This window comes from Carassius gibelio, chromosome B1 (assembly GCF_023724105.1).
Source record: "Carassius gibelio isolate Cgi1373 ecotype wild population from Czech Republic chromosome B1, carGib1.2-hapl.c, whole genome shotgun sequence".
NCBI lineage: Eukaryota > Metazoa > Chordata > Actinopteri > Cypriniformes > Cyprinidae > Carassius > Carassius gibelio.
In genome coordinates, this window is record NC_068396.1 from 27,693,194 (window position 1) to 27,837,372 (window position 144,179).

Here is a 144,179-nt window from a genome sequence, read left to right on the forward strand (position 1 = left end):
CAGAAGTCTCATATTCTCTCCAAGGCTGCATTTATTTAATAAAAACTGCAGTGGAAACAGTAATATTGTGAAATATTATTACAATTTAAATGATCATTTTGAATTTGAATATATCTTTGAATATATCCCATGATGGCAAAGCTACATTTTGTGGAAATCATGAAACACAAGTTTGAAGTCATTAAAAAGTTCATTATAATAATACTTTTATTTAGCAAGGACACAATAAACTGAATAAAAGACAGTAAATGCATTTATAATGCTACAAAGAATGCTTCAAATAAATGCTGTTCTTTTGAACATTGTGTTCATCAAAGAATGTCACCCTTTCTACAAAAAAATATGAAGCAGTAAAAACATTTTTTAACAGGGATGATAAAACAACCTTTGTTAATATTTGAGCACCAATAATAAGTGATAACAATTGAGCACCAAATCAGCATATTAGGATTATTTTTGAAGAGTCATATGACACCGAAGACTGGATGTAAATATTTCACAATATTACTGTATAACTTCATTACTGTAAATGCATCCACCCTTGAAAAGCTTAAGAAATGTCTTTTAAAAAATTTAAAGAATTATAGTTATTCCAAAATTGTCACTGTAAGTGTATATGCATACAAAAAATGTATGATGTAAATAACGTTCTACATGCATGGCACTGACTTTCTGACCCTCATACACAGCATTTAGAGGCATTTGCAATCATGAAGCTTTAAAGGGATGTTCAGGCCACACACACATACAAGTGACAGTTTATCCCTGATCTGGGGTCAAGTCTCAATCTGGAAGCTCTTTGATTCTTTAAACCCCAAACCTGGGGTCTTGTTTCAGACTAGTGGAACCATATCTGTGCTGCTTGACACAATGAACTTGACAGACAACCAGATTTCCCTACCAAGGGTCTGGTTAGGGTTACTCTATTCTTATTATGCTGTCTGAAAGAGAACAGGTAATGGAGTCTGATGCAAGGTGGAGGACCGCAGACTGTGCCTTTTATTCAGCACTACCTTGATTACCTGAAACTCAGGTAATTGCAGCGGCTCTATTTCAGACGCTGTTTACCCCTTCAGAAATAATCATCTGATCAGTCTGCCCTCACCTGGGGCAGAAAGAGCACTGAGCCGGCACAACCCCACTCCCCTATCATTGTCACTGCTCCACTGACTGTTTCACCACACATGAACTACTGCAATACTAATATACGTCCATACACCTGCCTCAGTATAACGCCAAGCTTCCTCTTCAAAACAATGACTGACATCTCTAAAATCTGCAACAATCTGCAATTTGCCAAAGACTAAGTGCTGTTACAGTATGTTTTATCTGATCAGGGGGCCGGGAGAGAGAGGGAAGGAGGGATGAGGAAAGCAAAAGAATACCCTCTTCTAGCCCGTGGGGATAGCAGACCTCTTGTATTCTTGATCAGTATGCCATATTTGACTGTAACTATTTCCAGACCTCCTGCCTGCTTGGTTTGCCTATAGTGCAGGCCGAGCCACAATAGCGTCCCGCCGTGCTGCTCTGGCTGCCTCCATGCTTTCAGGCAGAGCAGAGCCTCGCTGCCGTGGTGATTCATTATTCTGTTGCCCCCAGTGACCGGGAGCAGGCCAAGCCCCCTCCTGCCAAACAGCCCACTAAGTGGCAAGAAATGAAATGAGTGACATTTCCTAAAAGTTCTGACCTTTGTTTTCCCATTGAGTCAGCTGCCATGTTGGAGAAAAAGTAGTGCACTTTGAAAGTAGAGTGCGCACACACGTTTTAAAGCCGTTTGTTTTGCTACTGTTTTTTTTTTAGTTAAAACACCTGTTAGCCTGGAAAAATATATTGATATTTAAGGTAGTGAAGGCTTGAATCTAATGAAACAAATGAAAAAAAGTAATGTCATAAAATGAAAGAAAAAAATATATTAAATATTTATTTAAAAAAAAAAGTATTTCAAGACAATAATTTTTATGTGTTCTACAGTACATTATTAAATAGAAAAACATAATAATAATTAAAATAATATTTATGGCACTAATAGTCTTAATTTGTTTTCAGTATTCCAGTATTCAGTATAAATAAACATCTTTTTAATTTTTTTGAAGCCGTGATTCCATAAAGAACCATTATTGGAACCTCTCCATTGAATAAAAGAGGTTATTTTTGTGAAAATGTGGAATGTGGAAAATGTTTCTTCAGATTATGAAATCTTCACTTTGAAAAATATATATATTTTAAGAACTGTTCAATGAAAGGTTTTGGTGGGGACCAAAAATGGCTAATTACTGCCAAAACTTCCTTTTGGAACCTTTTTGGATTTTTTTTGGAATTGGACCTGCGTGCGCGAGAGCCCACATTTGTCGCACGTTATAAGTGGCGTTGATCTCGTGTTCATCGCACCGCTACGCTGTGTGCGTCTCGAATCTAAACCAGGTCGCCACTTAAGCTGCTGACTCCAGACCTCGATAATAACATCCTGACTGCCCACCGGAACCCCAGAAATCAAGCTGGCTACGGACGCTAGCGCTGTAACGGCTGCTCGGCGAGACCTGTCGGTCACACAGAGGCGCGCTCCCGCCGCGCTCGGACCAGCGCTAATTGGTTGACTAATTGAACCCTGCGTGCGGCTGCCCTCCGTTCTCGGTAATCAACTTGTGTTTCAGGGGGTGGAAGATTTCTCAAACTTCGGCTATTATTTTTTAAGGCCATTTCATATTCTTGACTTTTAATGTTCAGACACTAATAGGCTATTCATATTCATATTATTTAAATATCTATACTTGAAAAGACTTTTACAGCCTGTTGATTGTTCTCTGCTTGATTATTGGTTTACTGGTCAGCTCTAATGCATCAAAATATACCTTATCACCTTCAGCAAATACATGCAAACAGCATTTTTTTCTTAAGCGATGTTAAGTAGGAAAAAAAGACAAAATTAAGGTCTAGATTTATTCTAACTGTAAACTCTATTAAGTGAGCCATTTAGAGACCCAAACACACACAGTCTCTGTCTCTCTTCACTCCTCACCTGTCTCTATTTTTCTCTTTCAGCTCTTTCTTTCTCTTCTTCTTGGCTTCCCTTATTCTCTCTTCTGTGGTTTGGCATCTCTCCATAGAAGAGGATTTCGGGAAGTTTGGCTGGCTGCGAAACCATTTCATATGCCTGTTTTACAGGGAAAACAGTATTTGTCTTTGTGTGACAGACAGTCACCGTAGTCTCCGCACAAAATCCTCTGTCTACATACGACCCTGACCTCTCTGTCACCCATGTGATTCACAGGTGCTGTACTGCATGAGTGGAGGAATCCAACCACTGTGCTCAAACTAGAAAGATGGATGTTGTAGCAAATATCATTATTCTTGTGGTTAGACATGTTTACCATCTTCACAATGTAATTTGTCCTGTACTGTTTGTGATAAGAAACTAATGGCTTTGACTTAAGGAGAAATGGGTTTTAAATCATGTGACACTGGAAAAAATCTGGAATAAAAATATATATAAATATATTAAAATAGAAATGAGTTATTTTAATCTGTATATTCCACAATACTACTGTTTTACTTTTAAAATTAATTTAAGAACACTGGTGCAGTCAAGTTGAATCTTTAACATCAAGGTCTTTTGAAAAGCACTGTTGAGAGCAAAGTACTGCTGTATTGATGTTACAAGAGGAAATTGCTCTTGGTTGCTGAAAGAATCGACATACAGTTCTCCATCTTTCAAAAACTAAATTAATAAAAAACAAAACATTCTCAGCCTACTTTCTGTCTTTTTGCTCTGACCAGTGGATATGTTGAAGCAGAAGAAGGACTTGATTTTGTACTACATGCACGTTCATCACTAACACTCAAATCAACATCTTCTCATATCAGGATTTCTGTCTGTTTAAAATGTTTCATATCTGAAAAGTCCTTTTATTAGGTGTGAATGTCCATTAGTCTAATAAAGAAAGCAGGGCTTAAAATTTCCCTACACTGATTTTTTCACCTAAAAAAAAGAAGCAGGTTTGAGACATTGATGGGGTTTTTTTTCTTTAGTTGTAGCAGTCAGGTACACTGAGGGAGGCTAATAACTCTATAACAATAGGAAATAACTAAATGGACTCATAATGACTTACATTCAAAGTAAAGACAATGACCTGAACCTAATTATCCAATCTAACCATATACTGTAGAGCAAGATGAGAGATACCACAATTCAACCATCTGCCCAATCGGATCAGAGCAATCAGCTTCCTAAACCACTCGCTCATTTGGCTGAGGCACATTTCTTACCTTTTAACCTCTCCTTGCTCCCCAGGCTTGGCTTTTAGTATGACCGACAAAGTGTGCATGGAGTATATAATGGAATGGACCCAGCGGGGTGCAGGCTGCTTTTGGGACTGAGCCGGGGCCTAATGTCAGGTGAACAGGAATATGCAGTACGGTAGAGATTGAACGACCTGGGGTACTCTGCTCTTAGTGAGGAAAAAAACATCTGAGGGAGACAAAAAAACAAATAAAATATAATTTAAAAAGTGCTACAACGTCAATTTCTTTGCAACTTCTCATGCTTTTCTTCCTTTTTTTAATCTACCATCTTCATTCCTTCCTTCCATCTGCTCTGCTCTCTCTCTCTTTATGTATCATTCAAATATTAGGGGTCAAGATTTCTTAATGCTTTTGAAAATAGTCTCTTATGTTCACAAAGGCTGCATGTATTTGATCTAGGGCTGGGATAAACGATTACTTTTTTAAACGATTAATCTAGCGATTATTTTTTCGATGCATCGATGAATCTAACGATTAATTTTTTCAGACCGATTAAATTTCGATTATCTCCCCATTAATTGACTACTAACAATTTATACTTTGATTTACATATCTGAATGAAAAAAACATGAATTCCTTAACATTGCGATATATGTTTATTGCTCTCAAAATTACAAAATAAAAGACTGACTAAGAATGCATTACTTTGCACTTGTATAGAGATAGCATTCAATAAAACCTTGAAGCCTTGAAAACGAGGGAGAGAGAGAGAGAGAGAGAGCGCAAGACAGCACTCGTGTTGTTTGAAGACTGTGAGTGCGCAAGCGTGCGTGAAACTTTGGTGTTTCTATCGTGTTTAATGATTTTGATTAATATGCACAAGGGAGAGAGAGAGCAAGAAGCGCTCGTGTTGTTTGAAGACTATGGGAGGCCATTTGAGGCGAAACCCATTGAAAACTTGTGATACACACTGAAAAACTTGTGCGTTCAAGTGAATCACTTGCGATACACACTGAAACGCTTGCGATACACACTGAAACGCTTGCGATACACACTGAAACACTTGCGATACACACTGCAACACTTGCGATACACACTGAAACACTTGCGATACACACTGAAACACTTGTGCGTACAAGTGAATCACTTGCGATACACACTGAAACACTTGCGATACACACTGAAACACTTGCGATACACACTGAAACACTTGCGATACATACTGAAACACTTGCGATACACACTGAAACACTTGCGATACACACTGAAACACTTGTGCGTACAAGTGAATCACTTGCACATAATATTTGAAACACTATATATCTTTGCAAATATGAAAGACATGTGGTTACATAGAAACTTTTGCATATACCCTGTAATCGCCCACGTACTGTTGTGCCTGCACAAAGACTGCACTTTCAAACATTCTCGCATGTGAGAGGGCATAAACATTTTCAGTGTGTCCGGAAGTCATTCATTGCAACAGGAAGTTATAGCTCAAATATTCTCCACGTATAAGGCTCCTTCAAAACTTGTTTAAAAAATGAGGTATTTGTTGTTATTCTTTACACTAGGCTTTTTCATATGTGTGTTATTGACAAATCGGATTTATTTTTTAATTTTTTATATTTTCTTTCCCGTGTCCTTCGGTTCATTTATTCAGAATATATGAGGAGAATATTTGAGCTATAACTTCCGGTTAATGGGTTTAATTGTACTTATGTAAAAAAAAAAAATATATATATATATTTTTTAGATTTTTTTTCTCATATTTTGAAAGGGTAAATGCTGGTTCACACTCCAATACAGTAGGTGGCGATAATGCACCTAACTTTGGTGCTACCTGCCATAAAACCGAAGAAGAAGAAGAATTATTATAACTTCCGGTTGCAGTGAAACGACTTCCGGACACGCTGAAAATGTTAATGCTCTCTCACATGCGAGAATGTTTCAAAGTTTTTATATATTTGCACAGATATATAGTGTTTCACTTATACGCACAAGTGTTTCAGTGTGTATCGCAAGTGTTTCAGTGTGTATCGCAAGCGTTTCAGTGTGTATCGCAAGTGTTTCAGTGAGTATCGCAAGTGTTTCAGTGAGTATCGCAAGTGATCCAGTGTGTATCGCAAGTGTTTCAGTGTGTATCGCAAGTGTTTCAGTGAGTATCGCAAGTGATTCAGTCTGTATCGCAAGAGATTCAGTCTGTATCGCAAGTGTTTCAGTGTGTATCGCAATCGTTTCAGTGTGTATCGCAAGTGTTTCAGTGTTAATCACAAGTTTTCAATGGGTTTCGCCTCAAACGGCCTCCCATAGAAGACTGTCTCTCGTACGCGCCCTGTCAGACGCAGCAGTCATTCTATTCTACATCACTCACTGATCAAATAAGGCTTTGACAGCCGCCAAAAAAAGATAAATGCAGAAAAACCCCTGGACTGGTTATATAACGTTGGACAGAATGTTGATCCGGCCATCGCGTATATTCAGCGCACATAAGGTAAACGTTTTGAAAAGGTTTTTTAGAGAAATAAAAACAGGTCGACGAATCAATGAGCATATTTTGCGTCAACATATTTTTTGCATCAACGTCATCGATGACCTTGACGCGTTGTCCCAGCCCTAATTTGATCAAAATGTCATAAAAACAGTAATATTGTTAAATATTATTACAGTTTAAAATAACTTATTTGTACATATTTTAAAATGTAATTTATTCCTGTGATGTAAAGCTGAATTTTCAGCATCATTGCTCCCGTCTTGAGTGTCACATGATTCTTCAGAAATCATTCTAATATGCTGATTTGCTGCTTAAGAAACATTTCTTATTCTTATTATAAATAATGTTGAAAACAGTTGTACTGGATAATATTTTTGTGGGAACTCAACGGTGAAGTTTTATTTATCTATTTTTTATGAATATTTACAGGTGAATCTCAATAAATCTCAGTAAATCTCAATGTCATCTAAAAGTTCATTTATTCAGGCAGCCATATCACCCTGGAGCCCAAGACTGGTTGGCCAATGAAGCTAAGCAGGGCTGAGCCTCGTCAGTACCTGGATGGGAGACCTGAGAAAACTAGGTTGCTGCTGGACGAGGTGCTAGTGAGGCTCACCCTGTGGTCTGTGGGGGTCCTAGCACCCCAGTGTCGTGATGGGGACACTATACTGTCAACAAGCACCGTCCTTCAGATGAGACGTCAAACCGAGGTCCTGACTCTCTGTGGTCATTAAAAATCCCAGGATGTCTTTCGAAAAGAGTAGAGGTGTGACCTTTGCATCCTGGCTAAATTCGCCCATTGGCCTCTGACCATCTTGGCCTCCTAACCAGAGTATGTGAGCGGAGCGGAGTGGGAGCGGTGTGATTTTGAAAGGAGCGAGGAGTGGATTTTTTTAAAAGTCGGAGTGTTGTGGTTTTCACTCTCTCCAAGAGCGCTCCACCACCGCTTCATCACGAGTACAATTCATGCCAACAGCCCGTAATATAACTGCATATTTAGCAAGTATTCACGTTAAACATATTTAACTATAGCTTGATACAGATGGATCTCTCAAATCAGAAGGTTACAATGACGACAATAGCCGAGCGGGAAGTTATAGGTTAGTTCTCAAGGAGTTTGTCTGTTCCTTTTACTGAATATTTTCGGGTCGAAGCATGATTTAAACAGTTACAGCACATTCACACGCAATCGCTTTCGCAATAATGCATTCAAACAAATGTAATCTTACAGTGTTACTTCATCTGTATCTGATTTTGAATGAGCAGAAATCTGTAAGAAATGCATTGATCTGTAGATAAAATAAAAATGTACTGTTATTTTCATCACAAACAAAATTTTCACAGCAGAATACAGTAATTATATTAATGCTGACATCCATGTTATTAGTTTGGCATGTGGTAGGAAAAAAAAGTTTGCACACAATAGCCTAAGCCACTTTGAAACTCTCCTGTTATTATTATTATTTTTTTTATTTTAATATAGGCTACGTTATGAATATAACATTTCAAACATACTGAAATACTTTAGCCACGGAGTGAAGGCGGAGCGGTGTTTCTGGTATCACTGAGCACGGAGTGGAGCAGGAGCGGGAAAGTGTGAACCCGGAGCGGAGCTGGAGCGGAGTGATTATTAAATGCTCTGAGCGCGGAGGGGAAATTGTTGCCACTCCACTCCGCTCACATACTCTGCTCCTAACAATCCCCATATCCGTTGATTGGATTCATCACTCGGTCTCCTCTCCACCAGTAAGCTGATGTGTGGTGGGCGTTCTGGCACACTATGGCTGCCGTCGCATCATCCAGGTGGATGCTACACACTGGTGGTGGATGAGGAGATACCCGTGGCATGGAGGTGATCAGTGTGTGGCACTGCTGAGGTGGTGGAAGCTCAGGTTTCTTTGACAGTTGCCTTCAGCTCATCTGCATTTTTTTGGTCTCTTGTTTCTCATTTTCCTCTTGACAATAGCCCACAGATTCTCTATAGGGTTCAGGTCTGGTAAGTTTGCTGGCCAGTCAAGCACACCAAAACCATGGTCATTTAACCAACTTTTGGTGCTTTTGGCAGTGTGGGCAGGTGCCAAATCCTGCTGGAAAATTAAATCAGCATCTTCAAAAAGCTGGTCAGCAGAGGAAGTGCTCCAAGATTTCTTGATAAACGGGTGCAGTGACTTTGGTTTTCAAAAAACATAGTGGACACCAGCAGATAACTGCACCCCAAATCATCACAGACAAACTTAACACTGGACTTCAAGCAACTTGGGCTATGAGGTTCTCCACCCTTCCTCCAGACTCTAGGACCTTGGTTTCCAAATGAAATACAAAACTTGCTCTCATCTGAAAAAGAGGACTTTGGACCACTGGGCAACACTCCAGTTCTTCTTCTCCTTAGCCCAGGCAAGGGCATTGTCTGTGGTTCAGCAAATTCCTAGACACTTCTGTGTGTGGTGGTTCCAGCCTCAGTTCATTCCTTGTGAAGGTCTCTCAAATTCTTGAATCAATTTTGTTTGACAATCCTCACAAGGCTGCGGTTCTCTCGGTTGGTTGTGGATCTTTTTCTTCCAGACTTCTTCCTTCCACTCAACTTTCTGTTAACATGCTTGGATACAGCACTCTGTGAACAGCCAGCTTCTTTGGTAATTAATGTCTGTGGCGTACCCTCCTTATGAAGGGGGTCAATGATTGTCTTCTGGACAATTGTCAGATCAGCAGTCTTTCCCATGATTGTGTAGCCTCGTGAACCAAACTGAGAGACCATTTTGAAGGCTCAGGAAACCTTTGCAGGTGTTTTGACTTGATTAGCATGTCACCATATTCTAATTTGTTGAGATTGTTTTTGTTAAATGTGAGCCAAAATCATCACAATTAAAAGAACCAAAGTCTTAAACTACTTCAGTCTGTGTGCACTAAATTTATTTTATACATGAGTTTCATAATTTGAGTTGAATTACTGAAATAAATGAACTATATAATTCCACATGTGTTAATTCATAGTTTTGATGCCTTAAATGTGAATCTACAATTTTCATAGTCATGAAAATAAAGAAAACTCTTTGAATGAGGTGTGTCCAAACTTTTGGTCTGTACAGTATCTATACTGTCACTTTTGATCAATTTAATTTCAATGCTTAATAAAAGTATTAATTTAATTTCAGTTCATGAAATAATCTATTTTGAATAATGTAAATTAAAATGTGATAATCATAATTTAAAAGGAAGCATTTTTTCAAGCATTTTTAAGCAATCAAGTGTAGTTCAGGCCTGTTTTCATTATACACTTTTTATTCTTTCAGATCATTATTTTCAGAACTGTCCGATCCTCCAGTTTAAAAATGAAGCTGAACATTGATTTCAAATATTCTAAAGCAATGGTTTTTTTCCTCCATGGAGTCTTTTTGTAGACTATCAATGTGCATAGCTGTTACCTGAGAAGTGCTAAATGAACGATTCCTCTCTTAAATTTTTATTCTCAGCATGACTAAAATGATAACAATCTAAAACTAGAGGATGGAACCAGCCGTTCTCATTTTGTTAACAAAATGTACTTAACAGCTGTTGTGGAATCATATTTCAATAGCTGAAGTGATTGGCCTGATATTAGAAACCATTTTATTACATGAATGTTTATACAAGTGATGTTAATTTGTAATTCAGAAAGCTCCCTGATAATTCTCTGTAATCTGGAATGCAGTAACAGAGCCCCCTTTTGAGTGGAGAGGCCCTTGATCTGTAACCTTAAAATAGACCATGAGTCTGTGGGTGAGTGTGTGTGTGTGCTCCTATAGTTTCTGTAAGGTTTTTTTTTTATGAATATCAACCAGTGAGGAATGCTTGAACCAGCTCACTTTTCTTTCACTGTATAAACTGCTACATTCAAAATCATTACAAAATGAAAATATTATTTGAAGTGAAATGCACATCCACATCAACAGGTGATACTAACAGTGGCACTAAAAAAATAAAAACATCACATATACCTGAGATATGTGACAAGTCACTAGCCAAAGCATCCCAGAATTCTTAGGATTTTGGGAGCCTGCCAAAAGATGTCAATCATCTGTAAACCAATCCAAAACGAGAGTAGGAGGGCTCCAGGGATCATGTTCTGGTTGGTATAGGATCTATGGATCTGCACAGCACCTAGCGTCAGTGATTACTGAAGTCAAACATCAACCATCTCACGTTAACTTACCTCTGATGAAACCGATAAAACCTTTCAGGAAGGCAATAACGAGAAAATGCAACCAGGAGAGCCACTTTTTTATATAATTCCATCTGTGTTGATGGGTCTGACTAATTTAAAGTGCTGGATTGTCTTTATGAAGTCTCACAATGTGTATTTGTTTTTATAAACCCTCAGACTCACTTGAAATGTAATGGCTTCGAACATGTCTTTGACAAACTGTAATACGCATCGAATCACAATCACAGGTTTCAATTACGACAGCAATGGAAATGTTCTGTCTGGAGGTGACCTAATTGAAATCTCTTGAGTCGATGTGTATCTGATGCGATATGATGTACCTCAGGGAGGGTACTTGAAGAGAGAAGAGTATCTCATAGATCAGAGATACCACTGATCCCATAATAATCCCATGATAATCCAACTGTGAGACAGCACTTAATCATCCTGTTTGTAATGTGATATGGATTAGGCCATTAGCTATCAGCATGGACACTAGACTCACACGCCTTAGGCTTTAATACAGCCATGGCTTGAGCCACTGACACAAAACTGGGCTCAGTCAAACCACCTTTCTCAATGTACTGTACAGTAAGTCAGTACTGTACTGTTAACATGCCTCTCTAAAAACATTCTCTAAATGTTAATACAGATTAGGTTAACGAAAGTACTCAAACTGGAGGTGAGATCAAATACTGCTGATTTTATAGTTTGTTAGTATTTTATGTTCACCAAGGCTGCATTTATTTGATCAGCAATTCAGTGTAAACAGTAAGATTGCAAAATATTTTTACAACTGAAAGCAAATGGTTTTCTATTTTAATATGTTTTTTGAATATAGTGCGTTTTGAGAAAAGTAATTTATTCCTGTGATGGCAAAGCAGAATTTTCAGTATCACTGCTGTAGTTTTCAGTGTCACATGACCCTTCAGAAATATGCTGAATTTGGTTAATCATAAATGTTATGTTAATAACAGATGTGCTGTTTACATTTTCAGAACGTGATACACTTTTGAGATGCATTGAATGGAAAGTTTAAAAAGAAGCATTATTTTGTAACATAAGTGGTTTTTCTGTCTCTTTCGATCTGTTTAATGCACACTTGCTGATTTCTGTAAAAACTTGATGTTCATTTCTTTAAAACATCTTGCTGATCCTGAGCTTTTGAACAGTAGTGTAAATAATACAATGTAGCCACAGTGAATGAGCTATAAAAATAAATTCTTAAATGATTACTGTTTTCACAAAATATCAATTCAAAATTTACTTAAAATGCAATTATCTATTCACACGACTTGTCAATAAACCATAACTTAAAAAAAAAATTGAATTAAAATATTATTTAATAATTTCGACCAGGTGGTGATACTCTCAAAATAGCCAAATAGTGTCTGATTAATCAGCCTGGCCAACATATCAGTCCATCTTTATTAACTGATTCCGTAAATGATATTTTTCTGGCATGTACTACGCTTTGTCTATGAATACGCACTCCAGATATCCCTAAACAGGTTTGTGTGTGCATATCAGTGACCCTCTGCAGTAAAAGCCTTGTATTGTTTCTTTAATTCACTATACCTTCACACTAGCCTGAGCGTCCCTTTCTTCCTGTCTGTCACACAGCCAAAGGGCAACTTTCACCCCGGATCCAGTGACTGAGTAAAGCCTCATCATCATTAATGATCTCTGCAGCAGAGGAAGCCATGAGATGATCCTGCACAAACAAACACACACATTTAAACTCAATAACATACGATTCATATGTTTTTCCCCTGCACATATAGAGAAAATTGGAGAAAAAAAAATAAATCATGGTGCAATCACAATATAATCCAAGGACACTGGTTTCCACAGATATCGTCCCATGTTTGTGGAAATCCATTCTTCTGCTCACCTTTAAACACCTGACCCACAGCTGTATTCACTGGACTTATACAAAAGACTCCCTCAGGTTCTTCAGAATAGTTCTTATTATGAGATACAGTGAGATCAGAGAGACGTCTGTGAGAAAAGGAGAGTTTGTATCCTAATGACTTTGCACTGTGGTGATCTCTGGCAGCGGAGCTCAAATACATAAATTCGACATATTGTGTTAATGAATTGAGTTTGTCTTTAAAGAGCAAACCCGGTCGATAGCAGTCATCCGCACCATGGCCTGAATGGCTCTCAAGGCTATGTTCCCGCTCCAAATGAGAACAAGAAGTTGATAGGGTCAATGCGCAAACATATTTCTTTATGTATGTGGTGTGAAATATGTGTGTGTCGCTGTGAGACTATACTTCTTTTCACCTAAAGAGGAACCTCAGCCTTGTGCAATCTTCACTCTTTTGATTTGAGAGCAAGATATTCCCGAACAAAGAAAACTGTCACCCATTTTCTCTATTAGAAACTTGCAGTGAAAATGAGGCTTTGACTGAGAAGACATCCTTCAAACTAAAAACAAACGGCAGGATTTGCAAGGTTAACAGACCTGGAGAGTAAAAGAGACGCTTTATACCGAAAGCCCAATTTACTTGGATGTGTCTCTTTTTCTGAAAGGAGTGCATGCATCGGTTTGATTTCAAGGCGATGGCACTAACAATAAGCTTTGGGACTGTAAACAAAAAAAAGGTTACGTCCTGAGGAATTGTAACAGAGTATTAATTTTCCCAGTAAATGGGAATATGTTCCTCTATTTTTCAAGTCAAGACACACACACACACACAGCATCAGATGGTCATGTGGGATATTCAAGAAGCTCTGAGTGCTATCCTGTTTACACTTTTTTCAGATGGGACCCCGAGCACCTGGTAATTAAAATTGCTAATCATGCACAATTACCCATCCAAGCTCCCCACTCTGAAAGTGGCCTCTCACACTCTCTGCAAGTGTGGGGTAAAGGGGAAGAATGTTAGTCATCTTTTGATTAGCGTTCTGTGGCAGGAGCACCTCTCACCGCAGTTTTGTCTTGCAGAGCAGCCACCGCGAAGTCATCGACAAAAGAGAGGAGAACATCTGCTAGAGGTTGTCCGATGTTGCCAAGACCACCAGGCCAGGTGCAGATTTTACTGGGAGAGCTCGTTCCAGGGGAAAGAAGCACGTGGTGGCACCCTTGCAGGGCAAACATCCCGTCGCCGTCACCTGTTTCTTTGTGCGTCACCAGCTGAGCGTGCAGGATCCACAGCTGCCTCCAGCCCAAATCCCCTTCTTGTGTTTGTTTTGCTTCCAAAACGAGTCACCTGTTTTAAGTTGGTCACCTTAGGGCCTGTTTGTTATAGAAACCATTATTTGAACACAAAACATATAAGCAAACATCACTTCTGCTCATCATTTTGTAGTTAATAAAATCAGTAAATATATTTTAATGGGGGAAATAGTGAATAAATTATCTAACTATCTGAGAAAGAGTTTTTGCAGTAATTTTCAGGGTGCACTTGTTAGCAGTTAACTAACATTAAATACATCATTTTTTTATTCGAATTATTAATTATTAATATTTTATCTTTTTTATCTAAGCATCTATTTTACATCTGAGTTTTATGGTTACGCTTTTATGAATGTATACAGTCCTGGCTAGTATCTGATTACATGTAATCTGGATTAAAAAAAGTACTTGTAATTGGATTATACAACGTTTAGAAATGCACACAATCAGATTACAGTTACTTTGTATGAATTCTATGATTACATTTTATTCAGAAAATGCAAGTAAATAATTAATAAATTATTCCAAAAATCCTCATACCATTTCGCTTACTATATTTACATGCAAATGATTTTGAAATCCATGCTTCTGAATATGGATGAAAAAGCAATGGTGGATTTAAAACAAGTTAGGTAAAAAAAGAAAAAGTAATCTAAATACATTGGTTTAAATGGATAACCTACATCATGTCACTAACTGCAGTTTTCATAATGTAATCTGTATGTGAGTATATATATATATGTGTGTGTGTGTGTGTGTGTGTGTGTGTATGTGTGATGTACCATATATAGCATCTATTTTGCACATTTTAGTTTTGTGGTTATGATTTTATGAATAAATTTGTATTATTGCACAAAACATATTTCAAATAAATATTTATACACACACACACACCCACACCCACACAGATATGAATGCATACTTAATGTAAAAATAAATGTATAGTTTAAAGACTCCTAACCTTTCTTGCTGACTTCCTTTTGGGGAGGTTCAAGCTTTAATTACGGGGTCAGCTGAGCCCTTCAGAATGCATCCAGGTTAGGGGCAGTCCGCGGAGTAATTAGCAAATTAGCAAGCTAACGTTAGTTGGGGAGGGCAGCGGAAAACAATCGCCCCTGCTGTTTGCTCGAGCTCGCGCCCGTTGAACCGACTTAATTAACCGTGTAATAATGTTGACCTGAGGAGGGCTTTCGTGATAGGGCTGTCCCGGTTCCCACAAACCCCAGGGCCAGCGCCAATCTTAGCCCCGTGCTGAAACACCGACGGGGAGAAGAGAAGTGAAGGCTTCCGCCGTTAATTAGGCGCGCCCTGTTGCCATGGCCACACACGGCCCAGCAGGCCCGCTGCGCGCGTTCACGCGGAGCACCGAGGGGAGTCAAACTCAGACCGGCCGCTGATTAGGGTATTGTTCCCGTGTTTATCATCGGGGATGTTAATTACTTCGATGAATGATCGTTTTTAATGAATGAATGAATTTCAATTGGACTTTGTTTCGCTCATATTAGGCTTAAATGCGTAACATCGAAGGTGCAGCCCTACAGTTCTGTCAGTAATTAGAGGACTGGTTTATATGCGCACAAGAAACACAATTAGCTCAGTTAATTTGGGTGAACAAAACCGGATACAATTAGAAGACGTTGTATTTAATTTTATGTTTAATAAATATTTTTACTGTAAATGTGTCCACTCCATCTGCTATCATGCATAAGTCTGCATGATTCAAAAACACACTCAATTCAGACGTGATGTTGGCTGGATGATAAATGATCAAAAAAAAGAAAAGAAAAAAAGATTACTTTAAATTGTATATATATATAAAAAAATCATTATCTGAAATGATGACATCAGTTTCTGTCCTCGTGTGATAGCGTTATAATAGTGGCCATCAATATTGTGAGCAATCGGTATTTCTATCTTTCTTTCTTTGCTAAAATAAACATTTTACTAAGAAATCAAAACAAACAAAGGTTTCCCGTCTTTCTGTTCATTTGTAGCACACTGTATGTCTCTCAGGCTGGAGTGGTTGTCAGGAGCAGAGCGTCCTCCTCTGGCAATGAAGGAAAACATTTGACTGAAGAGAGAAACCGGCTGTTAGTTCAATAGTTTCACAGATCAATAACAGGTAATTATGCTTTATATAAAGCAGCCTGTAGCTCATGTAGGCCTGTGTCTCTCGCGAGTGCATATTCATTCAGAACACTGTCAACACAGATTGTTATTGACAAAGCCAGCAGATTTAAATACAGCATCTGTCAAAAATAAAATCCATTTTATTAGGACTTTGAAAGAGTAAACATTATATCATACAGTGTCTGTGTCAAGTAAAAGAGCCAGAATAACCAGTTTTAGCACATAGACTTGTTCTTTTTATTTGCAGGCCTATAATATTTATCCAGCTTGATTTAATTTTCTATATTGGTCTTTAAAAACACCTACATGTTTTGGCCCTTTAATATGATTGATATAATAAAGAATGCTTTTCTTTTGATATTAAATCTTCTGAAGTCTGCTTATGTAAATAGTGGCTTTCAAATCAAGATGGTTTCAGTTTGATCCATCCTTGCTTTTGAAAGTGATGTCTGTAATCCTGTCATTTAATTTATTGCAATACATTGTCTCTCTTTTCATCAGAAGAGAACCTTGTGGACAATCTTTAGAGACACACCAAATGAACCTCTCTGATAAAGCAGTTTAAAGGTGGTTTATATAGAAAACTTTGCAGAAATCAGTAGTGCATGTGCACATGTATTTTACAGTTCTTTAGATGACCAAGTCCAGTTTTATCTCCAGTATTCTAGATAGGCTGGATGTAATCATGAATGATTCATATGAAGAAGCCAATTAATGTGGAAAGATTATATGTGAAAAAAGTATTTTTAAATCCTAAAGTTTATTGATCCAAACCTGAGGAAATTGACATTTTGTTGATATAACATCTCATAAACATGTTACTCTTAAATGGCTCACAAGCATAAATATTTACATGAATATGAAATTTGGATAGGCCAGCAGTGGATTTGTTTTACTGGAGTTATGTGCAATATATATATATATATATATATATATATATATATATATATATATATATATATAATTTTTTTTTTTTTAATTAATTAGAGCACCTTTAACATGATCTACCAGACTGCAGCGTTGTGGTCATGAATTATCTTGAGCTTTAAGAGTATAACAAGTATCAATGAGCTCATTCAGCATCTCCATCAGCGAACTTCAAAACTAACAAGAAATTTAGGAACGCTATCAAATGAAATTTCAGAGCAATTTGTTCTTTTATAATAAGAGGTTAAGAGGGGACCGTTTGACGACTCACTTGCCCTTTCTCTCTTTTTTTCTCGCTCCTTCGCTTTGCTCTCTGCTGCATTCATTGCTCAAGGTCAGTGCTGGAGGCAACTGTGAGGTTACGACTGTGACGGCAAGGTCAAAATCTTCACTGTCGTTTGACATGCTTTCCACCACGGAAATGTAGAGGTGAAGATGGGGCGAGAGGAATGAGCCTGCTGCATGTAACCTGACATTTTTAAATAGGTATGAAGAATACTTTCACAGTCCTTGACTTTCTTTGCATTCAAAGCATTCTTACCAATGGCCTTATTCTGTACCATATATGCTATGTACACACATACATACATACAGTGTATGTGTGTGTGTGTGCATACACACACACACACACACAGTATATGGTGTTGTCCTCAGAAGGGAGATTGTAAATCAACAGAGAAAAAGCTTTGTTTAAAATCAATTCACCAATAAATTGGATGAAAGTTTTTGCAAATTGTAAACCTTTACCAAAATTCCCTTCCAGGAGCCATGGTGGTCTCCAGTCAAATCGAACAGAAGTGTCATCACATCATAGACATCCAACTCGAATCAAGTAAGAGGTCTTTAGCAGCACCTCAATGTGTTCTGGACCGTTGAAAGACATTTTAAATCAATAATGAACCAAACCATCTAGCGTTGCCAGAGAGAGAGAGAGAGAGAGCACGCAGAAAGTTAAATGACTCATAAATAATCTTAGCAAATAACAGCAATTTCAGATCTAATAGAGCGATTTCACAAGTCGATGAGCATGGCCACACACACATGTAAGAACACATAATTGTACACTACATTAAACATTTTAAATAAGACTTAGAGGGTTGAAACTTCAAGATATCTCCAGCAGTGTCTGAGGGCCACAGTCTTTATTTATCCTGATTGATTTTAATTTAATGAAATGGTCAGTTATGCTATTTTGACACTTACCTGTTGAGTGTTGACTAGACTATATATCAGCATGATACACGAAAATATTATTATAACCTGGTTTTCAGCAATGCTTGTTAAAGTAATTACATTCTTATGTGGGTCTGTTTAAAAGCAGTATCACACGGCTCTATAAGGTAACGTTTTCAATTTTAATATTCAAGACTGCAGCATGATTGCAAGTGCTTTTACAAAACAGTTAATACTTAAAATTTCATACAATTCATATAAAGAGTATAGTCTTCTCCCCCAAAGTAAACGAAGTTAAACTACCATTAGCCAAATGATCAAATTTGTGTACTGCCATGTAATGCAGTGTAAATTCTTACATTTGCTAACAGTTTGTGCCAGAAAATGCATATACTTCTACTTTTTTTCGACATCATTATGACTTAAAGGGGGTATTGGTATATATACATTTTTTTACGTTTATTTTATAATGATAATCTGAAAAGAGCTGGTTGTATTTAGAGAATGAATTGTTGAAGCAACCGTAATGCAACACTTTGCTGCCATCTTGAGGTCATATACACACTTTGTGCCATTGGGTTTTCTTCATTATTATTCCATGGTGAGCAAACACTTTAGCACCAGAAGAATTTGCCTCTTAATGTGAGGTACAAATCTAGTTGCTGTGATATTTCATCGACAATCTCTTCTGTCACAAGGAAAGAGAAAAGTCCTAAGGCTTTCAAACATTTAAATCTCTTTCTTTATTACAAGCATGTTTACTTTTTCTTGCCGTTAATAGCTACAGAAAAAAAAACGGGCAAAAATTCACATATCTACAGATACTTTATCAACCTTTTAAAAACTTTATACAAAAGGAGCCCAAACTGTACATGAATATTACTACATACGTATATGCTGTAAAGTGTACAGTAGTATACATATATACTGTTTATATAATAAATTTATGAGCAACATCACACTTTGTGCAGATAAAACAATAAAAGCTTTAGATATTTAGTTAATCTGAATAGGCTGGCACAGATGAAGCCCCACTACAGGCAATAAAGCCTTCAGTTATAGCAGTAGACATCTAATCAGATATTTGGTCACAACTGCTTTAAAACCAAGTGAGTGTATTTCCTTCAGTCAGTGTGAGCAATGACCATGCATCATTTTAAAAACTAACTCAAACATATTTAAAATCATCAAAAAAAAAAATAAAAATAAAAAAACAGACTGTTAAAGCTATTTTTTTTACATTTTCATCTTTACTGAAGTGGACTTCTCCCATGACCTTACATTTGGTTGTTTTAGAACTGAACAGTAACATTCTAACTCTGTAACTGTAAGTAGATCTCTTCATCCTCTAGATACAAAAGTAGCAAAAAAGATTTTTTTTTCACAAGATATACAAAATACCTATTTCATATAGCCTTTTTAGACAGACAGAATACAGTGTTTGCCAGTGCCTGAACGCACCCCTGAGGCAGATAGCGTTCAGTTATCAAATTATTCCTACATTACAAAAAAAATAGTTCTGATTTAAAACAACAGTTTGTTAGAAACAAGAAGAAAACACATTTGTGAAGGGACATTTGTTCTAGAACCACCTTATTTATCTATGGTAGTTTGTACTTGTCATTCACGGCTATCCAATTAACGCTATGCGATTTTTGTCTAGTGCACAATAGCGCCTTTTTTTCTTTTTCGTTACATTCAGGAAGCCAGAAAGAACTGTAAAAGTGAACAAAAACAGGAAATACAGTAGAATGCAAAACAAAAATAAAAATAACAGTAAAAAAAAACATGAAATGAACTAGTTTACTCCTATTATATTCATCTAGGCTACTTAAAAATCATAATTTGAGAATCTACGTATAAGCACATTCTTGTTTCGTTTCAGATTTGCCAGCATTGATTAGTACTCGTCATCGTAGATGTGAATCACTTGGGACTAGACTGAAAATGTGAACCAAAATTATTAAAGTGTTTTTCATAAATGAAAATATGACTCAAATGCTTGATAAAGCTCAGTGGTTGGTCCTACGGCATCACACGGCATGCAAAGTTCAGACCTCGATAAACAATAAAATAGACAGTATTTGACAGATTTGACATTCATACAAATAAAATAATACACTTTTGGACCAGAAACAAAGTTATTCAGTCGACATGTTAGGTAATTATGTCATTCATTCATCCACTCAGCCTTTGTAAACCTTGACATCAATATACTCATCAATATATTCTCTATATAGATATAATGTGTGCATGAAAAAGGACATTCTGTTTTTACTATTCTGTGACATTTCATCAACATTAACCCCCCAAAATCACCTTAAACCTTTTAACCAACTATCTATACCCATAAAGCCATTTTTCAATCTGACATTCTCCGTTGCAGGCCGACTGACGGGCAATGAAAACACATGTATGTGTGCGCTTCACTGAACTGAACGCATGAACATACATTGAGGTTAAAAAGCACCAGAAGGCACCTACCCACAAGAAGCTTGGATAACCATCAAAACAGTGGTCTTGATAGTCTTTGACATCACCTGCTTTCTCTCTCTGTCATGGATGATGGTTAAAATGGTGAAATGGGTGACTGGCCTCATCACGAGAACTGAATGACAGGGTGAGCGAAGGACACACATGCAAGGAAAGAAGTGGAGATGAAGAGACGATGCTCCAGGAAAGCAACCCGAATGAATGTGAGAAGAAACAAAATGAGAAAAAAAAAAAATGCCATGGAATGTGAAGGACAGTTGAAAAAGAGTCATGCAGACAAACGGATGTAGTTTTGATGATCAAATGGTCTGATTTTTAGTTTAGTTTAGTTCCATATCTGTTCCAATGTTATAAACTTAAATGCATTCACACTCAATTCAAATCAGTGTGAATTTGAATTCATTCCGTGGACATAGATAGAAATTAACGTATTTCTATTTGTTTATAAGAATGCTACATTAAAAAGATAAGTCATCGGGTGTTAATTTAATTTGTAATAGTTTTTTTTGGAATTTAAATTGAATTGTATTCACATTCAGTTCACTCAAAATTTGAATCAAATCGATGTGAATTTGAATTCTCTGATAGAACGGAGATGGAATTGAATGCACTTCACAATGTTTATGAGAATGACATTTTTAACAGGTGTGAGGCACATTTCCTGTGAATCATTTTTTAAAAGCTAGAAAAGAGCCATTTCTGTGAATAGTGGTCAAAATAGGACGTCTGTGATGCTGACTTTGATTGGGCTGTTGGTTTAATGAGTTGTTCGTGAATGGTATCACAGGCTAATTTAATCTGATTTATGTCAGATCATAAATTAGTAATTTGCAGCAAAGAAATGATAGCAACCCAGCACAGGGCTCCAACAGTTACATTAATACAGACAAATGGCTTTGGGAACAGTCAAATAGGACATTACAATCATGAAAGTATGCAGATGAGAAAGTTAATTTGTACTTTTTGTTAACTGCACAAAGATTATTACACCAACTGAACTGTTAAATTTCATTGGTTTATCTTCAGGAACCCTGGGCTGTGTTGGTGGCACTAGACAATGTTGAATACTACTTTTATCAGCCTCCACTCTCAGCTGGTGCAATGTCAACTTAAGGCAGTGTGGTGGGGTTCTTCTAATGCCATCAAACACTTTCCCTCTATTTCTTTTTGAGCATAAGGCAACTAACACACATTAAAATACTCCGTATTTCATAACCTTTGGTTCCAAACTGTGGTGTAAAAGATGGGAAATGTTTGCATTAAGGCAGAACAGTGTAGCTAAGTTGGCTAGCTTAGCCTTTAGCATTCTGTATCTGGTTCTACACTAAAAAACTAAAGGACTGATTATACATAAGGAACTACAGAATTTTAAAGCAAACCGTCAAGCAGCTAAGAAAGAGTAACTGGTTGTCATAATGACACAAGTCAATGGTTTTACAAACTTTGGAACAAGTTGAACATGAGTGAATTCCCACCTTTTAGAAAATTAAAGGGTGAAACATAATGACAGTCCAGTTACAATTTGTCTTCTCGTAGTTGTTCTAACAAAGGCCTACTTTCACACTCGCTCGCACACACACGTGCACATACACACCGAGTTCGCTCTAGTACAGTGCAGCAACAAAAATGGCCAAATTTAGCCACTTACAATGCAATCGGACAAAGACAATTGCAGGCTATGGAGTGTTCCTCGATAACAGGTTTGCACAAAAGCAACACCAGTTTGTTCTATAATAAAGAAGCACAAGAAAAGAGAAGGAGCACAGAACAAAAAAAAGGGAAAGGGAGACAATAGAGAACAAAGAAAAGAAGAAAAAAAAACAGGACTGTCAGTTTTGAGAGCATCCAAGACCATTTTAACTGTCATCCACATTTACATATAGTGGTAGGGGTTGTGTTTGAGATGGAAAGGTTTGTGCTAACTACTGCCCAGTGTAGGTTTCAACTCACTTTTCACATGAAGGATTTACAAGGGTAGGTCAGCGAACACATAAACCCACAGTGTAAAGGGAACACACTCTCACATTTAAACGTACACACAAAGAAAACAAGGTAAATAAGTCCCAAGGCCGCTAAGCACAGTACGCCACACTCGCAAATGGTGCAGCCAATTCAGTTTGGCCTTCCTCCAGCTTTTAAATTAACACACAGCATCCCCAGCCCATTAGCGTATAGCATAAGAACGCCTTTCAGTGCTTTTGTTTCAGATAAAGGGTAACAAGCCAAGATTGTGTCCCAATCTGGACTCTGGAATAATCGAGGGCTAATTTGATTGGATAAGTAGACTATTTCTTTCATACGGCCCCAGACTGTCATACGGACGTCTCGGGTCCCGGTGTGCTGTAGGCGTAAGCTGCCCCAGAAAATCTTGTGTTTTCTCGGAGGAAGGAGCTGAAGGTGCAGTAGTCAGACCTGCCCCCCCAGTAGGTACACATCAGTTTTTTGGGAGGGGAGGAGTCAGACCTGCGATGGGTGTGGTTCGGGTTTTCGTTGCCTTGTCTGTCGTGTTTCCGCACAGGTGGAGCATGGTGGGAGGACAGGGGGGTGAACTCGGACAGGTGGCCCTTATACAACTTATCGGCATTCTGGAGAAAACAATGAGGAAACAGTGAGAAAGAGAGTGAATTAGCAGACTGCATTGTATACTGGCATGAAAATGCAAGCACTGGTCACATCACAAGCTAAAACAACACAAATCCAAAGCCCCAGCAAAGCAGCAATGAAAAAAACAAAATGTTGCATACAAAATCACATATTCAGTGTTTACCACATGCACAAGTCCAGTCCTAGAAGATGCTAAACTCACTGATTGAGACACTGTTACAGGATAAACAGAATGAAAGGTCATTCACCCCAAAATCAAAAGAAACAAAGTTACATTGTTTAAATAAAAATTTGGGGTTGGGGAAATTTGTAATGTTTCTGAAAGAAGTCTAATGAGCTCTGCAAGGTTCATATTTATTTGATAGAAATACAGTAAAAACTGTAATATTGTGTTAAAATGTAAAAAGAACTGTTCTCTTTTTTAATATATTGTAAAATGTAATTTATTAATGTGATGCAAAGCTGAATTTTCAGCAGGCGTTACAAGCAAATGTACTGTGAAAAATGTAATAAGGAAAATTTCTTTTTTTTATTTTTACTTAATTTTCTTTAAAGGGTTAGTTCGGCCAAAAATGAAAATTATGTCATTAATAACTCATCCTCATGTCGTTCCAAACATGTAAGACCTCCTTTTATCTTCGGAACACAGTTTAAGATATTTTAGATTTAGTCCGAGAGCTCTTAGTCCCTCCATTGAAGCTGTGTGTACGGTATACTGTCCATGTCCAGAAAGGTAAGAAAAACATCATCAAAGTAGTCCAGAGTACATCAGAGGGTCGGTTAGAATTTTTTGAAGCATCAAAAATACATTTTGGTCCAAAAATAGCAAAAACGACGACTTTATTCAGCATTGTCTTCTCTTCCGTGTCTGTGTGAGAGAGAGTTCAAAATCAAAGCAGTCTGGATATCCGGTTCGCGAACGAATCATTCAGTTCACCAAATCGAACTGAATCGTTTTAAACGGTTTGCATCTCTAATACGCATTAATCCACAAATGACTTAAGCTGCTAACTTTTTTAATGTCAACTCAAACAGTACATTGACTGAACTGCTGTGAAGAGAGAACTGGAGATGATCACCGAGCCGAGCCAGATAACGAACAAAACATAGACTCATTCACGAGTCAAGAACCGTTTCTGTCAGACGCGTTGAATCAAGGGCAATCATCGTAAATGACGCCATTACGTCGAGCGCAAAAGAACCAGTGAACCGTTTTCTTCAACCGGTTTATTGAATCGAACTGTCCGAAAGAACTACTGGTGATTCGAACACCGATGCAACCGGTTCTTCACTCGTGAACGAGTCAGTCTATTGTTCGTTATCTGGCTCGGCTCGGTGTTCATCTTCACAGCAGTTCAGTCAGTGTACTGTTTGAGTGCATGAATTACTCAGAGGAAGTGTCAGCCACATTAAAAAAGTTAGCAGCTTAAGTCATTTGTGGATTAATGCGTATTGGAGACGCGAACTGTTTAAAATGATTCAGTTCAATTTGGTGAACTGAATGATTCGTTCGCGAACCGGATATCCAGACTGCTTTGATTTGAACTCTCTCTCACAACAGACACGGAAGAGAAGATAATGCTGAATAAAGTCGTAGTTTTTGCTATTTTTGGACCAAAATGTATTTTCGATGCTTCAAAAAATTCCAACTGACCCTCTGATGTCACATGGACTACTTTGATGATGTTTTTCTTACCTTTCTGGACATGGACAGTATACCGTACACACAGCTTTAATGGAGGGACTGAGAGCTCTCGGACTAAATCTAAAATATCTTAAACTGTGTTCCGAAGATAAAAGGAGGCCTTACATGTTTGGAACAGCATAAGGGTGAGTTATTAATGACATAATTTTCATTTTTGGGCGAACTAACCCTTTAATAAAGCATAAATACAGTTCCTTGTTTTTGTCTTTTAAGTTTGCAGTGAAACATCAGGACAAGCTCACAAAATTTGTGAGATTCACCAATAATAAGCACATTCTAGGAATGGACATTAAAAGGTGGACACAATCATTTGTAATATATGACAATCTTTTCACTGATTTAGACACAATATGAAAAAAGGATTTAAGAACAGACAAAATACCCATGCATGTCAAAGTGTTAGATGTTAAACTGTATGTCAAGCCTGCTGTGTGCATTTGTGTATGTGTCAGAAGAACCCATAGCTGCATATACTGCACACCCCAAACCACAATCCATTCACGTCATTCTGAAGCTTTAACACCAAACCAAACCAGTCTGTACAGTAGGTTCACACCAAACAACAGACCCACACAGGTGCACCAAAGGCATTTTTATCCAGTTCAGCTTTCACTGGAAAGAGCCAATTAGCAGGATTCTGGAATTCTCAGATTGATTCTAGAACTGCACACATCATCTGAGAACTCTAGAGCTCCTCTTGTGTTAAGTGTGGATTAGTTTTATTCTGGCTTTAGTCTTCAACTTCACATTCTCGTTACCATAGAGCTGCTAGGCCTCAGTGGTGTTCTGAACGCCATCTAGCAGTGAATCATGAATGTTTGTCTCAACCCTTTCAAAGATCCTGTCAGCCCTCATTCTCTGTGAAACATCACACACACAAACAGACCCGTGACTCAAATGTGGCATAACAGACCCATCTGCACAGTATTTTCTAGACTTTGTCTCAACTTTGAAGTCTCTTGCTGAAACTGAAAGTATGGCAGCAGAAAATGCATTAAACAACTTCATATGGGCAACATAAAATTCACATGTACAAACATAAACATGCATACTTCATGCATGCATGCGGACATGTAAAGTGACGTAATACAAGGCTTAGAATGTAAAGAGAGACACCACAGGGTTCTGCAACACTTGTTATTGGCATGTGAGCCTCATTAATGTTCAGTAGGCCTGTCATACTTGTGACCCTGTTGTGTCCTCACTCGCTGATACACATACACACACACACACACACACATGCAGAGAGAGTGTGTAGGTTCACCTCCGGCTCAGTTCAGAAACTGACACTGCTGGAGGTCTGGGAGAGCATAAAGATGGTGGACTGCTCAGCAGTGAGACACTGCCGCTTTGTCTGCCATTACCACAGGTCAAGGGTTAAACACACAGGGGAAGGGGAAGGTCAAGCATCAGAGAGGAAGAGAGAAAGAGGGATGGAAGAGGAATAAAAAAAGAAAGGCTTTAGAAAGGTGAACAACCTGTCTAATCCTCGGAGATTAATAAAGGAACTTCAGCAGCTTTCAAAGCATTCAAAGTTTCTGGAAGTGCAAGTGTTAAGTGTTAGATTTAGCATTTTCAAGGTTCTCTTTAAGAATTATTAGTAAAACTTAACAATAATGTTTCACTCCTTTACCATGTTATCCTGATTTGTTATTAACTAAAACACAAACTGTAAAAAATAACTGAAATATAGATGAAATTAAGATGTAAAAAGTATTAAAACCTTCCCAAAAATGAGAAATTTTTAAGTACTAAAATTACTAGAACTAAAACTCAAAGACAAGTGCACAAAACAAAATGACTAAAACCAGCTAAAATTAAAATGTAAACAGAAAAATAAATGGTAATTATAAATATTAATATGTACAATAAGAGTATCTTAATAAAACTAAATTAACACTATCAATAACAATCATTGTGCTATTGACAGTTTTTACGGCATTTATTATTCTAGTTTAATGATAATTTATAAATTAACAATTTATTAATTCATGTTCATTCATAATACATTAATATTAATTTATTCAAGATAACATTATTAAAAAATATATAGAAACATATTTGAAAAATATAGTTACTGTACATTAACCAAGATAAATTCTGTATTTTTTTAAATCTACATTTAATGACATTTCAGAACATCAGCATCAGTTTAATAGGGAAGATGAGTGAAAGGAAAAGCAGCACACGGGTTAAACCAGTGGTAAGGCAGTTTACACACGCACACACTCTAAATTTCCTCCTGAAATGTTTCGTAAAACATAGTATGATAACATACTATGCGTGCACACATGGTGAAATTCCTCAGTATTCATTGTGTCATATACTGTTTGACAAAGAGTCGACAGGTCAAATAAAAGCATTGCATGTCTCAAAGAGTCATCCAACGCAAAGCAAAATCTACAGACGAAGAGAATGGTGAACAGCATCCAGAATCCACTTACGTCAAGCACACTGGGAACCAGTCCGACGCAAGTGTAAATCTGAAGACCAGTTAGTAGCAATGATCAAACTGGAGCACTATTGAGCTGCTTCACCTCAACAATTATTTGATAGAAAATAACACTACTATTTCTTTTAAATTGCTGTATTCTTGCAGAAGGAATGAATCTTAGTTAGGTTAGACAACATTTTGGGTTGATTCAGAAGTTGATGAGAATTAAAACAAGGCTGCAGTCAATTAGAAAATATCCTGAATCATAGATTTTCTTTAAATTACATGTATATTAATTTCTTTTTTTAAATGGCTGTCTATTACTGCAATGAAATACAGACACATTTATATAGATATGACATGTCTACTATCTTTTCATCTCTATGCATATGTAGATAGTGAGCGCTGTGCAGACGTACCTGTATTCTCTCTGTGGTGGTGGGCCATAGAGCTCTACACAACACTTTCTTCACCACATCAGGCAGAAGACTGACTATAATCAGCAGAATGATACTGAGCCATGCAGGACCGCTGGACAACATCTGCATGAACACATAGTACATCCTCTGATAGTTCAGGAAAGGCCTGTAAAAGAACAGAAGGACAGCAGAGGGATCATGTCAGATTCAAATGTATTTGGATTAGTGATATTAAGTGTGTAACGGGGCAGGCCGTACCAAATGATGCCTCCCCACAGGAGGGAGAAGATGACATAGAAAAGCAGTGACCCCCATATGACAAAGTGGTTGATCCACGTCCAGTAATGTGTGTCCAGGGCAAGCTACAGCATGTAGACACAGTGAGAAACAGGAAGATACAGTTGGTGAAGTTTACAACACCAGTTGGCAACATAACACGCATGTGTCGGATGCATTACCTTTAGTGTGACCGTGAACACCAGGACGGTGAATACCAGTGTTCCAAAGGTCCAGTTTCCAAACATCTGGAACAGAGAAATATTGAAAAAGGCAAAAAAGAGATTGACGCTAATGTATAAACAGCCACTGGAATGGGTGCACAGCTCACACTCTCATCAAGTTAATGCATGTTAAAAACTTATGTGCCTTTATTTGTACAATTCAGTAGCACTTGGTGGATTTGCTTGAATTACCTGGTAAAGGTATATAATATAATAATATTATATATATAAAATATATATAAAATATAAAAACAAAAATAATTATTTTGTATTTTTTTTTTCATGATACAGAAAATATTTGACAAGAAATGCAAGAAATAATCTATATATATAAAACATTTAGAATTTCCAGATTTCATTATTTTATGTAAGAATTTATATATATACATGTATATGTATATACATTTATAATACATCATGACCCTGTACAATGTAATAAAAGAACCTAATAAATTATTTATATACTGTAATTATTTATAATTATATAGTATAATTATATTATAAAGTCTATATATATATATATATATATATATATATATATATATATATATATATATAGACTGTTATCAAATATAATTTATATTTAACATTTTATATTTATATAATAAATCAATACACAAAACATATTTTAGTATCTGCATTTTTATACTGATTACCAATTTTAATTTGACATATGATAGCAGTTTTCCGTATCGGTGCATCTTATTGTATGGACTGCATGAAATAAAACTTGTTAATGATTGCAGAAGTCAAAGAAGCATGCAAAAACCCATCAAAAGTTCCTTTAAAAATATTGTGAATAATTTTCAAGAAATAGTAGCATTATATTATTTTAACGGTGCTGTAAATGAAAGCACTTTTATGTCATCCTACTGTTTTAAAGAGATTATTAATGATGTCTGGAGCATGGTGATGTCATGTGCATTTTAGATTTTGTCCATAAAAGCCTCATAAATAAAAAGTGAGCTTAGATTGTGCCTTAAAATGTAATAATGGATTCAGTTTTGCAGATTGGCTCGATAAACCTTGGGTGCTGGAAGCTTCTCTGTGTGATAGTGTTTGTATCTTTTGGGAGGATTTGTTCCCTCATTGTTTACGGTCTTGGCAAAGGGCTGAATTTAGACACAATGGATTCTCTTCTAGAACCTTCCCCTGTCTGTGGACCGGCCACACTGTTGATGGCACAATGCAAAACAACATCAACACTATAAAAAGAGCTCTGTATTAAATCACTGCATGTTTACCTTTAAAAATGAATCACAATCAAAGTCAACAAGCCACAGCAAAACACAAGCAGGTCAAAGACTTAGTGACCAGTATAATGTTGATGAGTTGCCAGTTTAAAAAACAAGGACACACAATACAGTAAATGTCAAAGAGGTTGAGGAAAATGCATTAACTTACCTTAATGAGCAATCAAAATGAAGTTTAGTGTTAAAAAACAAAAACATGTCAAGGGCAAATGATGTTTAAAGAAGCTGAAAGATTTTTCAAAATGATGAATCTGATATTTCAGCAGTTTTGCAATCGATGATTCTTCTGTTAATGATAGTTTTCCCACTTCCCACAAAAAGAGAAAAAACAGTTTGAAGTTCTTTTATTTCTTTATTATTATTATTCAACAAATGGTCAGCTTAAGCCTGTTAATCGCCAATATCAGAGGCTCAAACTAAATGCTACATGCTGTTTTATTTTAAATGTATACAAGTTTGGTAATTTGACAAATCTATAGTTTTTAAAACTATGATTTGTGTGATTTTACTATTTCTCTAGAAATTAATAAATATTAAAACTAAATAGATAAAATGTATAATAATAAAATAACAATAACAATAAAATAATAATAATTTAGATTCAGTGTTTTTTTAATAAAATATTTAATTTATTTTTTGTCACTTGCAATAAAGACATTATTAAATGCTATGCATTATTTGTATATATAATGTATTACAAGAAGAAAGAGACCCTGGGCAATGCAATAAATGTACTAAATAGATAATTAATATATTTAATCAATATATTAATACAATATATTAATACAATTGTTAATAAAATATATACTCAAAACATAATTTTTTGGTATCTTTTTTAGCAGTAAATAAATAACTAACTAAGTATGATCAAAATGATAACAACCATGATATAATAATAATTTATATTAAATATAAAAACATTAGTTTATCCTTTTTTCATACAAATACTTACAACTAAAGACATTAAGGGCCAGATTTACTATCAGCTTGCATTAGTGCAAACCCTCATTTGGTGTTAAAAAAAACTACTGTCAGGACTTACTAAAGACACGCAGTAGGAAATTAGCGCTGAAAAGGGGTGCGACCCACCTCAATGAATATGCATTTGTAGGATCTTTACATTTATGATAGGAGAATATTTAAATGATAGCTATAGATAGAATATCACCAATGTGATACTAAGATTTGCTCTAGTCAAGTCACTGGTATTTGCGGCATTATTTAATGTTTCAAAAAAAGCAGGCGGAAGTAATTGCGCTGCTCTTGGTAGATTGCGCTGGTCTTTATGGAAATTAGATGTTACGTCTGTGTGCATCTTGTCATTAAATCACCTGCAAAATGTTTTCCTCCCATCTGTGCTTTAATGAAATTTACCCTGTTTAGTAAATCTGCCCCTAAATGTTAAACGCATTAAATCTTATACATCATCTTATATACTTTTCACAAATAAAGTAAAATATTGAAATGTTAATGAGCCACTAATCTATACCCTATTTGTGGAAAAAGCCTCCAGCATCCCTTCGAATTAAACGTTTCTGAATAGATTCTCTTCCATGCAACACGTACTGCACCAAACAAAGTGAACTGTTGAATCCTCTTGCTCATTCATTTGCCCTTGCAGTGAGTCATGAGAGGATGCATGTGTATCCTACAGGCCGATGAGGATGAGTATGACGACAACATCCCTCCAAATTGGGGGTTTGCAAAAAACACAGTCGCAAGGTGACACACGGGACGGACACAAACTCCTACTCGAACACAAGATGACAGACAGAGGAAGATGAACGGGGGGCTTGCTACTCTATACCTACAGTGGCTGGTCCTCGGTACAGGGGACACTGGGATGCCGTACGGTACTGTTGGAGAGCTACGATGGCAGTGAACGGTTAGTGTTAGTAGACACTATGTGAGTGGGAGTGGCTTTAGGGTGAGGGGAGGGGCTGAGGAGGGTACAGTAAAACTAGAACTAAAAATAGGATGAGAAACAGATAGGGACAGGCTTACCATCTGTGTGTTGGTGGCCATTAGCTGAGGAAAGGAAGAGAAGCAGAAAAGAAAAGAAAGGCAAAAGGGGGGCAGGTAAAAGGAGGAAAAGATAGAGGGAGGGAGAGATAGAGAAAGAGAGAAAGAGAAGAAAACGAAAGGGGACAGGGAGCAAGAAAGTAAAGAAAAAATTAGGATGTTATAACTGAAAGTAAATCAAACAGGTAAAAAAGCAATCCAAAAAGGTTACTATGATTTAACTTAATGGTACAGAGAAAGATGTCTGGTCTGACTGATTAACCAGCATGCTTTGTGTCGCATAAATGAATGGAGAAGCACCTGTAATGACTTCAAACATACGCAAAGGAGGTTGGATCAAGACCGCAGTTAAACCACAAGTACTGTATGTACATTACAAACCACTTTTAACCACAAGATAACTCACTCAACAAGCATCGGCCCCCCAATCAATCTGTATGCGACTGCTTTATTTGACTGAGAAAAACAATGAGCTCAAGAAATGAAAACGGCTGGTTAAGTTGATCAAATAAAACACACACAGAAAAACTTGAAAAGGAAATCCTGGTTTAGACCGTGACTGCATTACCTGTCCGTTGCTGGTGAAGGTTGTGTTGTCGAAAAGGAAGAAAGCACCAAAGAAGAAGACCAAGGCATCAAAAACCCCCAGAAATGTCCAGTAGATGAAGGTGGGCCATCTCAGGAGGGAATTCTTGGCAATATCTCTGTAAAAAAGAGAGATATTAAAAATGAACATATAAAGATAAACCGCATATTGTTAGCAAAATCACACGGTAATAATGTAACTGTTACACTTTACAGACCTTTAACAGATGTACATTTAACATTCAAGTGCATTTCAAAATCATGTATAAGGATATATCAATAATTCAACTGACTAAAACTAAAACTGTTAAAAAATATTGTTTGTTGAAATAAAGCTAAAATGAAAACTCAGTTTAGTCTCGAGCCACACTTGAGTTTGGAAAGATCATTTCAAATGACAGTGAAATTGGGGTCAAAAAAAATATATCAGATCAGCACTTTTTCTAGTGAGAATGTCCTTGATAGCTACAAGTGGCACACTGTGTCAGTAATGAACACTATATATTGAACAAGCAATGCAGAAAGAAAAAATGCAGTGTCAGGACATTTGGTGATTAAATGTAGAGCTTTTCTAACGGTATTTCTGCAAAGTGTAGTGCGTAAACTGAGTTTAGTGCAAGGGTCTGTGCAGCTATGTGTTGCCAAAGGCTGATGGAACAATTATAGCAGCTTCATATTTGGAAGCAGCATGTTCATGTGATTAAGTGAGAAAACCTGGAGGCTCACAATCAGAACGAACATTTTATTCAAGGGGAAAATATAGAGGGTTAGACTGGGCTACATGAATGGGCTTTTGTTGTTTGAATGGGCCAGTGCTGTGCTGTCACTATGACCGGCATTGGTTGAATATATATATATATATATATATATATATATATATATATATATATATATATATATATATGCGTTTTAGTTTAATGAAGTCGGAAAAGCAAATAAAAATAAAAACACTTTCACTTAAGTATTTCAAAAGTGCTTTATGAATATGCTATGAAGTCTCAGGGACAACAAATCTTAGGATAAGAAATAATGAGTGTTTTGAGTCTTAGCGAACCAACAGTCATGCAAAATCAAGGCCAAGGTGAGTATAAATCGCCAGTGTTGACAGGGATTTATCAGTAGGTCTCACAGAGGGACCCAGAAATAGAATAGTCAACAGCACCAAAATACCTCCCCTGTACACGTGATGACACGTACCACATATCAAGTATCAGTCAATAAAACAACTCAAACCTAACTCCATTCTGGCTTTCCATTTTGGGTGAATTGTTTCTCATTGTTCAAACACATGCTTTACATGTATGCATTAAGCAGTGCATTCTGGCTATAATTTTTTTTTTTTTTTTTACCAGTATGTGTGTTCCCTGGGAATCGAACCCACAAACCTTTGCGCTGCTAATGCAATAATCTACCACTGAGTCACATGAACTCAATTAAGCTTTAAGTTTAAAGTATAATTATCGCATCACATTCAGACCATAGGTGTAGATAAAGGTGAAACCCGAACGTTCCTCGCACCTATAGAGAGTAGGGTCCCGTTTGAGGATGTCCATGTTGATGTGCTGTTCCATCAGACTGTAGAGGAGGATGGGTAATGAGGTGAAGCTGATATTGTACAGGGTCAGATATGCCGTGTCATAGAGTGGCTGCAGAGGGACAAAAACAATTACACCAGTGTGCTATAGTGGAGTCAAATCAACCATTAGGTTCAGTGTAAGCACAGAAGAGAAATCGTTTTGTCTTTTAACTACATACACTTTCATATTCCATCTCTTTCAAATGTAGTGTAATAGTGATAGACCTTTAAGACACTTAGAGGTATGCGTTTACCTGCTGAGAGAAGCCACAGAAGAACTGATAGAGAAACTGAGGGAAGATGAAGCACACATTCTGTGGAGAGAAAAATGCAACGGCATTAGAATTGCATTTTCAACACGATAGTTCAGTGGTTTAGTCAGAACTCCTGGGAAAAAGTAGCACCCACACATATTAAGCAACTTTTTTCCCTGTGTTTACAACTGCAGGCAATGTTGTTTGTGTTGTGTCAGCCAGCATTCAGCTATTTTGCTTGAGATTATCTTTTTTATTTTGTGTGTCTGCACATTTTGTTTGTTTGAGTATACCTTATAGAAGAAGTACTGGACCAGCTCAGCGATCCTGATGTAGTAGTAGTGTCCGTGTACCAGCAGCATCTTCTTCAGGTGTTTGAATTTGGTAATTGCATAGTCGCTGTTACGGGCCGCCTGACGCCCCTCTTTACCCATGATCCCTAGCGGCAGATTAACCAGTCAACAGGCATGCAAAGGATTGCTGATAGTTGTTAAATGGAAGCCTATCAGAGATTTACTTCCTGGAGAAAACTTCTAAAATAATTAGTTTTTGTATGCAAGCATGAAATCACCTATGCCCACGTGAGCTTCCAGAATCATGCTGACGTCATTGGCTCCGTCCCCGATGGCCAGTGTGATGGGGCGTTCTTTTGATGCTTTGATCATCTTAACAATCTGAAAGAATGGTTTATTTTCCACAGTTCTGAGAGATTAGATTTTTAATCAGGGTTTTGGGCTGCACATGTGACTGAGGCGATGAGACAATATGATCCTATCTGACACGAAATGACTATTTAATTTAGCTTTTGGTACACATGAATTGCATGTGATTTTACTGTTCGTTTCACATCGATAATTGTCTTGTAATGCTGTGACTTCTCTCACTTCCTGACTTTACAGGCTCTGGCTTTCCCAGCAGCCAAAGAGAATGAGTGACAGGTTTAGAGTGCAGTAAATGACCAGAGCCTCTTTAGATTGCGCTGTGTAACTCACAAGCTGAGAGATTACAATAAGGGAATGAGGACAACCGGTAACACTTTAGAATAAGGTTCCATTAGTTAATGTTAGTTAATGTATTAATTAACATGAACAAACAATGAATAATACATTAATTACTGTATTTATTCATCTTCGTTAATATTAGTTAATGAAAATACAGTTATTCATTGTTAGTTCATGGTAATTCACAGTGCATTAACTAATGTTAACAAGCACAACTTTTGATTTAAATAATGCATTAGTAAATGTTGAAATTAACATGAACTAAGACTTATAAATGCTGTAGAAGGATTGTTCTTGCTTAGTTCATGTCAACGAAAGTAGTTAACTAACATTAACTAATGGAACCTTATTCTAAAGTGTTACCGGACAACCTTTCTCTGGCAGGTAGCTGTTTTTGTGTGAGTCAGGTTTTATCATCATTTTGGGGACTAAATGTCCGCAAATAGACACGAAGGCCTTTAGTCCCTCTTAGCCAATGGAAACCACAAGGAAAATGGCTTAAACTACAAAATATATAAGAAACATTTTTATTCAGCAAGGATGCATTTAAGTGATGCATCAAAAGTGACAGTAAAGCCTTTTCCATTGCAACAAAAATACATAAAAAATATATGCTGCTCTTTTAAATTCTTAAAAAATAAAATAAAATAGAACTGTGATTATACGAAATGTTTCTTGAACACCAAATCACCAAAACTGAAGAATGGACTAATCACTGCTGAAATTTCAGCTTTGCCATCACAGGAATAAATAAATGAAATTGAAAACGTCTTTAAAAACATTTAAATATATAATACAATCCCAAAAACCTTTTTTTGAATGATTTTAAATTATATACTGTTTCACAATATTACTCTTTTTTTACAGTTTTTCAAAACAGTTCATTCAAAACCCTTACATCTTACCCCAGTCATGTTAGTGTATACTCTTTGAGAATGAAGTGCTGTAGTACCTGTGCTTTTTGTAAGGGTGCCATGCGGCAGCAGAGAACAGCACTGCAGTTCCTGCAGATTTCCAGGAAAATCTCCTTATAGTTCCCTCCGCTGCTGGTTCCTTCCTGTGGTGGCTTCAGAACAGCTGAGAGTGTCGCCCCATCGATTATCAGACCATAGTCTTGGTAATCACCTGAGAGCCTGTGGGGATCATTGTATGTGTGAAGGTGTGTGAGCATCAATGTGTGCATGTAAATGTATTGTACTGTACCTACCCTGAGAAAGTGTCCCTGGTCATGCTGCCATGCTGTCTCAGGACCGTTCTGCTCAGATCGAACAGGACGTCATGGAGAGTCTGCTCCTCTGTCCGCTTGGTTGTCAGTTCCAGGATTTGTGTATTGCGATGGAACAACTTGCTAGCATAGCATGTGGCTGCTGCCGTCTCCATTTTGTCCCCTGTGAGGACCCAAACCTTCATACCAGCCTTGTGCAGGGACTCAATGGTGTCGGCCGCTTTATCCTGCAGCCTGAAACATCAAATGACAACCAAGATTATTTTAAAAGCAGTTCATGCACACAGTCCTGAGTGTTTGGATAGTTTTAAATGCAATTTTAAAGAAACTTACAGTTTGAAAAGTTTTTAAAACACATTCCATTCCTGTGTAATTTAATGTTTACACGATCTTTAAAAAGTCTGAAGTTAATATGTCACACTCTGACATAAACAGTAGCCAAAGAACAAGATCAAATATACAAAGTGACAATTACACAGTTGTTGCTTTGACAGCCCAATCATCTCAATTGCATAGTAGAAGCAGAAAGATTTGGCATAGTATATAGCAATCCTGTGTACTTGATTCTTTGCGCAGTGCTGGAGTGAAAGTTAATGGACAGTGCTCTGCATGGCTCGGTGGCGGGGAGGTCTTCTACTGCAGTGTGATGTCTCAGCCCACTTAGCTCAGTAATTAAGCAGCCCAGCAGTCAGGATTCACAGTGCCATCATTGCCAGATAATTAAGACTCCACCCCCCACTGCACCTCACTCACATCCCAGCCACGCAGGAAGTGACATTCTCACAAAGACTCCCGGGAAGAAACCACAAGACGTTCTACTACACTACCTATTAAACACTCTAATAACATGAATCGCATTTCACCTAACAACATTTTATTGAAGCTAAACAAATTCCCCAAGTTAAGCAACATCCTAGTTGAGTCATAACATTCTTTCTGACTTCCCCAACATCCTATTTGGCTTTGTATTTTTTAAAATCTTGGCTTAAAGTTGACAGACAATCTGATTTTATGTTATATGCTTCCTTAAATACACTTTCCTGTGCTTCTTGTGCACAATTAATCCACTGTCTTCATGATAACATGTTCTGTTTCTAAAATGGCTTTTCTTTGCAAATGATATCACCTAGGCCAAGGGGGCGGGAAAACTAATGTTACCCAATAGACAAATAGCTATTTAAGGCATTGTATTAGGCTGCTGTTAGTAAATGCAGTTAACACTAGTGTAACAGTAATTTAATGCTGAATAACTTTATTGTAACATTGATTATATCCTCTCTGCATTCCACAGCAGTCAAGTCAGGCTCTATTCTGCTATAGAGCAAAAACTTTTCTCTATAAAAATCAGATTCCCAATAGATAAAAATAAAGTCTCACCCTTCTTTTTTGCTTGTTGAATAACCCTTAAGGGCGCAATAACATTTACAGAATTTTTTCTGTATGGACAATGGACCTTTTAACCAACAAAAACTTAACTACATTTATACAAGTAAAATCTGTTGACACTGCCATGTCGACTTGAGTGTTTCAGGGATTATTAGCTTCCTGTATATTTGACTATAACACGATCTTGAGGGGCTGATGCCTACAGGGCACTGATTGTATCTAATCAACACAGCCCGACAAAATAATTTCCCGTCCAGTAATCACTATTTGTTTGCTCTGTCATATTCATTAAGACGGCCAACATGGATTGATGTATTTATTTATAACGTTGGGTTAGATGGCATCCATAAGTGCATAAGCCAAAACAGTAGTTTATCAAAACTGTGTCTGCCAGCCCCTGATTGATTCAAGAGGGGGTCTAATTATGTTAGCTGCTCATTACCAGGACACTGGAGCCTAACGGATGGACACTATTGATTGCCTGTGCAATTAACGTTAACTCACACTGGTTCTGTCAGGGCCGGGGGTGCTCATGTGAGCTTCAAATAGACGCTGGGCCTGTAACTCTTCCATTCAGTTGTTGGGCCGATCGGAACATTGGCATTCAGCCAGTTAACAATCTAATATTGCTAATGCACATCCATCCTCCATTTCAGTTCAGGGAACTGCACCTTGTTTATTGAGGCAAATGCATAATGCACTTCATGGAACATAAGCTATTATTAACATGCTGATTTTTTTAGAGCAACATGCAACTTGGAAAGCAATATCGGACTAGCTCAGAAATGCAATGGACGTCATGGTTCCATATTTCAACACTATGGATTTTATGATGGCATATTTGGCAGGAGCGAGAGGGAATGAGGCCCCTAGAACTGAATAGTAATCTACATAAAGATGAAAGACTTAAAGTGACACTACCATAAAAAATAAAAAAAACTGAAACAATTAACAGTGTTTCACTGATTCTCTATAGTCACTCCTGTGTAGCCACAAACTTGTAAACTGCTGGGAATGTCCAAATGTTTTAACTGTAATAAAACATTCAAATTAAACAACTCTTTGATGTTTTAGGAACATACTCAAATCACACTGCATAACAATAGTTAAGTTATTTAAAAAAAAAATTATCTGGATAACAATTACATTTTCCCTATTTCCCATGTTGATCCCACTGTCTCTAGTGTAGCTTTAAGCGACAGAGTTATGTGCATTTTTGAATTTGACAAAGGAATACTGAATATTAAATGGTTTGGATTCCACTCTGTTAGCTTCTTCCAGGTTGAAATCGAAAGTTTGATTCACTTCAGTACAGGAGTTTTTAAACGCTTCAATCAAACCTATATGGTATTTGAAGTATTTGGTAAATGTTAATCAGAGTGACTGTGAGTCAGAAGGCAGTGATTCACCTATCTTCCACAGCCGTGGCTCCAAGCAGGATGAAATCCTTTTCAATGACATCATAAGCTTCAGCCAGTTTCTTGTCGCGATCCTGCAAAGCTAGTTTAGCTCTGTTGAGGAGATGGCACGTTTCCACATACTCCTCATGAGTCAGCTTCTTATAAGCAACACAAAGAGTCCGTAAGCCCTCCTACAGAAGAAAGATTTGAAACAAAAGTGTCAGCTCTACCAACCTTCATTTACAAAGAGTCCAAATTTTTCTAAAAACAGCATTAATCTTGGACATAAATATTTTAACTAAGAATAAACATAATATAAAGGAAAGAACAATACCTTTGCTAAGAAAAATGAAAATCTTAGCATTATTTATATTTACACACCATTGTTACAAACCAGTGACTTTATTCTGTGGTACAACAAACTGAGATATTTTAAAGAATGCTCACACTGCTCTTTTCAATTGAATGAATCATGTGGTGACCACAGGCTGCCAAGATCCTAAAAAGTATGGAAGCTTATTTCCACCGCCACACGGAATAAAAAAATAAATAAAAATAGGTAACTGCGACTCAAAATCTCACAATTCTTAAACAAAAAAAACAAAAAAAAAACTGAATTGTGAGATAAAAAGTTTTTCACATTTCTTTTTATTCTGTGGTGGAAATAGGCTTCCATAAAATCCACATTAAAAATACCTTTATGACTTAAAACATCCCATGTTACGTTTTATGCACACAATGTTATTTTTATTGTGACATTTTTGTCTTATTTGATCTGATTTTGCTGTATGCAAAAGAGCAGTATGAACATTTAGCAAAACATTTAATTTTGTGTTCCATGTAAAAAACGAACACATACTGGTTTAGAACGGCATGGGGGTGAGTAAATAACAACACAATTATCATTTGTTGGTGAGCTATCCCTTTAAAATGTAGATTCTTAAATAACAAAAATGCTCTAGTGGAAATGTTTCCATTATCCATATTAATAAAACACTACTGTCCTGCAGACAGTCTAGAAAACAAAGATTCAATTCTGTCTGGCTCTACAGAAACCATTTCACTATGGCTACCGAAATCATGAATCAGCATAGACACCAGTGCAACCAAAACCCTTTCTAAAGTGAGGTCATTCATTCCTGACCCAGATCTGTGACTAACACAATGTGTTAGCATCCATTCCTCCTGCCTGGGACCATAATTATAGTATTTTTTCTTCAAATGACTCCATAAGTCAAGTTAAAGATCATTTTATTCATCAAGAGCAAAAAGTTCAAATGACTTCTGGGTGCTACAGAGACATTAAACTAAGAACTCTTATGAAAGCGATCAGAGCTGGGCCATAGAGTGAAAACACATCAATATAAAGACAACAGACACATTGTCTTCACTCGGTTTCATTTTGAGTGATGTTATGTTTTAGTGATGTAGCTACGTTCCTCTTTCAGCTCTCTTTGAGGATGAGGTTCATGCTATACAGAAGCTGCATAAGCAAACACATTTGAGAGGAGCTTTTTCCGTCAAGATCTAGGAAGGTGCTTTTGTGGCTTATAAATAGCTCTGCTAAAATAAGAAAGAAGAGGAAGATGTTTCCGATTTCTGCTCACCACAGCGTTGTGCTCTACTCGCGCTCTGACCTGCTCCACCTTTCCAGAAACCACCCGTGGGAAAACAGAAGAATCCGCACCTTTACAGAACAAATAGTACTCTCCTAGAACAAAACAAACATCAACACAAATAACGTGTTAAAAGCTACAAGAAAGAAACTGCACAACCACCAGTATGTCATGCTTTCAATGCATTAATAATAGGTAAAGCGATATTTTTCTGTAATTCGTGGAATCAAATTAACCAAACTAATTTGTCTCTGAGATTTTTTTTTTCTCTGTTCCCCTCTGAAATGCATCATAATATTATAGTAAAATAGGCCACAAATATTGTTACATGTTGACTTTAAATTAGCACATTAGTTATGCTGCCAGGCTTTTAATGCATTTAAGAATATCCTAATTGCTTTTTATATTAGAAGATAAGTTATCAGTATGTTACTAAATGTATTCAGGAATCATACAGATGTGTAAATCTTGCTCTCATTTGTATGCTAGTAGCACATTGACCCACTTGCATTAACTGGTCCCTTCATTCGGGCACACATAGTGACTCAGAGACTTTCAGTATAAAGTGTAACAGTCACAGTGCATGTGTGTGTTTACTCAGCTATGCTTTGAGGACAAAATTATCCCCACACATTAGCTAAATCCCTTTGGGGATGTTCTCAGATGGGAAAATCATTCATAAAAAATAAAGTGAATAATTAGGGCTGCCAATCTCTATAATTGTAATCAGTTGATTACATGACATGCAGATTAATCCAATCAAATCACAAACAACTGCACATATCAATATTTCCAGAGATCATTCAAAAACATATTATTGTGGCAAAATAAAACATTGAGCAGACTTGAATGTTGACTTACAGTATTAGACATATATTTGTATTGTTTCTATTTCGTTAAACATAACTCAACATCACTAACCTCAATAAATGAATTAATTAATGTTAATTAAAAATTAATTAATTAATAAAAAAATGTAATTATCATACTGTTCAAAAGGCATGATTAACTAGTATTTTTTTAGCACATTTTAAATACTCAAACAAAATTGAACGTTATAATGACAAAAGTTTTCTTTAGGCCAGGAATTAATTATACAGTACATAATTACACATATTAATGTAATAATTATAATCAGCTTTATATGTCCTCATTTAGATTGCTAAATAAATATATGTGTGTATGTGTATGTGTGTGTGCCTACTTAATTTTGAGGATACATTTGTACCCAGAAGTCAGCTGAATCTAACAACGTGAAGTAAAAAAAAAAAAAAACCTGTTAAATTATCGAATGTCTCCATTTAGAAAAAGTAGAGCAAGTAAAAATTGTGTGTGTTCATCATACCCGAGCTTGATCTTACGATAACACTCATTCTCCTCCTCACTGAATCGAAGTTCAACACTTCCAACAGCTCAAATCTGGGAAGAATAAACACAAAAAGACAATGTTTAGAAAGTGTTTAAATTCAAAAGGTTAACAGATCTACTATTACTAACTACATTTTGATACACATAAATCAGTGGAATATGTAACATTGACTGAGTCCTTTGGGATGTATCTTTATCACAGACGGACAGAGTTTTTATGTGATTGCGCTCCGTGCTGACCCTCGTGTTCTCATCTGTAGGACAGTGTGTAGCTGCACTAATTATGGCTGGTCCTTGTCCTTCAAGGACAAACACACACACACACGCACACTCCATCTCACAAACAGCGGCCCTTTTACAACACTTCCTAAACAGGGAAACTTTGCTTCCCACAACATACTGTATAACGGTGTTATCTTAATAAACACACAATGACATTTATATGACAACCTGCTGAGTAAATACACAGATGATTACAGATTAGGCTGTGCAAACTGTTCCTTTGCTGAGGTTTCTTTCTCACACACCATGTGGCAAAATACATAGCATGACAAGAAAATTAAAGCTGCAGTCACCACAGGGGGTGTAAGCAGCCCTGCTCGTGGTACGGTATGAAGCTAAGTGCTTGTTTAGTGGATAAAAGTACTGTAAAATGCATAAACGTTTATATATCTTGTATTCATTTTTTTTTTTTTTTACTTTTACATTATTGCTGATTTATTTTACGATTATTTAAGATTTAATTTAAAATGATTTATGGCAATAAACTGTATTTAACACATTACGTAAGATTGTGGGTAAAACCGCTTTCTCAGACTGATAGACTGTCCAGAAGCATCCAAATGCTGCTAGTTTCCTGTTGGTCACTGTGCTCATGCTGTTTTCCAGATGGCTCACCTCTCCATCTCATCCTCTCTGTTGAGGATCTCCATGTGACTGTCCTTCAGACGGAGATAGGTGAAGCCCAACCTGAACACGTGAGAGAAAAGGAAGGCAAATTTAGTGTCTTATTGTATTGTAGAGTTACGGTTAGACGTAACCGTATGCAGAGCACATGTAGGCTTGAGGAAAAAGACAAAAAATGGTCATTAAAATGTTTGGACTGTTTAGGGTTATGCAATCATGAAGTGAGACAGTATGTCAAAACCTGGAGACTATAAATTAGCGTGGGTCCGTGTGAGTGCATGTTTGTACAGTATGCATCTTGCCTTTTCATGCCCTCCACCAGTGCAACCTCGTCTGGAGAAGAGGAGATGTAGAAGGAGGTGGATTTGCCCTGATGGATTCCTCTCTTAATGCCATCCACCGTCTCCTCCTCCTTCACCTGGACTGTGTGACAGAGGCACAGTGCACGGAAAAACAGCTCCTCTCGCTCCTGATGAGACATACACATGTTTGCATTGAAATACTGCACACCAAACTGCTGCTGCATTCTTAAACAAAAAAAAATGGTAAAACATGTCTTTTAATATTAGTGTGTAATGGCATGAGGCAATTCAGGCATCACACACACACACACTATTTCCCTTTACTTAACAGTGATCATCTCAGTGGAACAGAATCATTCATCTGTTTCCACACATACCAGATGAAAGGAAGACAGAGGGACTAACAAAAAGAGATTAAGTGACAGAGAAAGAGAGATAAAAGGAGAGAGAGAGGCTATCTGTGTCTAACTCTGAACAAACTGCAGCCAATACTCATGTATCCAGTAAATATTTGGATACATTTGATACCAGGCATTCAAAATCTCAACAACAGTGAACTCTGATATTTCATTTTATTATGCACATGCACACAATATCATTCTAACAGAAACTATTTTGAGTTTATCCAAACCGTTATTCATAAAAACCACATTCAAAAACACAACTGACAAGTAATGTGATGGGAAATTTAACAAGTTAACAAATTCGATGGTTTAGCTAATCTACTGAATTAATGTCACGTTGCTCTAAGCTTATTTATCAAAGATAAAATAAGAATCCATCCATCTTTCCACTCAACCACGGTTAAAATATTCATGCATTACGATAATACGGATTGATCTGTGCAATGAAACATAACTCGCCGCTCACAATAATACGTTCATTCTCTCATTTTACAGAAGTTTTTAGAGCTTCCTTATCAAATGTCTACAGCGGTCCAAAATGTATCTGCATAATTAAGTCACACTCAACAAAAATAATGAAATGTCATGGTATTAGATTAAAAAATACATAATACACTTATTTTGAGTAAAGATGGGGAAACTTGAAGTAATCTGACTTTATATGTTCACTAAGAATCACGTCAGGTTTATTAGATATGATTTGTTTTATTATTTTACTTATGTATCTACTGCAAAAATCTAAATATTAAATTTATGTTTTCTATTTCAATATATTTTAAAAAGCAATTTTTTTGCTGCTCAAGAAACATTTCTTCTTATCATAGTTGTGCTACTAAAAATTTTTTTGAAACCATGACACATTGTACATTTATTTTATTTTGTAACAGTGTTTCCTTTCACTTTTTCTTGAAAAATAAACACACACACACACACACACACATACACACACACACACACACACACACACACACACACATACATATATATATATATATATATATATATATATACACACACTTTAAAGTTATGGAAACCCAGAAACACAGAAGACAAGCTCACCTTTCCATCTACGCCTGGAGAGGAGTCGATCATATCCATTTCGGCAGCTCCAGGTAAGATCTGCCCGTTACAGATGGCATGTGGCACATAAACATGCCCGTCCACACAACACTCCCTCAACTCCATGTTATTTTCTGTCAAAGTGCCAGTCTTGTCTGTGAAGACATATTCTACCTGTGATGAAGAGAGAACAGAAACAGTGAACCAATCATGACCCAGGGAGCAGTTCTGGAGTGCACTCAAGGGGTTTCCTACCTGTCCAAGTTCCTCATTAAGATCTGAGGTATTGACGAGCGGTCCCTCTCCGAGCTCCTCGTCAAACATGTCATCGTCCCACAGGATGAAGTACGAGCCAAGGAACTTCTGCATCTCCACAGTCACGTACATGGACACGGGAATGATGTAGTTGAACAGAACCATGAAGGCGAGGAAATCTGTGAATGCCCGGATTAACTGAAAGGACAAAATACAGGGGATTAAATAAGCGCGAGTTTGCGCAATTGTTTTGCTATGATTTTGTTAATGACGTGAAAGCATTAAATATAGTTAGCATATATACAATGGAGGCCATAATTTGGAATAATTAAGATTTTTAATGTTTTTGAAAGAAGAAAAAAGATAAAAAATAATAATAAACTGTAATAAATGAATAAAAATAAACATTATTTTATAGCACGTACTACATGCCGTTGCCTCTCAGTCTCAGTTTTCTGGTTGTACCAGGGCTCATCTCGGTTTGGGTTGGCCTGCCAGGCATACTTCAGGACAGTATTGATCAGAGCTTTACTGATCAGAATGCAGAGGTACACAATCAGGTAGGCGTTCATAGACCTGCAGGAAAAAAAGTGATGAGATGATCCAAGACACACAGTATGAGCATAATCCGTTTTGGACCTAATGGCAAAGAAGCATATCATACATCAGGGTGACAAGATCTAACTGCAGGAACTTTCCCTGAGGGTCTCGGAGTTTAATATCACTCTTTTTTCATAAAAAAAAAAAAAATGTCTTGTCCGAATGACATCTACAATATCAAATTAAGTACATACAAAGTACATTTATTTTATTGAAAAAGTCAATGTTATCCAAAATCTGAAAGGAGATCTCTGAAGGTACACCTGCTTATTCAATAAAAACATATTTGACGTGTTTTCCTAATGGCTGCATCTATCTGTCTGACAAAAATTGTCAGCGAGACACATGTGAGTGCAACTTGATACAAATTGTGACATCAAATACAGAAGCCAGCAATTTGCTTTACAAACAGCTCACTAAATGCATTACCCTGTACATGCTGACAGCGAGATAAACTGATCGAAAGCCTATCACCGTGTCTTACTTTTCAACAGCGGAGCGTTTCTGAGACTTGGACTGGTAGTTGAGGGCCATCTTGGTTTCCATGCCCGTATAGATGGCCACAGCTAGAGAAACAAGAGAGGATGAAGAGCATTATGAGATCATAATTCCCCACTGTGACTGTCTCTGTACAGCCTCCTTGATGCTATGATAAAGTAAAAGCCATTGTTACATAACTGAGCTCTTTTTGTCCTACCGTATGGTGCCATTACGTCATAATGGCTCGGCTGGAACAAAGTTAAACATTTTGAGCGCTTGCCCTGCTCTTAGAATCCTCACGTGTATAATGTGACATTCATCTCCCTCTCTCGCCCTTTCTCTCTCTCTCTAGCAATTAAGAACTTCTTTCTGATCTCACAAGCCTCAGTGACTCATTTAATTACAGTGGGAATGAAGTGACAGAACGACTCAATCAGCAACTCTCCTCTCTTGTTCTCCTGCCCTTCCTATTGCCTAAAAGAAATCCCATTAGCATTGTGCCAGATTATAGTGATGGATCTTAGCATAGACATCAATACAATTAGACGGAGTGCAAACAGTGTTCCTAAGGAACACACAAACTAATGCATACAGTATATACCTTGAATCGACTGCAAATATAATAAATGTGTATGTGCACAAATGAAACAAATATGTAGTGTTGTTTTTTAATACCATGTACGTATTCTGTGTTTTTCAGTGTGGCTCCACGTAGCAGCACGTTCTCAGAACCCAGGGGTCTAAAATAATTAAACAGATCAAATGCAGCATTACAAACATGATTATTCAACAAAATTATGCACACATCTTTTTACAGTGTGTATGTGTTGTACTGCAAATTCATTTGTCACATTGCAGGACTATTTTTAATGTTAAATGGAAACGGTAAATTAAAAGAAATGGTGACCAGTTTAAACAATGAAAATATGAATTGCATATACATTCATTAAAAACAGTCATGCCATGTATAAACTATCCTAATATTAGTTAATTAAATGTACAAAATATGAAAATAAATTTTTGTGAATCACCCTAAATGAACCTTGTTGATATTACTACTACTACTTATATTATATTATAAATTAACTAATTTTATCATCTTATTCATTTTAAATACTCTATTTATTCAGATTTATTAACATATTTGCATATGTGAAATTTACTAATATTTCAATATTTGCTGTATTTTATTATAAGAAATGCAGTATTTATATTACATATACTATTATATAATATTAAATATTTGTTATTTATTTAATTTCAATACTGTATGCGTTCATATTTATTTCCATAATTGTACCAAATACAACATAGAATATTCTTAATTTAACTTAGAGTGGATTGCAAGGGAAAATAAAGAGGAGCAGAATTCTTTATTAAGAATCAGGACTGTTCTATGAAAATGATAAAGTGTCCCGCTTGAATTCAATCGTTCACACACTGGCCCTTTAATTAAGAGTCAATTTCCTGAGTATAGATTTACCTTGCGATGGGCTCTTCTCGATCCAAATAAATATTGATGCGTCCCACAAATCTACAGAAGCAGAAGAAGAAAAGACAGAAATAATTATAGTCTGGGCTCTGTGTCAACGTGTGTGTGTGTGTGTGTGTGTGGATATTTGCGTGGGGTATCTGGAGTGTGTGGCATGCTGTTGTGCCAGTCCAACAGTAGTTCTATGCACAGTCAGTGTCTGTAAGAGAAAGCGAGGGTTTGTTTATGTGTTTTCTGCTGATATACGTGTGTATCACTCACTTGTACAGGTCTGGCTGGGGTTGTTCACATTCTATCGTAGCGTGTAGTGTGTCCACCTCCTCCGCTGTGTTGAATGCCTTTGTGTCCTGAACTGCATAATAGGTCTTTGTATAGAGAGGAGAGCACGAGAGAAACCAGTTGGCATTCCAAGGTCAAAAACTCTCACACACATTTCTACCATCTCCCATCTGATATGAATTACTGCCAGTGTGCTTTATAGTGCAGTCAAAACATTTCAGTCACAATGTATAGAATGATGTTTAAAAGAAAACCCTAATGATTAATAACAGTAACATGTTTGCCTTAAATAAAATGACCAATCACCTTATGGCTGGACTCTCCATCTAAGCTGGCTGTCGTGACGAAACATGTTCCATCTTCTCTGCTGGTGGAGAGCAGTATGAGGTCACATGGAAATGTCTCATTCTCTTTAACCTGGACAATATCACCCACCTGAAAGGTCAAAGAGCAAAAAAAAAAGACAAATTCAACATTTACAGTAATGGTCTTAATCAAATAACAACCTGAAGATAAGTGAGAATATTTTACATTGTGTTGGACTTTTAGGAGTAGGAAAAAGTAATCGAAAGAGTGTAATTTTTATGCCAATGGCAACATTATAACTGACTGAAAAAATGATGTTATTCCAAACAGTCTCCAGTAACCATTATTTGGACAAAACCAGTAATCCAGGATCAAACTCACACCATTTGTTGATATATATGAAGACACCAAAACACACTGTGACTTTAAGAACAGGTCATCCAGTGTTCATTTCTTGGTCATTTTATCATCTAAATATATTTTGTGAGTGACCTAAATAATATTAGAATTTTTTCAGTATGTTCCGTGACAGAATGCTTGAATAAAGTAAGATGTGCTAAAGCTGTGCGACATCAATATCAACGAATCAACTATAGAAAATGAGTTGCCACTTACATAACAGTGGAATAATAAAAAATCATACTCATGGATCTACATAAATGAAAATCCTGATCCTGGTTGTTGTTCCCGCTGGCCGGTCTGCATGTGTTGCGTAATGGATTACAGATGCTGACGGGATTATCAGTAGGAAAAGCTGTAATGTAAGTATTCAAGCACATTCTCTCTTTATCATCACAGCTTCCAGTGCCTGTGCCTTTCAAGTTTTATATACAATTTTATATTCTATATTGAAAGAGAGAGAGAGAGAGCAATAGTTTCACAATTAAATAACAAAGGATTCCCACTGCATTGTGGGTAATGTGGGCACACTTTCATTCTGCTTGTTGACAGGACAACATTCTGTTTCCAAACAGCAAGCTGGCTGTGAAAGCAGAAAGCTGCTTAGTAGAGCGAAACTTTGTAGATTTATTTCTCTGAGAAAAAAAAAACATTTTCAGAGCTGAATTGTGCAATTTTCTTTTTTTTACCTATGCCATCTTAATTTGCATACACACTAATCCATTTACAAGTTTATTTCCCGAAAAATGCAAACACCATGAGACTTTCAAAACACTGCCGTCCTGAGCAGCCCAAACAATGGTATGAGTTTGTTTCACCAATGGACTGTTCAGGGAAACCTGTCTGAAAACAGTCATGTTTTTCAAATCCATGTGGTGGCACCAACGGCACAATTCACTAATCTATATGTTGTCAGCTCCAGATTTTATACTCATTCTACGTGATTACGCACCCGTAGCTTTTGACTCTGTTTGCGTACGACTTTGCCATGCTGGATGACGTGGACTGGACATTGGTTTATAGCGTTGTCCGCTTTGTGCCTGATCCAGTCCTCATAGCCCTGCAGAGAGTTCGAGGGGCAAAAGAGACCAGTGAAGGAGTGACGTTACAATTATGACACCTATTTTAGAGGAAAGTTAAGGGTCTTTTCTCACCTGTTTAATGGCTGTGACAGTGATGACAAAGAAAAGAGGCAGACCGCTGGTCGTAGGACTGGTAGGTGTGTCAATGATCAGCTATAGAGAGATGGTGAGAGGGGAAATATCACACATCACGCTGTCACAGAAAGGTCAGCTCATGCTAATAGGACAATTTCCATAAGCGACACCATCACAAACCTGCACTAGAAAGATGATCAGAAAATAGAAATTGGCGATTCTTCTGAACTGCTCAAAGAGATTCTTCGGTATAAAATTCCAGAAAGTATACTGTGGAGAAAATGAGATATTTTTAACAAAACAAAACAAAAGAAAACAAAACACACAAAAAAACTAAATAAGAAACAAAACAAGAAACAAAACAGCTTTATGCTCAAAACAAGCAAAAACCAACACTGTAAATTTTTTTTAAATGTAATATATAGCTGTTAGGCCGTGAAGCACATCTGACCTTTGAGGATACAATTCTGTTGTCAGGAAATCTCTGTGGAATGTATGCTTCTGTTCCTGGTGGAGGCTCTTTCTGTCCAATATAAACTGTCCTGCTGTCCACCCAGCTCTCCTCCCCTGTACACTGAAACAAAGAGAAAGAGAGAGTGGATTATTCATTTATACATAGATATGCATGCATCATCCATCCAGTGAGACTGCTTCCTGCTGGAAAACAAACTCTTTAAATCAGTATTGACACGGCTGGCTGGCCTGATTTGAGTGCACAGGTCAGATCCACCCATTGGAGAAAACAGCTGCACAAATGAGGAACCAACTTTGAGCTTCAACTATAGAGTTTTGCTCTGATGAGAAAGAGAACAGATACAGAACGTATGGGTCCTGTCATGCTTGATTTGACTCTCAAAGGCAGGGGAACACAGTTTCATAACAAAGAACAAGATAGAGAGAGAGAGAGAGAGAGAGAGAGAGAGAGAGAGAGAGAGATGAGTGGCTTCTAGTGTAAGCTATTTTATCACCCACCTGGCAAAAATTACAAAACTGCATAATTTAAGATATTATTCATCTACATTTAATGTTACACCGAAGTTTAAAGAAAATGTTGAACCAAAAATGAAATTGCAGTCATCATTTACTCATGTTGTTCCAAACCGAGGTTTTCTTTAACTAAAACTATTTAAAAACTAAAATTTTGTAATACAGCTGAAATAAAAAATAAAATAAATATTAAATGAAAAACTTAAACTCAACAAAAATTAACAACTAACTGAAATGAGTTGAATCACTAAAAATTACTAAACAAAAATAAATAGAAAATCAAAACAAAATTTACCTAAATTGTAATATGAAAAAAATAACAAAAGCACATTAATACATTTTCTAAAAGTTCAACTAAAATGAAACCTGAAAACATAAAAACAAAGGCTATTTCTACTAATAAATATTATATTTAAATAATATTATAAATAACACTATTTCAAACCTGTATGACATTTTGAAAATATATAAACAACACTGGACTGTATAACAGGTCTGAAACAACATTAGGCTGAGAAAAAGATGGCATACAAATGAACTATCCCTTTAATACATACCGTACAATAGGGGTTAATATGAGAAATACTGTAATAGTGATGAAAGTAAGCAGCAATAATAACAATATGACTGACAGACAATAGTACAGGAGGATGCCCACTGTTACTGTCTTTTGCATTCATTTCCCATACTACGTTAAGTAAAAGCAAAAAGCGTAAAACTATGTGACAATAAAACCAACAGCGTGAGATATTAATCCTAGCAGGTTTGCACACATCTTAACTTCTCTCTTCATTTTCCGTTACTCATACTTCACTCAACATGTGCTACTCTGAAGCATCTGCTCTTGCTACTGCTGCTGACTTCACGCCAGCTTTAATAGGTTTGGATTATGCAAGGAAAGCTGATCTTAGATCGGGGTGAAGGGAGTCACCTAATATCGTGTGTCTTTAAATTGCAACACAACAAGTAACCAGTCTGCAACAGCATCAAGTGTCAACGACCGTGACGCCATTGGCTGCTACTGTATGTGGCTCCGCCTTTCTTTCTCCGTCAGGGCGGGGTGGATTAAATCTGGCCGAGCTTCTTAAGCGCTTACGTAAATTGAGAAATATGAGCCATTACCACTTCAAAGAATGCCTTATCCAGCACTACATGCAACAGGACATGCATGAGGATTTCTGTCACATAAAAGACACTGAGAACATGCTGAATGTTCTTGTGTTTGGCTTTAAGCATTTAGGTTTTGGCAGGGATTTAAACACATATGAGGTCATGGTCAGCTGTTGACAACATCAATTATACAAATGAAATCCTTTAGCATTCTGACTGACGTCACGGTTTTACCGCAATGTCAAATTCTTCACATCACCTTGTTCATCATGGAAAATCCTAAGAGACCCACAGGAAGTCAGTCTGAAGTTTCTCTATGTGACTCATGCATCTTGATGCCTCTGTGTATTTGTGTGTGTGTGTTTGACCTTGCAGAGTAAGCTCAGACACCATCCACCCTACACAAATTACTCCAAATGTGTTTCAGCTCCACTAAAATGACAACACACACTCAAAAGAAAACAAATTCAAGGATAAATTGCACAAAAAAAAAAAAAAACAACAACAATATATTATGTTTAGATTCAAGATGAATTTGTCCATTTAGGACATGTCATTTTTGCAATAAAGACATTTTAATTGAGTGCCTCAGCTTCCGAGATTTCTTTTTCTCTACACTGCCTCTTAACAATATATTATGATTTTAACAGAAAAGGAAGCATAGCTAGAGAATAATTCATAATTCAGTGACATTATTTTATGAACAAATAAGCATTTTTCTTATAACAGTAATAATAAAATCTCTACTGTAATGTGAAGTGTTATATTATTATTTATATAATACTATTTAAAAGTATTTTAAAGTTCATCTATTTCTTACTTAGTGTACTTCAAATGACATCACTTAAGACTTACTAGATAAAATGAACATCATTAAACTTCATTTGGAGTATTTCTTTATTGCACAATGCACATTTCTTAATATTATGCCTAAAAAGTGTTTAAATATATTGATTAATAAGGATTGTATTGCATTATCCCTTTATATCAGTCTTTAAATGCAAGATACATAAAGAGTACTTTTTACTAGGGTACTTGCACTGGAAATATTGGGAATAACAAAAGAAAAAAAATGTAAAAAAAATATATGGTAGTTGTCATAGTTATGGTCATGCTAATTCAGAAAGTTTACATAATTTTCAAGAAAAAATACATTGCAAAATGAAAAAAAAAAAACATTTTTAAATGCAAAACATTTTTATTTTATGTCTATAAAAATAATGTATTTTATTTTATTTTAATTGTAGGGTAAATGTCCCCTGGGCTTATTTTTGATTAAATTCACCCTCAAATCTGATGCTGCTTCACAGAATGTGCTAGAAGTGAAGTCAGAGAGAAAATTTCACTATAAACTGGCTTAAACATAAATAATTCTTCAGATTTTCTCTCACTCTGTATTTTCTCTGTGTTAGAGAGGTGGCTTTAAGCAGACGGCACTGAGCAGCTGGTCAAAGGCTCAGTGAACCCTGAGCCTCATAATCACACCTAATCCACTGCCCTAACACACACACACACACACACACACACACTGAATGAGCCTGTTCTGTGTTCTTCCAGGCACCTGATGGGTCTGGGATGACCTATATAAACTCAACATCCACCAAACTAGCAGGCTAACACTAGCTAGCTAACACAAAAAACAAACAGTTTAATCAGGGATGAACTGTATTATATTTAATGTTAACAGTTTACCCTTTATCTAGTGCTCATCGTGCTGGAATTTTTTTTTTTTCATTAAAAATTTCAGGCTACTATTACATAGAAAAAATAACATAATGTAATGATGGTAAATGTTATTTTGGGGTCAACTATTAGCTTGTTCTGAATAATAAGAGAAATCCGACCAAAATCACTTCTTAAGCCCCTATGAAATCCAAGTACACAAGCCCATAACTGAGAAGCAAACAGTGACACAGGAATGAGAGGTGGCAGTAGTCTGGTCACTAGTCAAAGGGATTAGATCACGCTCGACTCGTGCTTGAGCTCCCAAGGAACAGCACAAGTTACCCTACCGCACACACACACACACACAAAATCACCAACTGTCCATGAAAACAATGGTTGAAATTCCTCCAGCCAATGCTGATCAGTGCTGATCCAGGAATAGCTATCCCCATTCCCCACCCATGAAAACAAATATATTTTGATGACATACTTCAGGATATACCGTAAGTGACAAAAACTGATCCTAGATCAGCACTTGCCATGCCACCACAGGTCACAACCGACTGAAATGTAATGCTCTCCATGACGACATTTTCCAGTTGTGACCTTACTAGCTATTGACAGTTATAGATATTTATATAACTGTTAACATTATTTTTATATTCATTATTTTATGTGGCATATATAAACATAAGTGAATTTATTAGTATAATCCAATTGAGGTAAACAGTGTCAAAAGTTTTCTCCAAATTCTTATTATAATAATATGAAAAATCTCAATCTTATTACAGTAACGCAAAAAAATATATATATTTATTTTATAGTGTACATCATATTATATGGCGTTCATTTATTTAAAAACATTTTATTATTTTAAAGAATTTGCACATTTAAAAAAAAATTCCAGAGTGAGTTTATCATAACAATAAGATCTAGGGATGCACGATAATATCGGCACAATATCGGTATCGGCCGATAAAAGCTTAAAATGACCATTATCGGTATCGGCCGATATGAATATTTCTGCCGATGAGCCAAACCGATATTCTCCAAGTGAAATAATTGACCTGTTTTTCAGATGTGAATGTCTGTCTACATTTGTAAAATAATAAATTTATGGTAGAATCATTACAGAAGAGATACATGGATTTCTCTTCAGTAAAATTAAAGTTGAAATATATCAGTATATATTTGTATATATATCGATATCGGTATCGGCATCGGCCAAAATTATTTTGAAAATATCGGCATATCGAATATCGGCCAAAATCCAATATCGTGCATCCCTAATAAGATCCATATAGTTAATGTGAGTTTGTGTAAGATAAAAAGGCAAGAAGAACTGGGTTTTCTGTAAAATATGAACTTATGACTACAACCGCTACTTTTACAACTACCAAACTGATCTCAACACACACACTCTCAAAGTGCTTCAGGGCATCACTGAAGTTACATGGCTAAAAATAGCACTGCATGATTCCTGTAACTTAATGCAGTGCTGCCTGACAGACTGTCGTATCTGAAACACGATACAAACAATTAAATAGAAGACAGGAACTCAAAACACTGATGGATCTCACAAACTGACTTAGGAAATGATTTTGTAGCAAAATGTATCTATAAACAAGTTAAGTAGTTATAATCGAATAGAGGCATATTCAGCGATAACTCAAGCTGTCATCACATTACATCTAGGTCAGGGTTTTAATGACTCTTGTTTAGTGTGACATTAGGGTCACATGCCTGAGAAGAGGAAGATAAGAAGGGAAATGCAGGAACGCAGAAGCACATGTGAGTGTGTACTTGTTTTCTATATATCAAAATTTGTTTTTATCAAAGTTATTAACTGAACACATTATTTGATCAGAACAAGAAAAGTAATGTCATTGACCACTTATTTTCAGAAGAATACATCTTATTTTAATACAAAATCATCCCGAGCAATCTATTGTAACAAAAAATAGAATGCGATTACCATGTTAATCACAGAACAGGCTTTACTAATGAAATGTGTATGACAATCGCATTCGTGAAGTGAAGTGGAGCCGAATCTGAATCAGGCAGGTGTCCGTTCACACCTCTCTGATCTGGATCTGGATTGTTTGAGCTCATTTTTCGCCCTCGTTCTCTTGCTCTCTCCGTACTAGCGTTTCCATGACCCCAGCTCAACCTGGGTAATGATGAAACCAGTAAACCCTGGCCTACTGCCCAAGTGTCTCTGTCCTATTGTTTGGTCACATGGGTGTCGGCTTCCCATCCAAAAGTCCTGTTGTTTCTGTACAACTCACAAACAAAAAAAACTGAAGAAACAAAAGGAGAACAGAGAGGGGGGGAATTCCTCCCTTAAGCAAAAATAAACAACTGCTGTTTATAAAAAGGAAATGTACTATCAACAGAGGAAAAACATTAAGTGTTTAAGGACATTTTCTATTTTTCAGAAATAATTGGAGCCTTGAGAGTTTTAAAAGGAGAAACATCCACTGACTTCTCCTCTAAACAAAGTCGGACAACGTTTGTTTGCATTTCAAATAATCTGTTGGAGGACTCTCATTTTGCCTCCTCCTCGCTCCCTCTTCCGGTCTTACTCATTCTACATGAAGGCAACCTGTTGTCTTAACTGAGAGCCAGAAATAAACACCCACACAAATATTGTGCCTGGTAAGAAGGAAGAAAACATGTTTAACTTAGAGTGGTAAATGACTATAATTGCATGTTTAATGCTGTGCTGACTTTGAACTCAAAACAAGATCGTCAGAACCAACAAAAATCAAATATTATGCAAAGCCAGGTTAGCCTCGCAGAGACTGACTTTTGAAAATCCAGTCAATTTTGCATCTTATTTGATTTACAAACCATTTTAAAGGGATAATTCACCCCAAAATAAAGCTTCTGTCATATCAATCCAAACTTGTATGACTTTTCTTTCTTTAGTGGAATACAAAAAAGACAGATTTCTGTTTGGGATCGGTAAGATTTATTTACGTTTATGCAAATAAAATCCCTTATGCTCGTCATAGCTGCATTTTTTTGATCAGAAGTAAAGCAAAGTCAGTAAAAATGTCAAATAAACAGTGAAATATTATTACAAATTGAAATAACTGCTTTATATTTTAAAATATTTTAAAATGCAATTTATTCCTGTGATGCAATGCTGAATTTTCTAAAAAACTACTAAAAAAGTAGCTCATTCAAAATCGACTGAATTGTCATCCTCAGACTGAAAGAAACACAATATTTGCATAGTACAATATATATGTGAATGATTCATGGGGGGGGGGGGGGGTCCATCTGGAGCCAAGAACAATACTGAAGAAAAGAATCAGAAATTAAGCATGATAAAAATGTAGACATTTCATATTCAGGATGCTTTAAGGCTTTGAGAGCAGGTGGTTCAGATATATGTTTAATTTGAAGAGTAGCAAACAGCTGGTGAATCATCTTATCTATAACAGATTAACTGTAAGGTTAAGATGCATGCTGATGCTAAGGGTAAGCCACTTATGGAAACTAGTAGTCCAACAAAACCAAGCAGGCAGGAAGAGTGAGAGTGGGAAAATGCTTTCTCTTTGTGAAAGTGGGAGACTGAAAGAATGACAGACGGCTGAAATAGTAGCACAGTTGATTGATGCTATTCTGTTTCCACAGAGAAATCACTAGGAGATTCAGAAAGAGTAAAAAAAATAAAGAAAACAGCAGAAGAAAAAGATTTTACCAATACCAGAAGATTCTGTACAGACTGTGTGTAACCCAAAGCACATCATTGTAAACACAGAGATCTGTCATTCAAAGCATCTGCTGTGTCTTGTTTTGATGATGTAACCTGTCCTTCACATCAGCTATTTAAAAACAAAACAGAGATTAAACTGCCCCAGCACTTCATACCAAACCTCAACCTTCAGCATGGCTTCTTTTTTCCTGGATAAACTACAAATAATGCAAATTTGGGTCAGTATGTCTGTGCAAGTCTTAAAGGAACACTCCACTTTTTTGGAAAATAGGCTCATTTTCCAACTCCCCTAGAGTTAAACAGTTTTACCTTTTTCGAGCCGATCTCTGGGTCTGGCATTAGCACTTTTTGCTTACCATGGTAACATACTATGTGTGCAGCAGGCCCACATAATGAAATTACGCAGTGCCTGAAAATAGTCCCCCTGCACACATGGGCAACAAAGTTCCTTGATTATTAGGCCAGAATGAGAGTCTAATACCTATAACATACTGGCCTAGAAAATCTTTTCATTTTTCATCGGTCTTACACGATGTAACTAACTACAGAAGATTCAAGTTTTAAATAAGACAAATATAGAAACTCTTTGGTCACTTTTGTGCGAGATGCTAACTGTCTAATCAAATTCAATGTTCTATGCTAAGCTAAGCTAAAAGTGCTACCGCCAGACCCTGAGATCAACTGAATGGATTAGAAAATGGTAAAACTCAACTGTTTAACTCTAGGGTAGTCATAAAATATTTTGTTTAGTTCAGAATTGTGAATTCTCAAAAAAAATCTGCCCTGTGGACACGGATTCTTCAACCTAATGAATTTACTCACAATTTTAAAGTGACAGTACATGAAAAAAATAAAACTTTATTTTCCCCTCCCTTTGTTCCAAAGCTGTTTGACTTAATTTTTTTTTTGTGCAACACAAAATCAGATAAATTACCTTTCAAAAGTTTGGGGTCGGTAAGATGTTCTTGAAAGGAGTCACTTATGTTCACCAAAGTGGCATTTATTTGATAAAAAACACAGTAAAACTAATAATTTTGTAAAATACTAGAATTTATTATTAGAATTATTACAATTTCCTCTTAGAATTTTTATTAGAAAAGACACGATGAATGCATCCTTGAATAGTAAAAGTATTAAATTCTTTCAAATAAATAAATAAATAAATTTACATTTGAGCTCGGGCCGCCATAGTATAATGATGCTATATGTTAGCGTGCTACCCACAAGGCTATAGATTGCCTGCCGACTGAATTTTCTTTTTCAATTTATATCCTTTCAATAGGAAAAAGGATATTATTTGTCTCTTCAGTTTATAACAACAAAAAAAAACATAAAACAAATGCAAATTCTTGATGTTAAATGATTAATCCATAAAAAGCACTGAGCTGTTGCAGTGCATTACTGGTTAAAAGTTAACTGCTTAAAAGAGAGCAGCTTCTGTCATTTTAATGTTTATGTGGCATGGCAACAATATTTTATGAGTGGAATAAAAGCAGGTATCCACAGTGCAATTTGGTGTGGATTTTAACAACTTGATTAAATATTACATGCTACTATGACCAGTGGAGCACACAGCAAATTATATAATCTGGAATATCTGTCAGATTACATTACATGATCAGTTAATCAGAAAGACACTATACCAACAGACAGTGTTTTATCAATGCATAAAACACTATTAATATAGCATAGCATACCATATAAAAAAACAAGACATGCATTAATTGAGACTAAAAGCTTAATATTCCTCAAGCATTTACAGACAGTGAAACCAATGTAGTTCATTGCAACTAAGTACTGATAAAGAGTAGACCACTGAATGTAGTTCTGCCATTTGATCAGATTTTAGCTTTTAAATATGTCTGGACTGAAGAGTGCATTACAGAGTTGTCTGTGTGTGATCACATTAAACCTATTTCTAATCCTGATCTGTTTTATAAAATCAGTTATTGGATTGTACAACAAGGATGTGATTGGTTGTTATTGTGGTAAAGCGTAGGGTTGGTTTCCAGAGGGTGTCTGGTTTGAATCCTTTGAGGACTGAACTATTAACCCCAGATTGCACCAGTAGGACTGGCACTTGGAAAGACAGCAACAATGTCTCCTAAATTAATTCTCACTGGAAAGTAATTAGATAAAGAAAATCATGAGCTTTTTTTGCATTGGGCTCATTATTATTGTCTAAACAAAGAATTATAAGCACATCATTTATGCCTGAATCATGGGAAACTATTATATTACTGTATGTGTGGACAAATGACACCTTCATAGTAACACTTGTGTATTAATGTGCCTTATCTATCCAATGCATACTGCATAAGAAATACACAATACATTTTTTATATAAATAGAGCTTGTGTGAGAGATGCCCATGTGAGTGAAAAAAAGCCAATATATCCTCTCTTATCTTTTATTATCATTGTCTTTGCCAACTGAAAGAACCAGGAATATAGTGTTTGTATCCATCTGTCCACATTTGTACATTCTCTGCATGTAAGAGTGCACAGAGAGAATCCAGATAGCTTCACCAGTTATATAAGAAAGAGAAAGAGATGATTTTAGCCTCTGTAAAGTAAAGTAAAGTAATATAAAGACAGAAGGATAGATGACACGATACATTATTTAATGATTGATATGAGTCGGTAGACTGCACTATGGCAGATGTTCCCATCCTCCTGGTCACCAGAGACAAAGACGGGGGGGTCATGGAGGATTTCGATGAATTTTATGGCAGAAATTTTAATTGTGGCCTATTCAGTTAAAGTTCCTTGATTATTAGGCCAGAATGAGAGTCTAATACCTATAACATACTGGCCGGTAAAATACTTAATAAAATATGTAATAATAATACAATATAACAGCCTACAATTAAATGTCCAATATCATTTAATAATTATAAATAGTGCGTCAAATAGTAACATTTACATAAGATTAACAAAGGTCAAAGTCATTTGTTTAATTCTCAAAATCCATCTACAGAGTGAAGGGCTTTTCATCTGGAATTTCAGCATGAATACAGTAAACAAACTTAAAATGAAAGTGGAATGCTTTTTTTGTGGTTGTGTTGATGGTGTAGGGAAGGATTCAGGTATAAGAGTATGTTCTTGAATCAGCTCTTAACCGCATCACAAAAAACCAGAGCTGCACGTATTTTATCTCACCCACTGATAAGCAAAGCGAGGATGACTGAAATACAGCCGTTCTAACACAACCCACACACATCCTGGCTATTGATGCAGTGGTAGCTCTGGTAACATTTGCTAAACACTTGTGTATAATTCCTGGATTGTCCACATTGTAGCTGGCGATAAGAGCTATCACGCTTGTCCAGTCAACTTGTCCTTAAGGTTAACAACATTTTACATCACAAAAGGCGTTTTAAAAATAGTTTGTTGGGGGAGGCGGACAGGCCTGTACAGGACTGAGATTAATAGGGTTGTCAACAGGCCAAACAATCAGCCTCTAGCCAAGAAACAGGGCAACAGGGAGAGAATGTGTGCGGTAAACAACTCCAGGATGCTGTAAGATGCTATAGAAAAATGCTAGCCAAATTGTTATAGCTTCTCAGTCTGTTGCTGAATTTTCTGCTTCTGATTACTCATAACACTTTTTAAATCTTTTTTTTTTCCTGGCAACATAATGTAGTTTTGTACAACTATTTTCTCTGACCCTTAAAATGAAAGGCTGTTTGATGTACCTTTAAGACACTCCCGCTGTATTTCTATGATTTTTCCAGTCTTTTGGATAAGCACTTTTTTATGCAAATCAGTTTGCTAATGAATCATACACCATTTTCCAAACCAATTTGACTGATTCATTGGGTGTGGGGGTATTCATAAGTATAAATGTTTCTTTAGGAAATATACAAGAAAGACTGGCAAGCCGATGTATAAAAATCTGCAAAAAACAATAACACTGGCCATCTGTGGCGATCATGCTACGTTCACTCGCTGACCGGGGTTCATGCTGTTGCTGGTGGAGGTGTATCTATGGTAAACGCTACACTTGCTCTCAAATACGCTCCATCTGTTAGCTACTTCCGCCCCCGACGGAAAGCAGAGCGGCCTGGAAGCTTCTAGACTCGAATGCCGTAATGTTTTTCTCTCATCAAGCTTAATCTCAACTGTCTTTGCTAGACCACCATTGCCATTTAAACATTAGGACTCCTTCGCTGGTCTATGCTATCTCAGGTGGGAACCCCAGGCCAATGTGCTACATGTGCACTTAAAATATTTAGAGGCCTGGAGTTAGTATCCATTAGTGTAAAGTGTACTTGTCCTTGTGTATTATAATAATAATAATAATAATAAACAATAATAATTTTCAAAAACAGTATGTCACTCCTTACATATTCCATTAGAAATATTGAACAAACACATTACGAGACCATACACAAGAGAATTAAAGACTGAAGCCCATGTCCAAGGCCTTCTATTTGACACGCATTGGTCACAACCCATGATCCATCAATGGCCAAGCATGAAAAATCACAGAGGGAGTGGGTCATCTTTGTGTCAACAGATGTTTAGAGCCCCTTACAGCAGCCAGCAGCTTAGACCAGATGTGCGGCACTCTCTTGAGGAGTCAGCAGTATAAGAACCGGTGAGAATAAACATCTAGCGCCTTCCAGAATTATATAAGAATGATCACTTAAACACTCAAACCACCGCCCCTCTCTCAAGCCCACACAATAACCAATCTTACTGGCATGTCACCAGCCTCAGGACGCGAGCCACGTGAACTCAAACTCACTCCAATCTGTCACGTTTGTATAATGTGACCAGGAGGTGTGGCTGAAACACACATATGATCACATGATGGTTTTTATTATTGTACCCAGGATCTATAAACTGATGTCATAGTACTTGCCAAAACAAATCAATAAACGTTAATGCATTGTCTGTCGGGCAATTTCATTTAAAACACAATGAAGCATAAAGCCATATAGATTTCAAGGATGTGTCGTGAAATAAAATGAAAATCACTCTTGTAAATATAGATAATGTAGATTGACTTATTGTATATATCATATTGTTTTGATGACCAGAAATAAGTTTTTCTTTCACAAATAAACTCAAGAGTGTATTATAAGGATGGGAGGGTCCCTTTCTTGAGGAATTGAATGTATAGGATATACAGTCTCTCAGGGTGTTCACAAGCTTTCGGTGGTCCTGACAAGCACTTTTATCATTAACCTCACATAAAAACACATGTTTGCTCTTTTTTAGTGGGTCACTCTAATTAACCCACTTACCAAATGAGTCACATAGAAGCTCTGCTAAGCTTCACTTCTTTGCCGTATAATGACTTTACACACACTAATTCACACAATCACAAAGTTCTACAGCCAATAGAGCCTTAAAGATCATAGTGTGTATTTTCTGTGTACTGTATACTACAACTAATGGGTTCTGATGGAAGAGAGAAGACTTTTTTTTATGAATTTCAGTCATCCACCTGTCATCTTCACTTATACAAGCTTCATGAGAATTCAAGCAATTCCAACTAACAAATAGTCATGAATAAATGTATTTACTTATTAAATAATACATTTATGTGAGGGTGTGTTGGACCAAAAGGTGACTTTGGCTACGTTCACACTGCAGGGCTTAATGCTCAATTCCGATTTTTTGCAAGGCCCTTCACATTTCCAATTAAATGCGACCTTTTGTGATCTCCTGTGTGAACTTGAAATGACCCAGAAGTGACCCGCATGCGCAGAAGAGTACTCAACGGTGAACGACGTCACTCGTCGTTTGCGGAAGTAGCTAACGTTAAACATGGATGTCAACAACAGTGTAGTCAACAGCGGAGCTCTTTTTGCAATATTAATGTTATTTTCCCAACAGAGCCAGCACAATTCTAATCTTCTCGTTTTAAGAAGAAAATTAAAAAGAAAGAGGAGAGCAAGGTTTTTGGCCATGGCGTTTTGTGGAGAAGTGTTAGCAACGTCGCTACGGAGAAACGTGTGGGTGCGGAGTCGCAGCCAAGAATGGTGGGATATTGATGTGAGTGGCTCTTCTCGTTCCCGCCTACTTCAACGCAGAATTATGACGTTTGTAGCATATCAATAATGACGTACGGGTCGTTCAGACGGAGGTCGCATTTCAAAAGATCGGATATGTATCGGATTCAGGACCACATCCCCAACTGGCCTGGGTCACATTTGAAAAGATCGGATCTGTGTCGTTCAGACTGTCATGAAAAAATCAGATACAGGTCGCATGGGGCAAAAAAATCGGAACTGGGCCGTTTCAGCCTGCAGTGTGAACGTAGCCTTTGTTTAACGTGTAACTAAAGCATAAAGAACATACTGATGGTTTTTTTAGATGCAAACAAGATTCAGACAAGGATCAATGTTCAGCTCATCTCAGCCGGGGATCCAGCCTTCCAGCTAATTGAAAAATGGAGCCATAGGTTTGTAATTGACAGCACACTGCAGAGGAATAATTCACTCTTGACCCCACTGTGAACCCAGTGGAAGAACAGATGAAAGGAAGGTTGAGAGAGTAAACTGGATTTGTCGATTCGCTGGTTGAGAAATCTATTCACCAGTGCATACTGAGACTTCTACACAAATCTACTTCTACACAAATCTACACAGTTACATCTGTAATAAAAAAAAATATATTCTTCAACAATTAAATCACTTAACACTGCAAATAACACATATTTTAGAATATTCACTTGTTATTACTTTGTCTTATTTTTGATGCAACTAATAATTGAGGCATTAAATCCTCATTCCAAGAAGAATATTGTAGTTTCAAACTTTAAACTCTAAATTGTCAACCCTGACATTTATTTCAAGTCACATTAATTATATTCCTTGAAATGATCTTGAAATGAAATGGAAAGAGCAACTTAGTAATACTTTAAAAACAAATGATATGTCTGACAATAAAATAAATTGCTTTAAAAATCTCCTTTTCAAAAGGTGTGAGTTTCATAGAATGATCCTATTGTAAACAGGACAGAGCAGTTGACTACCATACCACCACAAATCTGATTATCAGTTCTTCCTGTTTATTCACATATTATGCACTCTAATGGTGTTTTCATGAACATTTGATGAAGATGCTCCCTTAGACCTCAGCATAAACACTTCCTGCATAAATATAAAATGAGCTGTTGCATAAAGTTATATTTTCACATCACTGCCTACAGTCAGGTAACATCACAATTGAGCTTGCTCAGCTTCATCCCATTCAATTCCCATGCAATCAGTGATATAGCTTCAGCTTTTATCTTCCTGCAAAAATGAGTGTTATATAATCTGTCTCCTTCCTCCACCTGTCAGTGACTTTCAGTGAACTCAGCATATGGCAGAAATCGACCAGTGTTTAACATGGACTGCCGCAGAATGTTCTCATGTGTCCATATGCTGATAACAGATATATAATTTACGGAATGTAAGAATGGTCAGTGCATCGGCACCAGGCCACTGAATAAAACATAAGATGTCCAATTTAAGACTCTGTGTAAAAAAAAAAAACAGTTCTGAAAGTCACAGGAAGACATTACATAAGCAGAACACGCACCTTTATAGAAGAGTAAAGGAAAAGTAAAGGAAAGCTGAGAAGACTTGAAGATATCAGTTATGCACCCTCAAGTCATCTGATTCCTAAAGTCAGAGCTCTTGTATCTGATCTGTTGTACAAACTCCTACTCGTCCTGATGGTCAGCAGTCTAGCTCGTGAGTATACCATTTTTAGCTCATAAATGTTCCAGTGGTTGTTAATGAATTTATATATGGCAAGTTACAACATTTTAAACTGTAAACAAATAAAGTCTATACTGCTTTACTTTACTTCCAACTTTAGACTTGCTTGTCAGTCACATATTAACTTATTTGAAGCAGTTTGTCTCTAAAACAGCTGCATCAATATAAATACACTCTTAAAAATAAAGGACTTGTATATAGCTCTTGACAAAGATGCCATAGAGGAACCATTTTTGGTTCCACAAAGAATCAATCAGTCATTCACTCTTCCTTACTTTTTTTTTTTTTTTTTACATTGTGAAGCACCTTTATTTTTAAGATCATACTGTACAATAGGAGTAGTACTCCTCTAAGAGAATCTCTACTGTTATTATGTAGACTTTTATACTGTTATAGTTTCCCATTATTCTCATTAAACTACAGAGCCTTCGATGGAACTCACCCGTACTATGTGACACAACGAAGGGCAATTTCTACTCTCAGACTAACATTAATAAAGTGGCTTAATCCTCCACATCACAATGAAACCACTATAAATTCTCTAAACTGTTTGTCATTTCGAAAAAAATGTCTTCATTCACATGCTTCATCATCCAGAGACTCAAAGCTTGTGGGGTCTTATGAGGTCCTGGCTGTGCCTATTAATGGCTTTTCCCTGTGTGATTTTAATGTTACACAACGTTTGATTCGGCTGTCGCTTCAACCAGCCTATTTGCTCGTCTTCAGCTCACACAGTTCAGTAAATTCTGCCTAAGATGAGATACAGAGTGAAAGAGTTGAGACGTTCCTGTGCACGATACAAGAGCGCTTGATTATCCACTAGAAGATGTGCAAGCAAATATCCAAGAGTGTTAACATCTCTATCTATCTTTTAGCCTTCAAAAGGAACCGGTTTATTCAGCTAACTACTATAAAAGCCTTCAGATGTACAGCCTTTAGTGTTGTCTATATGTCTAGAGTCTTAATTGGGTCAGATGGGTCCAGGATAGTAAATGTGATGATCATGACCCTGTACCCATGTCTACCCACCAGCATTAGTATTCAGACACAGAACAAAGCATTTTCCAAATTAAACTGGCCACAGGCACTTTCTGGTAATGGACCCCCTTAATATTCTCATCCATTAAAACTTATGATTGTCAAAACAATAAATGGCCACTCAAAACAATGGATTGTGTTCTTAAGGAACTGCAACATGGTATCAAATAATCCATGGAGGAATAAGACAGACGCCATCATCATATGCAACACCACCAGTTAATCATGAGTAATTCTGGAGTCTAAAACAGCACATTCTCTTGGCGTCACTGAGAGTCACAGACGGCGTCGACTATTATCCCTGTATTCATTAATGTGCCATGCTGGCAAATGAAGCAGCCGAAAAAAGCCAGGTGCTCTCATGAGGTTTGGTTTAATTGGCCAACTCTTAATAAAGCAATGCTCCTGTTTCCTGTGAGCTCCTTTGAATAAATGGCCCACTGTCACAGCGTGTACTCTAATGAGGTGAATTAAAAGTAAATGGAAGGAAAGGATGGAAGCATTTTCCTTCAGACCTTATTATCCAGCAGGCTTTATAGTTTAAGGTGCTCCTACAAGTACAAATATGTCTTTACAAGACTTGATTCATAATGAAAGATCTGGCAACAGTGGTTGCCTACAATAGTAAAGTATCTCTGCTTGAGTACGAAAATATAAATCTTATTTTTCATGCCACTTTCTAAACAGCTGCTGGTCCAGCAACTGTTTGGTTTGGTTTTATGATCAACATAAGAAAGTAAGTCAGATAGAAAGTCATACAGGTTTGGAACAAGGGTGTGTAAATTATGACAGAAATGTTCATTTTTGGGTGAACTATACAGCAGGTAACCGCCCTTATTTTCAACTTCAACCACAATCTTTATAATTCTATAATCTGATTTACTATGCAAATTGCAACAAGTGAGGCTCTGCGATCACTAAATCAACTTTTCCTGGTTGTAGAGAGCTCATAGGCAGCATGGCCCACAGCTAATTAGGCTGTGCTCTTGAAGTAGCCCCCTCACAGGGAGTACTAATCTTGCGATCATCATGAGTCCTGGGCATATTAATAACATGACTTCATCTGTGACTTTGATCTCATACATAATTAAACAAACCAGCAGGAGGACAGACAAACACGTTAGTCTTCATAATCCACCCAGATAGGTAGGTAATGAAATTTACAGGGACTGTCATGTTTATATGTAACACTGCTTCTAAAACAACAAATGCAGTGGGTTGGATTGGCATAGTGGTAAAAATCTAGAACTGTTTACACTGAAAACATAAAATAGCAATGCATCCATGCATTCATGTATAAAAAACCTATCATCTATCTACAGTAACTGTCTATCTATCTGTCTGTCTGTCTGTCTATCTATCTACTGCATCTGTAATAGGGCTGCACGATAAATCGCATGCGATATTTAATGTGCATCGTCAAAAGCCATTTCTGTAATCGGCGGCAATAACAAGCAGCTTATCATATATATATATATATATATATATATATTAGAAATATATTTACATACATACAATAAATAAATATATAAATACAAACATATGATACATGTGTATAGTGATTGGGTAAATCTTTAAGTTCCCTGGTTAGCCAAACCAGAAAAGCCACTGCCTTGAATTTTTAAATCACAAGACTAAAAATTGCTCTCTGACAATATAGCACTTTAAATGTCACTCTGACGTAAAGAAAGAACATATTACTGTAGCTTACAACAGATGCAGTCCGTGAGTGTGTTGACATGTGATAGTCTTTGCATGAGTGATTGAGCACAGTTGGCCTGTTTGGCTGTGGTGTTACTGTTATCTGCTTTCCTATTTTTCTTGCACCTGGCCTGCATAAAGCAGGCAGTGCATCATCAGAACATGTGGAGAGTCACTTGGGAATATTGTGTGACAAAGTGTGACGTTTTGTTTCCTTTCTCATTAACGGAAGATATAGCACAGGTCTATGGGGAACTGGAAGTCACTGGGACACACTGATATTGACCGTCCACAGGCCTGTCGCAATAATCAATATTTCGAGTTATCGCACAATATATGTACATGATGCAATATATCGTCCATTATATTCACTTAAAAATTAATGTCACCTTGTTTTTTACATTCCACTGCTGCCTGTGTCTTTTGCAGCTTCTCATACATATTGTGTAGTCATGAGGTACTAGCCTAGTTCAAATGTAAAAAATGGTTCTACAAAAAAAAAAAAAAAACTACAATGCCATGTTGTGGAGATGCTGTGTGTTTTGTTTGGCCTACCAAAAGAGAACACGACTAGAAATCAGTGGTAAAGTTGTATTTACAACACTGTTTCGGAACAGTTCAACCCAAATATTCAGATGTGTGCTGCACATTTTGTGGAGGACAAGGACTGTTTCCAGTGAGAGCAGCCTACAATGCCTGTGTCTGGTGCTTCTGACACACAGTCTGTATGTTTTCATGCTGTATGTAAAGGATTTGTCACTGATGATTCAAACACGAGTTTTGAGAAGTGTAGAGTAACTGTTAGAGCTTGTTGTTTGTCGTTTCTCCGATTACAAATGCAGACATGGGTTTATGTTTACGCAGCACGATATGCAATACATAAAAATTACAAGTCATTATAATCAGTAATTATGACCCCACTGGATTCAACTGGTTTTGTTTCATCGTGCCGGGACACAGCATCACAGTGTTAAGGGTTGTACCATTTCCGTCACACACTTGGTTAGCTGGCCAATAACAACACACTGGATAGCTGGCCAATTGCTTTTCAGAACGATGAGTAAAATGCTTTGTAAAAATTCACACATTTCAGAAAGGCGGGGCATAGAGGAGAAACAATAATGTACAGTATGTGGAAAATAACGTTTGTTTTTTTTTTGTTTACCTTAAGCCACCTAAAAACATTGCACAAAATTATGTTCTCTTTAGCAACGTCATATGACCTCATAAATATAACTATCCAAAATTCCTATTCCAATAAATATCTCTGTGCCTTCCTGGCCTGGTTTTTACCACCTGGGGCCTTATGGGATCAGACAGGGATGAGGTCACATGACCAGAACTTTTGGCAGCTCACTCCACTGAACTCTCCTGTTAATCTCATTTAGAGCATTCAATGTTTTTAGTGATGGTTCCATGGGATGAAAAGAAAAAGTGAACGAGGACTGGTGAAGGTTAGAAAGTATTTGATAGATTAAGGTATGTATTAAAACACTCTTTAATGCTTTATGTTCATGAAACTTCCATCTGGGCATCTGTGAAAAGCCAAATGCCCATTATATGCTAAAAATAGCTCTTTTAATATAGTTCATTTCAGCAAAAAATCATTATTGTTAATTCCAGGCTATTGGTTTAAAAATGGACCTTTAAAGATTACAAATGTAAAGTCAGCCCTAAAAATAAATTATTACTATTGTCTCAAAAAAATAAAATAAAAAAAATAAATAAAACCCCAAAAACCATGGCCTATAGAAATGCTGTAATCAGGACTCTATAACCAAAATATTTCCTTTCGATCTGGGAGTAGTTTGTCCATCCTCTACCTTAAACTGTTATCAGACAGACTGTTAAACTCATCTCAGGTCAGCAAAGAAACAAGTGCAACGTGAATTTCCATTCCCAGAAGGCAGGGACACCTGGATTTAAGCAGCTGAGCTCCTGTAAATGCTTCCATCGATCTGTGGGTAGTACACTGCTTAAACTCAACGACCCTTTCATACAAAGACAATCTGACTCAGCAAAGAAAATGTTTGTGGAATAACTTAAACCAAACATCATTATATTTCTACATCTTCTGATGGAGCATGCAGGATGTCTTGAGAAGCGCTGGCAGATTTCAAAACCATCCTTTCTTACCTACTCCACTCCCCCATCTTAAAGCTAAATGTAATGCCCAAAGTCCTCTTTCAAATAAATACCTGCCCATTCAATGGCATTCAGACTTCCCTATTTCTATTGAGTGTTCTTTTAACAAGCACAATTCAATTTCACAGCCATCAAAAGGCCATTATTCCAGTGGCTCTTTCTTCTGACTGTCGCATTAAGAGTGTGGTAAGCCCTCAAGAGCTACAGTACTTTATATGAAAGCAGAAGGTCTACAACATGTTCTTATCATAAAGGGCATTTGCAGTGGCTTCGAACAGCGGTACGATTAGCCTGTCCTTATCCTGATTTACAGTAGACATCGACATGCATGAAGAAAGCTTCAAGAATCTCAGTGAACATAAAAAGTACTTTGAAAATTCATCAGCAAATATTACTACATAAATCTAATATTACTTAGGAAAATCATTAAAACCCTCCCTAGAAAAAAGGAAAAATTCTTATACTAATGAATGAACAACATTTCTGCTTGTCGCAGCATGTTGGTTCTTCTAAAGGCCAGCTGAAGTGAGCCTAAACAGGGTTACACCCAAAAACTCCAAACTCAAGGCTTTCTCTCACAAATATAATTGTCTCTTCACTATAGTTTTGGGCTGAAATGTTTAACTTTTAAGACATGTCCATGGTATATTTCACCATATATATTAGGGCTGCACGATGGGTTGTGTAAGCATCGACATCACAATGTACGAATCCAAGATAGTCACATCGCAGGATGTGCGATGTAGGCTGACATAGTTGATCCGTTATTCAATAACTGTACGGGCTAGCTGCTCCCCCGACCCTTGACAAATGTGATTCGCGGATTAATTGCAAAGCTTAACCATTATAGAGTAAAAGTTTATCATTTGCATGTGTTTTTAAATCCTGTCAATTTAACATGGCAGAGAGAGAGAGAGAGAGAGAGAGAGAGAGAGAGGGAGATACAGAGGGAGAGAGAGAGGGAGAGAGCACGTGCGAGAGAAAGAGTGTGCGAGAGAGAGAGAGAGAGAGAGCACGAGCGAACCCCGATTTGAGCGAGTCTTTCTTTCTCTCCCTTGCGCATATTAATCAATTGACACAATGGTGTCGATGTTTAAATCATTTAAAATGAGAATGTAAGTGTGCTCACCACCTTTTTGTTTGTAAAAAAAAATTAGATTAGATTTCATATCGCAATATATATCGCAGAAAAATACAATATCGCAATGTCATTTTTTCCCAATATCGTGCAGCCCTAACTGTTACAGCTTGTTGTTTGTCGTTTGTTTTGGGCAGAATATGCTGTAGGATTTTTTTACAAAAAATTGTGAAGTTGTGCCAGACAGAGAAAAAACTAAACAAAAGTGTGTCTGTTATGTTGTGCTAAATGCATCACTGTGAATCGCACTATTTTCTGCTTGAGAGAGGAGAGATAAGTTGATATTTTATATTTTTATGGAAGGCGACAACGTTGTCAAAACATTAACCATGCCTTTCTGACCTTTAAGTTTTCTTAAAAGGGGTAAAAATTAAACTGTCACTCTCACACACAGTCATGTTTCTATCCCGAAGCTATGTCTACAATTACTTCCCCTAACCCTCAGTTTTCTTTTCATTTTCTTTCCCTTACTAAACCCAAATCCAGTAAAAATACACCTGGGAACAAACATCAGCATTATTACATCAGGTTTGACCAAAGCACCAGTCATTAGATCATTCTACTTAGAAAAGAAACACATGGTGCTGCTGTTTGACAGACCCTGAGGGACCAGGATTCGGCTGACAGTGTGCTGTCACTTATCAGCTGCTCAGAATGGAATGCAGCAGGCCGCTCGAATGGAAAGTCTAAATAAGTTTGTGAGAACACATTTAGCTTTGTATGGGAAAATTCTTCTAGTCTTTTCTAACACAGCTCTCAACTCTGTAAATTCAGGCGCAGACCAAACCATGAACTTCAGTTGAACTATGGTGAACATGTCAAGCGTGAGGGTAATGATTAGCATTTCATCACCCATATTGATTACCAACAAATCTTTGTAGGATATGGTTCACGGGTCAGCGTCTGCTGTCTATGGGATGAATGGTGAACATGCGTATGTGCCTGCACGAGTATGCTGCAGTCCACACAAAAATTCTGCCACTATGGAAGCAAAAAAGTAATACTGGTTCGATATAAAGGGAAGTAAGTGATGACAGAATGTTCATTTGCATGAACTGTTTCTTTAGCAACATCACCCTGATCTGCTGCTGTTAGCTTTATTAAACCAACGTGATCCATCATAAGAGACACATACAGTAAATATATCCACATATGGTCTGCTCAGATTTGGTGTGGGTGTTACTATCCAGCCAAAGGCACAGACAATTACATAAGCTAAGACTATTTAAGTAAAACTGATGGTTGCCTTAATGATATAGTTTTATATCTCGTTGCTTGGTCAGCGAGTTGCTGGCACTTACTGTGTTGGATGATGTGCTCTAAAGTGTTGCATTAGGTGAGATTTATCGATAAAATATGTGTTGCTTGTACCATTAAACTCCATTAATGCTAATCATGTAAACATGTTTTAAATCAATGCAATGTGTTATTATGGTTGACATAATTGGCAAGCTTACTGCATAGTTTTAAAATATTATGGGAAACGAAACATTATGCAGCAACAGTATGTTTACACTGTTGTCACATGGCCTCATTATAATTTTGATATTGTGATTTATTTACTGTCATCTTAGTAGATAAAAACTTAGGTAAACATATCTTAGTTTACACTTTAAGTAAAGTTCATTAAAGGGTTTCAAAGGTGTTCCCCATGTATTTTGAATTACAAATTGCATTGTGCTATGTTTTAGGGTTAAAGTATCATAAAGTATGATCAGCACTTTATGCATTTTCTACAGTTTTTTTTTTTCTTACAATGCACATCGGATCAATTTATACGTTCAGAAAGATTTTCAAAAAAAAAGAGAAAATCACAACAAATAATACTTCTGGTTTCTTTGTGCATAGAAATTACACACACATCAGAAATAAGAATTGTATGGTAGTATGTTATTCCTATTTTATTGTTACATATTCCTAATAATAGTTCTACTCCTAGACTTGACTTCATGCTAGTTAGTCTACAGCTGATTATGGTTGGACAGAGAAACATTTATGTACAGTATGAACTCGCTTGGCGTGACTTTCCATGTTGTTTTAGTGTCTGACCAGCTGGATCATATTCCTGCTTATGTAGGATGATTTCCGATAAGTCTTTCCTGATACTTACCACAGACAATGAGATTACCTCTGTACACAGAACTCAAATTACCTCAGAGCCTCCTGGGACAGGAAATGGGCAGTCGTGCTACTTCCTGTCCAAATCTGGAAATTATTCAGAAGGCGGTGATGGCTGGGAATTGCGTTTTTTGATAATTTTTCTGCATTATGAAATTTAAAAATCAGTTAAAAACTGTAAATTTGCTATATTCGGATTAGTATAATTTTTTTTTTCAAAATCGCAGTATGAAAGAGCTACGATTTTTTATAATTTTTTATGTTTCTTTCTTGATAACTGCCAAAATTCTATTGAAAACATATATGTTAACTTTTTTGTAGAATAATGCATACTATTAATTAAATAGTAAAAGATTACTTAATTCAATGATTGTTTAAACACGATCTCTGTCTGTGATTGGTTGATCTAAAAGAAAACCCCGCCCCAAACCACTGGTTAATAATGTTGCTATGTTCTACGTATTTTATGTATGAAGTATATTAAGAATTTGAATACTGAATAACAATAACACACACCTCACCTTAAAATAAAACCTTAAATAAGAATGCGCACATTGGGATTGCAACCAATATTTTTTTACATGCTTACTATGAATTCTAAAATAATCTATTATCTATTAAACAGGAAACATTCCTCCAGACTTCAAAGCAGACAATAGTTTCCATATTTCCAACTAATTCGAGCTGAACTAAAAATGATGAGCTTTGCATATTAAAAGAGGTTTCAGATTTCCATTTCATATTTATCTTCCTGCAGTGGAAATGCCAATTCAGCAGACAGACAGACTCTGGAAGTGAGCGCTACTACAGGTGGAAGCAAATCGTTCCACTGTCACTTCCTTTGTTGCCTGAGCCAGTCAAATCCGCACAGGGACTTATTTCTCATCTCTTCCGACCCATCTCATTCTCCATCCTTCTCTCGCTCTATCTCTCTTCCTCTTTCGTCTACCTGGTACTCTCATTTGCCTTTCTTCTCTCACTCTGCCAACCTGCATTACCACGCATTAGATCAAAGAGCAGTGGGGTGGACTGTGCTTTTCACACACACACACACACACACACACATTCATGTGACTAACACACTCACTGGTCTCATGACACAGCTCTCTCTATAATATTCAGTTAGGGTGGGATAAACAAACTGCCTGTTTCCCAGCAAAACTGACATGCATTTAACTTTCATAAAAGTTTAAACCTTTCCTCTGGATAAATTCATTTCAAAGTTAAGAAAGATTGATTTTCTTGCTTTGCATTTCAAATGAAGCATTGCTCTCAAACCTGAATGATGCAAATAATTTAATTTAGCTTGTTGACAAGGCAACATTTCTATTTTTTAATTTGGCCTACTTTATGTACTACAATAACCACAAGTAGAACTGTTATTAAAATGAATAATAACTACATAGACATATTTAATAAAAATTACAAAAACAACTACTACATTACTAACTCAGAACTCATTCAAATCTAAATTCAAATCTACAAACTAATTCAAAGTGATTCTAGTTTCTCAGTGATAATAAAATAACACTGAAGCAATCGTTCATCAGGGCGCCCTTATTGTTGAGCCCTTTGTGTTACATGGTTTACCGTAAAACCTGAGCAAACAAAACACAAACCTACAAACAGACAGGTGAGAGGTGTCTGCGACATGACACAACCACTACTACTCACGTCATGTTTATCACACACTTTTCATCAGGTTTTCTACAGACTGTCTAGACAGCGCAAGAGATTTTGCTCATCTGTTCGCATGTCAGCTTGATACAGTGACAGACTACAGAATAACAGATTCATATGGCATTAAGTGATGAGAACTAAATACTCATGCAGATTTTTCAAAGGCTTTTTCAGCTACCAACCAACAAACAGAACATAAACATCTGAAATATCGTTCAAACTTTTGCCTAACATATTTATTATAACATTTAGTATTGTTTTGCATCGTTTTCTCTTGTAAAATCTCCTTAACCTTACATGCCCGGCTGTTTAACCCACTAAGGAATCCTGAAGACACTATTTGATTCATTTAAGGAGCAAATCTCTTTCTCCAACCCCCAACAGCTTGGACAGTAGTTTTATCATGTACTCTTGCCTACTGTACATTGAATGCTAAGTGGCTTAAAAGCAGGTCTAATCTGTGTAGTAATGACATACAGTAACCTATCGACTGAACACGTCTATGAAAACGATTGGATTATATAATAAAACCATGTAGAGCAACAATGTTTCTTTGTTTCTAATGGAATTGGATTTTTTTTTTTTTAAATGACGCACAAAACAACATGCATTTCAGCCTTTAAGCCACTTTCAGTTAATAGAGTAGAAAATCATTTTTTTTACTTTTGAATGATTTTTCCTTTAGTAAACTAATAATAAAAGAAGTCAAACTAAATTATATAATCACAGAAAACAAATAAATAAATAAAACTTTTATTCAAAAATTCAGCTGGATAAGCAAGTATGGGAGCAAACACTGGTTAGTGGTTCATGATACAGTTATATTTCCCAAAATAACAGCAAATAAGTATGAGATCGTAGTTTTACAGTAACCTAACTAGCAAGGTTATTACTACCAGCTGATCTTGACTAAAATATTATAAATTGCCAAAAAACTTGATTTTTATACAAAAATATTAATAAATAATGTCTGGTTTTATATTTAGATAATTTATCTATATTCTATAACAGTTCTTAATAACCAAAACATGGTTTTTGGGGATTCGATGAGGAGCTTCTAATGCTTAAAACGAAGAAGAAGGAAAAAAAACACTTATACTGAAGAGTGTGCAATACTAAACTATTCACATTTTTTTGTATTCATTTATCCACCTGCCATCCGCGCGTGCGCATTACCTTTTAATTCATTGAGGCTTATCCCCAGTTTTGATATTAAATAACACACTCGGTGAATCTCAGTCATGAGCTCATCCGGCGTCATCATCATTAGGCATGAAAACACAACATCAGTGAGTTCATTTTGAGAATCAGGCCACAGTCAAACGGAACGGAAACGCTGTGATAACTTCTTTGCAAACGCCTGAGATTAGTAACAGTAGGGTTGTTGTCCATGTTTCAATCTCCAAAGCCTTACAAACGGTCACACGATTATAAAACGTGTCATTTTAGCTTTAAAGTACAAACGTGAATCGGAAACAGCGCAGCTCCTCGGAACCAGACCAACAAGTTGAGAGAGAGAGAGATCGCGTCTGTAACGTTACTCACGTATCGAGTGATGAGCTTCCTGATGCTGCTCAAATCCATCCTGCTCCAGGTGCGCTGTCTTCGCTTTCTCTTCTGATCTTGAAGAATGTGTGCACAAGACGCTAGCTGATCACTGTATCAAGTCTCTGATCCATGACGGTCTTCTACGGCTTCTGTTTCTTCAAGGCTTGACGACTGACAGTCCTACGCGACTGCTGGGGTTATGATATCTAACGTTACCGAGCAGCGCCTGTTACTGAGATGATGAAGAAGAAGGCTTCTGTGTGAAATCCGAACGTTGTCATAGTGACATGTTTCAAATACAAACACATTCACCGACTGAGGAGAAAAACAAGCAGCTCTCGTTTTCCCAGGTTTTGTCTTAATATATTAAGGGACTGGCCACTTCTTCCTCGTCCAGCGTCCCTCTGGTGTTCTGCCGCACTCGCTCTACTTCTTCTCGGTGTGTAGTAGAGCACTCCGTCGGTCAGCACCGGGACGTCACGAGAACCGTGAGCGCACGCGCACTCCTCGGCTACACCCACCCGCCCACGGGGATCGTTCAGCCCGCCCTCCGGTGTCCGTTAACTCCCCGTCCAGTTACTGCCAATCAGTCCCCAGAAATAAACCGGTGTAAGGTGATATGGCCTCTTGAGACTTGAAGAAATACTATTAGAACAAATAACTAACAACAACAGTAATAAAACAAACATTTACCTTGACATTTGGACATTCAGCAGACGCTTTTATGCAAAGAGACTTACAAATGAGGACAATAGGAAAGCAATCAAAATCAACAAAAGAGAGGAAAAAAGAAGAAAAAAGAGCAACAAAAAGCAAGTTCTGTAACAAGTCTAACGCAGTACACGTAGCAAGGTTTTAGTTTAGTTTAGTTTAACTTTTTTTTTGTTATATAATAGATAAAAAGAAAACAGATCTATAGGATAGAATAGAGAAAGCTAGTGTTAGAGGAGTCTTTTTTTAATAAAAAAGAAATAAAATAGTTGAAACAGAATTAGAATAAATAAATAAGCATAATAAGTAAATTATAATCATCATTCTAAGTATTTCCTTAGTTAACAATAAATATAATGAATTGATATAAATATTAAGAAAATATCAAATAAGTTAAATTATTGAAATTGTTAACTAATTACTATTCATAAAAACTATGTTTTTGTTATTAATACACTCAAACATATGTCTCAGTGCAAATATTTCAGCAAACCTAATTCTATTTGACACTTATGTAGTAGGAAGAGTAATCATAATAATCATAATCATCATTAATACATAGAATAAAAAAAATGTAATAATATAACACAATGTATAGCCTAATTATTCAGATAAATTATTGTGCAGTTTTTTGATTCTGGTTATTTCATTATATATATATATATATATATATATATATATATATATATATATATATATATATATATATATATATATATATATATATATATAAATTATTTTCATTGATGGACTCGTTTATAATATTGTGCACAATTATACACGTTTCAAAGCTGATTAGTAACCCCTTTACAGTTTTTAGTAAAATAATTTTTTTTATTAATAATAGATTTAATCAATCAATTATTATTATTATTATTATTCAACTAATTTAATTATGCTTTGCATAACGTTTGTCAGAAGGAACGATTTCCCGGGTCTCATTTCCCAGCCGGCTGTTTTCCCGCTGCGCACCGCTGCTGTGTTTTCCATGAACAGTCCGACTTTTGAGCGCTTTTCGGCGGGTTCCGTTAAAATGGCGCTGCTGTTGCCAGGAGCTGAACCCCAGCAGACGAAGTGACAGCGGTTAAAAACACACCGTGGACCGTTTCTGCTCGCACGGAAGGTACTATGTACGAGAACAATGGCGACGCTTGATCAGAAATCCCCCAACGTGCTTCTGCAGAATCTGTGCTGTAAGATCACGGGCAAGAGTGAAGGTAAACACACACATTTCATCTGCCACACAGCTGCTAAAACATGATTAGTGTTGCAGTGGTGGACTAGGCTGTGTGTTTCAATGAAAACAGACAATGTGATGTCATATGTTAATGTTTGTGACTGCTGCTGTCATACTTCAAATGATAGACAGATATTTCACTTTACTGTTGAACAAGACACTTTAGAAACAACAGACATACCAGAATATGATCCCTGCTTTCAGTTTCCTGAAAAGGAGTTAATGTCTTATGTATGTGTAATCAGATACCAATTTCACTCTATGGATTCTGACATTAATAGCAAGTAGATGGACTGAAATGTGTCTTAATTTTTTCAGCTCCAGCTCTTTAGATTGTTTATATTGTGGTATCTGCTCATGAAATCCATCTGTTGTTTGTGTATCCTCCGTCAGCTGATGTAGCTCTTCAGTTCCAGTATGCCGTGAGGGTCATCGGAAGTAATTACGCACCCACAATTGAACGGGATGAGTTTTTGGTGTCTGAGAAGATTAAAAAAGAATGTGAGTAATTTGAAACCCTGTCCTTACTTTATTCAAGTGCAATTATACATGCAGGAGGCTGCTCTACAGGGCTTAACACTAAGGATTTTTATTTTAAGACTGTTTGGTGGATCAGTGTATGTGCATGTCATTTGCTGTCAGATTGTAGCAGACTTGCTGTCAGCAGGCATTTCATAATCTTGACTGACAAAAATATTAATAATTTTAATGACCTCATTTGAAATGGAATATCATGTTTATTTACTGTTTTGTTTTATTTCTGAAAATGTATAATTATTCCAGTGAACTACTTGTCTTTACTCTTTAGCCTAATAAACAATGCTTAAAGCTTAATAAACTGTAGTTTAAAATGAATTATTACATTTTTGTGAAGTTGGTAGACCTACTTTATCATTTATGTTTTCTATTTGAAGACATAAGAATTTGTCAGTTTATGTTGCTTGTTGTTGGTTTAGTTGCTGCTGCTATTAAATCAATTTAATAACTAGGAAATGTTTTTGATCAAATGACAGTAATGGACATGTTTTAAAAAAAAATTCCTGGGAAATATTGTGAATGTTTTTTTTTTCTATTCTATGATTATGAAAGATGCTGTATATTTTTATTTATTTTATATTGTGTTAATATTATTGTATATTTTTAAATTGTTGTATACAATTCATTTAAGTTTTGTTATTGAGACCATTTTAAATCGTATTATTCCTGAGTTTGCTGACATGGCATAAAATGGTAAATAAATAAATTGCAGTTCTATAACAAAAACAGAAATAAAACATGTTGCATATCTGTTATCGGACATATAAGCATACAAAAAAATCAGGTCTAAAAAAAATTAGTACTGGTTAATCTGTATTACAATACTGGCCCAGTAGTGCTAGTGACTGTTCTATCAACAGCACCTAATCTCATTAGGCTATCCCTCAGTGTTTCTGGTTTATTCAAATAAGATGCAAAAATAAAAAAAATATTTATTTTCTTATTTAATGTAGTGCTGAAACAAAGACGGGAAGCAGATGCTGCCCTTTTCTCCGAGTTGCACAGAAAGCTTCAGACCCAGGTCTGTATTCAGCTCAGTTATGCATGATGCATATAGATTAAATATAATGGATGGCACGTGATATGGTTAAATATGCTGATTGATTTGATTCTGGTGAACAGGGTGTACTGAAACATAGATGGTCCATCTTATACCTCCTGCTCAGCCTTTGTGAGGACCCAAGGAAGCCGTCTAACCGTGTTCCTGTATGTTACTGAGATGTTTTTCCAAGTTTTTCTACAGATACTACACAATAATGTGGTAAAAATTATGTTACATTGTTCTTCTTTCCCCTTCACAGGTGTGTAGTTATGGAGCTCTGCTTGCCCAGGGTTTGCCTCGTGATGTCCACTCCACCCCGTTTTACTACGCCCGTCCCCAGAGCCTCCCGCTCAGCTACCCAGAGCGCTCAGCCACTGCCCATAACTCCAGCATGGCTACCAGTGGCATCGGCAGTATGGGAGCATTCACGATCAATGGGCCTGGGCCGACCCCTCCGTCTCTGCTCACTGGGTGAGTGACCGTGATGGACTGACTAGTGAAGATTGTTTTCCATACAGTGACCATGGCCTCTCAAGCTCAAAAAGGACAAAATAAGAGCCATAAAAGTCACATGTTGCACCAACTTAGGTGTCAGTAATGCCAAACAACACGGATACATTTGTCATGTGATTATGTGAAAATAAACTTAAATTTTTCAGTTTTAGATTTCTTGGCTGTTGTGCTATGTGATAACTAAATTATTCTTCAGATTTTCCCTTTTTAAGGTTTAAGGAAGAAGGTCGGTCATACAAGTAAGAGCATTATTTAAAATGATGACAGAATTTTCATTATTGAGGTGAACTATCATCTTTTTGAACATTCTCTTTATGAAGTTTTTCTTTTTACATTGGCACAAGAACAAAACACATTCCAATACAAATTTTAACACCTTTAAACAAATCCTAATTTAACAATGGATTTTAACATGGTAATGATATATGGAAAAAGAAAAGAGGGGGGGGCGGTTGCATATAAAATAAAACATATTATTTTTTTCTTTTCTTTTTAAGGGAAACTGATCTTTTCAAGTTGTAGGTAGGACATAACATTTTTAATCACTGACAAGCAGTGGAGTGGATCTTTCTGTTTCCAGTTGAGGAAAAACAGTCTACGTGTTAAGAATGAATCTAAATATTATATGCCGTTTTTTAGAATATTGTAAAAAATTACAATTTTAAATGGAAACAGTTTTCTGATTTAATGTTTTGAATATAATGTGTTCCTGTGATGGAAAATCAGAATTTTCAGCAGCCATTACTCCAATCTTCAGTGATGTGATCAGAAATCATGGTAAAATTTCTGAACACAGAGAGGTTTTGCAGATGTAGCATTTTGAGGTCAATGTCTGTTTATAGGTAGTATTTTATTACAGTCTGTTAAAAATGGTTTCATTTATTTGTTTCTCAAGTTTATTTCAACAGATGTTTACAGACTTTTTTTTCAGTAATTGTGTTTTGTCTACAGGGAAAATAATCATGTCTCATGTATAGAAGTTTTCACTTTGTGTGCTTAATAAACATTAGCAAAAAAATGTCTTTAAAAAGTGAAGCTGTTTCTATGAATAAAATAAAATAAATCTAGCAAAATTTGTTTGCATGTGCTATTGGTTTGACGTTTTGTTTTAGCACAATGTCTACACCCAACATGACTAATATTGCTCGCATTATATTCATTGAAATGCACGCAATGTTTCGTAAGTGTTATTTATTTTCGATTGCTTTATTGTGCTTCATTAAGTGCTTTATCCCAGCAACAGCTTATGACAAATAATATGTTTTTTTCCTTCTCTCCTTCTTTTTTTTTGTTCAGTAATGCAGCTGTTGTATTTGTAGCATGTTTAATTAAACTGCTGTACACTCATCTATTATTAAAGCAGCTGCCTAGCACCTGCAGCACTTAAGATATTTTAAATACGGCAATGTACTCCAAACCCTGAATTAATTGATTAATGGATTCATTTCGCAGTAAATCTGTCGAACCAACAGTCGCAGTAAAATCTCTGATCATCAGTGTCATCATCTATTTGAAGCTCACCATTACAGTTCCCACAGGTTTTGCTAATGGGTGTACGAGTTTCAAGAAAATGGGGTTTGAGAAGAAAATCCATGTAGCAAAAAGGCAATGCAAACATTTTAGTATTTTATTTATTTATTTATTTATTTATTTATTTATTTTTTTGACCCCCTGTAGTAGAGTTTGGCTATGAAATGATGAAATGCACAGGTTTTCAAATTAACTTGAGTGTATTTATAGGAAACTTCTGCCACTTTTGTAATTTTCAGACCTGGACCACAAGCTGTCGGTGAGTCTATGAGAGGGTCTCATCTAGCCTGGACTCTCCCGGTCTCCAGTTCACCCTCTGGGGCAGCTGCTGCCCCTCGTCCCCCGAGTGGACCCTCTTCCAGTCCGGCACCCAGACTCCCGCAGAGACCGAGACGGGATGGAGATGGCAGTGGTGAGTGTCTAAAGGGAATAGTCAGGATGTGTCTGTAGACAACTGGGTGATTATGTTCTAAAATAAAGATGGTATTTTAAAACTACAAATATAAATCACTGTTTAAGATATGTGCAGAACACCAGTGACGGGTGTCTGGGAGTTTTATGCTGTAGATGCCATAAATGTTTCACTCTGAATACAAACTCTTGACTGGTTAATTGTAATTTACATTTGATTCTTATCCTTTTGGGAAAAGATATTCCCTCCGTGAAAGAGAACTATTTCAGAGGTGTTAAAGATGCACTCCGCCACATGGCATCTTTCTCTGTCACAGATATATATGAGTGTGACCTTTACAGCACTTTAATTAAAATTCTCCCCTTTCACTGTATTTTTCTATCTCCTCTGGCCCAGCTGAGATCGGGGAGGCTGCTCTCGTCCGAGACATTCTTTATGTTTTCCAGGGAATAGATGGAAAGTTCATCAAGATGTGCAGCCCAGAAAACTGCTACAAAATTGATTTAAAGGTGATTCTTTATTAGCTGTATTTTCCTTTCATTCTGGTTTTGTCTTTCTCTTGATTTTTGTTCATTCGCTCACATGCAGACTATTTAACTATAGTAATTAGGCTGTTTATGATTGCTGTGAAGCATAAAGGAACAATCAAATGACATTTTATGAAAGGTGCTTGTCACATTTCAATATAACGGTTGGAATATAGGTATATGTACAGTTCTGTTCAAAGTAGTGAATCCTTTCAAGAGATGCATTAAATTGATCAAAAGTAAAAGGAAAGACCTTTTATATGTTACAAAAGGTTTCTTTTTCAAATCAATTCTATTTTAGAAAGTTGAAATTGGTTGATTAAAGAATCCTAAAAAATACTGCATTTCCCACTCTCCGCACCACAACTGTTTGTAACATTGATAACAAGAAATGAAAATCAGCATATTAATAATAATTTCTGGAGGATCATGTGACACTGAAGACTGGTGTTTTGATGCTAAACATTCAGCTTAGCATCACAGGAATAAATTACATTTTAAAATCTCTTAAATTAGAAAATATGTTTGATCAAATAAAAGCATTCTTGGTGAGCTTCATAGACTTCAAAAACGTTTTTAAACAAAAAGTATACCAACTTCCAAGTTTTCAAAAGTAGTGTACATTAGCATAAAATGTTAAATGAAGCAATAATGTTTCAAGGTTATTAAATATGAATGTAGTTACAAGATTATAATCAAACATTAGCTTGCTCTGTTATAGTAAAGCAGATTTTTAATGACCACTCTTTTAAATGGGACCGCAAATAAAATGCTTCTGAAAGTTTATTTAATCGTAATGTACAGCCAGTCGAAATCACTCAGCCATTCATAATGACTGTATTGTGAAGAAAATTAACAAAGGGCTCTTTACTAGCTTTTTTTAAGTTCTTCCTTTATTTACTCCTCACTTCTGCTATGGTACAAACACTTCAGATGTCAGACTGAGATTCTGGGAAGTAATTATGAGCAGAATGTTCTAGTGTGGCACTTCTTATAAAAGTACTTGTAACATGAGTTCTTATTAAACAAACTTAAGTAGGAGCACCTGTAGACACTTATGTAAGTGCATAATGGGAAATATAGAAGCATTGATCTCAGCTGCTTCTGTCTGGCTACAACTCACGTGGCCTCTTCCTTTTTCTTTTCTTTTTTTTTAAATTCCTGGCAGACGTTGATCGTGAATCAGTTAATCGATCAGGTGTCTTTTTTAAGTGACACTTTTACAATGGTGCATCTATTTGTTTGAAAAAGAACAATGTGCTTTTTATGTCCAGTGAGGTTGGCTGGGTAAATAGACACTTTGATGGGCCAGAGCTGTTTGTGTTCGTTCTGAACGTGACACACATATAGTAATCAAACCATTAGACCACAGAAAACCTAAAAATCAAACCATTTCAATGTCACTTTTTATGCATTATATGATTATATTTAGCATAGAATCGATATTAATGTGAGGGTATTCCTTGACATTTACCCAGAAGTCATTAGTTTCCAGTAATCTATGGATTACTGTTTTAAGAAACTCATTTTTTTTGCATGTTTCCTTTTAGTTCTGTGAGAATCTGTAAGAAATGAACTCTTCCTTATGGTATTCAGTCTGAGATTTGCTGTAGCTGCTTTGTCTTCGTCTCTGTCTTGGGGGGAAAAGTAAAAGAACTGGTTGTCTGTTTGGTAACCGGTGACCTTTACAAGTGAAAACTTAATCAAAGACTTAAATGAGCCTTTTATTAAAAGTTATTAAAGAGCTTTTGTGTTGAATGGAACAGATGTTGCTCACGAAGTCTCAAAATAAGTGAAAGTCAAGAGATTAGCTAAAGCCGTTTCTTCAAACTGATGAGATGTCTTTGCTACTGTGTCCAAAGGGCGGATTACATCCTGGCCAGTTCACAGGCAGCCTACACTAAAGCTCACTTTCATTTTCCACACTTTCCCACTCCTTTTCTTACAGCAGATGTTTCAGTTTAATTTTTAAAAACAAATACATTCTAGTCATTTTACCTATAGTCTGTTATGACGGGATCTTAAACTCCTGCTCTGCATGTTGTGAGAGACTAAATAACTGTATGTTTTGTCTATAGGTGCCACTGTGTAAGTCTCTAAGAGACACTAGCAGCAGGCTCGCTGAGCTCGGCTGGCTCCACAATAAGATTAGAAAATATACAGATTCCCACAGCCTGGATCGAGCCTTTGGCCTAGTCGGGCAGGTAGGAAATGTGACATGACGGGAAATGAACATATCTATCATATGTAACCCTAACCCCTAATGCAAAGTTATACTTTTTTTTTTTTTTTTTAAGAAATTATTTACTTTTATTCAGAAAAGATGCATTAAGATGATCAAAAGTAAGAGTTAAGATGACTACATTTTAACCATATATTTCTATTTTAAATAAATTCTGTTCTTTTGATTTTTTTTTTTTTTGTATCAAACAATGACAATAAACAATGTCAATAAAATGTTTTGATAACACTTTCATATCTTGACATTCACTGTATCATATCTTGACATTGTTTAAGATCTGTACAGTATCTTACTATAGCTTGTTAGTGGTTAGATGTTGAGTGTTATTTTAGTGTTTCCTATGCAGCCAATGTTAATTGATGTGAGTTTAATACTCCAACTGAAAAAAAATGCAATGTTTTATATGGTTACATTTGACTTTGGTCCACTTAATCAATCGACTATACGCAACTTTGCAACTACATGCCAACTAACTCTCATTAGAGTATTAGTATGCTTAAGAATGGTTGAATTTAGTATTGTAGAATTAGTCGACGTACTTGCAAATAGCTGGACTTATAGCTGGTTGATCATCATATTAAAGTGTTAGCATATATTTACAGTAGCACACATACTAATACTCCAGTACCCGCTAGTTGACATGTGGTTGCACAGTTACTTTATCAACAGCTGTCTAACGGATACAATCAAAATAATCAAACTGATATTACAATAAAAATAGTTCAATCAAATGTGTCATATTACACATTTATCTGATCTTATGGCTGTTTGAGAGATTATTTTTATTATTATTACTACTACTTATTACTGGTCTTTGACCGCTTTAAGTAAAGTAGCATCAGAAAAATGGCAAGATATGAGACTTATAATATATTATAACTATGAGAAATATAATCCATTCTAAAAGTGGATGCAATTTGTTCATTGTGTTATAAATCATCATATTCTTAAAAGCTATAACCACAAATAAGTAAATATTATAATATATTAGAACTGTTCTTATGAATATTCATGAGATGATACAACGTTATAAGGTTTTTTATAATGCATTATGCATTCATTATAATGTCTTAAGAATACACTTAAAATGTATTATAAATACGGGCTTCATAGAAAGTGTTACCAATTGTTTTTTTAACAGCAATTCAGCACATTAGAATGATTTCTGTAGAATCAGACACTGAAGACTGGAGTAATGGTGCTAAAAATTCAGCTTTGCATCACAAGAATAAATTATATATTTAAAATATATTAAATTAGAAAGTAGTTATTTTTTTATTTTGAATAATATTTTACAATATGATTTTATTGTATTTTTAAATAAATAAATAAAAATATATAAAAAAAAAAAAAACAGTTGATTGTAGTCAGGAATAATTCAGGAATTTCACACACACTAATTTCAGTAACCCTTTTGCTTCCTGTTTTCATCCCTAGAGTTTTTGTGCTGCATTGCATCAAGAGCTGAAGGAGTACTACAGATTGTTGTCTGTACTTCATGCACAGGTGAGTCTGGGACACCACTTAATGCGCAGGGGAAAATGTGTGTTTGACCCTGAAACATTCGTTTGCTCATGCCTGAATTTTCCGCCGCTGGTTCCTACCTGGAACAGTCTGCTGGATAATATATAATAAAGTAGAGCCTTGTCCAATTTATGTACTCTGTCTTAAATAACCCTGTCAAAAGCATCTTGTGAAAAGCACAATAAAACCACCAAGCATGAGAACCAGCACCATTTCAGTGGAAAGCTGTAACTGACGTGTATGTGTTTAGCTCCAGGTGGAAGACGATCAGGGTGTAAACATGAGCGTGGATAACAGTCTGACTCTAAAGAGACTGCTGGTGTGGACCTACGACCCCAAGATTCGGCTGAAAACACTAGCCGCACTGGTGGACTACTGCCAAGGTTAGTGGTGGTACATTTCATTAAAAAGATACAATCTGCAGCACAATACATTTAAAATGTAGTCAGCATTAAAAGAGTAGTTAACTTCCAGAACAAAATATCTAAGAAAGCAGCAGGGTCGATATAATTATTATTATTACTATTTTTTTATATTTAAGAAATTTGAAATAATTTGACAATCGATTACTGATACATGTGTAATATAAACATTTACTTTAGATGACAAAGTATTTTTCACAAATAAATATTTAATTAAAATATAATTAAAAAGTAAACACTGTAACCAACAGGGCATTCAGTATTCTGGGAAGTTTGTGTGCACTGGGAATCATATTTTTCAAATAAAGCAAGGGCACCACTCATTTTACAAACAGCACACAATGAAAATGATATGAATATGACAGTGGGCAAATGCATAAAGAATTTTCATAATTTGAAATCACGAGTTTAAAGTTTAAAGCATTCACTTCACACGGACCGACTGTCACAAAGAGAACACACGATAATGCTGGATAAAAATGCACAATTCACAAGATTTCACAGCTAAGTTTGCAAGGTTTTTGAAATTAAATGTTTATTAGTCATTAAAAGATTTGTTTAAATTATATAAATGCATATTTGCTTAATGCTGACGGCAAAAGAGAAAGTATTATAATCATTACCTTTCTATTACTAATAATATAAATGCAATCGTTATAATACTTTTTGTATACATTATTTCCTTTGTTTAACCGTTCTATCCAATTATTAGACAGACTTCTATCCATATTAGACAGAACTGTTAACGACGACAGTGAACAAGATTGAGAATGTGAGCTGTGTGTGCTCAGGCAACGTCAAAATAAAAGTCCCGCCTTAAACACATTGGTCAAGCAGAAAAGCGTATCGGCTAATGCTGATATTTGAAAAATGCCAAATATCGGCCGATATATCGGTCGACCACTAGTACTCACCCCCTTGTCATCTAAGATGTTCATGTCTTTCTTTCGAACATACCATTTCAGGAATTTTCCCCATATAGTGGACCTATATGGTGCCCACGAGTCTTAAAATGCAGTTTAAATCCAGAATCAAAGGGCTCCTAACAATCCCAGCCAAAGGAAGAAGTGTCTTATCTAGCGAAACAATCAATTATTTTCTAAAAATTTTTTTTACAATTTATGTACTTTATAACCTCAAATGCTCATCTTGTCTAGCTCTGTGTGAACTTTGTTTTTTCCGGTTCATGACAGTTGAGGGTATGTCGAAAAACTACCATTTCATTCTCGTCCAACTTCAAAATCGTCCTATAATTTTTTTTTTTTTTTTTTTGCTAGATAAGACACTTCTTCCTTGGCTGGGATTGGTAAGAGCCCTTTGATGCTGCATTTAAACTGCATTTTGGAAGTTTAAACTCGTGGGCACCATAGAAGTCCACTATATGGAGAAAATTCCTGAAATGTTTTGCTCAAAAACTATTTCTTTACAACTGAAGAAAGAAAGACATGAACATCTTGGATGAAGTTTTTGTTCTGGATGTGAACTACTCCTTTAATGTCAAACTCCTGATTATATTTCACAGTAATAAGGTGCATTTAGGTCAAAGATTTGATTTCACATAACTCTCTCAGGGCGTAAAGGAGGAGAGTTGGCCTCAGCTGTACATGCTTATGAAAAGACGGGTGACCCTCACATGAGAGCGTTGATCCAGCACATCCTTGGTCTGGTGTCCCACCCCATTCTTAACTTCCTGTATCGCTGGATCTACGACGGGGAGCTGGAGGATACGTACCATGAGGTCAGGACTCATGACACACTGCTTGTTTTTGCAAATTCACTTCCAGCTATCCTTGTTAGAACTTTCTGTTTTCGTCCAGACTGTAATTCATTACTTGAGCAGTTACTTTAAAGTCAGCACACTGCAAAACTATGTACTCAACTGCATGGTATGAGGGTCCATGCCAAAGTTGGTAACAGTGCCACCTATGGATCGCGAGATATGAAAAATTGCTATTTTGGCGCCTAACTTTTGAACTGTTAGTCAGAAGGGGGATCATCAACACCACAGGTACCAAGTTTGAACACAGCGCCACCTAGTGTTCCAGAGATATAATGACTTTTGCAAAAATGCTTATAACTTTTGAAAATATTTTTTTTTTTTACATCCTTTCATTCCCTGCTTAATGCCAATTCTGACAATGTCTCATTTGTCTTTTTCTATCAGTGTATCTGTCCACCATATTGAAGTAAATGATAAACAGTTTTTTTTGCTACTCCTCCTTCAAATTTTGCCCAGTTTTGTCCAAAATCTGGTCATATGATCTTTGGACCAAGCCGCACAGAAATTACTGGAAAATTACTTAATAATCCAGATCCGCACTTAGTGTAACATAGTGTAAATATAATCTATAGCTATTTGCACTTAGTGTACATAGCATCCATTGCCATTTACACTTAGTGCATATAACCGCTGCCTTAATTTGCTGACTCCATCGACTTCAAACAGCTGTAGCTCATTCATTTTTCATCTGATTCCAGCAAATCATACATTATTTTGAATAAATAGAGAAATAAAATGTAAAAAGATTTACTCATTTTTGAAAATTTGTTCATCGGGACTCATTTTGCCAAAACAGGTCACATATATTGTTCCTTTAGTTAATTTAGTGTAAAAAACAAAAACAAAACATGCCTTTTAATATTTTTACCTTGATTTTTACACTTTTTTTTTTTTTTTCCTCCTCCTCGTTCTTAAATTATATATTTGGTAACTACTTGGTTGAGTTGTAAATACCACTTAAAGGGGGGGTGAAATGCTCGTTTTCACTCAATATCCTGTTAATCTTGAGTACCTATAGAGTAGTACTGCATCCTTTATAACTCCAAAAAGTATTTAGTTTTATTATATTCATAAGAGAAAGGTAGTCTGTACCGATTTTTCCCGGAAAAACACGACCGGCTGGAGGCCCGACGTGTGGGCGGAGCTAAAGAATCACGAGCGCCAGTAGGCTTTTGCGTTGAGAGCACGTGGAAGCTGTGACATTACCGTGAGGGAAAAACCATCATCCAAAACAAACCATGGATTGCAGTCAGATTCAGCCGTTTATTTATGATCCAGAATCAGATCCCGAGGCTGAAACTGAACGAGAGCAGCATCAGCAACGACTCGCTCCGAGCGGGGCTCGAACCCGGGTCTCCGGCATGGGAGGGGACGCACTAACAAGGAGGCAGAGATATTTGAAGCAGTTTTACTCACCGCCTGCGGTTCCAACACACGATCGTGACCCTTTTTCGTTGGGATTGCATCATCCTTAAGAAATAAACGATAGGAAAATCCGGTGTCAAACTGGGCCATGTTTGTAAAACAAGCATCTTCGAAATGCAGGAAACAAACACAAACACTTGCACAACTCCGTTGAGGCTCTGTAAAAATAAACTACATCCACTGGTCCCTTAATGCTGTTTTTTTTTTTTGTGCAGGGTTGTCTTGACCTGGCAACCAAAAACACACTTCTTTTGTGACATTTCGCAATGCTCTCGCTCTGATAAGTGAATCGCTCTGATCAGTGAAATGTCTGTGCTCAGCCTCGCTGTACGGGAGTGCGTGCTCTTCCGGCAGAAGTGCCCTTAGCACCCATATAAGGAAATTCCGCTCCATCTAACGTCACACAGAGCCATACTCGAAAAAAACTTTCCGAAACTTGTGATAAACCAGGAAGGAGTATTTTGGGAACAAAAATACTCCTTCAAACGTACAACTTAATTTTTGAAACTTTGTCCATGTTTAGCATGGGAATCCAACTCTTTAACAGTGTAAAAAACTCAGTATGCATGAAATAGCATTTCACCCCTCCTTTAATACAAAGTTAATACATAAAAAAAAATGTATATATATTTGTTCCACCATATAATGGAAGCCAAGCTCGGGCCAGTGTCCTCCAATTGACTCCGTTGACTTGTGCACTGTTGTGTGTCTGAGAAAACAGCTGCACTTGAGTGTGATTTAGTGTTCCAGACACAGTGAACCACCGTCTCCTACACATAGATGAGGGTGCGCTAATGGGCTCGTCTCCTTCCACTGCCTCTATGGCCTTCTGTCTCTTTTTCCCTCCACTATCACTCTCACATCTACTTCTCCTTGTCCTCCACCATTACCAAATAGTGTCAATGAATCTTTCGCTACTTAGTCTATGCCCATTCAACTAAGTTTGAAGTCATCGGGCGTAGAAGAGTTATCAACTCTCAGCTTCCCCTCTGCACGGGAACCAATCAGAGGCTCCTGCCTATAATCACAGGATTTAATCTCGCCCTCGCTGAAGTGTAACAGGCTTTTTCACAGTGTAAGCAGTGTTGAGGGTGGAGGTGATGGAGAGGGTTATATACTAATGTACCCATCGAAGCTGTACTCCTCCTGGGCCAAGGGTTTATGAGCTCCTCGTTTCGCTCGCCATCGTTATTCATGGCAATAGTCATTTTAATAGTTGCCGTGATGAAAGTACTGATGAGCTCTTCTACGTTCGTTCCTTCCATCTGTGTAATTACAGCAGAAGGTCATTTGTAGTGTTACAGCAATAGATGACCAGTCCATAGAAGTCATTTATTTGTCTTTGAGCTGCAGTGATGTGTGTGTGTGTGTGTGTGTGTGTGTGTGTGTGTGTGTGTGTGTGTGTGTGTGTGTGTGTGTGTTTGTTACAGGTCATAGCATTATAACTTTCCTAAAAAAAATAAAAAATAATTAAGATCTCTATCTGACTATGGAAACCTGTGTTCAGTTCTTTGTAGCCTCAGACCCAGCGGTGAAGACCGACAGACTGTGGCATGACAAGTACTCTCTGAGGAAGAGTATGATCCCCTCCTTCATCACCATGGATCAAGCCAGGAAGGTACAGCACTGACATCATGAGAGTGCATCATGTACTTTCATTCCATATTACATTGTGTACTTTACATTGGATTACTTTGAGTTAAAATCTGTCATGGCATATTGTAGATGTCATTGATCTATGAACAAGACCTACACTAATCAGTGGCTTCATAGTTGCTTATCAGGACCAGTCAAAAGAGTCTATAAAATGTTATCTAGAAGATTCTGATCCTTAAAAATGGCTTGGGACCTCCATCAATATAAGTCTTAGGGACATACATGGAACATATAATGAGCATACACAAAAAAAAAGGTGAGTGGGTGAATGAGCAAACAAATAAAACAATTAATACACTAAAACGCTTTTACATGTCAAATATGATCTATATTACCTTTATTATTTATGTAAAATAGGCATTATTTTGATCTATTTCTACAGTACCTCAAGCCTGTGGTCAAAATATATTTATGAGTACAGAAAATATTATAATATAACTATATTATATAATACAATAGTGTAACCAAAAAAATAATAATTTATAAAAAGCACAGTAAATAATACACTTATAATACAAATATACAATATGATGTATAATATTTTTTATATGTATAAAATATAAATAAATATACATTATATTATATTTATCCATTGTAATTATTATACCACATTTACAAAAAACACAATGTAAAAGTGTACAAATGTACCGTATTTTTCGGCCCATAAGTCGCACCTGAGTATAAGTCGCATCAGTCCAAGTCCAAAAATACGTCATGATGAGGAAGAAAACATATATAAGTCGCATTTATTTAGAACCAAGAGAAACCATTACCGTCTACAGCCGCAAGAGGGCGCTCTATGTTTTCAGTGTAGACTACAGGAGCAATGAGCAGCATAGAGCGCCCTCTGGCGGCTGTAGACGGTAATGTTTTCTCTTGGTCTAATCTTAGTTCATTTCTCTTGGTTCATGTCAAATTAATTTTGATAAATAAGTCGCACCTGACTATAAGTCACAGGATCAGCCAAACTATGAAAAAAAGTGTGACTTATAGTCCGGAAAATAAAGTATTTATTTTTATAAATATATTATTAGTAGTAAAAGTATTATTATTATAATTCTCAGTTTGTTGCTCTTCAGGTAAAATGTGTGGAATAAATTATATAATATCACACATATATAATATTGACCTAATTTATTATCAGCCACTCAGTACAGACTAGGAAGGATGTGTGTTTCGTGCAGCCAAGCAGTTCTCATACTTTCTTCTGATTTGATTGTTTAATGCAAGACAATAACTAATAGTGAGTCATTTTCAGACCGAAATAAGCCTATAATGATGTGTTTTCTTCTCTTCTGTCCTTCTCCAGGTTCTACTCATTGGCAAATCCATCAACTTCCTGCATCAGGTATGCCACGACAGGACGCCGCCGGGAAAGATCATGCCTGCCTCCAAATCCACCGACTCTCCCAAAGATGGTGAGCTAGCGCTAATGCAGTCGCTTAAAATAGCTGCGTTTATGCTAGCTAATGCAATATCTGTGGCTATAATGCCAGCTAATAGTTAAATAACCTGCTGAAAGCGAGGGATGGAGAAGGAGGAGAGAGAAGGATTGATCTGTTGTGGTGGAAAGTGCCGTTTTTGACCGCCTGTCTGTGGTGGTGTTGTCAATATCGATGCGGGCTCTATTTAACATCTTTTCTAACATGGCTAATCAATGCTCTTAGCCTCCAGCGTACATCTCTGTCCTTCAATGTGATTCCAGAAGGTTCTATATTTTCTTCTTTCTTTTGTCTGCATTGACTTTGTGCTTTACTTTTTCTGGCCTTAAAGCCATATAACCTTGCAAAAACGTAATGTTTTTTGGCAATAATCTTTCATGTTTACCATCATTTTGTAATACTTTTATAACACAGTCATGGTGATTATAGTTTCTAACTTATTTTTATTGTTTTTCAAATTTACTTTAAATCTAAGCTTGGTTTTAGTTGGTTTCAGAGGTTTTAGTAGTTAAAGTTTTTTCTTTAAGTTTTCAGTGTGTCAGTTAGGGGTGGGCGATATACCGGTAGACACGATTAACTAGTAGACATTTGTCAACCGGTAGAGATTTTGTACTATTTTCTCTATCGTGGTTACTCATGTGACATTGCTGTGCTACATGGTCACAAAAACGTATTATTTGCACGCATTTTTGAGCATTGCAGTTTAAAAACAAGTCATTTTAAACCACTGAAAAGCAATCGGCAGTGCAAGAGAACTCATTTTGTATTATGCACGTGCTGTCTGAGCATATAGTGATGATGGTGCTTGTAGAGCATGGAAGAATTGAACGGAGTTGTTTTTTCCACTTTATAGGCCTTGAACAGTTAAATACACACACCTGAATGGGTCAAAATGGAAGTCTTTGCAAGTATCTTCATAAACACAGTAATTAAGGTCTTAAGTGAAGGCAAAATTCACAAAAAAAAAAAAATGCATGTGTAACAATATTGGATCTGGGCAGCTCTTAAAGTGACAGCAGTATTAATATTCCTTTCATTCATGATAATCAAACAACAAAAGAGAGAAAATGTCTCACTGCTCTTGACTAAATCACCTTTGTAACTGTTGTAAATATATATTTAATTTACACAGTAAAGAATATGGAGACATTATTTAAAGCAAAAATAACTATATTTTGACATTGTTACCCTTGGAATAAAATTTATTTTATCTTACATACTTAATTTCTTAAATAATAAAATTTTGGTTATTATCTCCCACCCCTACTGTCAATTAAGTGATTCTTTAACTATTGTGTTATTCACACATAAAATTAGAAATCTTTTTAATTTATGTATACAAAAATCACACATATTCCTTTGAATACATTGCTGCTTGGTGGACAGAAAAACAAGATGCTGAATGCGTGTTAACTACAAAAAGATTTCAGTTTCACAATTTGTGTTGCTTATTTTATGTGTTAGTGTTTCAACCCATCTTTTTAGTTTGATTTAATTTCCCCCCATTATTTGTTTATGAGTTTTGTCTTTGTTCTACTTGTTCTACTAGTTTATCGTAACCCTGGTCACTGCTTATTTGTGTGTGAAAAGTCAGCTTGCAGTAAATTTCTGGCAATGTTTGCCATAAGGATTTACTAGGATAGTTTATTTTAATTTTGTCCTTTTTTTTCTTCCTTTGCCTCACTTTTCCTCTTCGCTTTTTCTTCATTTACCACTTTTCTTTCCACTTGTCGTATTTTCTCTCTCTCTCTATCTCTCTCGTCTTCGTTTTTGCTTTTATTGAGCACCCTGTGTATCTTGTTTTCAGCGGCAGTGTTGTTCACTGATCTGGAAGGGGCCTTTCAGAGTAAGATTGATGCTGCATATTTTGAGACCAGTAAGTATCTGCTGGATGTGTTGAATAAAAACTACCAGCTGCTGGAGCATCTTCAGGCCATGAGGAGATACCTGCTGCTGGGCCAGGGAGACTTCATCCGACACCTCATGGACCTCCTCAAGTAAGTTTGTGTGTGTGCTCCGGGGTGATCTTTCTGTTTCAGCTTGATTCTATTGCTGATTTATAACAGAACCCTTTTCTTTCTTGGAGTCATCAGTCTCCCTTTATCTCTCGCTCTCTCTTAGGCCAGAGTTGGTGAGGGCTGCCACCACTCTTTACCAACACAATCTAACCGGTATCCTGGAGACTGCTGTCAGAGCAACCAATGCCCAGTTTGACAGTCCGGAGATACTGAAGAGGCTTGATGTCCGGCTACTAGAGGTATTTAGAAAAATAAAAGGCAGGCTGATGGTAAATTTAAGTGCATAATTGTGCATCACTGAATATGGATCTTGTGTCCTGTTTTGTCCAGGTTTCTCCTGGAGACACTGGTTGGGATGTCTTCAGTTTGGATTATCATGTAGAGGGGCCCATTGCCACGGTAAATAAACTCTTTTGGCATAAGCCTAAAGTTAACTTTGTTTATCCAAGTTCTGTCCTTTAACTCTGAAATTGTTCATGATGTATTTTTCCTCACCAGCAGAATGACGAAGTCCACACACAGTCCTGAATGCAAAATGATTTTTCTGTTCACTTAAGGTTGATCCTTACTGTTAACCCTTAACACATTTGGGTTTTTTGACCTGGGAGAGATTTAAAACATTATGCAAATACATTTTTAAAAATGCATAGTTTTTAGCGGTTTAGTCGGATGGAGTCTAAGTCTGAGACTAGATCACTTGAGACTTGGATCGAGACCAAGGAGTGTCAGAGTGTCAGTCCAAGAACCAAGCAGTAAATTTCAGTGAGCCAAGGTGCTGGATTAACTGCAGCATTCATCTTTAATGTTGAACACGTATTAATGTGAAGTTATTCATCATAAACAATTTATTTTGTTGAAAAAAATCAAGTTATAACTATTTTATAAGCTTATTTTCCACCGGGTCAAAAATGACCCAGAATGCGAAAATAGTTAGCAGTTGTTGTTTTTTTGTTGTTGTTCTTGTTTTTGTAATGTAATCTGTGAATTATGCATACATTGTTAGGTTGGGATGCCTAAATTCACTTGTAGTTTTTAAAATGACTGATTTTAGTTTTTAGTGTTTATTTCTAATTTAGGTTGCACTTTATTTTACAGTACGTGTACTAACATGTACTTATAGTGTACTTACAGTGTATTTATCTAAGAAAGTTCTGGTAACACAAGGTACCTACATGGGGTAGGGTTGGGTTTAGGGGTAGGTTCAGGGTTAGAACCTAGTTATTACATAGTTATTGTAATTACTATAATAAGTACATAGTATGTACATGAGGATCAGGACTGTAAAATAAAGTGCTACCCTAATTTTAGTCTGTGAAAAAAAAAAAAAACAATAAGTGACATTTAAGGTAAAATACATGCAGCTGTGGTTTGCCGGGACTTTGCCATAAAAATGGTAGCAATATGGAAGCAACATTAAGGTTTTACATACTTAACTTAAGTCACAGTAAAAAAAAATTTATTTCATTTACTGATACAATGTAAACAGTTATTTCAATGAAAAACCATCAAATATGAGGTGTCATGCAGGGAATATTTCACTGTACAGTTAATTTTAAGTCGTTTTCCTGTAAATTATAAAATGACTTGTTTCTTTTTCATTTTCAAAAACCCCACCTAATTTTATATTTTTCTTACTGTATACAATCTGTATACTCTCACTGTATATAGTACTGGAACTTACTGTTAACTAATTAACAGCTTTTGCATCCCTAACCACATGTCATACCTGTGTCAGGTGTTCACCCGTGAGTGCATGAGCCACTACCTGCGAGTGTTTAACTTCCTGTGGAGGGCTAAAAGAATGGAGTACATCCTCACAGATATATGGAAAGGTCAAATGTGTAACTCCAAACTGTTGAAGAGCATGCCGGGTGAGTGCAGCATTCATTGTGTTCGATGAACATAAACCTTTGTGAGATTTAGCTTTCTCTGCAGACTGATAAGGTGTGTGATGTGTATTTGCACAGAGCTCTCCGGTGTGCTGCACCAATGTCACCTTCTCGCTTCCGAGATGGTTCACTTCATCCATCAGATGCAGTATTATGTCACATTTGAGGTACGTCCCTCTGTATGTATTGCCACCTGTTTCTCCTTCTATTATTTATCGTATTGTGTTTGTCACACTAGGTGTTGGAGTGCTCTTGGGATGAGCTGTGGAATAAGGTCCTGCAGGCTCAGGATCTGGACCATATTATAGCAGCTCATGACGTTTTCCTGGACACCATCATTTCTCGCTGCCTGCTGGATGTGAACAACAGGGTACGATGCATTTACACAGGGTAGTTGTGTACTGGTGCTGATCCCTCATGCTTGTCCTCCTGGTGTGTTTGCAGTCTCTGTTGAATCAGTTGCGTGCGGTGTTTGATCAGATCATTGAGTTCCAGAATGCTCAGGACACACTGTACCGCTCTGCTCTAGAAGAGCTGCAACTGCGCATCCAATTCGAGGACAAGAAGAGACAGAGGGAAGAAATGGTATGTATAGACAGTAAATCAAATCTGTGCTTTTCCACACATCTAGTGTAAGTATAAAATGAATATGTAATAATATTACAGTCATTATGTTTTCATCCTGCAGTCCAAAAAATATTTTAACATATCTGACAGGTGAAATGATTTATCAGCTATAGATATTTTATTGGCCATCTCCACATGAGAATTTGATTTATAAAAAATTGGTGCTGTTTATTCCTTGCATACTTGTGCCAGACAATCACAGCATCACTTTACTTGCAGCATCATGAGATGAACTAGTCTGTCTCCAGTCCAGTATAACTGCATTATGTTAACTTTACAGCTCAAATAATGCACATCTTTAATGGAAAAAATAAATTGCTTGACCAAAAATATGACCTTCATATACTTTTAAAATCTCCACAATGTCTTGGCCCATAGATTTAGAAAAATATTGCTTTTTTTTTTTTTTAAGAAAATTTCTAAATGCATCACTGTTTCCACAAAAAATTTAAGCAGCACAACAGTTTTTACTGATAATAATGACACTGATAAAGATTAGAAATTAGCCGCATATCAGAATGATTTCTGAAGGATCATGTGACACTAAAGACTGGAGGAATGATGCTGAAAATTCAGCTTTGCATCACAGGAATACATTACATTTTAAAATATATTAAAATAGTAAAGTTAATTTAATTGCAATAATATTAATAATATTAATAAATGCAGCTTGGTGAGCTTAAGAGACCTAAAAAATCTAAAGATCTTACCAAATTAATTGCTATAACCTGAAGTTCAAAGATAGCGAGACTTCTTATAGGCCAGAACATTACTAATGGTTAAGTCACATGTTCAGAGGGTCCATCGCTGTAAAGGTGTCTGATTATCTCCACACAAAGAGAATTATGTTCCACTCCTTTATTTGACTCTGGAAAGTGGCCATTAGCAAATTTATAGGCCGAAAATGGAAGCGGCTGCTCTTTTTATGGGGATGGTATTGGTTTTCTATTGCCATCGATTTTTTTTCTCTCTCTCTTCTTCCCTCATGTCAGCACAACAAATGTGTGTTAGTGTGTATCTTTTTGTTTGTGTTTGTTTATAGCTCTGCTTCTGTGTTTCAGGGCGAGTGGGGTGTAACAGCAGAGCAGGAGGCCGAGGAGAACAGACGTGTGCAGGAGTTTAAAGACACCATACCAAAAATGTGCTCTCAGCTCAGATTACTCACACACTTCTATCAGGTACCCTACACACCCTTTCATACACTTTAATATGCTCACCCAATAAAACTGAATTTATTTCAGGCATGCATAAAAAAAGTGCTGAACCAGCAGGTATCTGCGCGAGAGAACATGCTTAATGGTGTTCAGTAGGGCGTTTTATCCTGATCCAGACATTACGTCTGCTACAGTCAAACACTTAATGTGAATCTTATACAATTACAGCAGAACGTGGTCTATACCCGCCACATATCATCTCTGATAATAATGTAGAATGAACATTTATCATATTTTTATGTACAATTTTCTGATTAAAGCCCATATTATCGTTAACTCTTTATTCTGGGAAGACGTTTATGTTTTAGAGCTAACTGAATATTCTTGTCATATAAATGTATTCAGTATATTTGTATTAAATGCATAATTGGAATGTGTCCAAATTTCATTATGAATCAGAACTCAGTGCTAGAGTCTAGTTAGCTCAAGCAGCTGAAGCTCATCTAACCCTGAGATGGTTGTTTCTCTTTAGGGCATAGTTCAGGAGTTCCTGCGGCTGCTAATGACCTGCTCTGATGAGAGTCTTCAGTTCCTCAGTTTCCGTCTGGACTTCAACGAGCATTATAAGGCCCGTGATCCTCGCCTCCGGCCCTCGCTAGGGGCCACTAGAGGGAGACGAAGCTCCAACATCTGACCTTGCAGACTTTGGGAAAGTTGATGTTATGTGGTTGCTGTCAAGAGACTGTTTATTAATAGAGCCACTCAGAACTTTTCTGGTGTGCTGTAAGAAACTCATATAACAGGGAAACCGTATAGAAAATCCTATTCTAGTGTCATAACCCCAATAATTTCAGTCACACACAACCGACTGTCTAGTGGGTTTACTTGAGTTAATGTGTGAATATTAGTTTCAGTTTCGTTAAGATTTGTGTTTGTTTACATTTTTGGTAATATTTAAGTCTATTTGTTATTTACGATTCTTGATTTTCTTCTAATGCCCTTTCTTTTTGTGAGTTTGCTTGTCTTAAAGTCTCCTGATGTGGGAAAACAAAGGGGACAAATCTGATTGGCTGCGAAGTGGTGCTTTTGTGGCACCCTCTGGTTCTGGATCAGTTCTGAAGGAGCCTTTTTCCTCTTTCAAGTCCATTTTCATGATATATATATATATATACATAAAAAATGTCAATCAGTTCTTTTAATTTATATGGATGGACCTGTTAAAATGACATGCACTACAATGAACTACATGACCTCTGTAAGATCCTGTAAACTCACCTCATTTCATACATGCAAAATCAATTACCCACAATGCTGTGTGATCTTATCGAGCCTCAGGTTGATACTGTGAGGACAAAGATACTATTCTGAAGTATTGGATCATTATGGACAAGATTATAGATTACTGTAGTAGTGTTTACCCCCCCCCCCCCCCTTGTCTTTCCCATGTTCATGAAATGTATTGATGGAAGTGGTCTGGTAAAGCTGGTGAAAATGCATCTCGCCCTCCTCTCCCGTAGTGCGCACTTCTGTAGGGAAGATGAAAACTGACTGAAGAATTCCTTTTGCCCTTGGGTTCAGTGGAAAAGAAGTGTCTCTGTAAGTGTTTTATAGGTCTTTTAATGTGCCGCAGGGATTTGAGAGTGAAGCAAAGTAAAATGATTGTTCATTAAAGGGTAAAAACTCCATTAAATTGAAACTCTTTCTGCACTGTAAGGCACATGTGTGACAGCAGAATTCAAAATGAGCAAACATCCTGTCATTCTTTTCTCAAACAAATAAACCTTTTTATATAAAATAAAAATGAGGTCACTTTCCTTTTGGTTTTAAAGGCAAAGTCAAAGTGCTTGTATTAATAAAGATGTGGTTTATAATTAAAACAGATTTTATCACTTCAAAAAGTTTTTAGATTTTAATATTGAAGATCGTTAACCATTGAACAACAGAATTGTGATATTTCACTGAAAGCTTTTGTGAGGTCGCTTCTGATTTTATTGCCTTGTAATTATAGCTACAATGAAACGTTCAGCTACACAAACTATACAGCTGAAAAGATAATTGTAATGATAAGCTTGGTTAGTTGTAATGGATTTTAAATTTTATGTCGTATTTTGCATATATTACAGTGTGAGTGAGTGAGAACCCTGTGTTATGGGGTTACAATATCCCCACAAAGATGGTAATATCTGAAGTCCTTGTAGGGACTTATTTTGATCCCCATGAAGAAAGTTTCTAAATCATATAGAATTAAGTTTTTGGAAAATGTAACTATATATACCTGAACACACACACACACACACACACACTGCATTGTTTATGAGGACAAAAATATGTATAATGACATGGGTACTACACCGTAGTACAAAAGGCTTAAAAAACATACTAAATTTTATGAAAATTAAAAAACTGGCAGTGGTTTTATGTAATGGGTTGTTGTAGGACGATAGAAAATACAGTTTGTACAGCATAAAAAACATTACACTCCATGTAAATCACCAATGCACATGTGTGTGTGACCTTTTATCTATCATAAAAACTGCTCCATTATGTAAAAATATTTTTGGCCAGTCCCAAATTGGCCTCATCCTTGGCATTGTCTTAACTTGCCTTTTTTTTTTTTTTTGCAGGAAAATGTTTATTTTCTTTTAGCCTATTAGGCTATGTACTGCACAAAATAAACGGTGCTTAATTTATAAGGTTTTTAACCCTGCTATGCGTAGTCAGATATTTTTGGATGAATTTTGGACTTTTCATAGCAAAATCTACTCTTCAAGCTGTAACGCAAGTTAATGGGGGGGGGGGGGGGGTGAAATGCTCATTTTCACTCAATATCCTGTTAATCTTGAGTACCTATAGAGTAGTACTGCATCCTTCATAACTCCAAAAAGTCTTTAGTTTTATTATATTCATAAGAGAAAGATAGTCCCCAGCCGGCACATGACCGACCTTCAACGTTGAAATATGGTTGAAATAAGGTCAGTTGTGGTTTCAACGTTGAAACAACGTTGATTCAACGTTTAAAGCTGAATGGTTGAAAAACATCCAGCACATGACCAACTTTCAATGTTGAAATATGGTTGAAATAAGGTCAGTTGTGGTTTCAACGTTGAAACAACGTTGATTCAACGTTTAAAGATGAACTGTTGAAAAACTTCCAGCACATGACCAACTTTCAACATTGAAATATGGTTGAAATGGTTAGTTGTTTTAATGAAACAACGTTAAAAATGTTTAATGCTAAATGGTAGAAAAAAGTTAACAAGCTTTTAAATTATTTATATTAAATTATTTAAATTAATTATTATTTTAATAGCATTTAAAAATATTTTAGTCATGATACCTATTCTAAAATCTAAAGGTATATGTTAAATATTATCATCATTAACAACAATAAAACTATACATTTCGCTGCTTTATCACACTGAAGCAACTCCCATTGGTAGTTTTATTTTATTACTTCTATCATGATTGGTTAATCTGGCTGTCATTCAGGAAACTGGACAATGAATCGGTTCGCGCTTTTCTACATTTAAAAATATGACCGTTGTTGTCGTCTTTCTGTGAGTGAGGCGGCTAACTGTGAGCTGCTGCTCGTTATAACTGACTGCTCGGTCGGTCCCGAATTATTTCATATTTGCCTGTACATTTTTTATTTATTTTGAGCGAATTTGAGTCGTGACCTGTCAATGGAGAACAAAAACTGTTAACACAAGAAAGGTCAGGTGTTCTGCGAGGTCCTGAAAACATCCTGTCAAAATGAGGTAAGAAAATCGCTAACTTTATCTTTATTATCTTTGGAAATAGTAAAGTATTACCAGAGTTTACAAATGGGTAGTTAAAAGGACATGTAACCTGCAGATAAATAAATACCCGTGTGTCTATTTTTGCATTGCTTTATCACAGCTGATCAAGTTAGGTGCTCACCTAATGTGTTACTGGTGAGTTATGTGTTAATGTCTGTCTTTTAGAGATTTTCCCATATTTTCCTGATATGAATCCCATGCATTAGGTGTGTTATATATGTTTGTATTCTTATAATAGTTTCAAAGTGTTTTCTGCAACATATAAGTGCAAATGTCGGTATTTAAATAATATAATTTTAATGAATTAATGAAAAAGAAAAAAAAAAGAAAAAAAAAAAGGATTGTTTAAAGCCATGGTTCTCAGTGTCAGGCCCCCTCTAGTTGTTATGCAGGTGAATCACTAAATTAAACTAATTAATGTTAATACATTTTAACTTAATCTTTGAGTAAGTTTTTTTTTGCACATTTAAGTATGTTACAGTTAAAGTACAGTACAGTTTTGTAACTTTTGTTACATAATTACATTTAAAATTAAATTTTAATTTAAACTTTTTTTTTCATTTACCTGTGTATGTAAGCACAGTTGTAGTGTTAATGTTCAAACATGGTAAAGTGTCTGACAACAATAAATATTCTTATTAGAATAAAACTGCCTCATTTTTTAACTGTAGAGCTGTAGCTGAATAGTTTGGCCTACTACGCTGCTGAAATGTAATGTTGGTCATTATGGTGCAACTTAATATTTAATAACAAATATTTTCTGAAGTGGTACTTATAAAAAGTTTGAGAATCAATGGTTTAAAGAAATGGTATAATATGAAATCCTGCTTTTTAAGAACTTTTCAGTAAACCATTTCTTCTTTCCCCTTGTAGAGTCATCAAGGATCCAGCTTGTTCTTTAAACATTGGTAAGAAATTGTTCATCTGCTTCATTGCACTGTCATTTCTGCTAGAGATGCTTTGACCTTTTGTGATAGGTTTTGGTTGTGCTTAGTTAAATAAAAATGTACTGAATTTGATTTGACTTGTTTTACTACACTGTAATGTTAGTGTTCTGATTAAAACAGTGTAACTGGGGGCTCTGAAAACACTGCTTGTGAATAATTTGTTAATATTGTACATTTTCATCTGAATACATTAAATAAGTGTTTAATGAATAGTGTTGTCCACTTTGTTTCCAACCTCACTGTTACTGAACTGTAAAGTGAAAATATTGTGTGATTTATTTTGCATTCAGTTTTCAGTTAAATATATTTCACAATATCAAAGTTATTGTGAAACATTGTGGACATACCTAAACAAACTGGTTAAATCTTATGTGTCCTCCAGAAGTTTGCACTCTGCAAGTGAACGACGCCTTGTTGTGCCATCCCAAAGAGGTTCATAATCACTCTCACGGACCTTTTCCTGGACTGTGCCCAGCTGCTGGAATCACCTCCCAATCTCAATCCGAACTGCTGAGTCTTTAATCATTTTCAAGAAACATCTTAAGACTCATCTTTTTCACCAGAACTTAACCAACTAATGCTAGCACTTTTCCTTCTTTTCTTGTCTTTTATATATATATAAAAAATAAAAAAACCTGGCTATGCGTTCTGTACTAGACTAACTGAGACTTGTCATAGCACTTGTATCCTGTTGTTGTTCGCTTGTACACCTGACTGCTTCTGTTCTTCTCATTTGTAAGTCGCTTTGGATAAAAGCGTCTGTTAAATGATTAAATGTAAATGTTTATACAGGACGGTACAGAAAGTGCACAAGTGGGAGAGAGTGGAGGGGACGGCGTCAGAATGGACCTAGCGCTGGGACACTTTCAAGGATCACCCGAAGCACAACCACACTGTATACACTAAGGCTGCTGGTTCTAACATCTTAGAGTGCCCTGCGATAGAAATCTCATTCTGCATTCCCCACGGTAAAGAAGACACAGTCCGGGGGGGTTCCCATTAGAAATCAACTGGTTGAAGGTTCCCTTCTCAAACTGTGCAACACATTTTCACTGCACAAATGTACACAACTCTTGTAATGAGACACATTACTAAAACATGTTTTTGACAGAAACTGTAGGTTTCCACCAAAATAAAAGATCCACTGGTTTCAGTCATAAAGGTACAAGGGTTTGTCTTGTAAGTGCTGCAAAAAAATATGCATTTATGTGCCAAATTATTTCACAAAAACCTTTAAATATTATTGTATTTGGATTGTTCTACTACCTGTTTTTAGCATTACCTCCATGCATACTCTGCATAATAAAGTGTGGGATTATTTTCATCTGTTTTATACAGTATGTTTCCAAAATTAAACTGCTGTTTGACAATTTTGAACATGTGGTAGTTTATTGAAGTTGTTTGTAAAGCCATTGCTGCCAGTCATTAGATTTTTAGCCTTGCATGTACATTGTTGATCTAAATGCCAACTAGGATCTAGGTGTATTTACACACGGTGCAAGGTACGACGGGGAAACAACGTCGTGTTATCAACGCTGATTAACTTTTCAAAATCAACACCTCATTCAGCTTTCATCCCAGGGCTGCAGCACGACCCTAATTCATCCGTAATGCAGGTAAGACGGTGAAACAGCGTCGCGATTTCAACGGTGAATCCACGTCGTGATTTCAACGTTGATCCAATTTGCAAAATCGAAAGGTTATTCAACGTTGATTCAACGTCGGGATTTCAACAGTGAATCAGCGTTGTGATTTCAACCATACATCAACGTCACGATTTCAACGGTGAATCAACGTCGTGATTTCAACGTTGATCCAATTTGCAAAATCGAAAGGTTTTTCAACGTTGATTCAACCATGGTACCTGACGTTGTTTCAACGTTGAATCAACGTTGAAATGCCGGCTGGGTCTGTACCGATTTTTCCCTGAAAAACACGACCGGCTGGAGGCGTGACATGTGGGCGGAGCTAAAGAATCACGAGCGCCAGTAGGCTTTTGTGTTGAGAGGATGTGGAAGCTGTGACATTACCATGAGGAAAAACCATCATCCAAAACAAACCATGGCTTACAGTCAATTTCAGCCGTTTATTTATGATCCAGAATCAGATCCAGAGGTTGAAACTGAAGGAGAGCAGCAGCAGCAACGACTGGCTCCGAGCGGGGCTCGAACCCGGGTTTCCGGCATGGGAGGGGACGCACTAACAAGGAGGCAGAGATATTTGAAGCAGTTTTACTCACCGCCTGCGGTTCCAACACACGATCGTGACCCTTTTTCGTTGGGATTGCATCATCCTTAAGAAATAAACGATACGCAAATCCGGCGTCAAACTGGGCCTTTTTTGTAAAACAAGCATCTTCGAAATGCAGGGAACAAACACAAACACTTGCACAACTCCATTGATGCTCTGTAAAAATAAACTCCATCCACTGGTCCCTTAATGCTGTTTTTTTTTTTTGGTAATCTGTGCAGGGTTGTCTTGCCCTGGCAACCAAAAACACACTTCTTTTGTGACATTTCGCAATGCTCTCGCTCTGATCAGTGAATGCCTCTGCTCTCTCTGCTCTGCTATACGGGAGCGCGCGCTCTTCCAGCAGACCTACGTGAATGAAAACACCCGGCAAAGTTTTAAATATGAAAGTGCACACTGTATAAACTTATTCCCTCAAAAGAAAGAGTCGACTCTGAATCATTTTTAATATGAATGCCAAGCCATTTCATGTTGACTTCAATATGAAACATGCTAACGTATTGGCCATGTCCAGGAGCCTGAATGAAAATGCTAAAAAAAAAAAGAAAATTATTTTTTGCAACTAGATGCTGCTTTTGGAGCGGTAAAAATATATGTTTCCCCGGTAACAGCTGTAAACAAAACAGCATTTGCTGCTTTATCAGGAATTACAAGCAAAATTAAATTAAAATGAGACCACTTGGGCCAATCACCGCAGATTAGCGTCAGGCAAATGAGGAGTTTGGAAAAATGTATCATTGAGCAAATTGTCTGGGAGTCATTGAGCAAGTAAGGTATAAAAAAATGCATAAAATAAGACAATGAAAATGTTTTTGGACCTTGCATGCATGTCAGCCTGTGAGGGAGTGGGACACCCAAAAACAAAATATGAACCTTTCATTACCCATAATACGGGCACCGTGTGGCGCCATCTTCATGTGTAAAGAGTTAAGCTTACTGGCTTTTAATGAAAGACAATTGTTAAGCTAAATATATTATTTATACCACCTCTTATTAACGTGGATTGTTGATTCGTTGTACTATTTTAATCAATAGTGTTGCAGCTAGTCATGATGCTAGTTAATGTTATATCTTGAAGCAGAATATTTTCTAATCGGAAACTGTTAACCTCAAGCAGTTTATATAAGAGTAAGTGGCCGCATCATAAACGGCGAATGATCTGTTGCGGTTTATTATACAATAATGGCTTTACTGTCAGTTGTTTTGTTTAGTTTTTTCTCCACGTAACACAAAGTCATGGCATCTTGTATTTCTGCTTCTTTACCACAAGGTGTCGCCATGTTGCACAAACACAGAGGATCTCTGGGCTCTGCTCCTCTCGAGAACATAATACAGGTAATGCAGCACTACACCCATCTATGGTACACGTATGCAGTTATTAGCTTTAACAATAGGGAAAACATTTAGCTATATAATATTTATGAAAACATACTCACAACATACCAGAATCAAAAATATCAGAATTTACACCTGCACGAACCTAAATGTCCTTTCTTGACCTTGATGGTAATTTCTAAACCAGTTGCAGTTGTATATCAGATGTAATTTCAGTGCAGTTATTTTCTCAGGCCCTGTTGTATCAGTTAGAGAGGATAATAAATGGATAGGACGTATGACACTCTGTTATGCATGAATGCTGATGAGTACATGCATGTTTTTAGGTCACAGACTGTTTATGTGCAGCATGCATTGCTGTCATTGGTGAGAATACAATATAGTGTCCTTAACATCACTCATAAGTGCATTCTTAGTGTGTGTGTGTGTGTGTGTGTGTGTGTGCTGACTCTGCCTGACTGATGCAGAGCATGAGTGTATGTGTGAAGTGTGTTGCTGTCTCATCCTTGCTGCTTTGCTGAGGCACCTCTCTCTCTCTCTCTCTCTCTTTCTCTCCAGCATCTCTTGCAGCAGCAGCAGCAGCAGCAGCAGCAGCGCTGGTTTGAGCAGCGAGACGGCTTCCTCTCTCCCCTCAGCAGATTCCCTTTCTTCTGAGCAGCAGCACAGCGTGTCTCCGCTGCTCCTGGCTCTCTGCGTCCTGCTCATCATGATCCTGTGGGTGAAGATGGGAGAGGACTCTCTGGAAGAGCTCGTCAGACGACTTACTGTTATCATACAGAAAATCGGTAGGAGGAGCTATGACTGTGTGTGTGTGAATCAGTAGTGTTGGGAGAAATATATGGGAACTGTAGCTCAGGGGTTGTTTGCAGCTTCTGTTTGTCTTTGCTATAGTAAATATTTGAGAATGTGTTGTGCTGATTTTACCTCTGAATAAATTAATCATTCCGACCCATGAAACCACAACGGATGTTACATTTAGATCTTTAAATTTAGTTGCTCAAAATTGTTGCTGTTGATGACATCACTTATAAGCCTGAAACTGAATTCCATCTGAATTAGAACTTTTTTTTTTCCAAATGATCAGTTAAAACTAAAAATTTGAATTTGAAACTGGTATTTTGGGAAAGTTTTCTAATTACATATAAAAACAAATTTCAAAACACAAACTGAAGTTCAAATTTTAAAATACAAATTCTAATTCTAATGTTGAAATTTGAACTTCAATTAGAATTTGAAATGGGCATTTTGAATGCAATTAAATATATATATATATACATATATATATATATATATATATATATATATATATATATATATATATATATATATATAAATTCTAATTAAATAATTGTGATAAAAATGCCACCCTCAAAATCTAATTATATTTTGAAACTAGAATTTAACATTCCAAATGGTATTTTGAAGGTAAATTGAAGGAGAATTTTATTTGAAATGTGAACTTCACTTAAAATTTAAATAGTTTGAATGTGATTTTTTAAATTAGAAATATAATTTAATTATAGAATTGAATTTAACTTAAGAAATTCTTAAAATACCATTTTAAAATTCTAATTCTACATATAAGGAACTCCCGCACACTATCTTAACTTGCAAATTAACATTTTAATCACACCAACGTTTCGGTCACACGACCTTCATCAGGAGTATACAAATGTTCAAATTCATCTCTTTTAAAATAAACACATTACCAATTAACAGAGCTCCATCTGCACAGAATTAAGCTCATTCGGAATACATAATTAGCACCACATCATAAACAATTACAACAATCAAGATCCCCCTATAGGTTAACAAAATCATCCAAAAAACACAATCAACACATCGTCATCAAACAGCATCAAATTGTAATTCTAAACCGGTAGTCAGGCTCCATAGTCTCTCAAACTCATTGTGAATACACAGTAAAAACAACACCTCATTCAAAACAATTGCATGACTATAACATTACATTAAATAATGCAATTTTTAGCAAAGTTACTTTCTCAATCCAACAAAAGCGTAAAGAGGTTACATCATGATTCAAAGTTAAAAAGTGTGCCGCAACTGGATAATTTAGATCTTTTCGTCTGATCAAACTCTTATGTTCACTAATTCTTTGTTTCAATTGACGTGACGTTTTACAGGTGTGCGATGGAGTTCGTTCACTAAAATTCCAATTCTAAATTTGAAATTTTAACTTCAATTAGAATTTGAAATTGTTATTTTGAATGTGATTTAAAAAATATAAACCAGAGTCTAAAAATCTAAGTACCAAATTCTAAATTCTAATTAAGCCTGGCCGCAAACTAGATGATTTTAATCCCGATTTGGGGGTGTGGTCCATTTCACGGCTTTTCACAAGCAATTTTTTGGTCTTAAAAATCCTCATTACATTTATTTAACTGCTCTCGGTCGAGACGGAGCGTCCCCAAACTCAACTCAACTCAACTCATGATTGGACTGCCTCTGACGTGATACTGTGCGGCCAGCCTAAAATGAAATTAAAGTAAATTAGAACTTTTGAACTAGACATTGGATTTTGAATTTGAATTAAATTTAAATTTTGAATTAAGAAGTTATTTTTGAATTGCACTTTTGATCTGTAGATCCTCTTCTCTTGCTCTTTCTCACTGTGGGTAACCCTAGCTGTGTTGTTATTCTTCCTCCTCTCATTCTCTGAGGTGTTCAGTTTGTCCTATTTCCCTACATCAGAGCAGTCTGCCACTGGCAATGAGCTAAAAACACACACTAGCACAATGAAACCGCAAACAGGCAAAGTGTAGTAACATCCTTTCTCACATTCAGTCTTTCAAAAACATTATATGTCTGTAAATGGGTCATCCTTTAGTCTGGAGGTTTTGGCCTTTAGCGTTCTGGTGTATAAAGATACATGTTACTGTTTACACTGTGGTGAACTCACGCTCAACCTGCTCATGTTCCCACACTCACTTATTTGCTGAAGCATTACTAAATGAGATATCATTTCAGTAGTTTCTTCTCATGATATGATTTCCAGATGATCATGATTTTAATCACAAAATCAGCACATTAAAATGATTTATAAAAGATCATGTGACACTGAAGATTGGACTAATGACAGTTTAAAATATTTGTAATATTTAACAATATTATTTTTTTTATCAAATAAATGCTACCTTTGTGAATATGAGAGAACTTAAAAGCATGAATAAAATTGCTGACCTCAAACTTTTGAATAATAGTGTTAATTGAGTCTAATCAGACCCAAATATTAATGTATAAATATTAGGGGTGTAAATCGGAAGGTTAATCACGATATGATACGATATCGATTCTCATACCCAGCGATACAATATTTTAGATACCTCAAAAAAAATTCTACAATGAATTTACAATTCGATTCGATACATGAGTATATCGATTAATATATCAATATTTTGATAATATATATCTATTTTAAACAACCATCTACATTTTCATTAACTCACAAAAGCAAACAAAATATAAAACAAGAAAATTTAGATGAAATGTTTACAGTCTGTACCCCAGTTGGGACATTCACAACAACAAAAAAAGATAGGCCTACATATTTTTTTCCCAACGCGTTTTTTATGCTCACCTTGTGCCTTCGGGCAGTCCTTATATTGAGTCCTGATACGTGAGTTTAAGCGAGAATGCACACGTTCACGGTAATGCATCGACGGACATGTGCACAGTGCCAAATAAGATGCCTATTTATACTACTGATATCTATATTTTATGTGTGACATCGATGCATCAGACATTGTATCGATGTATTGATCCATACTGGTGAATCGTCATACCTGTTGTGTTAATAACCAGATTTTAGCCATGTTGTGGGGACTAATTGAAAACATCTCAATTGTGCATTTATGAGAATCTATAAATTCAGAAAGGTTCATGTGAAGTTCAATGTAATGTTCCCACCATCACAGAAAAAGAAGCCAGCTGGTTTGTGACGACCTTCACTGTTGAAATGTGGTTAAAATTGTAATTATGTAAGCTGTTGTTTCAGTGTTTAAAAAAAAAAAGTTATGTACAAAATGGAAGATGTTGAAACAATGCTGCATTGTTAATGCAATGCTAATGCAATGCTAATGTTGATTAAATGCAGATTGGGAATATGTGTGTGAGTTTTAATGTGACCATGCTAGCAATTTTGTCCTCTATGTAGACCTGAGGCTGTGTCTCTCATGTAGTATGCTGCATTATGTCTCTTAAAAACTTCAAGCAGAACGTGCAGGTGTTTATTGGGTGTTAAAAACTCTGTCTAGGCAAAGAGCTAATGCTGGCCTACAGCTGTCTGCTCATGTTCACAATCTCTCTCTCACACACTCACACATGACATAACGTCTGCACCTTTTGTGCAGAAGATGTCACCTTTTGTGCAAACCTGGCTTATCGCATCTCCCATATAGTTAGATGTGATAATAATAAAGATAAATCTTTGATAAATGATAAATCCTCATAAATCCTTATGACTGGTCTCATAAAAACTGCAGCGATCTGACCTTTAAAGGGATAGTTTCTCTAAAAATGAAAATTCTGAAATTGGACCAAATCAACCTTCAAATCTCAAGCGTTTAAAACTATATCAGGACAGGCTTTGTCAGGTATGTCAACTTTATGTGTCTGGTTGTTTGATTTTTACCAGTGACATTACTTTTGGAAAGCTCAAAAAAAAAATCCCAGCTCAGGATATCCAGTAGCAGAAGAGTATGTACAATAGTGATACAAATAGCAAATTTGTTATGCGTTTTATGATAGTTTTATACACTTTCACCCCTGTTTCGCACCGATTATTATAATACGACTCTAAATACCGTACAGTGTCTGTGGGTTGCTGTGGTAATGAGTTCTGCGATCTTTCAAGACGAGGCTGTTGTCTTCTGTAGGGTTACTTCCACCGTGGAAATAGGATGAGAACTAGAGGGCTAAATTACATGCTGTGAAGGCCTTTGCCCAAACCCTGGCAGGCAGTTTCTCTCTTTCTCCTCTTTTATCTGTGTTCTCTGAAGACGACAGTGCCAAGGGTGAAACAGGGAGAGACTCAGAGCAAAGAGTGTGAAACAGAAAGCGACTGTGTGTGAGAGAGAACGAGAGAGACAGAACTTCTGTCAGATAGCGAATAACTGTGACCTGTCATATACGGTAGTTATGGACTGTATGTGTGTGTGTAAACTTCATTTGAAAATATAAGCACTGCTTGACTTGTGTTGTATTAGCTAGGGCATTGCAAGGTCTAATAAGGACAATTAGGTCTCTGTGGAGCCATCCATGCAAATATTTTTTTCAAGTGCATGATAAAATAGACCTAGTTAATGAAAGGGTGTATTTTATATATGGTCATTTAATTGCATACACTGTAATTATACAAACCCACTTAAAGAAGCATGCTAGTTGTAATCCCATGCATTATTTAGTGTGTGTATCTCTGCAGTCAGTGCTTTGGTGTGTTTGGGTGAATATAAGTGACTGCAAGAGGTGTGCAGGTGCTCCATACTAACCTTAAGATGGCCTATCCTGTTCTTCATCATCTCCTCATCTGACTCCTCATCACACACACGCACATACATTGTTTTAAAAGACTTTGCATGGACTTCTATTTGAGGTCGTTTATTCCCTAACTCTATTCCTTTATGCATTTTTATATTTCCATTCTAAATATTAAGTATGTTTTTTAATCTTTCTTAGAATGTTTTTGTGTGTGTGTGTGTGTGTGTGTGTGTGTGTGTGTGTGTTGAGCATGTTTTGTTTTAGGATATTTAGTCATTTAAAAGGATATTGTAAAATTTATCATCGAATGATTCCTAAAAAAAGGTTAAAATTAATGCAAGCTTTTGTTTCGGTTTAGAGAAAGTTAGTCAGTTTGGCCCCTAAGTGGCGCACAAGAATGCTGGAGATTAGTGTCTGTGATTGTGTGTGTGTGTGTGTGTGTGTGTGTGTAATTAGCAGAGCAGAAGGGGATTTGTGCTAAAACTCTCCCTCCCCTCTCCTCCACTCTTCTTCTCTCCTCTGCAAGAATGCGTGTGTTTATAGCGACAGCATGCTTGAATGCCGGGGTTGTTTCCTTACAAACAGGAGGTTCGAGATGCGTCTGCATGCAGCCTTTCTCTGCGAGTCGCATCTGACAGCGGAAGCCCTCTGAGACCAGGACTGGGCTGCTGTAGTCTTCCCAGCGTTCTCTTGGATCAGATCATCCTGGCTTGGGATTTCATTGGTTTTGCTTGGTTCAGATTGCACTGGTGCGGTCAGGACCGCTTTAGCATCGGACTGGACTGAATGTGGATCAATCTGGATTGGTTTTGGGCTGGTTCCGAGACATCAGGTCAAGCCGAGGCCAGTCAAGACTGGTTTAGGTACATGTGGGAACCAGTTTAAATGTCTCTGCATGAGTTTCTACAGGAGGGCCAGGACGCCCCACAGCGGATCCTGTCCCGACTGACCCAGCTCCTCTACAACCTATCAGCTACAGTCTTACAGGGAGTCCCCTTCTCTCCTTTCACAACCTTCAACCGCAAGAGCTCCTGGAGGGACTGGAATGGTGAGAGACCAGTGTGTGTGTGTGTGTGTGTGTTTGTGTGTGGTGGAGTTGCTTTGAGGTGGTTTTGCTGAGGAAACGGGATGGACATTGCTGACTGCCTCTGTTAGATTCTGAGTCATTCAATTTTAGGGAACTATGTGAGCGGTTAAAGGAATAGTTCAACCAAAAATTTAACTTCTGGCAACATTTTCTTACCCTCAAGTTATCCCAAACTCATATAACTTTCCTTCTTCTGAGGAACTGCAACATTTTGAAGAATGTAGTACCAGTTGATCTTGTTCATGCAGTTTCAAAGAATAAGAACTGAAACTTTCAAGCTTCAAAAAGGATGTAAAAGTACCAATAAATATACACAATTGCTTAAATTTAGTTTTTTCTTGAAGGACAATAAAATAGTGCACAAATCATGTAATACTTTCATGGTGTCTTTGTGTATGTTTGAAGTCTAAAAACTCCAGTCTCAATCTTAAATTTTTTATTTTGTAAATGCATAGAAAAGAATGACCTACACATTCTTCAAAATATCTCCTTTTGAAGGAAAAGTATATAGAGGTGTGAAGTGACATTAGAGTAAATGCCCGTTCACACCAAGCCGGACAAATATAACTATAAAGATAAAGTTTTAATATGGTTATTATTCTGTGGAATTAAAATTGGAATCACTTGGTGTGGACGCTAATATAGTTATCTTTATAGTTATTGGCCTTAAATAAAGAATGGAATGGATGGAACTATTCCTTGAACATGCTGTGGCCCCAAAAAGTTATCTGTTGAAGATAATTTTTGGGCCAATTTAAGTAAATGTTTATGCATTTGTGTGTGTGTGTTTGTGGTTGAGAGGTGGTTTCCTCAAGGGATTTCTCTCACATCACTGAGATGCATGTGGGTGGCCCATTGCCCGGATCGCACTGACATACATCCTCTCTCTCTCTCTCTCTCTCTCTCTCTCTCTCTCTCTCTTTCTTTCTCTCTCTCAGACACTTTGTGCTAAAAGTTTGGTTTCACAGTAAACCAGTGCACCTCAGCACAGAGCTAGACTGGTATATTTAGGGAACACACATGGCATGTGAGACTGATAGACATGGGCAAGTAGCGTATCATCTCTCAAAAAAGATATTCACACACACATAGCTCGTAACAAACTGAACAATTGGTTTGCTTTGCATAGTACACAGCAGACAAACTAGGGAATAAACGCACACAAAAACAAGGCACTGCGAGGACAGCTTGTGGCAGTATCTGTACTGGAGAGCAGATGTCAGACGTCCTGAAATGTGAGTAAATCTCTGATCTTAAGCCGCTCTTGTGTCTGTTTCTCGCTTGTAACAGGATGCCGCTTAAGTCAGAGTGTGCTTGTGTGTATTTGCTCTTTGATGTTTGACTTTCTGTGTTTAATTTGAGACGACTCCCAGCATCCTTGTGATGTTGTCACACTCTTTGTTCTGAATCTGCGCTATGCAGACAAGCTATTTTGGACTTCATTATCTGTCATATGCAGACTATCTTTTTAGATGATCTCGGCCCAGCTTTGGCATGAAGTCTTTAAAGTCTTTTACTATTAGAATATGATGTGTGTAAGCCACTCCTAGCCAAATTGTTCCTTGACTGCATGTAGCATTTTTTAAGACAAGCATCACTGTTACTGTTGCTCATCAGTGTTAGTTTTTAATAAATGTTATGAATTTTCTTTTAGTTGTATATTTCCTGTTTTTAGTACTGTTTTTGTTTTTGTCTTTGACTTAGCCTATTTTAGTCAAAAAATCAAGTTATACTAAATAAAATTGAGAAATATTGCCTTGGAAACTAGCTGAAATAAAATTACTTTTTATATTTGATTTTATTTTAGTTAACGTTTATTTCATTTGAGGTAAAACAAAAATGTTTTATAGTTTGAGTGAAAAATGATAACGCTGTTGCTCATGCTTAGAGTGTGATATATTCTGAGTTGATATCTAGATTAGCTGTAAATCATGGCCACGTGGGGTTCTCCAGCCTGCTGTTTGCTGTAATGGTGTCTGGTAATGGTTAACTACACCTGCAGCGATTTACGTGAGGTCAAAGTATAATGGACAGCGGTTAGAGTGGTGAAGCGGCGCTAGATCCATTCACGTCTGTGTTTGTGTTTGCTGTGAGAAGTAAATCCTGATAATCAGAAATGGAAACAGTGTGCCGTTTCATCTGTAAACCTGGGAAGACACAAACCAGGTCCACGCAGACTCTGCAACAAGGTAAATGTGTTTGGATAACCTTTGAGATCTTTAACTGAGCTTTGAGACTATATGCAGAAACTCCAGTGCAACTCCATATGCAAAAAATTTTAAACATATTATGTAAAATAACTATAACAATTAACAATATAAAATTAAATTGTAAATATGACATTGGATCATTCTTTTTTTTTTCATTTATAGGAAGAAAGCAGCCGTGTTTGTCAGATTCTTATCATAAAAATATACTTGCATCATTTAAAACTTTACAAATATGTTTTTAACAAATTTTTTTAACTACATTTAATTTCAGTGTTTTAGGAACTTCAATAATATTAATATACAAAATTATAAAATATATATATATATATATATATATATATATATATATATATATATTTTACACTTTATAACATACTGACAACCACCTTAAAGGGTTAATTCACCGAAAAATGTGAGACCTCCGTTTATCTTTGGGACACAGTTTAAGATATTTTAGATTTACATCAGAGGGTCAGTTTTGGTCCAAAAATAGCAAAAACTACGACTTTATTCAGCATTGTCTTCTCTTCCATGTCTGTTGTGAGAGAGTTCAAAACACGCGAACGAATCATTCGCTGTAACCGGATCTTCTTAAAACAGTTCACCAAATCGAACTGAATCGTATGAAACTGTTCGCATCTCCAATACGCATTAATCCAAAAATGACTTAAGCTTTTAACTTTTTAAATGTCAACGAGTCAATGTTTTGTTCATTATCTTGCTCGGCTCGGTGTTCATCTTCAGTTCTCTCTTCACAGCAGTTCAGTCAATGTATTGTTTGAGTACATGCATTACTCCGGGATATTGGTTTGTTTGAACTCAGAGGAAGTGTCAGCAACATTGAAAAAGTTAACAACTTAAGTCATTTGTGGATTAATGCGTATTGGAGACACGAACTGTTTAAAACGATTCAGTTCAATTTGGTGAACTGGTTCAAGAAGATCCGGTTACATCGAATGATTCGTTCACGAACTGGATATTAATATAAGGTTGTGTTTTGAAATCTCTCTCACAACAGACACGGAAGAGAAGACAATGCTGAATAAAGTCTTAGTTTTTGCTATTTTTGGACCAAAATGTATTTTCGATGCTTCAACAAATTCCAACTGACCCTCTGATGTCACATGGACTACTTTGATGATGTTTTTCTTACCTTTCTGGACATGGACAGCATACCGTACACACAGCTTCAATGGAGGGACAGAAAGCTCTTGGACTAAATCTAAAATATCTTAAACTGGTCTTACTGGTTTGGAACGACATGAGTTTTAATGACATAATTTTGACTATTGGGTGAACTAACCCTTTAAAACACAAAGAGAAAAGAGAAAGAGAAAGTCACTTAATGAATCACGAAGTTCATCAGAAGCTCAAATTAATAGATTAATTAATAAACACTAAAACAATGCAATAAATATTAATTTAACAACATAAGAAAAAAAATAAGATGTCTATAATATCTTAATTGTTTAATCATTTGATTTGTTAATATTTTAATAATATTAAATTAAGAGTCTTAGTGTTTCTCAGATATTATGAATTACCCTTATAATACATTCTCAAATTTTGTAAATCTTTTCAAAGTAACAATCCACATTTTTAATTATTGCGAAATGTTCTTTGTAGTTTATTTTTATTTTACAATTGAGAACTCCATTACGTCTACTGAAAGAATGACATAAACTATTCTTCTTTTGTGCATGTATTTGAAAATCTGATGAAAATGCATGTGAAAGTGCCTGAAATCACAGGTGAGATAAGAGACAGATGTGTAATGTGCTTGTGTTCGCGTGAGCAGCTTTGTTGTGGGGCGTTACCTGCATCTCAGATGGGTGTGACTGAGAAACAGCGTCACGTTTCTGACTGCAGCTCTCACACCTGAGAGAGAAAGATACAGCATCAGAGAGCGAGAGACAGACCGTGATCATTCAGGGAGTGAATATTAGCAATGCGAGGACAGACAGGATGTGACAGTAAAAGGGAGAATGACTGAGGAAGGTAAGAACAGCAGTGCAGATTGAGACCGAGTGAAGGAGGTGAAATGATCCTGACGGAGGAGACTGAGACGCACATCTGGCCCCCAGAGAACTGCAGGAGCTGGATGAAGATCCCTTTAGAGGAAATGGAAAGTTTCTACAGGTTCACTGTTTGCTGTGAAGGGCTAAATTGTAAGTTCCTCTTGTGTCATGTGCTGAGAAGAGGAGAAGTGTTTGTGTGGCACTTTGTTGTTTTTCCTAATACACTTGTATCAGGATGTTGTTTGGCAGTGATGTATCATGGGATTGTTTTCAGGGTGATAATACATCTGATGTTTGAATACATGTTGTTAGTATCTGATTGTGTGACTCTATTGCTGTCCGATTTAAAAAGCTGAATGTATTTTAAATTCCCTGCATTTCACTAAAGTAAGTTAAAATTAAACAATTAAATGTCATTTTAAATTAAAAATGTATTATTTACTCATCTTCATGAATTTCCACACCAGTATTCTTCTGTTTTTTTCTTTGACACAACAGTACATTTTGAATTATATTACATATCTTACCATGATGCTCCATAATAACCAGCAATTATAATTTAGTATTATATATATATATATATACTTTTTTAATGCTTTTGTCATTATTATTATTTTGTTTATCATTTAGCTTTATCTTATTGGAGTTTTAGTTTCTGTAATTTTACTACTTTAAAATTCCAGTTAGTTGTCAAGGTTTTTCATCTAATATAATAAAAAAATAAAAAATAAATCAGATTTATTTGAACTAACAAAAATGATTTTTAATAGTTTAAATTTAGTTTCAGTTAACAATAACATGGTAACCAGGGGTGGTCAGCTCCATAAAGACCAAAAACACCAAACGGCATCATAATATATTATAATTTGAAATTTAAAACATTGCATTTGTAATAAGACTGTCAAACGTATGTTGTAATTAGATGCACCTGCTGGCATGTTCCTCTGTGGGTGTGGTTCTTCAGCATGGCTTCTCTCTGTCTGTCTGTCTCTGTGCTGCTTGAGTATTTTGCATAACCTTCGCAGTGGGAACATCACAACAGACATCAAACAAGAAAAGACTAAGCTGTCCTCTAACACACATGCACCTTTGAAGTGGTAAGAGAACACAAGAGCATGTCTTTATTTGCCTATGGGGTTGGTGAGGTTAGCTTATAGTGTTATTATGAGAACACGGTTGATCTTAAAGTGCTGTGGTTGTTTACACTGGATGAGCTCGCCTGGTTCACAGAGCCCAACCTTATGTTGATGAAACAGGCAGCCATTTTGGCTCTGAGCAGCGAGCATCCACCATGTGGCTGTAGAGATCTGCTGTTTAAGCCACTCAGATGAGCTGTATGCTTGTGCGTTCATGTGCTGATCACCAGAGACTGAAGTTATGGTGTCATCTCTCATGGGAGCAGAGGTAGCGCAGTAACAAACACCCAATGAACACACTTTGTTGAGAGCTGCAGTTATACATATACAAGGCCATACTGTTAAATAAACCCTTGTGTTGATTTTGTATATGTATATTGCATCAGCCTTCTCCTCATATTTGTTTGCTCGGAGTAAACGTCTGCTCTCAGTAGTACTTTGTATTGTAGAAACTGCCCATGTTGTAGTGTAGGGTTTACCTTAGCAAATCTCTTATTGCAAGGTTTTTACTATTTGCAGAGACCTGCACTGACAGTCCAAAAGCAGACTTTACTATGAGCATTAGAGGTATTGACTATTTAGACTAGAGCTTTAAGAGGATTTTCTGTTTTTGAATATTGAAATTAACTTAAAAACACTCTTTGTATAAAAGATTGTCACATTTTTGGAATTATATATGAGAACATGTATACACGAAAATGTATAGAAATTGTGGCATATGCTGAATGGCAAGTTTTTTTATTTCTGCAGGACTCTATTCTTGCAGATTCTCCATGATCTCCTCACGTCATCATTTTTCATTGACTTTATGAGCGTCTCCCCCTTTGGCTTCACTGTCAGTGTGTGTTAGAGCCACTGGCCTCCATGTCCTCATCATGGTTGCTACTCTTGCTGAGTTCGTCCTTGTTTTGGCAGCCCCTGCAGTAGTATGTATTTGCTGCTGGGGAAATCTCTTGTTTTGTGGATTATTTTTGGAGATGCAAATATTAGAGGCATAAATGTCATTCTAGAGGAAATCTTGAGGGGATGTTTCCTCTCGCTATTGTTGTATTGCATGGTGATTTTATGCAGAGCTGCACGTGGTCGATGAACCAACATTTTGCCATAATCCAGCTGCATAATCAGCTGCCGTGATTCTGCATTTGCACTTCGTTTGTGGTTTTATAGTAAATTAATTATATTATTTTTGTGTCTCTTGTGGTTTCTCTTTATCATGTGTAGTTTAAACAAAGAAGTTGATATTCTCTCTCATCTGAATAGCTTTGAGTATTTTTGCACTTGTTTACACACAAAAAAATGAATAATTTGCCATGGAGCTTTGACTTTGGTTCTCGTGTATGAATTTAGGACAGTTATATATAAAAAAAAAAAACAACCTTTGTAATACTTTAATGCTGATCGATCTGTATATTTATATTTCCTTTGCTGTTATTTTTTTCTTCCTGTTTAAATATATATATATATATATGCGTGTGTGTGTGTTTGATAGACATTTTTTGTCTGATTGTATTTTTCCTATTTCAGCTACTTTTTTGTTCTACGCACCTGAGAATTAATTGGCATGCACTTCTTGTTTGATGGAGAAAAAAAATTAAATGTTGCAAAATTCCATGAAAAAATAATTCCATTTTGATTTCATGGTGACTAAATTTTTTTTGTCATGGATTCCTGAAGTTTCCCAGGTTTAGAAAACGAAGAGCACATAAACAAGTCTAACTGTTTGGCGAAACTGCATCAATTGAAAGCGTACTGTATATGCTGCCAGCAGTAAGCGTGGATGATTAAGAGAGGGGTAAAGCTGAGGCCTAAACAGCCTGTGATTCTGTTACAGTGCCCGTTCTGATTTAATCTGGATGATAAAGGGGGTGTGGGACATGAACGTCCCCCGAGAACAGCTAAGCGTTACTGCTGTCCAGACGGCCATCATCCCCCCGCAGGCCAGAGGACGTGACGACTGGCAACACTGATGTAGGTCAATGATGGGACATTCTCCCACTGGCATGACCGAATTTCTGGAGCTGGAAAGAATCAAGAAAAATGTAGACTCAAAAAGTGAGAGCACAATCTGATTGGTAAACAGTTTAGTGTGTTATTCAGAGGAAATGCCTGATCTTATGACAGTATTTCATTGCTTTTCTCCTCATCTTTGGGATTTAACTTTAATTATATAAAGAGGAAGTTTCCCTCCTCTCCTTGTAGCTTCAGCGCCCGCAGAGGAAGTTCTTGCATCCTTGTTGTTGTTTGTTGTTTTGTAATAAACCAGACATGCTGTCATAGTAATATCCTGTGGATATATTCATGTCTCTGTGTGTTCCTGAGACTACTTTGCAGGTGCCTGTCTGAAAACTGCCTTTTGTCTCAAGCTTTTTTCCTGTTTCATTATGAAGAGCCACCACAAAATAACTGGTTTATGAGAACTGTTCACACCATTTATGCATAATTTTTTAATTAATGTGTATTCTTTTTCATTTGCTATGCACATTTTATTTACTTGCAGTCCCTAAGCTAACATCTTAATGATGTGTATTTCTGCAAACAGGCACATGAGTCCAATGGTTAGGGATTTGTAATTCGTTTGTCTCATGAATCCGATCTTTGATGTATTTTTGGAGGACTGAGGGTTTAATTGGTTGCTGTGTGATCTGTGTGATTTGCTGCTGTGACCAAACCCATGCAAATACCCACCAGTGACTGCATCAGACTGATCACATGACTAGCCAGTGTGTGTGTGTGTGTGTGTGTGTGTGTGTGTGTGTGACATTTGCCACTGGCATCATCTGAAAAGGATGTGTTGATGGGTCATATTATCATTGTTTTGAGCTGACATGAGTTGCACAATCATTCTCAAGTGATCTGAAAATCCCCGCTTTCTGGTAAATTTGTGGTCATATGCTCACTTTAGCAGTTGGTTCCCTCGAATCTGCTGACTGACTGTATTCAAGGTTCTTCCCTTGAAACTGATGATGAAATACAACACAGGTTGTTTAAAAATGTAATGCTTCAGATTCAGGTTGTGTTGAGGATCTGTGAAAAAAAAAAAAAATTCTACAGTACAAGAATTACAGGAAAACATCTATTATGAAAGACAATTTCCTCCTGAGATACAAAGAATCATGTGCTTTCCTAAAAGCGTCTCTCAGTAAAAATTCATCCTTGTGACTCCAAATGAGCACAAGACTTTGCTTGAAAGTTCTTAAACGCATACATCTGAAATTACACCATATAAAGACCTAATAATAGTCCTAATAATTAGGTTACATATCTAGAAAAATAAATCCTAATACAATGTATTATTATTATTATTATTATTATTATTATTATTATATTTTGCAGAGAGATAGTTGTTGCTATTTTTTAGTTGGCCCAAACTTGACTTCAATGTTAAGTTCAACTAAAATGTTTTATTTAGAATTTATTACCCATCATCACAAAAAATTGCTGTGAAACTAATTACTAAATTTAATACTGAGAGAAATTTATTATTATAATTATATTAATTATAATTCTTAACTATTGTCTATTAAAACACCAATGAAAATGCAGGCTTTATTGTATAATGTGCATTCATGTCACACAGACATTGTGAAAAATCATCTTTAGGTTTTTTTTTTTTTTTAATTTTACACAGAATGACCGAACAAGCCCTTGAAACTGTTAGACCTATAGTTCAAACTATTTAAATGAACATTTATAGATCAATATGTTTATATTGACAAGAACTTCAAATGTGAGTTCACTTTTGTGCATTGAATTTTCATGTTATGTTTCTAATTAATATTTACAGATATTAGCAGGGGCTTGGCCCCCCAAAGCACCCCCATACACACATGCCTGATAATATTAAATATTTTTTATATATTATAATAATTATATATTATTTTTATAATTATAATAATATAATAAGGTGAAATAAACCAAAGTTTTAAATATGGATAATAATATTGTTAGCATGGCATCATGCTGATAATGTCACTTAGCTTGAAATACTTTCTTGAAATATCAGTTCACAGTATAAGGTGATTCTTGAATTTATTTTTACAATTACTGAAAAAGTCATGAGTTTCAAAGGAATTCAGCATTTTTAAAATATAAACTACTATGTAGATATCTGAGGCTGTATTTGTTTTGCTGTATGTTTATTAAAGTGGCTGGTCACCTCTACAAGAGAAAATATGATGTTAGTTATTCCATCAAATGCTTCACTTATCCTGATCACTGGATTTGTTGGATACACAGTATGTTTCATGATTTACACACAATCCTGTTACTGTTGCCTATGAAGTATCAGGGAAGTATCAGAGAACTGCCAGAAACAGGATCGACCGAAGTTTCAGAAACACACTCCTGCTTTTCTCATCACAGCTGCTGCAGCGCTGTATTATTATGAAAGACGGCCACATGTATCCTGTCCCTCTAGACTACATTTATCTGAATCAATCGGCCTGGAGTCTATTTTTACTCTCCTCTGCCGGTATATGTTCAGCAGACCGTACATATGAAATCAGCTTTACAGTTTTATCACAGTTCAGTTTGAACTGCTTCTGCATTATTTCTCATAAGGAATGAGTCCCGCTGCTAATAAAGCAAGCATAGAGCTTGACTTCAGAATTTGCAGTTATTGCAAATAAAACTGATTATACTCCAGTTCATTAAGTTGATAGCTTGTACAGACTGATATCATCTTATTTTGAGATTTTGATTCTAGCCCAGCATGGAAAAGGCCTTTTAGAAATGCAGATCACAAGGATAGCAGTTCATTAAGTTAAATATATCCTACATAGAATTAACAATTTTACATAATTACTATTTTGACTACACTGATGCTACTTGGGCTATGAAGTTTACAGAATGAAGTTTAATAAAATAATGGTTTATACTTGGTTATTTAACCGCATGTATGTTATGTGACGGTGTACATTAAGAGCTGTTAAACCGTTGAGCCCAGAGGATCTAGCTCAGTGGCATAGTGTTACTGATCATCAGGCACAGAAAGGGGCATTGTGTTTGTCTTTCTAAAAGTGAAGCCCTGTCTCTCTTAAATAATCTGTAGTGTGTGAGTGTCTCAGACGAGCGTGGAGTGGGTATATATAGCCGGACACAAGATCTAAGAGAAGAGAGCCAGGGGATTTCCAGCGAGGGTGTCTAGAACTTAACCTGCATTTTAAAGTCCTCCTGTTGTATGTGGCCTGTGGCCTTCAGGCTGTGAGAGAGCCTTGAGCTGGAGATTGTGTATCGCTAAAGTCACAATGAACGTATAATTTCCCAGACAGCACCGGCCCAGATATACCTTTCTGTAAACTTATCTGTGATATTGTCTCAAATAGTGTGTAGTGCATTAAAATGCTTGACAATTGTATTATTTTGTAAGTAACCGTGGTGCTCTAAGAATGGAGTACTCACTCACTCACACACACACAAAAAAACTTAAATTGGAGAACATATTTAGACATGTTATCTAACTTTGGCAGTCTTTGCTGCTGTTCTACTATTTTATAAGCATAAAAAGGCCATTTTGATGCGTCTAAATCTGTTTTGTTTCCATTGATATCTCTCTCTCTCTCTCTCTCTCTCTCTCTCTCTCTCAAGCTGAAGCGTTTTGAGTTTCATCAAAGGCTTTGCAGAACTATAGTTATATAGAGCTGTTTAATTCACAGCAGCAGACTCTCTCTCTGTGCAGACTCCAGCCACAAACAGGTGGTGTGTGTGTGTGTGTGTGTGTGTGTGTCTTTTTCCCAGGCTCTTTGTGAATACAGACGCACAGCGCCTTTCACTCTGCTCTTATGGGTTGCTTGAACTGGTTGTGTGTAGCATCCATGCAGCTCTGTATGACTTTACACAGTGCAGGGTAAAAAATATAATAAAATACATATCTGTTACATTAACTAACAAGTACTTCAAAAGCATTTCTTAATCTTTGTAATTAATTTCAATATGTACTCACACATTATTAAGAGCAAAAGTTGTTTCTTTCGATATTATTCAATGGGTGTGAGCTGACAAGAACTATCAATAAACCATTATATTTCATTAATTAAAGATGACAAAGATCCATAAATACTGTAACAATTGTAATGCTCAGTGTTAGTAAATGTTGGTGCATTAACTAATGCTAACCAATAGTTTCTTATTGTAAAGTGTTACTAAAAAAGGTAAGTTATTAAAAAGTTTCATGTTTAATTGTATCAATGACCATACACTGTCACTTTTTCATATAATTTAGTTTTTATGCACATTTGCTAAATTTTAAAATAACAATAGTGAACATTAAAAAAGAGTTGTAAAAAAAATTTAACAAAATAATTTTTTACACTGTCTTCGTAATTTTTTTTGTCATAAATATTGATGAAATTCTATTTTTTTAAAACGAACTAAAAAGAGCTATTAAAAGCTGTGAATTTCAAGATGACAATTTTTGGAATAATTAGAACAATGAATATTATTATCGGAATTTTGTTGCATTGTTATTATAATGTATTTATTTAATTGAACTTTTTGTCTTATTGGCATGGAAGGCCAAACCTATGCATTTGTATTTTCCCAGTATAGTGTCAAACGAGGTGAAATAACAACAGTGCAAAATAAATAAAATATAACAAACTAATTACATTAAAACAATTCAAAAAAAATACATCACACCATTAAAGCAATTATTAAAAGGGAAAAAGTACTGCTAACTAAATATCCCAATTATTGAAAAAATTAACATATTTTATGTGCAGTAAACTATAATATATTTGAGTATCATGATAGATGGAGTAATGTAGTTGATGTGCTCCACCTCTCAGTCCGGCCCCAGTATTTTGATTGGCTGTCTATTATTAATCCACAGGGCCCTGGCAGAGTGACAAACAGAGAAAACTGCTGTCATCCCCCCATCCCTCCCTCTCTCTCTCTCTCTCAAACCTGTTAGAGGCAGGACGATTAGAGAGTGTGTGCGTATGTCAGAGCTTATCCACTCACTCACGCACGCACACACAGGTTGCTACAGAATTGCATTCTGGTTTGTTAAAGCGGCTGCCCCGGGGCTTTTCCTCCCTTTGACTCCACCGTCTGTTCCTTGCACCTTTATGTATGTGTGTGTGTGGCAGAGTAACCTGATGCCGGTAGAGTTTGTGTGTGTTGGAGATGAGGATATGTGAAGTGCGCTGACGGACAGTTATGCATGGCTGCTTACGTAAGTCCTGCAGGAGGATGAAGCCCCAGAGATAGAGGCACCTGAAACAGGAGGGTGGCCGGGAAAGGTGCGCTCTGAGCAGGATGGAGCTCAACCGAGTGTCCTTGCTCTGCCAGGACATTACCAGACTATGGCTGCAACTGAAAATGGTGACAGGTAGGAGACTAAAGTAGTCTTTATAGCTTAATAAACTCAGGAAATGAACTTCACATCGATTCTCAGAAAGTAAGGTTCTTTATTGACATTGGTGGTTCCAAGAAGAACCTTTAACATCCGTGGAACCTTTCCATTCCACAAAGTTCTTCATAATGGAAAAAGCTCCTTTAGGTTTTTATGTTCTTCACACTAAAAATATATTTTTTGAAGAACAGTTTTTTTAAAGGAAACCCAAAATGGGGGTTCTATGGCAGAAGGGCACTTTTAATTGTGTAGGAAAAAAGATTTGTAACCTTTTGGGTTAAAACATTCCTGTTCTGATTATGCTTTCTATGTGGATTTCAGCTTTTTAAATGGTATGCTTTTGTGGTCTTGATATTTCAATTCAGGAGTAGATTTCCATTCATCATACTTTTCTTATTGTAAAAGTGTGTCCTTCTCTTTCATACAGTGCTGTGATCTGAAATCTGTGTTTGGTCAGATGTTAAACTTTCCCACAGTTCATTGATTTTCAAGTTCAAATGCGACCCTGAATTTGAATGTAAACTCCCCCCTCCTTTCTGCCACTGTCTGATCGTGAGAAGCGTATTGTTTGTTGGTCAACGGTTTGTAACAGTTTCACCCATGCTCATATGGGCCACTTTTGGCACCAGTCTGGTTTTATGCCAACTTCCAAGGTGTTGTTACACATTGAAGCTTTTCTTCAAGTCTGTCAATGTGCGCAGTGATCGCGGTTCTGTCTTAGCTGTGAAAGCTCATCATGGACACAAAGTTTCACTGTGTATGCAAGTAATGGCACATCAGAAGATATTTGCTTATTAAATCTAGACAGGCGTGCTGTAACTATGACCTCGGGCTATACTGCAGAAGAGACTCTGAGTTGAATGGAAAATGTTAGGTGCTGAATCAGATGCTGAAATATGAGCTTTATTTAGCTGAGCTTTTCTTTTCTGTTGCTGAAAGAACTGAAAGCAGCTTTAATAAGGGTCGAACTACAACAGATACTGTGTACCTGAGTGCTACAAAGTGTAGGCTGCTTACTTTACTATTTGAAGAGTGGCATCCAAGAACACACTGTCTGTCTGCTGTTAAGAGTAAGTGGGGTGTCTTTCTATAATGCCTCATCTATGTGCATAAAGCTATATCTTCTGACAGAGTGTGAATAATGAGTTGATGTATGGTAAGTGTGTTCTTTTATTATTATTATTTTTAAACTATATTTTGAACTTTTTCTGGATGAAATTTGAATGGTGCTTGCCCAAGCTAAAGTTGCTGTCACAATGTCAGGCTGTTGTGAATCGAAGCCAGAGCATTCCTATGCAGTTGCTATGGTGAGAGGTTTTTAGCATGTTGTTCTGCAGTTGCTAGGGTGTTCTGGCTGGTTGCCCAAATCAAAAGAGCTCACCCTGGTACCTACATATGGCTTGGGTCATTCTTCCTAAAATTTTTTTTTAAGTAACAGCTCACCTCTTTTAAACAAGTCGCGCAATATGAAACATCATTACAAAATTGGTGGTTACACAAATGGTTACGCCATTTTTATAACTGTTAGTGTTTGAAAATATTATAAAATGTAATTTATTCCTGTGTCACATGATCCTTCAGAAATCATTTTGATATGCTGCTTAAGAAGCATTTATCATCAATGTTGAAAACCGTTTTTGTGCTTAAGAATTTGGTGAAATTCTTTAATGGATAGGTCATTCAAAAGAACAGCATTTGCTTTATCCATGTCAGTCTTTACTATCACTTTTGATTAAATTGAATGTATCCATGCTAAATATTAATAACAACTTTTGTAGTGAATTTACAGTAGGGTTAACTATGAGCAGCTCTAATAGTTTTGCTTGCAAACACTTCTAAAATGTGTGACATCTTTGCAGTGTTTTGCCGTGTTATATTTTTTTCTCACTCTTCTGGTTGACTTCGCAGGGTTTGTCATAACAATTTTACTCACTATGATTATTTAGTAACCATCTGTCTTTAAACGTCTGGTGTGGTTTTTGTCTTGTGTGTCCAACTACTGTGGTTTTGCTGGGCACCAAGTCCAGAAACGGTTTACTCTTCAATATCACCGCTGAGAGCGAAAATAGAAGATTGTAAAATCATACCCCATAATCAGTTACGAACTGAATTTATACAATTCAGAGGCTCTGATCAGCGTGTTTTTTAAAGACTCTTTTAAAGAAAGTCTCTGAACTTTAGTGGCCTCGTTTTATTTTTGTTCCGTTTCAGAACACAATGATCTGATATACATTCAATTAAACTGTTAAAAAGATGGGCACGGAATGTAGAGAATTTGACCCACTTGTTGCCCATTTGTTGCTGTTGTAGGGGGCTGTGTGTGCGCGTGCATGTGTGTGTGTTTCTCATTTGTATTCTTCCAGCCTAACAGATGGAGACTCTGTAAAGCGCAGATAAGATATCAAATGTAAGTGCATGAACACACACCCTAGTTTATTCTGATAGCGCGCGTGCACACTGACCTTTAAGTTAGCAGTTGGTGTGATTGTATAATTGATATGGCACTGTTCACATTTGTCCATATAGCTGGAGCCAGACCACATGTCTGAATACATCACACACACACACACACGGTTACAGTGCACTCATGACACTCAACCATGTGCACGGTTAATAAGCCATTTGGGACTTTATTTGTTAAGTTGTTTGTGTGTGTTGTGTGTAAATAATGAGCTGGTGCATAGTTTTGTGTAATGAAGATCAGAGAAGCAATCCACGTGTATGTGTGTAATGGTGTGTAATGTTGTGGCTTAATGCTATTATTGTGTTATGTGGAACTGCTTTATAGCTAAATTGAATGTTTTGTAACTCATTAACTTTGCAACACTGTTATCCTGGTATTGAACTAATTTAAATAACATTGAGCTAAATAATGGATAGTCATCCCTAGAGTTGCTTTATAGTTGAAATTAAAAGTCATTTTATAACTGATGTATTTTGCAACATTGTTATTTGTCGAGGGTCTGTAAATAACAGAATTTTCATTTTTTGTTCAACTATCCTTTTATAATTTGGTGTATTGTATGACTTGAAGACAAATGCAAAAGTAATATGGATAATGGATGAATTGACTAATAGCATGTGGCTTAGTTCTATGTTTTTAACTGTTGTTCTGGAACATTCATTGTATATTAGCCTTGTTTAATGAATTATATGAGCTTCTTTTTGTTTAGAGTGCATAAAGGATGTAGTTATTATGGAAATCACAATGAGATAAGGGTGTGATTCCTGTGTAAAGAAAGATGTCATGCTTTACAGTGTGTAGCAGTAATGGTTTATATTGCACTCCTGTGCGTTTTAACCTGGACTGGTTCTTTGTAGTTCAGACAGGCTCGGACTTGACACAGCCGAAGAGGTCTTTAACAAAAACTGCAGCATGCGTTTAACTTGTGCTGCTTGCACAGACACGAAGAACAAAGAGGATGTTTTCCTTGCATGTTAACATTGAGTGTGTATGTGTCTGTGCATTGGTATGTATCTTGTTTTTCCATCTGAGCTGTTAGTGCAGTGCTGAGGTTTTAAGCCACTGTATCCAACACTCTCCTGTAAATAATGCAAAGAGTGGACACAACCGCAGAGACGCGGAAAACATGTTGTCCTTGTTCTCCTGCATCAGGAAACACAGTTCCAAGAGAGGTGAGATCTTCAGGCTCACAATTGCAATTTTTATTTTAATAGCTGAAACTTACGAAATAGCGAAGAATTTGGATCCTGCTCATCATAAACTACAATATATAAGAGCATCAGGGTGTTAGTGAGATAAGACCAGTGTTGCATGTAACGTTACATAATTATTATTTTTTTAATTAAATAATTTGTTAAATATAAAAGATTACTTTATATGATTTATTTTTTTTATGTAAAAAAAAATGCAATAGTTACTTAGTCTTGTTTTGAAGTTGGGCACATGGTGTGTGTTTTTTATTTTATTTCTGCAACTGTGATTCTGGTATAAATACACTTTTGCCCCATTAAAGTCATAGTACAGCTTAAATATCATTACAACAAGGCAATCTGTTATACTTTTGTGAACTAACAAAATAACTGAACAAAAGACAGCTGGCAGTTTCCTGAAATGAAGATGAGTTTTGCATTACTGGGATCTTTTAGGCTATAGTCCAAACTCAGATCTTCAATCACATTGAGGTAGCGATCACTGCTCAACCCATCCGAGTGGCATTAAAAATGTAGGCCTTGTAAAGAATACTCGTCTATCCGTTGAATGGCATTAAAATGAGAGCGTCTGCCCTTCCCCCGTTTCTTCTGTATACCAGCTCCCCGCGCTCCGATGCCGAATCACTTTGTCAATGTGTAGTTGGCATTCTTGGCGACCGTGCAGGGCCCTGGGTCGTTTCTATAGCCCTGTTATTGCTGCTTTGGTTTTGCGGATGTGTGAGAGGATGTTTTGTATTGAGTGGAGGCTCAGTGCCGTAGCTTTGTTGATTAAACACCAAGAGATGAGATGGTGAATGAAAATGTTGGACGCTGCTCAAGCCTCTTTCTCATGAGCCCAGCTGAGGCGACAGGGACAAGACTAAACGCGTCCCCCTCGATCTCAATGGCCTGGTATTGTTTAACAGGAGTGATGGGATCAATGTAAATGAGAAACCTTCCGGTGATTGGATATAGAGGATAAAATCATAAAATTACTTCTTTATTATTTAGTTGTTTTTGTTGTAGGCTGTTTTGGGTTGTGTACAAGAACATTCTGATCTTTTAAAATCTGTAATTCTCAGAGTAGGAAGAGTCCTGGTTGTTCTAAACATCTTTCATTGTGGATAGTGGAGGCTACATGCTTCTGTGAAACTTCATTGCAGCAGAATTTTTTCTGAACTCTTCCTGACTTTACGGGCATTTTTTTTTTTTTTTTTTACCTCAGGGATTGGTTTATGCTATAATATGAATTTTAAGCTGTTAGACCTTTTATTAAGATGTCTCCCTTTCCAAATCATACCCATTTGATTGAATTTGCAACAGGTTAGCTTCCCTAAAATTTACATGCAATATGAATGCCTCTGATAGGGGTGATCGGCCGATCGTTATGTGCATCTCGTCAGTAAAGCCGGTTCTCTAATCAGCAGTTAATTCTATCAGGTGCGTGATTTCACATAGAGCAGCTGTTACTACACAGAGCCGTTGTTAACTGAGAAGATGCGCCAAAAAATGCTGAAAATGAAGTGGATTTGCGCATCTTCTCTATTAACAATGACTCTGTGTAGTAACAGCTGCTCTATGTGAAATCACGTACCTGATGGAATTAACTGCTGATTAGAGAACCGGCTTTACTGACGAGATGCGCATTAACGATCGGTCGATCGTGATCGGAGCACCCCTAGCCTCTGAGCTAAATTTCAAATTTGCAAAGATGTTAAAAACCTGTTATTTGCTTTTTTCATTTGGTGTATGGACTGTAGACTGATGGGAAAAAATTATTTAAAGCAGTTTAACATAAGGCTACAATATAACAAAAAGAGGAAAAAAATGAATACTTAGGCAAGGCACTGTTTGTGTGTGTGTGTGTGTGTATATATATATATATATATATATATATATATATATATATATATATATATATATATATGCATGCATGTGTACAAATATGGGTAGTAACATAGTAACAAATTACAATTAATCTGGTTTACATAATCCAATTCCAAAAATTGAATTACATTTTAAAATATTTGTAATCTGACTACAGTTAATTTTTATTGATTACCTGATTACATATTGATTCTCCTCTTTTTTTTTTTTACTTTTAAGTGTTCCTTTCTGAAATGGCCTAACACTTAAAATATATGGCAATGGCTATTTGCACTAAGTTCAAATAGCAATAAATGCTATTTACACTGTGTAAATAGCAATTAGATGTTATTTACACTAAATTAATATAGCAGTATTTTTAAGTGCAAATATCTATAGTTTCTATTTACACTTAAAATAACAGGATTTTCTGCTATTTGTGTTATTTAATTTAAATAGTGGCAATTATCTGCATCTCATTGTGATACATTATAAAACAGTATGCAATAATAATGTATTGCGTAAAATTATAATTTTTATTCACATTATTAAATGGATGCCACCTTATTGGGACAAAGCGCTCCCTTCACCTACCCTAACCCTCCCCGATACTTTATAACTTCATTTTTATTGAAAATAAATGCCTTTCCGATGTGATATGAGATTTGTGAAGGCAGTAAAACAATTTTGACATAAGACGGTTTTGAACCCAGGTTTGTCACGTCAAAAAGACTGTGAGATGCACTTTATCATCTACACCCCTGGAGCTGACGTTTGACAGCTGTCTTTTAGTGTTGACTGCCCTAATCAGTTTTGTGGACATTCACACAAAGACCAGTCATTAGTCAGGCGGGGACACACAGCATTTGACCACTGGATTTACAAAAATCATTTCAGGTTTGAGAAGTGTTTCAACATTGCATCAACTACTGATGAACACATTCATTTTTATTTAAATTATTTAACCATATATTCTTATTTACAGGTAATGCAAGCGCTCCAAGACTTATTGTCATCTGAATCTTTTTCACCTAATAATAGATTCACTTTAAGTACCACTGAGATTTTAAAATAAATATTTTAATAATGATCACATTTGCATGTTCACGGCTCTCTGATGCTGTTTAATGGTTAAAAGTAATCTAAAAGTGATCGAAATATTCTGATTATATTACCTGAAATCTGTAATGGATTGATACTAACTATAATTCTTGTCATGTAATTTGAAATCAATAATTGACTACAATTAGTAAGTAATCTAGCCAGCTCTGCATGTGTGTGTAATTGCTGCGTACTTGCTAGTTTTAAAACTGTAGAAAATCTGTAAGGCGTTTGAGTTTGTTCTTTACTGTGAATATTTTCCCAGATGAAGGGGTTTCTGGCATTGCTCTGTGTCTGTGTCATGTGCCCTGTAGCCGTGACTACATTCACAATGTAACAGCCTCTCATACCTAATTGCTTAAATGCATAATAGTGTTTGGAATACAATCCAATTTGGAACACAGAAGAACTTGTCATGGAATGCCTGGACATAAAATCCCTTGACCAGTTTTTTTTAAGTCATTCTATTTTTATCATTTAACTCTTATCAAATGGTATCTTTGTGAGGTTGAAGAACTGTAGAATGAACACTTTTATAGCCTGAAGCAACAAATGATGAATATATGAGATTAACTTTAGTAGTACAAATATCCTTTTACCTGAATGTCTCTAATGCTTGTTCTAAATAACAAAGAAAAGCGAAGCATTGCTGTGTTTCTTGGTCACAACTTCTCTTCGGCATAACTGGCAATCTTTCAGTGGCAGAAACTTCTCTTAACCTCACAAGCTCGGTTTTTACCTGGGCTGTGGCAGCTGTCTCTGAAGTCACGCGACATTATTACTGAAGGTCACGGAGATCAGAAATCCTACCGTGATCTTAATCTGAATGTGGTCTGCGATCAGCTTTTACCAGCTCACTGTCTGTGTAACCAGGGTAGATAAAGGATTAACAGCTCTCGCTTTATCTGCAAGCATCTGTCTTTACTAATCATGGCTGTGGCATGGTGCTGGGAACGGTGAAAACAGGTGCTCGTCTGTGATCAGTGACGTTGGGAATGGAGCGGTGGGAAAGGAAGAGGAGTGTTTTGATCGGTTGATCGGTAGAGCTGACCTTTTGGGGGCTGAACTTTGAAGTTCATGGTAGTGTGCTTATATTGGCCAAATGAAGGCACTGAGGAATGCTGAACCTTTATTTAAAAAAAACATGCACAATGTCATTGAACTTTACAGAAACTTAATAACAGGGTGAGCAGCCAGAGTGTTTTTCTGTGATGTTGTAATGGGTCTTACGTCACTGTCCTTCTGATTTCAAAGAGGCCTTATCTTCTCCTGAAGGCTTCTCCACTGTACTCCATAGCTTTCAAAGAAGGCCATTTCCTGTGTGAGGAGATTAGATTAACAGATCACTTTGTCAGATGTGCTGTTTCTTACAGACAATATAATATATCACATTATAATCAAAAGAAACTTGTAATAGAAATCACAGTAAAGATGAGCGTGTTGATGGGTAGAGTGCATCACAGTGTCAGATGTGAGTAAAAATGGGTTTTGGGAAGTAAATAAAACATTTGTTACTTTCATTTGGAATTGCTATGTTAGATTTAAGATGAATTATAGTAGCATTGAATCATTTAGTGAAAATTAATGCTTTAAATACTTAGTTATGCTTTTATAATGTTATTTTAATTCATTTTATGTTTTGATACCATGATGATATTTTTTCAAAATCATTTGTTTGCCATATTTTGTTTTATTCTGTTTGTTTTGAGTTGATTTGCTTTTTTAGTTATTGTTTTATTTCTTTTGTTTTGCTTGATATTGTTTGTTGTAATTGCATTTGTTTTGTTTTGTTCATTTTAGTTTTATTTGCTTTTGTTTGGTTTTGTTCTTTGTTTGATCTGCTTGTTTTGTTTCATCTTTCATTTGTTTTGCGTTGCTTTATTTGCTTTTGATTTGGTCTTTGTTTTGGTCTTTGTTTTTAGTTTGCTTTTGATTGTTTGTTTTATTTGGTTTTTGCTTGGTTTTTGTTTTTAGTTGGTTTAAATTGTTTTGTTTCTTATTTCATTTCATCTGTTTTGATATTGAATTGAATTGAATTGAATTGCAGGCGCCACAAAAAAGCCACAGGTGTGACTATCAATCAATCAATCACCTTTATTTATATAGTGCTTTAAGCAAAATACATTGCATCAAAGCACTGAACAACATTCATTTGGAAAACAGTGTCTCAATAATGCAAAATGATGGTTAAAGGCAGTTCATCATTGAATTCAGTTATGTCATCTCTGTTCAGTTGAAATAGTGTCTGTATTAGCTGACTAGAGCAGCAAAAGCTATCCTAACCTGCATGTTTTCGACCCAAGATGGTCTTTTGCACAGATGATTTTATCAGTATTTGCACAGGATTTTATCAGTATTTGTCTTGAGTTGACATTTGTACAGTACAAACCTACAGTTTAATGAGTTTCAATAAAAGCCTCTGCAGCAAAACTAATGGAAAAAGAAATTAATAACGAAATCCGTGAGCCCACTCACAGTACTGTGAGTTGAATGTTTATCTGTGACCTACTTAAATACCCAGCTCTTGCCGAGTTCAAGAGCTGTAATTCAGATTCCTTAAGGTCTCAAGCATCTAAGTAACAGCAGCAAAGACAGATGAAAGTGTGTATGGCTGTTTCCAACTGTTGTCCAGTGACTCAGTCCTTGCTGATTGGCACTGTGCAGGAGATTTGTCATGGTTGATCATGTGTTCTTGGTTTGTTTTGGATTCATCTGTTCACAGCGGGCTGATTTCACCTTTATTCAGACCAACATGTTCAGATTCTGACCTACAACGTGAGAACATATCTAAAAGTCATACAGTCTGACTCTGAGCGTGAGAAACATGTGCTGCAGTGACTCAAAGACACACTGCAGCGGCTGAAGACTCACAAAAGCTGCTTACAATAATCCAACATCTCCGGATGCACTGAGAAAATACTCTCTCTTCCTCTTTTCTGTGTTTTCAACTTCCCGTCTCCGTCCAACCATCCATTCATCCAACTTTTCTTCCATCTTTAAATGCATTCAAATGCTCTTCCATCCAATATCTACTATATCCATTCATCCAGCTGCTCTTCTCAGACTCTAATCAGAAATCGATTTATGGTCCTATGTGTCATCACTGTGTGTCAATGAAATTGTGTGTTATAACCATAATAATTAACATGAGAAATAACAATTTATTGCCTTATTTATGGTAAAATGTTTACTAATGAAATCTGTTTCTCACACAGATGAGATTATGCAGCAGGAGAGCAGTCTTCTGTGTGCTGCAGACATCAGCCCAGACCTCAGGAAACAATTTGCCTTCCTGTCAGGTGAGTCTCCTACACAATCAGTCCCAGAATGCTTTGCCAATAAAGACTGTGCGCTCACTATGAGAGATTCTGAAAGCTTCATCAAAAAGATCATCATTAAATAAGTATACATGTACAACAAAACATTGATAACTCAAAACAAAGATCACATTATCATGCACGTCATTATCACATTTACCTAAAGAACTGTATGGTTTTTTTCCTGTGTTTTAAGAAGTCTCATATCTTTACCAAGGTTGCATTTATTTGAACAATAAACACAGTAAAAAAAAAAAAATTTATATTGTGTAATGTTATTACAATTCAAAACGCTTGGTTTCTAATTTAATATATTTTAAAATCTAATTTATTCCTGTGATGCAAAGCTGAATTTTTTTAGCCTCATTGCTGCAGTTTTCAGTGTCACATGATTCTTTCAGAAATCAGTCTAATATACTGATCTGCTGCTTAATATCAATGTTGAAAACAGTTGTGCTGCTTTATGTTTTTGTGGAAACTGTGCTGCTTTTGGTCAATTTATCGCATCCTTGCAGAATAAATGTATTAATTTAAAATCATACTTATCCTAAATTTTTTTAAACCGTTTGCATCTTCCATGTTAAAATGTATTCATTTCCTGTAGTTCCACGTTATTAAGCATAACTGTAAAATGTGCATGTAAAAACCCAGTGCTGACATTCTCATTCACTCGGATGTTTATAGTGCAAATGTGTCTAGGAAGTGAATACGTCACTTAATCACTGATCTAATGAGCTATATTTAGTGTTTGGACAGCATCATGAGTATGATTTGTCCTGTTTCACATGTGCCTTTTCACAGAGTCAGCAGCAGATTCAGAACGTGCACAGATTCCACATAAACACACAGTCACATAACACTCCAGAAACTCTCTCCAGTCTCCCTAAATAACCCAGTAAGGCCTCGGCTCAGGTTGCCCATGATGACACCTGACTGCAGGAAGCCTCTTAATTATTTAGTTTTGCCATGACGATGTGCTTGACAAAGTTCAGAGCTGATGTGCTTTGCGAGGATATTTGATGGACAGTTAGGCTGTGTGTGAGATCTATAGAAGAGTTTTATAGTGAATAAGAGGATTAGATTGGCATTCAGGTTTTCTATAAAAAAACAACAACTCATGCCTTCATTGCATTAGAGTCTGAACTCTGAACTCATGCATTATACATGCCATGAAACATTTACAACAAACTGCTAGAAGAGTGAACAGCCAAGCTGCATCATTGAAGAAACAAGGATATTCAAATAAAAAGAAAAAAAAAGATCAGTGTTTATTGCTCTTCTGGTTTCTGTTAACTGATGACCTTGTGACTTCAGAAACGGCTTCCTATTCCCAAATTTGTATGACAGCCATTTTATTGTGCTGTCTGAATTTTAAGTGGACAATTTGTTTCCCTCTATTGTGTGCACATTCTAAAGCATTTATAGAGTATAGCTGAAGCACTTATTGCAATATGGAAATCTGCAAATACTTTCCAAATAGCTTCCTCATTTTTGTTAACTTCATCCCAGTATAGAGCATTCACTATATAATGCCACATGAATAATTGAGCGATTGCTTATGTATTGTGTGTGTGTGTGTGTGTGTGTGTGTCCATGTAGCATATGCACTGATTTTATATCTGTGTTTATGTTGCTATGTTGAATATGTTTCTCTGGTCTCATGCCTCAGTTCTCCACCTAGATTTAATGACAGACCTCCACTGCTAGACGCTCCTTCTGTTTTTTCCCTGTTTTCATTTCCTTTTTAGCTCTTTTCATCTATTTTCTTTTCTGGTCCTACTTCTTCCCTCCCAGACGGTTGCAGAGGCCTGTGTCTGATATTATCATTATCATACAGGGTGTGTGTGTGTGTGTGTGTGTGTGTGTGTATCTGATGGAAACACCGGACACTAAAGTCACCCAGTTGGTGAGATTGGGATGAAAGCCCTTTCTGTTAATATTGTCCATGTTCTAGATTTCTTAGGTCTGTATTTGTGTTCTGATGGTACTTTTTTCTACTACAATCTTTTCTATTTTCCGTCTATTAATTTAGTTTCACCTCTATCCTTCTGTATTTAACATTGTTCTGCTTCATTCTACTATTCTTCTGCTGTTTTCACTCTTCAACTCTAAATTTCTCCATTATTCTGTGTTCTACTACATTCTGCTACATACAGCTGTTCTACCCATATACTGCTATTCTACTCTATTTTGCTATATTGGTATATTCCATTCCACTCAACTGTATTTCTGTTCTGTTTACACTCCATTGTGCTCTATTTTTCTGTTCTTCTCTTATACTACATTCTTCTCTGTTTAACTCCAATTATATTCATATTCTATCCTTTTATTATAAATTGTACTGTAATGTACTAAATTTGACTATATTCTAATTTATTTCAATTAGTTTCTTTTGTATGGTTATTGTCTGTTTGTTGAAGATGATGAATGACTCTTTGTCTTCGTCTGGGTTGCATGTTGTAGTATAATGTTGTGGAGTGACCCTCTCTCTCTCTCACCTGGTCCAGATGGACTGAAGCTCTTTGGGTTTGCTCTACTGATGGTAACAAATGCAACAGCAGTGTCCTTTTCACCTTGTGTTTGTTTGCGCACCTGTGTGTGTTAATGTGTGTGAGCTCTGCAGTGGATCCATCCTGCTCTATTAATCACAGTGTTGTAGCATCCAAATACACACACATGGTCACATGACCTCTGTCACTGCACCAAACATGTCCTTCTTCCTCTTTCTCTTTCTCACTCGCACATAGACTATATCTATAGCCCCACTAATGATTAATATGATGGTTATCTCTATTTTCGAATGGCCTCATCTGTATTTGCAAGGCAAAGCTCAATGACAGGAAAAGAGGTTGTTTGAAGGTTTTGTCCTAATGCTGTTGCATTGTGCCCTTGACCATGCTTCATGTCCTTGATGCATCTATGCAGTTCATAACAGATACAATCATTCTTCTGTTAATGTACGCAGTTGCTATCTTTCTCTGTGTGAGCTGTACATGGGAAGCTGTAGAAGTGCCCCCTTGTGGGTAGAAGACTTTTTACATGCAGAAGTGCTGCTTATGGAGGGATTTTTATTTTTAAATGACCAAATGCCCAACCCTAAATAGAAAATGCCCAATCCTAAATACAAAATGCCCTATCCTAAATACCAAATGCCCAATCCTAAATACCAAATAAATTTTCGACTTGGACTTTAAGTTTCAAATTTAGATTTTTAGTTTTGGTTTAAGACTTTTAGTTTTAGACTTTTCGTTTATAATTTGACCCAAAAATCCCTCCATAGCTGCTGGATTGTTATATTTCCTGATCAGTCTGACTGTAAACTAATTGCAGCTTCAAGGTCACTGGTTATAGACATTTCTCCCTCTAAATAAGCAGGTTTCCTTAACTTATATGCATAACAGGGCAGTATAAAACAGTGATTAGTTTTCATGCTGCATCTTAAACAGAATCGCTAACAGCTGCCTTTTCCACATCTGCATTTCCAGGTGGCCGAGGACAGAATGGCAGCCCTATCATTATATTCCCAGAGTACCCGGCATTTGGTGAGCTGGAGGAACAGGAGTTTCACAACGTGCTGACATACCTGACTAGCGTTCCCAGGTGAGAAAACAGGAGGTGGAAGGACCAGTCATTACCAGCACTTAAAAAAAAAGAGGCATTTGAAAAATATTTTCTCCCAGACCAGGAAAAGTGCTTATTTATTGGCTGGTGCTTACAAAGTAGATGTGCATGCAAACCGCTGTGATAACATCAGTCTGTCCAATGATGCTGCTATTGGAAACGTGTGGACTTCAATCTATTAATTCACAAAAAATGCATCCTGACTAGTGCTGACAAACGATTAATCACATCCAAACAAAAATCAGTTTTTGTTTACATAATACATACAGTATGTGTACTTTGTATATTTATTATATATATATATATATATATATATATATAATAAATACACACACATTAATGTTTACATTTAGAAAAATGTTGTTTATGTGTTAAATATATTTATATATGATAAAATGCATGTAAATATTTTCAATCTATATACTGTAAGTGTGCGTAATTATATATACATAATAAATAAACACACACATATTATGTAAACAAAAACTTTTATTTTGGATGCGATTAATTGTTTCACAGCACTAATCCTGACATATAAAAACACTCCCATCTCTGTAACATGATTTAAAATCCAGCATTGATGAATGACTGGAAATGTCAGGAAAGTTTATTGGTCAAAAAAATGTGTTATCACTTAATAAAATCTGAATCTAGTTTTGTTTAACAAAAGAAAACATTTTATGTATTCGATTTATGATGACATTATCTTGATTTTATCACTGCACTGTTGATGGTAAACTGAGTGCCAATAGAGGGCACTCTAATCCTTTCCCATTGCAGCACATCATGCTGTTATGACTGCCTGCTTGTGTGTGAGTGTGTATGACTGCTACCTCATTAATATTCATCATACATATTAAATTAGAATGTGTAATTATGTACATGATTAACAAGGTGATCCTAATGCCCCTTGTTTTACATATGCATTCTTAGTTCGTGAGTAATTTGAATATGATTTTCTCAGGCAAGTACATTATTATTAACCTGAAAATGCCTTCATATCAATAAGTAACCTAGAGATGTTCTTTGTATGTATATATAATTTTTTTTTCTGTTAATCCCTGTGAAAGTTCACTGGTGCATTGGTGTGTTTGCTGATCCTGAGAAATCCTCTTTAATTTAACAGCCCTTGTTAATATTCTAATGAAAGCATGATTCTGGTCCTTTGCTTCCCCACCCCCCTCCCCCCACTATCTCTCTCTCTCTCTCCACCTCTTGTTTCCCCATTATTCCCATGAGAAACACAGAGAGAGGGGGTGATTGAGTAATTAGATGGATTTCTTCATGCTGAAAATGGCTGATGGGGTTTTAATTTAGTTCTGATTCTGAGTTCAGGAGCGAATGTCATGAAACCCCCTTGTGTCCTTGTCATATTTTAACACAAAATAAATAGTAATAGGAGAATAATTACTATACTACTTTGGTTAAAACCATAAACATTCTTGTAGTTCTTGTAGATAGAAGTAAATTTAGCCGTAAAGTTCTAATTCTTATAATGAAATCTAATTCAAATTTTGTTTTTTTATACTGTCTGGACACACAAAAATATTAAATAGTAATAATAACAATTAAGTAATTAATTGATTCCTAAATTAATATATTAATGCACAAATAGATATTGAGTGAAATATGACCTCGATATGTGTTTGTACATTTTGAAATTATTATTATTCAAAGATTCATATGTAAGCAAGACATGGTCCTGAATCTGTTCTGTGGTTTCTGATAAAACATGTCATGTAATATTATAACATTTAACATATTATGATAGTATACAATATTATAAAGTATTATATTTATACATATTATAAAATATTTGAAATTTACAGTCAACCCCAATTTTTTTAACATTGAAAATCCAAATGTGCTATATTTAATCTTCATCTCATTGTTTAAAGCATTCAGCTATATAGTATATGAAAACATTTTATATATATATATATATATATATATATATATATATATATATATATATATATATATATATATATATAACTGCAGTCTTAACACAATGTACTAACAACACAGAACAATAATTAAAAAAATTATTAGGCTAAGCACCAGTATGACCATAAATCATGTGTAGTGAGCACCCGATGGCTTTCGAACCCCCAGCAGCCTTTGAATGGAAGGATATAATTGCAGTGATGATTGCAATCAGATTTTTGATCTTTATTACGGATGAACTTTCAAGGTCATTAGTCAGTGTGTTAGTGCAGATCTGCACCGGGGCTTTGTCAGCTGATAAGACCCCTGCATCTCTCTCCTTTGCTTCCTCCTCCTGCCCTCCACTGTGAAAGGAGCAGAGAACAAACGTTCCTGAGAAAAACAGCCGGAGGCTGAGAGGGGGGACTAGGAGGTGGGATTGAGGGGACAGAAAAGGGACGGGAGTGTGAAATTTGGTGGAAAAGGTGGGAGCCAGAAAAAGAGACACACAATCTGTGTCACTGTAATGGCGGCAGATTTAATACACAAGTATCTGCAGTGCCAGTTTTCTTGTAGGAGGAGCTTTCATTATCAATCAGCACATATCTCCCGCCCACATTACATATTAGCAATTCAAGAGCCTGGCTGTCCATCAGCTCTCTCCTGAGCTCTGATTGGTTGAGAGGGAGCACCTGATGCCACACGATTGGTCGCTGTAGACGGGGAGGCAAAATGTAGCTGCTCTCCCGGTCTGTGCCTACGGTGGCACTCATTCAAATGGAACCATAAACAGAGGAGCTGCAAGCAAAGGTGCACTGAAGGGAAGAAAGAAACGGAGGGGAAGCCATCCGTGTACACTGAAATCTGCTGAAGGACACCTGGAATATCAGCGTTAGGGTGGATTCTGCACATTCATGCTGTTTGTTTTTATTAATATCAGGAGTGTGTAACTGGATTTTTCTGTTGCCTCGGTCATCATAAAACAGCTTGATACTGCTGGTGCAGAGAGCTGCCGTTCTGTATGGTGATGGACATAGCAACCAGCTCAGCATCTCTGCGCTACGTTACCACGATTGCATTCTGGGCTAGTGCATTTCAACATACGTCTGTGGGTTTTCATTTGCATTCGGACACGGTATGCATTCATCTTGTTTGTCAGGGGGCAAATGCAGATGTGTACGTGTGGATAATGTAATGGTTTGCAATGCACTGAATGCTAGTTACTTTGTCAGTCTGATGTTGGTTGTTTGGTACAGAACTGTATAATGATGACTTTAGGGTATGTGACATCTGCAGTATCTCAGTGTTTATGATGTGTGTGTGTGTGTGTGTGTGTGTGTGTGTGTGTGTGTGTGTGTGTGTGTGCGCTTGCTGCCATAGTGATGGTGTCTCTCTGATTTTCAGTCTCAGCTCGACGGGGGTCGGCTTCATCCTGGTCATTGACCGGCGGCAAGACAGATGGGCATCAGTGAAGGGGACGCTGCTGCGGATCGCGGTGAGCCCTCAGTGTGTGTGTGTGTGTGTGTTTGAAAGAGAGCGAGAGAAGGAAATTCTTAGAAAATGGTTAAATGTGTACATTGTTTTGAACCTGTTTGAAATAAGTATATATTATGCAGAACAAAAAAACTTCATTCTTTGTTTGTTTTTCAATACAATGAAAGTCAAGGGGGTCCAGTGTTGTTTGGCTACCAGTTGGCAATTAATGAGGGAAAAAGTGCTTCAGATATCTTGTTTTGTGTTGCACAGAAGTCATATTCTTAAGATAAAGATAAAGGATCTTTATTGGCATATATGGTGTTTGTGTGTGTGTCAGAACAAAAATAGTGTGTGCATGTCCTTACCAAAAAAAAAGAAAATTGTCATTATTAACTATCCTTGATGTACTGCTTATTATGTGGAACAAAAACTTAAAGTATCTCTCCTTTTGGAACCTTGTTTTTGGAAAGATGTAAGAGTAGGTGAATGATATCAGAATCTTCATTTTGG

The 144,179-nt window shown here is 36.4% G+C and overlaps 3 protein-coding genes and 2 long non-coding RNA genes across 20 annotated transcripts in view; 4 read left to right on the forward strand and 1 right to left on the reverse strand.

The window, feature by feature from the left end:
* Window positions 1–19,046: 19,046 nt before the first annotated feature.
* Window positions 19,047–76,993, reverse strand: atp11a (ATPase phospholipid transporting 11A). 8 transcript variants are annotated; one of them, XM_052545203.1, is made up of 32 exons: window positions 76,385–76,858; window positions 50,259–50,381; window positions 49,988–50,077; window positions 49,805–49,885; window positions 49,603–49,710; window positions 48,252–48,380; window positions 47,928–48,031; window positions 47,658–47,708; window positions 46,850–46,914; window positions 46,179–46,260; window positions 45,520–45,670; window positions 45,095–45,292; window positions 44,840–45,013; window positions 43,377–43,543; window positions 43,066–43,137; window positions 42,146–42,219; window positions 40,792–40,895; window positions 39,194–39,375; window positions 36,381–36,632; window positions 36,126–36,306; window positions 34,744–34,846; window positions 34,466–34,611; window positions 34,173–34,232; window positions 33,861–33,988; window positions 32,326–32,461; window positions 31,740–31,763; window positions 28,441–28,506; window positions 28,241–28,344; window positions 27,983–28,148; window positions 23,284–23,405; window positions 22,469–22,548; window positions 19,047–20,935 (listed from the first exon to the last, which is right to left on the reverse strand). In XM_052545203.1, the coding sequence occupies exons 1-31, from the start codon at window positions 76,421–76,423 to the stop codon at window positions 22,497–22,499; spliced, it is 3,534 nt and encodes a 1,177-aa protein (XP_052401163.1). In that variant the 5' UTR covers window positions 76,424–76,858; the 3' UTR covers window positions 19,047–20,935; window positions 22,469–22,496. The 8 variants fall into 8 exon arrangements, with proteins under 8 accessions (XP_052401163.1, XP_052401162.1, XP_052401160.1 ...); XM_052545202.1 differs by having other exon boundaries at window positions 19,047–22,548; window positions 76,385–76,857; XM_052545205.1 differs by lacking the exons at window positions 19,047–20,935; window positions 22,469–22,548 and adding an exon at window positions 25,888–25,987 and having other exon boundaries at window positions 23,256–23,405.
* Window positions 76,994–78,049: 1,056 nt separating this feature from the next.
* Window positions 78,050–100,354, forward strand: LOC127949364 (gamma-tubulin complex component 3 homolog). The gene is made up of 22 exons (XM_052546477.1): window positions 78,050–78,315; window positions 78,729–78,836; window positions 79,826–79,893; window positions 79,995–80,078; window positions 80,174–80,385; window positions 82,197–82,369; window positions 82,766–82,878; window positions 84,975–85,100; window positions 86,576–86,644; window positions 86,913–87,045; window positions 88,656–88,822; window positions 91,797–91,907; window positions 93,255–93,363; window positions 95,195–95,384; window positions 95,509–95,644; window positions 95,736–95,804; window positions 97,141–97,276; window positions 97,373–97,461; window positions 97,533–97,664; window positions 97,739–97,879; window positions 98,983–99,099; window positions 99,608–100,354. Exons 1-22 carry the CDS (start codon window positions 78,240–78,242, stop codon window positions 99,767–99,769), a joined length of 2,721 nt encoding a protein of 906 aa, XP_052402437.1. The 5' UTR covers window positions 78,050–78,239; the 3' UTR covers window positions 99,770–100,354.
* A 2,095-nt stretch (window positions 100,355–102,449) lies between these two features.
* Window positions 102,450–105,709, forward strand: LOC127949269 (uncharacterized). Its single transcript, XR_008152273.1, has 4 exons — window positions 102,450–102,833; window positions 102,976–103,010; window positions 103,749–103,783; window positions 104,205–105,709. It is a non-coding gene; the product is annotated as an uncharacterized LOC127949269 (long non-coding RNA).
* A 1,633-nt stretch (window positions 105,710–107,342) lies between these two features.
* On the forward strand, window positions 107,343–108,370 carry LOC127948832 (uncharacterized). The gene is made up of 2 exons (XR_008152202.1): window positions 107,343–107,407; window positions 107,966–108,370. It is a non-coding gene; the product is annotated as an uncharacterized LOC127948832 (long non-coding RNA).
* Window positions 108,371–113,438: 5,068 nt separating this feature from the next.
* Window positions 113,439–144,179, forward strand: part of mcf2la (mcf.2 cell line derived transforming sequence-like a) — a 60,188-nt gene continuing 29,447 nt past the window's right edge. For 4 of the 9 annotated variants that reach the window (XM_052545595.1, XM_052545597.1, XM_052545596.1 and 1 more), the window contains exons 1-4: window positions 113,439–113,951; window positions 136,545–136,628; window positions 140,132–140,246; window positions 143,598–143,688. In XM_052545595.1, coding sequence (XP_052401555.1) covers window positions 113,789–113,951; window positions 136,545–136,628; window positions 140,132–140,246; window positions 143,598–143,688 — 453 coding nt within the window. In that variant the 5' untranslated portion in view covers window positions 113,439–113,788. Of the gene's footprint in view, window positions 113,952–114,933; window positions 115,226–126,306; window positions 126,685–136,544; window positions 136,629–140,131; window positions 140,247–143,597; window positions 143,689–144,179 lie in introns of those variants that run through there. The other 5 variants (XM_052545600.1, XM_052545601.1, XM_052545603.1 and 2 more) reach the window with 5 other exon arrangements.

Coding starts and splice junctions, on each gene's coding strand:
- atp11a (XM_052545200.1), bottom strand. CDS start 76,423: ATGGATTTGAGCAGCATCAGGAAGCTCATCACTCGATAC. Junction 45,293..45,519: donor CTGAGAGGCAACGGCATGTA/GTACGTGCTATA, acceptor TTGTCCTTTCAG/TTAATCCGGGCATTCACAGA. Junction 32,462..33,860: donor CGGGACCCTACTCTCTATAG/GTGCGAGGAACG, acceptor TCTTTTTTACAG/AGATATTGCCAAGAATTCCC.
- LOC127949364 (XM_052546477.1), top strand. CDS start 78,240: ATGGCGACGCTTGATCAGAAATCCCCCAACGTGCTTCTGCAGAATCTG. Junction 87,046..88,655: donor ACTGGTGGACTACTGCCAAG/GTTAGTGGTGGT, acceptor TAACTCTCTCAG/GGCGTAAAGGAGGAGAGTTG. Junction 97,462..97,532: donor AGTATTATGTCACATTTGAG/GTACGTCCCTCT, acceptor TTGTCACACTAG/GTGTTGGAGTGCTCTTGGGA.